This window comes from Mobula hypostoma, chromosome 30 (assembly GCF_963921235.1).
Source record: "Mobula hypostoma chromosome 30, sMobHyp1.1, whole genome shotgun sequence".
Classification (NCBI taxonomy): Eukaryota; Metazoa; Chordata; class Chondrichthyes; order Myliobatiformes; family Myliobatidae; genus Mobula; species Mobula hypostoma.
The window spans coordinates 12,339,037-12,452,813 of record NC_086126.1 but is presented as its reverse complement, the minus strand read 5'-3'; the positions used below and the strand labels follow the sequence as shown (position 1 = coordinate 12,452,813).

General features: G+C 50.8%; 8 protein-coding genes and 1 long non-coding RNA gene across 11 annotated transcripts; 3 read left to right on the top strand and 6 right to left on the bottom strand.

Moving 5' to 3' along the window:
• Positions 1-2,732: 2,732 nt before the first annotated feature.
• eif1ad (eukaryotic translation initiation factor 1A domain containing) lies at positions 2,733-16,170 on the bottom strand. 2 transcript variants are annotated; one of them, XM_063036204.1, is made up of 6 exons: positions 15,970-16,170; positions 12,897-13,029; positions 10,972-11,080; positions 8,361-8,469; positions 7,014-7,049; positions 2,733-3,453 (listed from the first exon to the last, which is right to left on the bottom strand). In XM_063036204.1, the coding sequence occupies exons 2-6, from the start codon at positions 12,981-12,983 to the stop codon at positions 3,270-3,272; spliced, it is 525 nt and encodes a 174-aa protein (XP_062892274.1). In that variant the 5' UTR covers positions 12,984-13,029; positions 15,970-16,170; the 3' UTR covers positions 2,733-3,269. The 2 variants fall into 2 exon arrangements, with proteins under 2 accessions (XP_062892274.1, XP_062892273.1); XM_063036203.1 differs by having other exon boundaries at positions 2,733-3,456; positions 15,970-16,163.
• Positions 16,171-16,247: 77 nt separating this feature from the next.
• LOC134339579 (barrier-to-autointegration factor B) lies at positions 16,248-27,801 on the top strand. Its single transcript, XM_063036205.1, has 3 exons — positions 16,248-16,315; positions 19,859-20,000; positions 27,114-27,801. The coding sequence occupies exons 2-3, from the start codon at positions 19,878-19,880 to the stop codon at positions 27,258-27,260; spliced, it is 270 nt and encodes an 89-aa protein (XP_062892275.1). The 5' UTR covers positions 16,248-16,315; positions 19,859-19,877; the 3' UTR covers positions 27,261-27,801.
• A 6,110-nt stretch (positions 27,802-33,911) lies between these two features.
• Positions 33,912-42,164, top strand: LOC134339778 (barrier-to-autointegration factor A-like). Of its 2 annotated transcripts, XM_063036548.1 has the most exons (3): positions 33,912-33,957; positions 36,081-36,226; positions 41,198-42,164. In XM_063036548.1, the coding sequence occupies exons 1-3, from the start codon at positions 33,912-33,914 to the stop codon at positions 41,342-41,344; spliced, it is 339 nt and encodes a 112-aa protein (XP_062892618.1). In that variant the 3' UTR covers positions 41,345-42,164. The 2 variants fall into 2 exon arrangements, 1 of the variants encoding a protein (XP_062892618.1); XR_010016446.1 differs by lacking the exons at positions 33,912-33,957; positions 36,081-36,226 and adding an exon at positions 37,616-37,735 and having other exon boundaries at positions 41,198-41,332.
• A 152-nt stretch (positions 42,165-42,316) lies between these two features.
• Positions 42,317-45,242, bottom strand: LOC134339776 (cystatin-like). The gene is made up of 3 exons (XM_063036546.1): positions 45,004-45,242; positions 42,826-42,939; positions 42,317-42,660 (listed from the first exon to the last, which is right to left on the bottom strand). The coding sequence occupies exons 1-3, from the start codon at positions 45,208-45,210 to the stop codon at positions 42,571-42,573; spliced, it is 411 nt and encodes a 136-aa protein (XP_062892616.1). The 5' UTR covers positions 45,211-45,242; the 3' UTR covers positions 42,317-42,570.
• Positions 45,243-45,278: 36 nt separating this feature from the next.
• Positions 45,279-54,262, top strand: LOC134339779 (uncharacterized). Its single transcript, XR_010016447.1, has 3 exons — positions 45,279-45,484; positions 52,045-52,141; positions 53,977-54,262. It is a non-coding gene; the product is annotated as an uncharacterized LOC134339779 (long non-coding RNA).
• Positions 45,306-50,518, bottom strand: LOC134339777 (cystatin-2-like). The gene is made up of 3 exons (XM_063036547.1): positions 50,316-50,518; positions 46,621-46,731; positions 45,306-45,441 (listed from the first exon to the last, which is right to left on the bottom strand). Exons 1-3 carry the CDS (start codon positions 50,487-50,489, stop codon positions 45,337-45,339), a joined length of 390 nt encoding a protein of 129 aa, XP_062892617.1. The 5' UTR covers positions 50,490-50,518; the 3' UTR covers positions 45,306-45,336.
• A 25,727-nt stretch (positions 54,263-79,989) lies between the features above and the next one.
• Positions 79,990-82,120, bottom strand: LOC134339583 (cystatin-2-like). Its single transcript, XM_063036210.1, has 3 exons — positions 81,917-82,120; positions 80,224-80,334; positions 79,990-80,079 (listed from the first exon to the last, which is right to left on the bottom strand). Exons 1-3 carry the CDS (start codon positions 82,118-82,120, stop codon positions 79,990-79,992), a joined length of 405 nt encoding a protein of 134 aa, XP_062892280.1.
• Positions 82,121-91,739: 9,619 nt separating this feature from the next.
• On the bottom strand, positions 91,740-96,262 carry LOC134339582 (cystatin-like). Its single transcript, XM_063036209.1, has 3 exons — positions 96,059-96,262; positions 94,379-94,489; positions 91,740-91,829 (listed from the first exon to the last, which is right to left on the bottom strand). The coding sequence occupies exons 1-3, from the start codon at positions 96,260-96,262 to the stop codon at positions 91,740-91,742; spliced, it is 405 nt and encodes a 134-aa protein (XP_062892279.1).
• Positions 96,263-105,959: 9,697 nt separating this feature from the next.
• Positions 105,960-110,611, bottom strand: LOC134339581 (cystatin-2-like). The gene is made up of 4 exons (XM_063036208.1): positions 110,539-110,611; positions 108,000-108,301; positions 106,316-106,426; positions 105,960-106,171 (listed from the first exon to the last, which is right to left on the bottom strand). Exons 1-4 carry the CDS (start codon positions 110,609-110,611, stop codon positions 106,082-106,084), a joined length of 576 nt encoding a protein of 191 aa, XP_062892278.1. The 3' UTR covers positions 105,960-106,081.
• Positions 110,612-113,777: the final 3,166 nt, after the last annotated feature.

Genomic DNA, 113,777 nt, shown 5'->3' with positions numbered 1-113,777 from the left:
AGCACAGCTCCAGCCCAACGAATTAAACTGCTGCTCCGTGCGTCTTTGGAATGCTGGGGGGAAGCCCTCGCGGACACAGTGAGGACAGGACGTGCGAACTCCTGACTGACAGCAGCAGGAATTGAACCTGGGTGGCTGGGCGCTACGCTGACCGCGCATCCCTCCAGAGAGCACGGGGCGGTTTCGGCCACGGTCCCGGCTCATTTACAACTGAGCACGGGCGTCTGGTCCAACGCTGCGACACGGCAGCGAGGGGGAGGGGGGTAACAGTAAAAGAGCGCCGACACTGGCTGTTGAGGGGTGCGGGAGGCATGGAAGAAACTGTGGCCAACTGTTCCCTCTGCCAACAGCTGAAACTTGCTCATCCAGGCTGTCACGCCACAGAGAAGCAACCACAGGGTCATCAACTTAACAGGCCCTTCACTCCATCATACCGTCAACTTTTTAACCTACTCAAACAGTTAAGAGCTCCTAACCTGCGGTACCCAGACCCCTCAGTTAATGGACAGGCTCTACAGCATAAAAAAAGATTGGCAACCCCTGATCTAACCTTTCCCCTCCTACATAGTTCTCCATTTTTCAATCATCTATGTGCCTTTCTCTGGCGAAGAATTCCATGCACCCACCATTCTTTTAAAATAAACTTGCCTCTGACACCCCCCCACTATATTTTCCTCCAGTCACCTTAAAATTATGCTCCCTCGGATCAGCCATTTCTGCCCTGGAGAAAAGTCTCTGGCCGTCCACTTGATCTATGCCTCTAATCATCTTGTTCACCTCTCATACTCCTTGCCAGGGAAAAGCCCTTGCTCGCTCAAACTATCCTCATTAGATGTACTCTCTAGTCCAGGCAACGTCCTGGTAAACCTCCTCGACACCCTCTATAAAGCGTCCACGTCAAAACACATTGATGAAGATAGAGCCGTAGATGCAGTGTATATGGACTTTAGCATGGGATCCAAGGGGACCTTGTTTTGTGGATCTAGAACTGGCTTGCCCACAGAAGGCAAAGAGTGGCTGTAGACGAGTCATATTCTGCATGGAGGTTGGTGACCAGTGGTGTGCCTCAGGGATCTGTTCTGGGACCCCTACTGTTTGTGATTTTCATAAATGACCTGGATGAGGAAATGGAGGGATGGGTTAGTAAATTTGCTGATGACACAAAGGTTGGGGGTGTTGTGGATAGTGTGGAGGGCTGTCAGAGGTTACAGCAGGACATTGATAGGATGGAAAAACTGGGCTGAGAAGTGGCAGATAGAGTTCGACCCAGATACGTGTGAGGTGGTTCATTTTGGTAGGTCAAATATGATGGTAGAATACAGTATTAATGGTAAGACACTTGGCAGTCTGGAGGATCAGAGGGATCTTTGGGTCCGATTCCATAGGACACTCAAAGCTGCTACACAGGTTGACTCTGTGGTTAAGAAAGCATATGGTGCATTGGCTTTCATCAATCATGGGATTGAGTTTAAGAGCCGAGAGGTAATGTTGCAGCTATATAGGACCCTGGTTAGGGCCACTTGGAGTACTGTGCTCAGTTCTGCTCGCCTCACTACAAGAAGGTCGTGGAAACCGTAGAAAGGGTGCAGAGGAGATTTACAAGGATGTTGCCTGGATTGGGGAGCATGCCTTATGAGAATAGGTTGAGTGAACTCGGCCTTTTCTCCTTGGAGCAACAGAGGATGAGAGGTAACCTGATAGAGGTGTATAAGATGATGAGAGGCATTGATCATGTGGATAGTCAGAGGCTGAAATGGCTAGCACGAGAAGGCATAGCTTTAAGGCGCTTGGAAGTAGGTACAGAGGACATGTCAGGGTTAAGTTTTTTTACGCAGAGAGACAGGTGCGTGGAACGGGCTGCCGGCGACGGTGGTGGAGGTGGATACGATAGGGTCTTTTAAGAGACTCCTGGATAGGTACATGGAGGTTAGAAATATAGAGGGCTATGGGTGAAGCCAAGGCAGTTCTAAGGTAGGGACATGTTGGGCACAGCTTTGTGGGCCAAAGGGCCTGTATTGTACTGCAGGGTTTCTATCCTTCCTATAATAACGTGACCAGAACTGACGACGATACAATAAAATTCTGTGGGGTACAGAGAGGGTACGTGCGAGCAGGCTTTTTCCACTGAGGTTGGGTGGGACTACTAGAGGTCATGGGTTAAGGGTGAAAAGTTTAAGGGGATCATGAAGGGAAACTGCATGAAGAGTGTGGAACGAGCTTCCAGCACAAGTGGTGCATGCGAGCTGGATTTCAACATTTAAGAGAAGTACAGATAGGGACATGGATGGTAGGGGTGTGGAGATCCCGGTGCAGGTAGGCAGTCTGAGTGGTTCAGCATAGACCAAATGGGCCAGTTTCTGCAATATACTTTTCTGAGACACTATATCAATAATTCTCCAAGGGTGTTCTAACCAGGGTTTTGTAGAGCTGCAACATTACCACTCTTGCCCCGAACTATTGATCCAAAGCTGCTGTGGCTGAAAATTTAAAATCAATAAGAACTCTGTGGGTCAGGCAGCTTCTGTGGGAAGAGAAATGCACGCCATCAGAACTGTGCCCTAAAATATTAACCCTTTCTCTTCCTGCATACAGGAGGATCCCATAATGTTGAACCAAGGAGGGTGAGGGTGACATTCTAAAACCATTTTCCTGTGTACCATATTCTGAGTGTATCTGAGACAATATACATCCCACTACTGAAGGTGTGAGGACAAGGTAGCCCTCGAGGAACAACACGGGACACTACTCGTCTCTGTAACTTTTTATTTTTTTATACAAAAACAAAACATTTTCTCCCCCATCACCGTGGGGCGGTGTGGTAGAGAATACATTAGATCAGCAAAATTATCTGCCGGCTGATTTTCTTCTTGGCTGGTGGGAGCTGAGGCGAAAAAGATGACCGATACCCATTGTCAGTTGGGGTGAGGAACGCGTGTTCCAGTCCCTCGTTCCTCAGCAGGCCCCCCTGCTCAAGAGTTAAAGCCAGTCAGTCTAAATCCTGTCTCCTCTCCCCCCGCCCCCACAATGTTACAGGATTCAATAGATAGGGTGGGCTAGGAAATAATTTACCCGCGGCCAGGGGAGTGCACTGTGGTCATGCCAGCTCTCTGCCCTGTGTAGCATTGGACCCTGATGGTACGTCCCAGCTGAAGGGAAGGTGTGAAGGGCGCTCATTTGGGAAGAACCATCCTTGGTCGTCTCAACTGGAGCTCGAGCTTCATGCAAAAACATCTGCCCCCCCCCACACCCCACAATCAGGCACCACCCACTCACACCTTCTCCCCCTCGCTCTCCTCTTCCCCCTCGCTGTCCTCTTCGCTCTCCCAGTACTCGTAGTTCCTGCGGTTCGTGTTCACAAACAGGTCCCCGTCGTCTTCAGAGTCGTCGTCGTCGTCCTCTGACTTGCCCTCCGTCTCCTCCTCCGATCCCCGAGTGCTGAGCTCTCTCTGGGTGCTACTGGAGAATGGGGGAAAGGTGAAGACACAGCATCAGAGATCCGTGCTAAAGACACCCCAAAACCACCCCGTGCATGTCCAGGTGGGGTCAGAGCGCGTGGAGAGGGACTGCTTTCTCCGTCAGGACAGCTCAAAGTCTGCGGCAGAATCTCAAACGCTTGTGTTTTCGTGATGGATTCCACTGGGTGCAGAACACCTTCAGCGTAGCATGGGGGTCACCAGGGTTCAATTCCCGACACTGCTTGGAAGGAGTTTGTACAATATGCGCAAACGGCGGGAGGAACTCAGCAGGCCAGTTGACCTTTCGGGCCGAGACCCCTCGGCAGGACTGGAGAAAAAATGCTGAGGAGTAGATTTAAAAGGATGGGGTGGGGAGGGGAGTGAGAAGCACAAGGTGACAGGTGAAACCTGGAAGGGGAATGATGAAGTAAAGAGCTGGGAAGTTGATTGGTGAAAGAGACAGAAGGCCACGGAAGAAAGAAAAGGGGGGGAAGGAGCATCAGAGGGCGGTGATGAGCAGCCAAGGAGAGAGGGAAGAGGGGACGGGGAAATGGTGAGGAAGGGGGAACATGACCGGAAATTCAAAGACTTAATGTTCATGCCATCAGGTTGGAGGCTATCCAAACAGAATATAAGGTGTTGCTCCTCCAACCTGAGTGTGGCCTCATCACGACAGTAGAGGAGGCCATGGATGGACCGATGGGAATGGGAAGTGGAATTAAAATGGGCGGCCACTGGGAGATCCATGGGGAGTTTGTACGCTGTCCCTGTGACCAAAACCCGCGGTTTCCACCCACAGTCCAAAGACGTACTGGTCAGTAGGTGAATCAGTCACTGTAGATTATCCTGTGAGTAGGGTTAAATCGGGGGTTTCTGGGCAGCACAGCTCGGCGGGCCGATTCTGTGCCGTATATCAATCAATAAATAAAAATAATTCAATCTTTCGGAAGCGTGAGAGGTCTCTGGCTGGGGATAAGGGAACTTCTCTGCCAGAGGCGAGAGGAGTACAAAAGGAGAGATGGGTGTGTGTGTAAAAAACGCAAACAACAGGAATTCTGCAGATGCTGGAAATTCAAGCAACACACATCAAAGTTGCTGGTGAACGCAGCAGGCCAGGCAGCATCTCTTGGAAGAGGTACAGTTGACGTTTCAGGCCGAGACCCTTCGTCAGGACTAACTGAAGGAAGAGTGAGTAAGGGATTTGAAAGTTGGAGGGGGAGATCCAAAATGATAGGAGAAGACAGGAGGGGGAGGGATGGAGCCAAGAGCTGGACAGCTGATTGGCAAAGGGGATACGAGAGGATCATGGGACAGGAGGTCCGGGAAGAAAGACCGGGGGGGTGGGGGGGAACCCAGAGGATGGGCAAGGGGTATATTCAGAGGGGCAAACGGAGAAAAAGGAGAGTGAGAGAAAGAATGTGTGTATAAAAATAAGTAACAGATGGGGTACGAGGGGGAGGTGGGCATTAGCGGAAGTTAGAGAAGTCGATGTTCATGCCATCAGGTTGGAGGCTACCCAGATGGAATATAAGGTGTTGTTCCTCCAACCTGAGTGTGGTTTCATCTTTACAGTAGAGGAGGCCTTGGATAGACATGTCAGAATGGGAATGGGATGTGGAATTAAAATGTGTGGCCACTGGGAGATTCTGCTTTCCCTGGCGGACAGAGCGTAGATGTTCAGCAAAGCGGTCTCCCAGTCTGCGTAGGGTCTCACCAATATATAAAAGGCCACATCGGGAGCACCGGATGCAATATATCACCCCAGCCGACTCACAGGTGAAGTGTCGCCTCACCTGGAAGGACTGTTTGGGGCCCTGAATGGTGGTGAGGGAGGAAGTGTAACAGCCAATGCAGTCATCGATGTGTGTCTGGTATCTGTCCCCCACTTTTCCTTCGCTACATCGACGACTGCATTGATGCTGCTTCCTGCACGCATGCAGAGCTCGTTGACTTTATTAACTTTGCCTCTAACTTTCACCCTGCCCTCAAGTTTACCTGGTCCATTTCCGACACCTCCCTCCCCTTTCTAGATCTTTCTGTCTCTGTCTCTGGAGACAGCTTATCCACTGATGTCTACTATAAGCCTACTGACTCTCACAGCTATCTGGACTATTCCCCTTCTCACCCTGTCTCTTGCAAAAACGCCATCCCCTTCTCGCAATTCCTCCGTCTCCACCGCATCTGCTCTCAGGATGAGGCTTTTCATTCTAGGACGAGGGAGATGTCTTCCTTTTTTAAAGAAAGGGGCTTCCCTTCCTCCACTATCAACTCTGCTCTTAAACGCATCTCCCCCATTTCACGTACATCTGCTGTCACTCCATCCTCCCGCCACCCCACTAGGAATAGGGTTCCCCTGGTCCTCACCTACCACCCCACCAGCCTCTGGGTCCAACATATTATTCTCCGTAACTTCCCCCACCTCCAACGGGATCCCACCACTAAGCACAGCTTTCCCTCCCGGCCCCCCCCGCATTCCACAGGGATTGCTCCCTTCCGCAACTCCCTTGTCCATTCATCCCCCCCATCCCTCCCCACTGATCTCCCTCCTGGCACTTATCCTTGTAAGCGGAACAAGTGCTACACATGCCCTTACACTTCCTCCCTTACCACCATTCAGGGCCCCAAACAGTCCTTCCAGGTGAGGCAACACTTCACCTGTGAGTCGACTGGGGTGATATACTGCGTCTGGTGCTCCCGATGTGGCCTTTTATACATTGGTGAGACCCGACGCAGACTGGGAGACCGCTTTGCTGAACACGTACGCTCTGTCCGCCAGAGAAAGCAGGATCTCCCAGTGGCTGCACATTTTAATTCCACATCCCATTCCCATTCTGACATGTCTGTCCATGGCCTCCTCTACTGTAAAGATGAAGCCACACTCAGGTTGGAAGAACAACACCTTATATTCCGTCTGGGTAGCCTCCAACCTGATGGCATGAATATCGACTTCTCTTACTTCCGCTAATGCCCCACCTCCCCCTCGTACCCCATCCGTTATCTATTTATATACACACACATTCTTTCTCTCTCTCCTTTTTCTCCCTCTGTCCCTCTGACTATACCCCTTGCCCATCCTCTGGGTCCCCCCCCCGCCCTGTCTTTCTTGCTGGACCTCCTGTCCCATGATCCTGTCATATCCCCTTTGCCAATCACCTGTCCAGCTCTTGGCTGCATCCCTCCCCCTCCTGTCTTCTCCTATCATTTCCCATCTCCCCCTCCCCCTCCCACTTTCAAATCTCTTACTAGCTCTTCTTTCAGTTAGTCCTGACGAAGGCTCTCGGCCTGAAACGTCGACTGCACGTCTTCCTAGAGATGCTGCCTGGCCTGCTGCGTTCACCAGCAACTTTTATGTGTGTTGCTTGGGTGTGTGTGTGTATTTTTTTTATACACATACACACACACATATATATTACTTATACACATAACACGCACAGTCACTCCCAAAGAGATGGGGAAATGTTCCTGTCACCACCCTGCCCACTGCTGGGAGCTGGTTTATCCCTTTCCAGAAAGTTTCTCCTGCTGCTGGACGGTCAGCGAGGCAGGCGGGACACTCACCTTTCGTGGCTCGCTGGTTCTGAGAAGCTGGCAGGCCTTGGTGGGGAGGGGGGGAGGTGGAGAGAAATGATCAGAGGTGAGGATGGTGCAGACTGTCGGACCCGACCCATCACTGAATCCAGCAGACTGCCTGATTCAAGGTAGCTAATTGTATTTCTTCAGCACACGATGTGCAGGAGAGCGGCTATTACCCTCAGATACAGGAGCAGGGTTAGGCCATTCGGCCCATTGAGTCTGCTCCGTGGTTTCAACATGACTGATCTATTTTCCCTCTCAGCCCCCAATCTGCTGCCTCCTCCCCCCGTATCCCTTCATGCCCTGACTAACCACAAATCCATCAACCTCTGCCTTAAATATACCCAATGACTTGGCCTCCAGAGCCGCCTATGGCAACAAATTCCACAGATTCACCCCTCTCTGGCTGAAGAAATCCCTCATCTCTATTCTAAGCCTGTAGTCTCTGGTTCTAGACACCCTCCCTCCGGGCCCCCACCATAGGAAATCCACTCTGATGAGGCCTTCCAACACCAGACAGGTTTCAGTGAGATATCCCCTCATCCGATTGACGGCTCTGGAATTTCAAAAACTGAACAGTGAGCCCATTGAAACCTATCGAATGGTGAAAGGCCTCAAATAGAGTGGATGTGGAGAGGATGTTTCCCACGATGGCAGAGCCTGGGCCAGAGGACACGGCCTCAGAATACAGGGGTGTCTTTTTATGATGGAGATGACGAGGACTTCTTCAGTCAGAGAGTGAATTCGAAGCCACAGACGGCTGTGGAGGCCAAGTCATTCTTGATTAGTCAGGGCATGAAGGGATACAGGGGGAAGGCAGGAGATTAGAGCTGAGAGGGAAAACGGATCAGCCATGATGAAATGATAGAGCAGACTCGACAGGCCAAATGGCCTAATTCTGCTCCTGTATCTTATGATCTTGTATAGGGCAAGTTTTAACATCTCGCACGGCAGACGTCAGTCATAATAAACCTGCTTCTGAATCCTGGCGACTGTTGCCTCCCACTGTCCCGGTAGCAACATCTGTCCAACCCCCCACCTCTGAACAACGTCCCACAGTCCTGATCAGGTAACAACTCTCAATCCTCCATCTCCTCACACTGGACCCAGCTCTGACCCCCGAACAACTCTGTGAACGCTAAAGGACCCCATAATCCCCCCCCCTCCCCGGCTCCTTGGCATGACCCCCAAACACTGACTCCCTCCCTCTGCACAATCCCGATTCTTGGTGATCCCCAGCCTTTGGGGACGAGAGCCCTGAACCCCGAACCCCGCCCCGCGTGGCCCCGGCAGCGACCCTGACCCTCCGCCGGGCGGCGGGTAACTTCCTACCAGGCTCCTTGCTGCTGCAGCTCTTTGATGTGTTCCTTGTACAGGATGGAGGCGATCTCCGCCTTCACCTTCTCCCCCTCCTCGATCGGGTCGACGATCAGGAAGTCGCCTGAGCAGAGAGTTCGAAGCAGGCAGTCAGACACCAGGCACACGCCGGCCCGCACCCCCTGGCAGAGCGAGGGGGCAGGTACTACGACGAGAGCTCTTTCCCACCCCAGAGTTAGAAACAAGAGGCATACAGCCCACACCGAGGAGAGGGGTCACTTCGGTACCTCCAGGGGGTGGAGGGAGGGCTGATTCAGGTCGGTGACCCCACCATCTCCCCGTGACCCCACCCTTGCCCCTTCACTCCCCCGTTTCAGCAGCCCAGCGCTCTTCACGGGGCAGTGGGCCCCTCGATACGCACACCCCGCTGCACTGTCGGCTACGACGGGACGTTGACAGGATGCAGAGCTGGGCCGAGACGTGGCAGATGGAGTTTAGTGAGGGGGAAATATGAAGCGATTCACTCCGGAAGGTCGAACTGGAAGGCAGAGCACAGGGTGAATGGAAGATTCTTAACGGAGTGCAGGAATCTTGGGGATCACATCCTCAAAGTTGCTACACGAGGTGGTTAAGAAGGCGTACGGTGTGTTGGCCTTCATAAGTCGGAGGATTGAGTTGAAGAGCCTCAAGGTAATGTTGCAGCTCTATAAATCCCTGGCTCGACCACACTGAGAGTACAGTCGGTCCTCTGTTTCCACAGATCGAAAATACTCTACAAGTATCCCCCGCTATCAGAAAGTAGAGCGTTCCTATGAAACCTTTGGTCAGCCGAACCCAAAAATAACCGACCAAATAAAAAAAAACCTAAAATAACATTAACATATAGTAAAAGCAGGAACGATATTTACAAGCAGAACCAATAGTAACATCGGCAGCTTTCAAGATTCTTTCTCTCTGCGTGTAAATAGTATGAATGGTGGAGGGAGGCAAATTCAACGGACGCACAACGCCTTTATTTCGTTCACCACGATCGAAACGCTTAATTACGTCCAGTTTTACTCTAAGCGTAACACCCTTGCGAGCTCTCTTAGGCTTTTATATAAGGGATTTGAGCATCCGCGAATCTTGGTATCTGCGGGGGTCCCGGAACCAATCCTCTGTGGATACAGAGGGCCGACTGTATTGGGTTCAGTTCTGGTCGCCTCGTTACAAGAAGGATGTGGAAACTTCAGAGAGGGTGCAGAGGAGATTTACCAGGCTACATTAGAGAGGAATGTTTTATGAGGAGAGGTCGAACAAGCTAGCGCTTCTCTCTTTGGAGTTTTTGGAGGATGGGAGGCATCTGGAGAAGATGAAGAGTGAACAGCCAGAGATTTTTTCCTCGGGGTGGCACTGGCTAATAAGAGGCAGCATCACTTTGGAGGGAAGTATAGAGGGAATGTCAGAGCTTTCTACACAGAGTGTTATGTACGTGAAACACGTTGCTAGGAGTGGGTGGCAGAGGCGGATACTTCAGGGACATTTAAGAGCTGTGTGGGAGTGAATTTCCATCTACACTGTCCCATCACACACTCCCGGGGTCAGACACAGCGTGAAGCTCCCTCCACACCGTCCCATCACACGCTCCCGGGGTCAGACACAGAGTGAAGCTCCCTCCACACCGTCCCATCGCACACTCTCGGGGTCAGACACAGCGTGAAGCTCCCTCCACACCGTCCCATCACACACTCCTGGGGTCAGACACAGAGTGAAGCTCCCTCCACACCGTCCCATCACACATTTCCGGGTCAGACACAGCGTGAAGCTCCCTCCACACCGTCCCATCACACACTCCTGGGGTCAGACACAGAGTGAAGCTCCCTCTACACCGTCCCATCACACGCTCCCGGGGTCAGACACAGAGTGAAGCTCCCTCCACACCGTCCCATCACACGCTCCCGGGGTCAGACACAGAGTGAAGCTCCCTCCACACCGTCCCATCACACGCTCCCGGGGTCAGACACAGAGTGAAGCTCCCTCGCACCGTCCCATCACACGCTCCCGGGGTCAGACACAGAGTGAAGCTCCGCGCACAGTCCATCAATACGCTCCCGGGGTCAGACACAGAGTGAAGCTCCCTCCACACCGTCCCATCACACACTCCCGGGGTCAGACACAGAGTGAAGCTCCCTCCACACCGTCCCATCACACACTCCCGGGGTCAGACGCAGAGTGAAGCTCCGTCCACACCGTCCCATCACACATTCCCGGGTCAGACACAGCGTGAAGCTCCCTCCACACCGTCCCATCACACACTCCTGGGGTCAGACACAGAGTGAAGCTCCCTCTACACCGTCCTATCACACACTACCGGGGTCAGACACAGAGTGAAGCTCCCTCCACACCGTCCCATCACACACTCCTGGGGTCAGACACAGAGTGAAGCTCCCTCCACACCGTCCTATCACACACTCCCGGGGTCAGACACAGAGTGAAGTCGCTGAATTATTTCCCTCTCTCCACATCCCTATCAATCCAATCCTTCCAAAACCCTCAAGCCAGCCCTGGTATTCCTGCCTGGGACATCTCCTGCCTAACGAGCAAGGAGGACACAGTACATACAGCAGGGGAACTGCCCTTCCCTCACCTCGCTTGATCCAGATGTTCTTGCGGAACTTGGTGGGCATGCTGGCGAGGAAGCGCTCTCCCCGTGCCGTCTCCACCTCGTGCAGGTTGTTCCCCGGCGTTCCCACCACCTGGAAGGAGAGGAGACAGGACAGGACTCAGCGTTAATCCGGCCTCGGTCACGGCCGAGAGCGACAAGCCTCTGCCCGGCTTGGGAAGGGACAGGGCTCATGCACACCGACAGACACCTTCGGGGAAATTAAAGACAGACACACAGACACACACACTCCAAAGGCGTCCGGGTCAGGGGTGGTGAGTCGTGGGCAACGCTACGCCCGGCAGAATCCTCGCTGATTCGATTTGATGCAAGACGACGCAATTCACTGTCTGCTTTGACGTACGTGTGATAAATTAAAGGCAACGTGATTCACCTAATCCGCTGAATGGTTTGCAATAGCAACCACGGCAACTGGACAAGCCCGCCTGTTTAACTAATATCCCAGAGAGCGAGAAATCTCCATTCGGGTTGTGGGGCTGACTGTTAAATACTCCCAAAATCGGCAGTCATATAGAAGGAAACAGGCCATTTGGTCCACTGAATCCGTGATGACCCATTTACACAAATCCCATTCCATTCTCCCCTCCTGCACCTCGACTCCCCCCCGGGGTTCCACCCCCTCACTCACACGCTGGGGAGGGGACTTAGTCCACACACCTCGCACGTTGTTGGTATGCAGGAGGAAACTGGAAAGGTGGTCACGGGGAGAAGGTGCAAACTGCTAGCAGACGCACGATCCCCTGGTCCTCACCTACCACCCCACCAGCACATCTGCTCTCACTCCATCCTTCCGTCACCCCACACTAGGAATAGGGTTCCCCTGGTCCTCACCTACCACCCCAACAGCCTCCGGGTCCAACATATTATTCTCCGTAACTTCCGCCACCTCCAACGGGATCCCACCACTAAGCACATCTTTCCCTCCCCCCCTCTCTCTGCATTCCGCAGGGATCGCTCCCTACACAACTCCCTTGTCCATTCGTCCCCCCCATCCCTCCCCACTGATCTCCCTCCTGGCACTTATCCGTGTAAGCGCAACAAGTGCTACACATGCCCTTACACTTCCTCCCTTACCACCATTCAGGGCCCGAAACAGTCCTTCCAGGTGAGGCATCACTTCACCTGTGAGTCGGCTGGGGTGATATACTGCGTCCGGTGCTCCTGATGTGGCCTTCTATATATTGGCTGAGACCCGACGCAGACTGGGAGACTGCTTTGCTGAACATTTACGCTCTGTCCGCCAGAGAAAGCAGGATCTCCCAGTGGCCACACATTTTAATTCCACATCCCATTCCCATTCTGACATGTCTATCCACGGCCTCCTCTACTGTCAAGATGAAGCCACACTCAGGTTGGAGGAACAACACCTTATATTCCGTCTGGGTAGCCTCCAAACTGATGGCACGAACATCGACTTCTCTAACTTCCACTAATGCCCCACCTCCCCCTTGTACCCCATCCATTATTTATTTATATACACACATTCTTTCTCTCTCTCCTTTTTCTCCCTCTGTCCCTCTGACTATACCCCTTGCCCATCCTCTGGGTTTTTCCCCCCCTCCCCCTTTTCCTTCTCCCTGGGCCCCCTGTCCCATGATTCTCTCATATCCCTTTTGCCAATCACCTGTCCAGCTCTTGGCTCCATCCCTCCCCCTCCTGTCTTCTCCTATCATTTCGGGTCTCCCCCTCCCCCTCCCACTTTCAAATCTCCTACTGGGTCTTCTTTCAGTCAGTCCTGACGAAGGGTCTTGGCCCGAAACGTCGACTGTACCTCTTCCTAGAGATGCTGCCTGGCCTGCTGCGTTCACCAGCAACTTTGATGATGTGTGTTGAGGGATATGTGTGTGTGTGTGTGTATAAACAGCTGTGCCAAGATCTGGCCTTCTTACCCGCACGATCTGCTGCTTCTCCGAGGGGGGCGGGTAATCGCCCAACACCTCCTTCACCACGTGCTTCCTCTTGGTGGCCTGCGACATCTCGGGCGCCGGCTGAGCTCAGCTCAGAGCGTGGACGAACCTGTGGCTGGGGGGGGGGGGGCAGCGCAAAGTGAGCGGTGGCGGGTCCGGCCCGGGGACCAGCAGCCTCGCACGTTCGGGTGGTCTCAACCCCTAGCCCCACGTGAAGGGAAAGACGCAGGCGCCAGGGAGAATGACTGGGGAGTAGCGTGGCGGTGAGCTCAGGGTTCAGAGTTCAATTGTGGGGCGTCCTCTATTGGGAGTCTGCACGCCTTTCCTACGGGTGCACGGGGGTCCCGAGGGTGATCCAGTTTCTTCCCACATTCCAAAGACGTAGGGTTTAAATTGTCCTCTGAGTAGGTGGGTCGCTGGGCAGTGTGGCTCGTTGGAATGCAAGGGTCGGTTCTGCACTGTATCTCCAAATAAATAAATAACAACGACTTTCTAATGACTTGGTTGAGTATCTTGTGCCAGTCCCAACAATACCTCTCAAAACGCGGTTTTGAGCCCGGACTTTAGAGGAGGGAGCAGAACTCAGAGCCAAGCGCCTCAAAGACAGGCAATGCCCAGGGAGGGTGCTGTTCAGCTGTTTCCTCCGTCCTCCTCGTTCGAGGGACTGAGGAGGATGGAGTGGGGCATCCACTGGACCCGCTCCCCCTCAGCGCCCAGAGACCCGGGTCCAATCTCAGGAGCTGCCTATGTGGAGTTTGTGTGTTCCCCCTGTTGACTGTGGAGACACGTCCCGCGTCTGAAAGACACGCAGGTCAGGAGGCTGAGGTCCTTTCCCATCTGCCGGACGATGCTGAGGATGTTCTACGAGTCTGTGGTGGCCAGTGCGATCATGTTTGCTGTTGTGTGCTGGGGCAGCAGGCTGAGGGCAGCAGACACCAACAGAATCAACAAACTCATTCGTAAGGCCAGTGATGTTGTGGGGATAGAACTGGACTCTCTGACGGTGGTGTCTGAAAAGAGGATGCTGTCCAAGTTGCATGCCATCTTGGACAATGTCTCCCATCCACTACATAATGTACTGGGTGGGCACAGGAGTACATTCAGCCAGAGACTCATTCCACCGAGATGCAGCACAGAGCATCATAGGGAGTCATTCCTGCCTGTGGCCATCAAACCTTACAACTCCTCCCTTGGAGGGTCAGACATCCTGAGTCGATAGGCTGGTTCTGGACGTATTTCATAATTTCCTGGCATAATTTACATATTACTATTTAACTATTTATGGTTCTATTACTAGTTATTATTTATGGAGCAACTGTAACGAAAACCAATTTCCCCCGGGATTAATAAAGTATGACTATGACTGTGACTAGGTCAGTGGGTTAACTGTGTGGGTGAGGGGTCAAATTTTTGGGGGGGGGGGTAATTTTGGGAAGGTGGGGAGATTGAAATGAGTCTTAAGACCCTAAGAGCTGCTCCACCATCCTGTCATGGCTGAAATACTGTCCCCCTCAATCCACTTCTCCCCATAACCTCTGACACACTTACCAATCGAGAACCTTTCAATCTCTTCTTTAAATATACCCAATGATTCTTTTGGGTGGCCCCACCAAAGGAGGTGTGAGGCACTCCTTCCCTTTGCTAGACTGCAGGTCACCCTTGGGCAAGGTGTAGCACCTGTTTAGCAACCCCCTCCCCCCCCAAGATCAGGGGCACATGAAACCACCGGATTAAGTGGTGAGTGATCATATGAGTAGCCATTATGGACTGCAAGTCCTGATTATGCAACCACTGACGCCAGGCAGACAATCTCTGAAGAGTATTGACATAGAAACATAGAAAATAGGTGCAGGAGTAGGCCATTCGGCCCTTCGAGCCTGAACTGCCATTCAGTATGATCATGGCTGATCATCCAACTCAGAACCCTGTACCTGCCCTTTCTCCATACCCCCTGATCCCTTTAGCCACAAGGGCCATATCTAACTCCCTCTTAAATATAGCCAGTGAACTGGCCTCAACTGTTTCCTGTGGCAGAGAATTCCACAGATTCACCACTCTCTGTGTGAAGAAGTTTTTCTTCATCTCAGTCCTAAAAGGCTTCTCTTTTATCCTTAAACTGTGACCCCTCGTTCTGGACTTTCCCAACATCGGGAACAATCTTCCTGCATCTACCCTGTCCAATCCCTTTAGGATTTTACACGTTTCAATAAGATCCCCCCTCAATCTTCTAAATTCCAGAGAGTATAAGCCTAGTTGATCCAGTCTTTCATCATATGAAAGTCCTGCCATCTGAGGAATCAATCTGGTGAACCTTCCTTGTACTCCCTCTATGGCTAGAAAGTCTTTCCTCAGATTAGGGGACCAAAACTGCGGACAATGGCTGGGGGTCACCCATCTGTCCAGCAGAAGGCTATGGCAAGCCATTTCTGTAGACAAATTTGCCAAGAACACTCATGGTCACGGAAAGACCACATTGGACATGTCAAATGACAGGGCACAAAGCGAATGAATCGCACGGATTCACCGCCCTCTGGCTAAATGCAGGTTTAGTGTAAACAGATGGCTGACGGTCAGCACAGGCTCGGCGAACCGAGAAACCTGCTTCGACGCTGGATCTCTCTGGATGATACAAGTTTGGGGAGGGAATTCACGAGTTGCACCCGCGGCACAGCAGGAACAATTCGGGGAAAAGAAGGAGGCACAAGCGACCGGGACTTCAGCAGCACGGAGGGTTAATGGGGCGAGGAAGATGTGGGAAAAGCTCGGAGGGATTTGCAGGTGGGGATGAGGAGCGTTGGCGGAGAAGGGAGCAGAGTGAAGGCGGCCGGCAGGGCTGAGATCGCAGGGAGACGGCACAGTCCCTTTGACAGGGAGCGAACGGGAGGGGGTGGGAAGTGGAGAAGGAACCCGGCGAGAGCGAGAGGGTCCGAGATCCGTGGATGAGGGAAGCTGAGGTCGAGGATGGTCCCGTCTATTAGGCCGGGCTGGGATTGTGGGGCCCGGAGGGCCGAAGGGAAATAAACCCCCAACCCCTCGCTGCCGCCTCATCCCTCACCTGCCCCCTTCCGCCATGTTCCTTCAGCAGCGCTTCCGGTCCGTCCTCAATCGTCTTCCCACCTACCTCCGCCTCCACTTCTAAACCCTTTCGGGGCAGGGAAGAGGGGAAGGGGGCTGCGGTTTTCTACCTCAGACCCGAGTAATTATCGGGAAGGGTGAGAGAGGGAGCGGGGCAGGAGGAGTGGATGGAGGAAAAGAAAAGGAAGGTGTGTCGGGAGGGGTGGTGCTGGAAGTTTCCCCGTCCGGAACGACTGGAAGGCACAGGGAGGCGGGGACTGGGGAACTATAAAGCGGCGGACGGCCGGCGATCGTGACCCAGAAGCAGTCGTTTGGCGGGATTGGAGGTGGGTGAGGAGGGAGCGCGAAGGAGCGCCCGGGGTCGCGGGATTCGGGGGAGCGCCTGGCGGGGTGGGGGAAGTTTGGTTGCATCGGTGATAGTCGTAGATTAGGAGGGGTAGGTCTTGCGGGTGGGTGTTCGTAGACCTGGGCTGAGAGGCTTCCCTCCCTACATCTTCTCCTCGCTCTCCTCCCGCCCTACACCTTCCCCTCCCCCTCCCTCCCTACACCTTCCCCCTCCTCCCTCCCTACACCTTCCCCACCCCCCTCCTCCCTCCCTACACCTTCCCCACCCCCTCCTCCCTCCCTACACCTTCCCCACCCCCTCCTCCCTCCCTACCCCTTCCACATCCCCTCCTCCCTCCCTACCCCTTCCCCACCCCCTCCTCCCTCCCTACCCCTTCCCCACCCCTCCTCCCTCCCTACACCTTCCCCCTCCTCCCTCCCTACACCTTCCCCCTCCTCCCTCCCTACACCTTCCCCCTCCTCCCTCCCTACACCTTCCCCCTCCTCCCTCCCTACACCTTCCCCCTCCTCCCTCCCTACACCTTCCCCCTCCTCCCTCCCTACACCTTCCCCCTCCTCCCTCCCTACACCTTCCCCCTCCTCCCTCCCTACACCTTCCCCCTCCTCCCTCCCTACACCTTCCCCCTCCTCCCTCCCTACACCTTCCCCCTCCTCCCTCCCTACACCTTCCCCCTCCTCCCTCCCTACACCTTCCCCCTCCTCCCTCCCTACACCTTCCCCTCCTCCCTCCCTACACCACCCCCCTCCTCCCTCCCTACACCTTCCCCACCCCCCTCCTCCCTCCCTACACCTTCCCCACCCCCCTCCTCCCTCCCTACACCTTCCCCACCCCCCTCCTCCCTCCCTACACCTTCCCCACCCCCCTCCTCCCTCCCTACACCTTCCCCACCCCCTCCTCCCTCCCTACACCTTCCCCACCCCCTCCTCCCTCCCTACACCTTCCCCACCCCCCTCCTCCCTCCCTACACCTTCCCCCTCCTCCCTCCCTCCCTACACCTTCCCCTCCCCCTCCCTCCCTACACCTTCCCCTCCCCCTCCCTCCCTACACCTTCCCCCTCCCCCTCCCTCCCTACACCTCCCCCCCCTCCTCCCTCCCTACCCCTTCCCCACCCCCTCCTCCCTCCCTACCCCTTCCCCACCCCTCCTCCCTCCCCACACCTTCCCCTCCCCCTCGCACCCTACACCTTCCCCCCTCCTCCATCCCTACACCTTCCCCCCTCCTCCATCCCTACACCTTCCCCCTTCTCCCTCCCGACACCTTCCCCACCCCCCTCCTCCCTCCCCACCCCCTCCTCCCTCCCCACACCTTCCCCTCCCCCCTCCCCACACCTTCCCCTCCCCCTCGCTCCCTGCACCTTCCCCACCCCCTCCTCCCTCCCTACACCTTCCCCACCCCCTCCTCCCTCCCTACACCTTCCCCACCCCCCTCCTCCCTCCCTACACCTTCCCCCTCCTCCCTCCCTCCCTACACCTTCCCCTCCCCCTCCCTCCCTACACCTTCCCCCTCCCCCTCCCTCCCTACACCTTCCCCCTCCCCCTCCCTCCCTACACCTCCCCCCCTCCTCCCTCCCTACCCCTTCCCCACCTCCTCCTCCCTCCCTACCCCTTCCCCACCCCTCCTCCCTCCCCACACCTTCCCCTCCCCCTCGCACCCTACACCTTCCCCCCTCCTCCATCCCTACACCTTCCCCCCTCCTCCATCCCTACACCTTCCCCCTTCTCCCTCCCTACACCTTCCCCACCCCCCTCCTCCCTCCCCACCCCCTCCTCCCTCCCCACACCTTCCCCTCCCCCTCGCTCCCTGCACCTTCCCCTCCCCCTCCTCCCTCCCTGCACCTTCCCCCTCGCTGCCTCATACACCTTCCCCTTCCCCTCCTCGCCCCGTACACCTCTCCCTGCCCCTCCCCCACATGACACTTTCTCACATCCTTCCCCACCGTAAACCATTCCCTCCCCCCACCCCACACAACACCTTCTCACACCCCTTCCATTCTCTTGTCCCCCTCACCCTACCTGCCTTTCCCTCAATCCCTCCCTCTTTCCCCCTACCTTCCTCGTGCCCCCCCCCAGACTTGAGACTCTCAGCCACTGGTTTCCTGCTCTGTCCACCCTCCATCTCCCGTTTCTGCTTTTGCCTCGCAACCCCGGGAATGCAGAGAGTTTAGGTGGATTCCAGCCACCGCTTCCCCAATACCTGTTCCCACTTCCCTTTGACCCCCTAGGTCTGCAGGCTGCTGGGTCCGGGGATCTTATCCTTGCCCCCACTGCTTTGCTGATAATCTCGTGGTTTCTGCATCTTCAACAAATCCTTTCTCCTTCTCCCGAATCCTGTCATCTACCATTTACTTTGGTGGTGTTAACGGGGCATTTTACTGTGTGCTGTTGTATTACGCTAGTTTTATTTTCATATCTCCCTTCCTGTAAATATCTTTTGTTTTATTGAGATACGGTGCAGAATGGGCCTTTCGAGCCTCACCACCCAGCAACCCCGGATTTAACCCGAGCCTAATCACGGGGCAATTTACAATGACCCATTAATCGGTCAGTCTTTGGTCTGCAGGAGGAAACCGGAGGAAACCCCCGCGGTCACGGGGAGAACGTACAAGCCCCTTACGGGCAGCGGCGGGAATTGAACCCGGGTCGCCGGCCTTGTAAACCGTCGTTAGCACCCACCCTCTTTTTGCCGGTTTCTAAAGGAATTCCAATGCTCTTTCTGGAAAAAAAATGCCTTTTTATTTCGGTTCAGTGTCTGTCTTTGCCAAATTACCCGAGCGTCTTGAGCCCCCTGTGGGACGGCTTTTCTTCCTTCGTGCAGTTTTCGGACGGTGTTTGGTTCCTTCTGCCTTGGGTCGAGCTGGGGTTTGGACAGCCGCAGACCCGTTCTGCCTCTGGTTGTCGGATGACAGCAGGCCCGTGTGGGAGAGTTTTTAAACTGGAACTGGGGACAATCTCGGAAGTCCGGATCCGGTGGGAGGAGTGGTCGTCGCAAACTGGGGTCTCCGTCGTTTGCTGTGGAGGGCTCTCTATCTCCTCTCATACCCCTCGCTCTCCACGGAGCACTGCAGAGCCGTGTTCCTAGGCATTAGGTCTCATCTGCTGGGTCCGCTGGAGCTGGCTGGCGTGCCTCGAACACACCGGGGTACGAGGCCATCGCCTGCTAGGGCGGTGTACCGGGGAGCGGCCGCTGTGGCTCCACAGGTGAGAGCCGAGTGTCTGGCGGGGCCCAAGGTTGGGCGAGCTGCCCCAGAGCGGACACAAGGAGCCCCTATGCCAGAGTGCAGCCCCTCCCTGGGTCCCCCGTACATCCATCTTAGTGAAGGTACGGCTGTGCCATCAGTCGGAATGGAGTACAAAATCACTTGAGGTGAAGAGAGGGAGGAACTTTTCCCTGCAGCGGAGTTGGAGGCCAGTGGGTAGTGGTTTGGAGGGATTCGGGGTGGGGAGATTACTATACCTGGCTTGGAGTGGGCACCGCGGGCCTGTCTCGGTGCTGTCTGGCGATGATCGCTTTCGTTACGGCGCAGACACACACCTGCGGACAGGATGTCGACGTCACAGAAGCACCGCGACTTCGTGGCCGAGCCCATGGGCGAGAAGTCCGTGAAGTGCCTGGCGGGGATTGGCGAGACCCTCGGCCAGAGGTTGGAAGATCAAGGATTTGACAAGGTGAGCAGTCAAACCTCCCCCACCCCCCAATCCCCTACCTCCCTCACTCGTTACCCACCGGATCCTCCTGCAGAACTGAGGGTACTCTGAGTGTTCACTCGGTGGAAGTGGGAGAGCCGTTGCCTGTCTTGTCCTCGGTCAAATCTCCCTAAACTCTAAAGTACACCGAGACTAACAGCAGGACATTAGCGATCGGTAGCTTGTTGGATCTGGTGCTGGCTCAAAGGGTCAAATGGCCTGCTCCTGCACCTATTGTCTATTGTCACCAGTACCGAATGATATGGACAGAGGTGTACGAATCTTTGATGGTTCAGAAGGTTCATTTCATTTTCAAAGTAAGCACGTACGATACAACTCTGAGATTCAACTTCTCCAGATAGCCACGAAATAGAGAAAGACCGTGGAAATCGTTGAAAGAGAAGGCATCACGAGAAAGAAACCTCGCAAACTGCACCCCCCCACTCACACAAGAACTAACAGATCGCCCACCCTGAAAACAGCAGCTTGAACGTCAATCCCTAAACTCCTCCCTCGCAAAAAAATCTTAACATATCGGCCGCAAGGGGGAGAAAAAAACAGGGGCGATAACGTCAAACCCCAAACCCCCCTCCACTGCACACAAAAAAACCTAACATCGCCCGTGTGGAGAAAGTTCAACAACAAGCCCCAAATCTCCACACTCTTCCAAACCCCCCAACCCGCCAATCGGCAACAAGACAGCCAACCTGGGTAAATGCCAGCGGGCTTTTGCCTTTGAAGTTGGGACTGCAACCAGAGGTCGTGGGTTAAGGGTGAAAGGTGAAATGTTTGAGGGGAACCCGAGGGGGAGCTTCGTTCGGAGAGTGGTGAGGTTGTGGGACGAACTGCTGGCGAGTGTGGTATTCAGAAGAATGAGAAGGGACCGTGCAAAGTTATAACTTGTCGGGCAAGCTGGTCAGGAAAGTTGTTTTCGCTGGTAAGTGACAGCAGAACGAATTGGACATGTTCTATTGAGCCTGGGGGTGCAGAACTTTGGCGAGATATACTGCTGCCACAAAACAACAAACTTCACGCCATACGTCAGGGATTAGGAAGATCCCTCCTGTTCGACAATAAGATTGGAGATGAGGAGGAAAGACTCCCCCTCACCCCACCTGCCCCCGAGAGGAGTTGAATCTGTGGAATTCTCAAATTGGGTCGGGTGAGGCTGGAGCTAGAGGTCAAGGGTTAGGGGTGGAAGGTGAAATATTTAAGAGGGTGGTGAGTCTGTGGAGCGAGCCGCTAGTGGAAGTGGTGGAGACGGGTTCGATTTCACCATTTTAGAGGCGTTCGGGGTCAGTGCGTGGATGGGGAGGGTGGGGGGTCCAGCTGCCGTTCGACGGGGCTGGACTGGGTAATGGTTGGGCACACGTTTTGTGTCTGTGCTGTGGTGCCACCATAGCTTAGACCATAAGATAAAGGCGCAGAAGCAGGCCATTCAGCCCATCGAGTCTGCGCCATTCAATCATGGGCTGATCCAATTCTTCCAGTCGTCCCCACTCCTCTGCCTTCTCCCCGTAACCTTTGATGCCCCGGCTAATCAAACTTCAAATTCCAGGGGAGTAGATTTAGGACGGAGGTGAGGAGAATCAGCTTTTCTTGGAGAAGTGAATCTGGAATTCTCTGCCCAGTAGAGGTACCCCCATCAAATATATTTACGACAGAGTAAGATTGCTTTGTACAGCAAGGGAATTGAGGGTTATGGGGAAAAGGCGTGCCCAGGTCAGCCATGATCTTAGCAGCACGCACACAATGCTGACATCCTGTCCGCCTGGTGTGTGTCTCAGCGGGCCGGGCAGTAAAGGGGGAAGCGGCCGATGTTTCGGGCTAAGACCCTTCCTCAGGACTGGGGGGAGAAGAAAGATGAGAGGTCAGGATAAGAAGTTGGGGGTAGGGGTGGAAGAAGTACGAGGTGGTGGGTGAAAGGTGAAACTGGGGGGGGTGAAGTAAAGATGGGAAGTTGAAAGAGATGAAAGGCTGAAGAGGGAATCTGATAGAGGGTGGAAGACTGTGGAAATGGGGGGGGGGGGCACCAGAAGGAGGTGATGGGCAGGTAAGAAGATGAGGTCACAGAGAAATGGGGGGGCATTACTGGAAGTTCAAGAAATCGATGTTCATGCCATCAGGTTGGAGGCTACCCAGTCGGAATATGAGGTGTTGCTCCTGCAAACTGAGTGTGGCCACATCGGGGCAGTAGTGGAGGCCACGGACTGGCGTGACGGGATGGGAAGTAGAATTGAAATAGGTGGCCCACTTTTTCCGGCGGGCGGAGCGTAAGTGCTCGACAAAGCAGTTCCCGATTGATGTCGGGTCTTGCCGATATACCAGAGGCCAACCGTGTACAGTAGATGACCCATCAACATGATCTTACTGAGTCATGGAGCAGGTTTGACTGATCAGGTGGCCAACTCCTGCCCCTTTTGCATGAAAGTCGCAAGGAATCAGCTATTTCTCAGATACTCAAACCACCCCATCCTGCACCAACAATCATTCCACGGCCAGAGTCACTTAGATCATATTTCTTCCCCATTCTGAACCACAACCGAACCTCTTGACCATGTCTGCATGCTTTTATGCCTTGAAATTCGAAGGAGGAGTCTGAGAGTCTGAGCGGGAGTGCCGAGAAAGACATTTTTGAAATTTTCATTTTTTTTTTCTCCAACGGCGTTCTGAGAGGCGGGACTGCGCAGGCGTGTGACGTCGGGCTGTGCAGCGCGGCAGATTTAAAAGGAACAGAGCCTCATAGAGTGGGCAGCATAGTTTGCGGGCGGCGGAGTGAGCCGGGAGCAGAGTGAAGACTTAAGGGCTTCGGCTCAACGGGCTTAGGCGGAAACGGGCGAGGCGAGGAAGGTTTGGCATTCATTTTCTGTTGTTATTTGAGGAGAGGGGCAGTATGAGTGTGAGGGCAGTTTGCTGTTCTCGGTGTCGGATGTGGGAGGCCCTGGAGTCTCCAAGCCTCCCGGACGTCTACATCTGCGCCAAGTGCATCAAGATGCAGCTCCTAAGGGTCCGCGTTACAGAACTGGAGCTGCAGTTCGATGACCTTCCTCTGGTCAGGGAGAGTGAGGAGTTGATGGAGAGGAGTTGCAGGCAGGTGGTCACGCCGGGGCCACGGGAGGCAGACAAGTGGGTCACGGTTAGGAGGGGGAAGGGGAAAAGTCAGGTGATGGGGAGTACCCCGGTGGCTGTGCCCCTTAACAACAGGTACTCCTGTTTGAGTACTGTTGGGGGGGGACAGCTTACCCGGGGGAAGCGACAGTGGCCGTGCCTCCGGCACAGAGTCTGGCCCTGTAGCTCAGAAGGGTAGGGCAAGGAAGAGGAGGTCAGTTGTGATAGGGGACTCGATAATAAGGGGGTCAGATAGGCGATTCTGTGGACGCAGTCCAGAGACCCGGATGATAGTTTGCCTCCCTGGTGCCAGGGTCCGGGATATTTCTGATCTTGTCCAAGATATCCTGAAGTGGGAGGGTGAGGAGCCAGAGGTCGTGGTACATATAGGTACCAATGACATAGGTCGGAAAAGGGATGAGGTCCTGAAAGGAGAATATAGGGAGCTAGGAAGGGAGTTGAGAAAAAGGACCGCAAAGGTAGTAATCTCGGGATTACTGCCTGTGCCACGCGACAGTGAGAGTAGGAATGCGATGAGGTGGAGGATAAATGCGTGGCTGAGGGATTGGAGCAGGGGGCAGGGATTCAAGTTTTTGGAAACTAGAATGGTTGGGGGGTGGGAATCAAATTAAAGAGGCTAGGCGTGAGGAGGTTAGTTCACAACAGAGGGATGGGAACCAGTGCAGAGAGACAGAGGGGTGTAAAGTGAGGGTAGAAGCAAAAAGTACTAAGGAGAAAAGTGAAAGTGGCAGGCCGACAAATCCAGGGCAAGCATTAAAAAGGGCCACTTTTCAACATAATTGTATAAGGGCTAAGAGAGTTGTAAAAGAGCGCCTGAAGGCTTTGTGTGTCAATGCAAGGAGCATTCGTAATAAGGTGGATGAATTGAAAGTGCAGATTGTTATTAATGATTATGATATAGTTGGGATCACAGAGACATAGCTCCAGGGTGACCAGGGATAGGAGCTCAACGTTCAGGGATATTCAATATTCAGGAGGGATAGACATGAAGGAAGGGGAGGTGGGGTGGCGTTGCTGGTTAAAGAAGAGATTAACGCAATAGAAAGGAAGGACATAAGCCGGGAAGATGTGGAATCGATATGGGTAGAGCTGCGTAACACTAAGGGGCAGAAGACGCTGGTGGGAGTTGTGTACAGGCCACCTAACAGTAGTAGTGAGGTCGGAGATGGTATTAAACAGGAAATTAGAAATGTGTGCAATAAAGGAACAGCAGTTATAATGGGTGACTTCAATCTACATGTAGATTGGGTGAACCAAATTGGTAAAGGTGCTGAGGAAGAGGATTTCTTGGAATGTATGCGGGATGGTTTTTTGAACCAACATGTCGAGGAACCAACTGGAGAGCAGGCTATTCTGGACTGGGTTTTGAGCAATGAGGAAGGGTTAATTAGCGATCTTGTTGTGAGAGGCCCCTTGGGTAAGAGTGACCATAATATGGTGGAATTCTTCATTAAGATGGAGAGTGACATAGTTAATTCAGAAACGAAGGTTCTGAACTTAAAGAGGTGTAACTTTGAAGGTATGAGACATGAATTAGCTAAGATAGACTGGCAAATGACACTTAAAGGATTGACGGTGGATATGCAATGGCAAGCATTTAAAGATCGCATGGATGAACTACAACAATTGTTCATCCCAGTTTGGCAAAAGAATAAATCAAGGAAGGTAGTGCACCCGTGGCTGACAAGAGAAATTAGGGATAGGATCAATTCCAAAGAAGAAGCATACAAATTAGCCAGAGAAAGTGGCTCACCTGAGGACTGGGAGAAATTCAGAGTTCAGCAGAGGAGGACAAAGGGCTTAATTAGGAAGGGGAAAAAAGATTATGAGAGAAAACTGGCAGGGAACATAAAAACGGACTGTAAAAGCTTTTATAGATATGTATAAAGGAAAAGACTGGTAAAGACAAATGTAGGTCCCCTGCAGACAGAAACAGGTGAATTGATTATGGGGAGCAAGGACATGGCAGACCAATTGAATAATTACTTTGGTTCTGTCTTTACTAAGGAGGACATAAATAATCTTCCAGAAATAGTAGGGGACAGAGGGTCCAGTGAGATGGAGGAACTGAGCGAAATACATGTTAGTAGGGAAGTGGTGTTGGGTAAATTGAAGGGATTGAAGGCAGATAAATCCCCAGGGCCAGATGGTCTGCATCCTAGAGTGCTTAAGGAAGTAGCCCAAGAAATAGTGGATGCATTAGTGATAATTTTTCAAAACTCGTTAGATTCTGGACTAGTTCCTGAGGATTGGAGGGTGGCTAATGTAACCCCACTTTTTAAAAAAGGAGGGAGAGAGAAACCGGGGAATTATAGACCAGTTAGCCTAACGTCAGTGGTGGGGAAACTGCTGGACTCAGTTATCAAGGATGTGATAACAGCACATTTGGAAAGTGGTGAAATCATAGGACAAAGTCAGCATGGATTTGTGAAAGGAAAATCATGTCTGATGAATCTCATAGAATTTTTTGAGGATGTAACTAGTAGAGTGGATAGGGGAGAACCAGTGGATGTGGTATATTTGGATTTTCAAAGGCTTTTGACAAGGTCCCACACAGGAGATTAGTGTGCAAACTTAAAGCACACGGTATTGGGGGTAAGGTATTGGTGTGGGTGGAGAATTGGTTAGCAGACAGGAAGCAAAGAGTGGGAATAAACGGGACCTTTTCAGAATGGCAGGTGGTGACTAGTGGGGTACCACAAGGCTCAGTGCTGGGACCCCAGTTGTTTACAATATATATTAATGACTTGGATGAGGGAATTAAATGCAGCATCTCCAAGTTTGCGGATGACACGAAGCTGGGTGGCAGTGTTAGCTGTGAGGAGGATGCTAAGAGGATGCAGGGTGACTTGGATAGGTTGGGTGAGTGGGCAAATTCATGGCAGATGCAATTTAATGTGGATAAATGTGAAGTTATCCACTTTGGTGGCAAAAATAGGAAAATAGATTATTATCTGAATGGTGGCCGATTAGGAAAAGGGGAGGTGCAATGAGACCTGGGTGTCATTATACACCAGTCATTGAAAGTGGGCATGCAGGTACAGCAGGCGGTGAAAAAGGCGAATGGTATGCTGGTATTTGTAGCGAGAGGATTCGAGTACAGGAGCAGGGACGTACTACTGCAGTTGTACAAGGCCTTGGTGAGACCACACCTGGAGTATTGTGTGCAGTTTTGGTCCCCTAATCTGAGGAAAGACATCCTTGCCATAGAGGGAGTACAAAGAAGGTTCACCAGATTGATTCCTGGGATGGCAGGACTTTCATATGAAGAAAGACTGGATGAACTGGGCTTGTACTTGTTGGAATTTAGAAGATTGAGGGGGCATCGGATTGAAACGTATAAAATCCTAAAGGGATTGGACAGGCTAGATGCAGGAAGATTGTTCCCGATGTTGGGGAAGTCCAGAACGAGGGGCCACAGTTTGAGGATAAAGGGGAAGCCTTTTAGGACTGAGATTAGGAAAAACTTCTTCACACAGAGAGTGGTGAATCTGTGGAATTCTCTGCCACAGGAAACTGTTGAGGCCGGTTCATTGGCTATATTTAAGAGGGAGTTAGATGTGGCCCTTGTGGCTAAAGGGATCAGGGGGTATGGAGGGAAGGCAGGTACAGGGTTCTGAGTTGGATGATCAGCCATGATCATACTGAATGGCGGTGCAGGCTTGAAGGGCTGAATGGCCTACTCCTGCACCTATTTTCTATGTTGCTATGAAATGCTGTCACCTGATTGGCTGATTAGAAATCTTGCACTAATGTTATGGGGGTTGGGGGAGAAGGCATGTGGGGTTTGTAGGATTATTGTCTCTTTTACGGTTTGCTTTGCCAACAAGCCTAAGCCAGCTGAATTGCGCTGTTCCAAACTGGCTGAAGGGCTCGGTATAGTTGAGATCTCTGCTTTGTACGCCGGCTTGTTTGCGGGAGCTGTGTGCTGACCTCTCTCTCTCTCCCTCCCTCCCTCACCCCCAGGCGTACGTGGTGCTGGGCCAATTCCTGGTCCTGAAGAAGGACGAGGAACTGTTCAAGGAGTGGCTGAAGGACACCTGCCAGGCCAACTCCAAGCAAAGCAACGACTGCCACACCTGTCTGCGGGAGTGGTGCGACGCCTTCCTGTAATCTTTCCCCCTGACCCCCCCCCCCGCAGCAGCAGCGTTCCCTCCCCGCAAAACCCCCTCCCTTTCAGAGTGAAATCGGCCCACCCAGCTTTCTCTGGAGCTCCTTTGGTTCCATCTTTGTGCTCCCTTAACTACTGAAACCACTAAGAGGGCCGGGCTGGGAACCGGAGAGCATTGGAAGGGTTGCCCTCTTTCTGCGCCGCTAACTCATCACACTCTCCTGAGCCAAGACGTTGGATATTCTTAGCGTGAGGTTTTTTTGAAAACCTTCCCCTTCCCTTCCCTCCACTGTACACCCCTGTACTCCTGAAAATGACTAATCTGTCCTGTGACGGGTTCAATCGTGCCACAAACCAGTTCGTTCTCTCTCTCTCTCTCTCTCTGGATCCATGCCAGAGGCCACAGTTCTGAGCTGGGACTCACTATTTCCTGCCCACTATCCTCCTTCCCGTTCCCATAACTTTGTGCTGAGTGTTGAGACTCGACTTCACTGTAGAAATTGTTACTAAATTTTATATGAATAAATAATTCTGTGTTCGGTTGCCGAGTATTTCCTCTGGAATTTTCTCATTACTCCTATCAGCCAGCCGGTGGTGTAGGGGCATCAGCACCGGACTTCGAGGCGAGTCGGCCCGGGTTCGAATCCGGCCGGCTCCTTGCATGCTTTCTCATTCGTGAGTGTCGAGCTAGCAGCTTGGCCTCGTAAAATGCCGCCTGATGCGTGGAAAGGGACAACAAACCTATCTGGGGCAATGTTTCAGGAGCAGCTTCAAAGAGTCAAAGTGCAGGCACGTTTATGAAAGTACATTTATTATACAGTCCACAGACAGCCACCAAACAACGAAACGCCATGGAAAAATCCTCTTCTTCCGTGGCCCCCCCCCCACCCCAAATATGAAAACAGCATTAACAACGAGCGAAAAACGATACAGGGTATAAAACGCAAAATCGAACAATTCAGTTCAGCTCAGTGTCCGTTATCTGCAGGCCGCCCCGATTCACAGTCGCCCAAGACAGCAACGACAAAAAAAAAGTGTGACCTGAAACCAGGAACAGGTCATAACATGAACTATAAATCCACAAACCGCATCAATCAAATTTGCCCCAAAACACTTCTGTCATCAGATTTCTGAACTGACAATCTGAATACTACCACAATATTTTTGGTCTGTTTTTTCTACACACATATATAAAACATTGTGGTTTATGGTGACAGTCTTTATTTGGAATAACTCTTAAAGAGTACATACTAGATAGGACACCTTTTGCTTACTCGGGACAGGAGACTGCTGCCAATAGGAGAAACTCTGCGGATGCTGGAAACCCAAGGCCTCGCGCGCACACAGGATGTTCGAGGAGCTCAGCAGGTCAGGCAGCATCTATGGAGAAGAGTGATCAAAAGAGTCTCATTGAAGGGTCTCAGCCCGAAACTTCGCCTGTTTGATTTTTCCATAGTCGCTGCCTGGCCTGCTGAGGAGACTCCACTTGGAGTCTGCGGATTTTGTTCAGTAACATTTAGCGTACACCAGATAGATTCCTCTGTCGATAACTATTAGGAACAGTTTTATAGTACTGTAGTAGTATTGGTAGTGTTCTGAATTTTATTTAAATACATAATTTGTTACTCAGTTTAATGGTAGTTTGTCTTCTTTATACCTTTTTACTACTTCCACGAAACGTCGGCTAACTGGGCCAAAGTATCCCGGTCCTGACGTGTCCTAATCAACTGGAATCCGCTGCGTTTCTTCTTGTAATTAATAGTGTTTTTTTATGTATTGCCCCGTGCTGCTTTTGCGTATCAACAAATTTCACAGCATGTGTCAGTAATACTAAACCCAATTCAGTCCCATAGATGGGATGGCATGCTGTAATTTAAATTAACTCTCACCTGGAGTTCTCGGTCACCCCCGGCCCCCCCAAATCCGTTTTGTTGTCAAAATATCCATGTACAGTACAACTCTGATATTCATCTTCTCCAGATGGCCATGGAATACAGAAAGACCATGGGAGTTGATGAAAGAAAATACATCAATTCTTTCCCCCTCCCCCACTGCCCCATGGCACAGAAAAAAAAAACTCTCAAACCCCAAAACCACCTCACTCCTCCCCTGCACAAAAACCTAACAGATTCTGCGCCCTCCCCATGGAAAAGGGCAGCTGGAATATCAAAAACCCGAACAGAGAGGAGTGGATCAAATTTCAAAGTAAATTTATTACCAAAGGTACCTACTGTATACTTTACCATATACTATCCTGACATTCATTGACTTGCAGGTATTTGCAAATAAATGCACTGAACAGACAGGAATTGACAAATAACCAATGTGCACGAAAAAAGACAAAAAAAATTTCTACTGAGTAAAAGAGTTGTAAAGAGTGGTCGTATTGTGGACGTCTGCAGATTTCTGTGGCGTCTATGTTGTTGCCTGTCTCCTGGTTACATCCGCCAGGAGAGAGGCGTAGGAGCCAGTGCGCTCCACTAGGGGGCGGTGTGGCACGGCACCCGGGCTGGAGTCGGTGCTGCCCCCTAGTGTTTGCTCAGCAGAAAACAAGATGTATTGTGGTTCAAACAACAGGAATTCTGCAGATGCTGGAAATTCAAGCAACACACATCAAAGTTGCTGGTGAACGCAGCAGGCCAGGCAGCACCTGTAGGAAGATGTACAGTCGACGTTTCAGGCCGAGACCCTTCGCCGACTGTACCTCTTCCTAGAGATGCTGCCTGGCCCGCTGCGTTCACCAGCAACTTTGATGTGTGTTGCTTGAATTTCCAGCATCTGCAGAATTCCTGTTGTTTGTGGTTCACTACCGATTTAGAAACCATAGAAAAACTACAGCACAGAAACAGGCCTTTTGGCCCTTCTTGGCTGTTCCGAACTATTCTCAGCCTAGTGCCATTGACCATATCCCTCCATACACCTCCCATCCATGTATCTGTCCAATTTATACTTCAATGTTAAAAAAGAACCCGCATTTACCACCTCGTCTGGCAGCTCATTCCACACTCCCACCACTCTCTGTGTGAAGAAGCCCCCCCCAATGTTCCCTTTAAATTTTTCCCCCTTCACCCCAACCCATGTCCTCTGTTTTTTTTCTCCCCTTGCCTCAGTGGAAATAGCCTGTTTGCATTCACTCTATCTATACCCATCATAATTTTATATACCTCTATCAAATCTCCCCTCGTTCTTCTACGCTCCAGGGAATAAAGTCCTAACCTATTCAACCTTTCTCTGTAACTGAGTTTCTCAAGTCCCGGCAACATCCTTGTAAACCTTCTCTGCACTCCTTCAACCTTATTTATATCCTTCCTGTAATTTGGTGACCAAAATTTAGCATAATACTCCAGATTCGGCCTCACCAATTTCTGCTGCATTCATGGGCTCAGGGTCTGGACTATTTTTTTTCATGTGTGGCTCTATTTTACTGATATCGTACAAGTGCTTGTTCTCTTGCGTGTGTGTGTGTGTGTGTGTGTGTGAGACTGTTGGTACTGCATTTTGCATTTTGACCCTGGAGTAACACTGTTTGCTTGTCTGGCTGTGTGTGTCAGAATTCATAAGACCATAAAACATAGGAGCAGAATTAGGCCATTTGGCCCATCGAGTCTGCTTTGCCATTTAATCATGACTGATCCTTTCCTCCCCCTCCACAGCCCCACTCCCCAGCCTTCTCCCCATAACTTTTGAGGCTGTGTCCAATCAAGAACCTGTCAATCTCTGCCCAACAACATGGCTTTCACAGCACGTTTGGTAATACATTCCACAAGTACACCAGCCTCTGGCGAAAAATTTTTCTGCATCTCTGTTTTGAAAGGGCGCCCCTCTATCCTGAGGCTGTGCCCTCTTGTCCAAGACTCCCCCACCATGGGAAACATCCTTTCCACATCTACTTTGCCTAGGCCTTTAAACATTTGAAACATTTCAATGAGATCCCCCCCTCATCCTTCTAAATTCCAGTGAGTACCGACCCAAAGCTATCAAACGTTCCTAGTATGATAACCATTAAATATTCCTGGAATCACCCTTGTGAACCTGCTCTGAACCCTCTCCAATGCCAGCACATCTTTTCTTAGATGAGGAGACCAAAACTGTTCATAATACTCAAGATGAGGCCTCACCAGTGCCTTTCGAAGCGTCAGCACCACATCCGTCTTGTATTCCAGATCTCTTGAAATGGATGCTAACGTATTCATCTATGATTGAATGACAACCAGACTTGAATTAGATTGAATTGAGTCGTTACTGGGATTTAGAGAAATTGATGTTCATGCCACCTGGGTGGAGACTGTCAGAAACAAGAGAAAATCTGCAGATGCTGGAAATCCAAGGCCAAACACACACAATGCTGGAGGCCCCATGAACAAAGCAGACGGGCTTAGAGCGTGGAGCCATGATGTTGTGGCCATTACAGAGACTTGGATGGCTCGGGGGCAGGAATGGTTACTTCGAGTACCAAGCTTTAGGTGTTTCAGAAAGGATAGGCAGGGAGGCAAAAGAGGTGAGGATGTGGCACTGTTAAGAGTGTGGATGAGCAGGGGGACCTTGGGGTTCAAATTCATACATCCCTCAAGGTCACTGCGCAGTTTGATAGGAAAGTTAAGAAGGCCTATGGGATGCTAGGTTTCATTAATAGGGGGATTGAGTTCAAGAGAAGAGAGGTCATGTTGCAACTCGACAAATCTCTGGTGAGACCACACTTAGAGTATTGTGTTCAGTTCTGGTCACCTCATTATAGGAAGGATGTGGAAGCTATGGAGAGGGTGCAGAGGAGATTTACCAGGACGTTGCCTGGATTGGAAAACAAGTCGTATGAGGCAAGGTTAGCAGAGCTGGGACTTTTCTCTTTGGAGCGTAGAAGGATGAGAGGAGACTTGACAGAGGGCTACAAGATTATGAGAGGCATAGGTAGTGTGGATAGCCAGTACCTGTTTCCTAGGGCACGAATAGCAAACACCAGAGGGCATATGTACAAAGTTAAGGGAGAGAAGTTTAGGGGAGACATCAGGGGTATGTTTTTTACACAGAGGGTTGTGGGTGCCTGGAATGACTTGCCAGGGATGGTGGTGGAGACTAAAACATTAGGGGTATTTAAGAGCTTCTTGGACAGGCACATGGATGAAAGAAAAATAGAGGGTTACGGGGAAGTGTGGGTTTAGTACTTTTTTAAAAGGAATATATGGGTCGGCACGACATCGAGGGCCGAAGAGCCTGTACTGTGCTGTAGTATTCTAGTGTCTAGCGTCTCGTGCTGCTCAGAGATAGTGTCACGGCTGCAGAGAAGGAGGAAGTCATGGCAGGATTGTCTCCAGAGTCTCTGTGGTTGGAAGTTAGGATCAGGAAGGGGTCAATAACTCTACTGGGTGCTTTTTATAGACCACGCAATAGTAACAGGGACATCGAGGAGCAGATGAGGAGACAACTCTATAAAACTCTGGTTAGGCCACACTTGGGAGTACTGTGCTCAGTTCTGGTCACCTCACTATGGGAAGGATGTGGAAGCATTGGAAAGGGTACAGAGGAGATTTACCAGGATGCTGCCTGGTTTAGAGAGTATGCATTATGATCAGAGATTAAGGGAGCTAGGGCTTTACTCTTTGGAGAGAAGGAGGATGAGAGGAGACATGATAGAGGTGTACACGATATTAAGAGGAATAGATAGAGTGGATAGCCAGCGCCTCTTCCCCAGGGCACCACTGCTCAATACAAGGGGACATGGCTTTAAGGTAAGGGCTGGGAAGTTCAAGGGGGATATTAGAGGAAGGTTTTTTACTCAGAGAGTGGTTGGTGCGTGGAATGCACTGCCTGAGTCCGTGGTGGAGGCAGATACACTCGTGAAGTTTAAGAGACTACTAGACAGGTATATGGAGGAATCTAAGGTGGGGGCTTATATGGGAGGCAGGGTTTAAGGGTCGGCACAACATTGTGGGCCGAAGGGCCTGTACTGTGCTGTGCTATTCTATGTTCTATGTTATGTTTGTTCACCCGCAGCGTCTGCGGAAAGGAGTAAACAGTCGACGTTTCAGGCCCGAGATCGAGTGCCGTCGCACTTCTGGCGCTACCATAGCGTGCCCGCAACTCACTAAGCCTAACCCGTATGCGCTTGCAAATTGGGAGGAAACCCGGGCGCCCGGAGGAACTCAATGCAGTCGGGGGAGGGAGGGGTTGCCGTCTCTTTACTGACGGAGACAGGATTTGAACCCCGATTGCTGGCGCTGTGAAGCGTTACGCTGACCGCCATGGTAACGCCCCACCCTCTACTTTCTACAAGACCGCTGGAGCAGAATTCGGCCATTCAGCCCATCGAGCCTGGTCTCCTGTGCTCCAACGATCACAGTTCCGACTTGTGTTGAGGACTCCGGAGATTCATCGCCCCTTGTGCGAATAAATTCCGGGCCCACCAGCGCAGAAAATCTGTCCCCGGAGAGCGGGGGAGACGAGCCCTGGCAGTCTGACACAACCCCCCGCCTCCCCTCCCCCGTCCTCCACTGACAGACGCGGGACGTCACAGTGGGCCTGGTCCCCCAGCAGCTGTTGGTCAGGTCACAAAGGCTCACCTTTGTGACAGTCTGGGCTGCCTTCCCCTCGACGCGTCCCGCTTCAAAGCAGCAGAGACGAAGGAAGCGGAGACAAGCGCAGTTCGCTAGCAGCCCGAGATGGAATTGCGAACTTCTATTATCAATCATGAAAACTTGGATAAAGGTGAGTGAGTGTTCGGGAGGAGTTTGTCACTTCTGTTTGCTCCTTGGACACTAGATGGCGCTCGCTCCGCACCGTCCGGAGTGTCTGCCACACTCCCGGGGGTCAGGCACAGAGTGAAACTCCCTCTACACCGTCCCATCACTCACTCCCGGGGTCAGACACAGAGTGAAGCTCCCTCTACACCGTCTCATCACACACTCCCGGGGTCAGACACAGAGTGAAACACCCTCTACACCGTCCCATCACACACTCCCGGGGTCAGACACAGAGTGAAGCTCCCTCTACACCGTCTCATCACACACTCCCGGGGTCAGACACAGAGTGAAGCTCCCTCTACACCGTCCCATCACACACTCCCGGGGTCAGACACAGAGTGAAGCTCCCTCTACACCGTCCCATCACACACCCCCGGGGTCAGACACAGAGTGAAGATCCCTCCACACCGTCCCATCACACACTCCCGGGGTCAGATACAGAGTGAAGCTCCATCTACACCGTCCCATCACACACACCTGGGGTCAGACACAGACTGAAGCTCCCTTTATACACAATCCCATTACACACTCTCAGGAAAGGACACTAGATGGCGATCTCTCTACACTGTCCCATCACACACTCCCAGGGCCGGACACTAGATGGCGATCTCTCTACACTGTCCCATCACACACTCCCAGGGTCGGACACTAGATGGCGCTCTCTTACACTATCCCATCACACACTCCTGGGATAAGATTCAGGGTAAAACTCCTTCTGACCTGTCCAGTGAGAAATGCAGAGCGAAAGTTCCACTCTTTGCCCTGTGTCCTGCACCTTGGGTGTAGCTACCTCCTCAGCCTCCCGACCGATCCGGAGTTCATCCATTTCCAGCTCCAACTCCTTGACACGGACTGTTAGAAGCTGCAGCTGGATGAACCTCTTGCAGCTGTAGATATCAGGGACACTGGAGGTCTCCCTGCCTTCCCACATCCCCCAAGCATTCCGCTATCCCGTCTGGCATCTCCACTGCACTAAATGTGTAATAAGAAAGAAAAAAACTGCTCTTCTCGCCAAAGCCTCAACTCCCCACTCACACAATGGCCACTCTGTTTAATCCTAACTTCTTCTTATTGGACTTTGCCGACTGGCTAATTATGCGTAGATCAATGTCGGCTGTGCAAAGTATGTGGCCAGCCCATGGACTGTTTAGAAATCTGGTGGCGGAGGGGAAGAAGCTGTACCTAAAATGTTGAGACTCCTGCGCCTCCTCCCTGATGGTAGCAATGAGAAGAGGGCATGTCCTGGGTGGTGGGGGTCCTTAACGATGGAGAAATCGCCACTTGAAGATGTCCTCGATGGTGGGGGGGGGGCATGAACAGGGTGAATTTACAGCTCTCTGCAGCTTTTTCTGACCCTGTTCTCTAAGGGAGGTGGGTCCAAACCAGACAGGATACTCTCCGTGGAACATCTGCAGAAACTTACAAGGAGTCTTTGGAGTCACTCCGAATCTCCTCATACTCCTAATGAAGCAGGGGCTGTGCTGTGTCTTCTCAAAGTAGATATACCTCATCATATACGTACACCCCCGAGATCCATTTTCCTGCGGGCATACTCAGCAAATCTATAGAATAGTAACTGTAAACAGGATCAATGAAAGATCAACCAGAGTGCAGAAGACAACTAACTGTGCAAATGCAAATATAAAGAAATTGCAATAAATAACGAGAACATGAGATAAAGAGTCCGTAAAGTGAGATCATTGGTTGAGGGAACATCTCAATGGATGGGCAAGTGAGTGTAGTTACCCTCTTTTGTTCAGGAGCCTGATGGTTGAGGGGTAGTAACTGTTCCTGAACCTGGTGGTGCGAGTCCTGAGGCTCTTGTACCTTCTACCTGATGGCAGCAGCGAGAAGAGAGCACGGCCTGGGTTGTGGGGATCTCTGTTGATGGACGCTGCTTTCCTATGACAGCGTTTCACGTAGATGTGCTCAATGGTAACCGGTGATGTACTGGGCCGAACCCACCGCCCTTTTGTAGGATTTTCTGTTCAAAGGCGCTGGTGTTCCCATACCAGGTTGTGATGCAGCCAGTCAGGCCCCGGGGTCCTTACACCCCGCTGATAATGACATCTTCGTGTTTCCTCCCAGAGAAAACTCTTCTCCACCCCGTCGCCACGACGTCGCAGAAGCACAAGAACTTTGTGCTGGAACCGATGAAGGAGAAGTCCGTCAGGGAGCTGGCTGGAATCGGACTGGTCCTCGGGGGCCGCCTGGAGGAGAAGGGCTTCTGCAAGGTGAGAGGGGTGGAGACGGGAGGGGGGGGGTGGCGGTGGTTGGGGAATGGCTCCTCCCTCTGATCCAAGGGGCCGGGATTGGCAAGGACGACATTAGAATCAGAAGCAGGTTAATATCACCGGCACATGTTGTGAAATTTGTTGTCTTTGTGGCAGCAGCACAATAGAAGAAAATAATAATATAGAAAATAATTGTGAATTACAGTAAGTACATGTAAATTCAATAGTTAAATTAAATAAGTAGAATTTTTTTTAAAAAGTGAAGTAGTGTTCATGTGTTCAATGTATATTGAGAAACCGGATGGCAGAGGGGAAGAAGCTGTTCCTGAATCGTTGAGTGTGTGCTTTCCGGCTTCTGTACCTCCTCCCTGATGGTGACAATGAGAACAAGGCATGTCCTGGGTGGTGGGGGTCCTTAATAAGGTACCGCTCCTTGAAGATGTCCCGGATACCATGGAGGCTGGTACCCATGATGGAGCTGACTGAGTTTACAACTCTCTGTAGCTTCTTCCAATCCTGTGCAGTAGCCCCCACCGCACCCCCATACCAAATGGTCAGAATGCTCTCCACGGTACATCTGTAGAAATTGGCGAGTGTTTTAGGTGACAAAGCAAATCTCCTCAAACTCCTAATGAAATATAGCTGCTGTCGTGCCTTCCTTGTAGTTGCATCGATATGTTGGGACCAGGTTAGATCCTCAGAGATGTTGAACCCCAGGAACTTGAAGCTGCTCACTCTCTCCACCTCTGATCCCTCTGTGAGGATTGGTACGTGTCCCCGCATCTTACCCTTCCTGAAGTCCACAATCAGCTCTTTGGTCTTACTGAAGTTGAGTGCCAGGTTGTTGCTGGGGCACCGCTCCACCAGCTGGTACATCCCGCTCCTGTACGCCCTCTCGTCTCCCATCTGAGAAACCCTAAAATCCTTCACAAAAACCAAACCTTGTTGTGGGGGCTGAGCAATAATGAGTTAAATTAGAGAACTGATTTATTATTGTGATGAACTAAATAATGAGGTGTGATGTTGACGTTCCACAAGACGTGGACGGGACCTAATTTGGAGTATTGTGTGTAGTTCCGGTCACCGACCGACAGCAAAGATGTCAATGAGATTGAAAGGGCGCAGAGAAATTTTACAAGGATGTTGCCGGGACGTGAGACCTGAGCTACCGGGAAAGGTGGATCTTATTTCCTGGGACACAGGATGAGGGGAGATTCGATCGAGGTATCCAGAGGGTGTAACGCTTTGTAACATTAAACTAATTCACAGGAAGACACGGGTGTCCGGTAACGGGGGTCTAACTTTTGTGTTGACTTCAAGCGAGGCGCGCACGTACCACGTGGTAGCGTGATGACGTACGCAATCCGCCTGTTTATACATATTACCCGTAATAAATTATTTAAACGAACAAGAATGCTTACTCAAACAGCATATATCCAAGACCACTCAAATGTTACCGAAACGTTCACACAATGGTCAATGCAAGCAGGCGCTTCCGACTGGGGTCAGGTCAGACAAGAACTTACAGCTCGTGGTTTGAGGGTGCCGGGTGAGATATTTAAGGGGGAACCTGAGGGGAAAATGCTTCGCTCAGAGGGCGGGGGCGCGCTGCCAGGGCAAGTGGGGAATGTAACCTTTTTACTTAAGGAGAAGTTCGGATAGGTCGATGGATGGGAGGGGGATGGAGGGCTATGGCCCGGGTTGCAGGTCAAGGGGCCGGGGCAGAAGATCGGCTGGGCAGGGCCCATTTCAGAGCTAGAGTTCTCTACGGCTCCATTTCTGCGGCACAGTGAAAGGCTTTATTTTACCTGCCGACCATGCTGATGATCGCGTAACAGCAGTACATCGAGCTACAGGGAGGGAAAATCACCACAAAGTGTTACAGTTACAGAGACTGCCGTCCAGCCATATCACCATCTGACATTGGGGAGGGGGGGGGGGCTACTGCACAGGATCGAAACAAGCTGCAGAGAGTTGTAAACTCAGTCAGTTCCATCATGGACACCAGCCTCCGTCGTATCCAGGACATCTTCAAGGAGCGATGCCTCAGAAAGGCGGCGTCCGTCATTAAGGACCCCCACCACCCAGGACATGCCCTCTTCTCATTGTTGAGTCAGTGGTGAGGAAGGCAAATGCAATGTTAGAATTCATTTCAAGAGGTCGAGAATACAAGAGCAGGGATGTGAAACTGGGGCTTTATAAGGCACTGGTGAGGCCTCACCTGGAGTATTGTGAACAGTTTTGGGCCCCTCATCCTAGAAAAGATGTGCTGGCATTGGAGAGGGCCCAGAGGAGGTTCACAAGGATGATTCCAGGAATGAAAGGGTTATTATACAAGGAACATTTGGAAGCTCTGGGTCTGTACTCGCTGGAATTCAGAAGGATGAGGGGGGATCTCATTGAAACCTTTCAAATGTTGAAAGGCCTAGACAGAGTAAATGTGGAAAGGATGTTTCCCATGGTGGGGGAGTCTAGGACAAGAGGGCACAACCTCAGGATAGAGGGGCGTCCATTTAAAACAGAGATGGGGAGAAATTTCTTTCACCAGGGGGAGGTGAATTTGTGGAATTTCTTGCCACAGGCAGCTGTGGAGGCCAGGTTATTGGGTGTATTTAAGGCAGAGCTTGATAGGTTCTTGATTGGACACGGCATCAAAGGTTACGGGGAGAAGGCCGGGAACTGGGGCTGAGGAGGGGAAAGAAGGATCAGCCATGATTGAATGTTGGAGCAGACTCGATGGGCCAAATGGCCTAATTCTGCTCCTGTGTTTTATGGGCTGATGTTACCATCAGGGAGGAGGTACAGGAGCCTGAAGGCACACACCCAGGATTCAGGAACAGGTTATTCCCCTCTGCCATCCGATTTCTGAATGGACATTGAACCCATGAACACTACCTCACTACTTTTTTATTTCCTATTTTTTGCTCTGTTTATTTAACACACACACACACACACACACACACACACACACATATATACGTACTTACTCTATGATCATGTCTTGCATTGTGCTGCTGCCGCAAATTTAACAAATTTCACAACATATGCCGGTGATATTAAACCGATTCCGAAAGCGCTGTGTTGGCAGTCAATCAGGGAGCCATCCCACGCGGAGGTAGATCGTAAGGACGAGAATCAGTTTTGTCGCAGTCGGGGACCATGTCATTTAACAGCAGGACGGAAGCTGTCCTTGCCCCTGCTGGGACGCGCTCTGATGCTTTTGTAGTTGCAGGAGTGTATAGGGCGAGGAGAGGCAGAGACACAGTGGAGGGTCAGTGACCCTTCCCTAGGGCAGAAATGGCTAATATGAGAGGGAATAATTTTAAGGTGACTGGAGGCAAGTATATGGGGCGGGAGGGAAGTTGATTTTTCTTACGCAGAGTGGTGGGAGCACGGTGCACGCTTGTAAGAGACTTTGAAGCGCCATGGATGACAGAGAAATGGAGGGAAGGCTTAGATTCATCCTAGAGTAGGTTAAAATGTTTGTAGAACATCATGGCCTCTGAGAGGACTACAACTGTGTCGTAAGGTTTGGAGGCTTGCCTGCTTCAGTGAACCAGAGAGCTACGTTGGCCGGACTCTTTGGCTCTTGACCCATGCCAGGTCAAAGGGGAGAGGTCAGACTGAGAGAGGTCCGCCGGTCCTCCAGGTTCGGGGCCAACAACGCTGACTGGTCAGACGAAACTGTTACGGACACAGCAGTGAAGAATCATTCTCCATCTGAGTGCGACAGTATTCCCGAGCCTCCACCCGGGACTGACTGGAGTGAAAACCGAGGGGAAGCCACTGACACGATGAAGGAAGCCCTGAACGTTGCCAGAGTCGGAGGACTTTCATCGCTGCCCGAAACGCCGGCGGCGTGGCGGGCAGGAAAGGGCTAACATCGTGACCTGAACAGCCCGTACTATGCTACCCTGTTCTGCCTAGGGGGAGCAGGGAGAATGTCCCGAGGTGGGCTCTTTGATTATTCCGGCTGCTTTACCGAGGCAGCGAGAACCGTAGACAGAGTCCGTGGAGGGTGGGGGGGGGGTGAAGGGTGGCGATGTGCCCAACTCTCTGTGGTGTCTCGGTCTCGGGTCGGGCAGCTGCCAGGCCAAGCCACGATCCATACGGATAGGATGCTTTCAGTAAAAACCAGTCGAAGGGAACACGCCGAACTTCACTGGTCTGAAAGAGAGCTACTCACAAGCCCTAGGGTCTGATAGTGTGCTGACGATCGGTGGTCTTACGGTCCGTGGACACTGGACCACAGCTGGTGAGCAAATTCTAAGCTGCCCCAATTATGTAGGTGGTGGTGGGGGGGGGAGTGGGGGTAGAGTTGAGGGGGAAAATGGGATAAATGTAGTAAATGACAATAGACAATAGGTGCAGGAGTAGGCCATTCGGCCCTTCGAGCCAGCACCACCATTCACTGTGATCATGGCTGATCATCCACAATCAGTACCCTTTTCCTGCCTTCTCCCCATCTCCCTTCACTCCGTTATCTTTAAGAGCTCTATCTAACTCTTTCTGGAAAGAATCCAGAGAATTGGCCTCCACTGCCTTCTGAGGCAGAGCGTTCCACAGATCCACAACCCTCTGTGTGAAAAAGTTTTTCCTCAACTCCGTTCTAAATGGTCTACCCCTTATTCTTAAACTGTGGCCTCTGGTTCTGGACTCCCCCAACATCGGGAACATGTTTCCTGCCTCTGGTCCAATTCCCTAATAATCTTCTATGTTTCAATCAGATCCCCTCTCATCCTTCTAAATTCCAGTGTACACAACCATACGATTTAGGAGCAGAATTAGGCCCATCGAGTCTGCCTGCCATTGAATGATGGCCGATTCATTTTCCATCTCAACCCCGTTCTCCTGGAAACGAGCTGAAGTTTGTGGATAGATGTTGCTTGACCTGCTGAGTTCCTGAGTTTTTGTGTGTGCGTGCGCGCGTGTTTAACGCCTTTTCCTGTTCTCCGCTCCCTCCCGATGCAGGCCAAGGACGTGCTGGGCCAATTCTTGCTGCTGAAGCAGGACAAGGCCGTCTTCAAGACCTGGATGAGACAGGTATGCTACGCGGGCAACAGACAGTCGGAGGACTGCTACCGTTGCCTGAAGGAGTGGTGCGACGCGTTCCTCTGAAGGCAGCGGCCCGGAGACAAAACCTTCCCGAAAACCCTCCCACTAATCCTTAATCGCTCTTTATGGATCATAGTGACCCGAAATCACCGGGGTCTTTCAGATTTTACGCTGTAAAAAGCTGATTTATTAATAAATGCATGAATGAATGAGAGGCCATTTGTGTCAGTAGCTCAGAATGGCCCTAATATGGACATTTTGGTGTAAAAATTGTGTGTTTTGATTTGGTGAATGTGGCACATCTAACCCTTTATACATTCAGTGTCCGATTTATCAGATACACCAGTACATCTGCTCGCTAACTCACCCGGCGCCAACTCAATGCCCAAAAGCACGCAGGCACGGTCCAGAGGTTCTGTCATCGCTCAGGCTGCACACTAGAGTCGGGGAGAAAGATGATCTAAGAGACTTTAAAAAAAATTTTATTTATTGAGATACAGGAACGAGTCGGCCCTTTGAGCCAAGTCACAGACTGGGTGGTTTGAGGATCTCAGAAACGGCTGATCTCCTGGGATTTTCACAGAGTTTGGACAATGGTGTGATAATTTAAAAAAAAAATCCAGCGAGTGGCAGTTCAGTGGGCAAAATCGCCTTGTTTAATGGGAGAGGAGAACGGCCAGCCTGGTTCAAGCTGACGGGAAGGCGGCAGTAACTCAAATAACCACCCGTTACACCGGTGGTGTGCGGAACAACATCTCTGAGCGCACAGCACCTTCGAAGATTGAAGTGAATGTTTTCAATTCGAACAGTGGCTACAGCGACAGAAGACCACAAACGTACACCCAGTGGCTATATTAGGAGCAGGAGGTATCGATAAAAGTGCCCACTGACCGTACAAGGTGTCAGATATTCTATTATGCTTGAAATTAAAAGAATTCTTGACTGACCGCCGAGCTCACCACAGTCCGTGGTGGCCAGTGCTGGGCCGACCTCATTCACCGAGTTACCCCGTTAACTTTGCAAACACGGGCAGACTCAGAATGCAAAAGCTTTATTGTGCAAGATTAAAAAACATGTACATTTGCAGCTTAATTATACAATTATGGTAATAACTGGTCAGCCCGTGAGTTGAAACGCAAATACTGCTGAGCATAGAACGGATAAAGGTCGAGCAGAGGCTGTGGGGCGATCTGGCCCTCGGTTACGTAGGCGCCCGGGGCTGTGGTAAAGTGCTGATCAGTATTATTGCTTTCGCAGAGCTGTGTGCGCCCCAGGGTCCTACAGTCCGGTCATGGTAACACCTCGTGGCATTCAGCACTGTTCACCTCCATGTGCCCGATCCACGGGCGGTACCAGACTTTATATCTACAGGTCGTTCTCTGCGGGGAGAAACAAGAGGCCAGTATTAAAATTCAGCTCCCCGCTGGTACCCCGGCAGATACATGAATCCCCACCATGTTCCAGTCTGCAACGGGGACGGGACCCCCCCCCCCACTCGCCTCCCCCACCTCTCGTCCGAGACCACCAGCGCACTGATCACTCACCTTGGCATATTGAGGGTCCTGGTGAAAGGGGCAGTTCTCTGAACGAGGTTCAACCTTCCTGCAGACGGTGGTTCTCAGCGCCAGGGAGAGGTGGTACATTAACCCCGACACCACCTGCAAGAGTCAGAAGCGCAGCGACTGACAAACTACTTTCACTGGGCCTCGGGGAATTCCCCCACACTGGCGCTCTGCTCCCCACCTCCTGCAAACTTCCCCTCCCTCGCCCCTACTCGACTCTCCACTCCTCAGCACTTCCCCTTCCTTCCCATCCCTTCCTCACCTCACACTCCACAAGCCCCCTCTCCGTATTCTCTCCCTCTCCTCCCCCACTTCCCCTCCCCACCCTAACCCCGCTCCCCTCTCGACCCCCTCCTCCCCTGCCCACATTATCACCTCCTCTCCCCACCCTACCCTACTCTCCTCACCCTCCCCATCCTAAAGTCCATCGCCATCCCCTTTGTTCAATGATGCGATACGAATCATCTGGAGCTCAGTATCAATAAGACAGTCCCCCACCAGAGCTCTGTATTCATCCACCCTCACATCCTTCCCTCCCCTTCCCCCTCCCTCCCCACCCACCCCGCCCCATCCCTCCCCACCGCCCCCTCACCTCCCCACCCCTTCCCACGCCCTCCCCACCCACCTATCCCTTCCCCCTCCCTCCCTACCCACCCTTCCCACTCCCTCCCCTCCCCACCCACCCTTCCTGCTCCCTCCCCACCCTTCCCCCTCCCCACCCACCCTTCCCGCTCCCTCCCCACCCTTCCCTCTCCCCTCCCCACCCACCCCTTCTCCCTCACCTCCCCACCCACCCCATCTGCCTCCCTCCCTACCCAGCCTTCCCCATCCCTCCCCACCCACCCCGCCCCCTCCCTCCCCACAGCCCCCTCGCCTCCCCACCCACCCCTTCTCCCTCCCCACCTACCCCTTCCGCCTCCCTCCCTACCCAGCCTTCCCCCTCACTCCCCTCCCCACCCACCCTTCCCGCTCCCTCTCCACCCTTCCCCCCTCCCCACCCACCCCTTCCCCCTCGCCTCCCCACCCACCCCTTCAGACTCCCTCCCTACCCAGCCTTCCCCATCCCTCCCCACCCCCCCTCCCTCCCCACCGCCCCCTCGCCTCCCCTCCCCACCCTTCCCCCTCCCCTCCCCACCCACCCCTTCCGCCTCCCTCCCTACCCAGCCTTCCCCATCTCGCCCCACCCACCCGCCCCCTCGCCTCCCCTCCCCACTTCCCCCTCACCTCCCCACCCACCCCTTTTCCCTCTCCTCCCCACCTACCCCTTCCGCCTCCCTCCCTACCCAGCTTTCCCCCTCCCTCCCCACCCACCCTTCCCGCTCCCTCCCCACCTACCCCTTCTCCCTCCCCTCCCCACCTACCCCTTCCGCCTCCCTCCCTACCCAGCCTTCCCCCTCACTCCCCTCCCCACCCACCCTTCCCGCTCCCTCTCCACCCTTCCCCCTCCCCACCCACCCCTTCCCCCTCGCCTCCCCACCCACCCCTTCCGCCTCCCTCCCTACCCAGCCTTCCCCATCCCTCCCCTCCGCCCCCTCCCTCCCCACCGCCCCCTTGCCTCCCCTCCCCACCCTTCCCCCTCCCCTCCCCACCCACCCCTTCCGCCTCCCTCCCTACCCAGCCTTCCCCATCCCTCCCCACCCACCCGCCCCCTCGCCTCCCCTCCCCACTTCCCCCTCGCCTCCCCACCCACCCCTTTTCCCTCCCCTCCCCACCTACCCCTTCCGCCTCCCTCCCTACCCAGCCTTCCCCCTCCCTCCCTTCCCCACCCACCCTTCCAGCTCCCTCCCCACCTACCCCTTCTTCCTCCCCTCCCCACCTACCCCTTCCGCCTCCCTCCCTACCCAGCCTTCCCCCTCACTCCGCTCCCCACCCACCCTTCCCGCTCCCTCTCCACCCTTCCCCCTCGCCTCCCCACCCACCCTTCCCCCTTGCCTCCCCACCCACCCCTTCCGCCTCCCTCCCTACCCAGCCTTCCCCATCCCTCCCCACCGCCCCCTCCCTCCCCACCGCCCCCTCGCCTCCCCTCCCCACCCCTTCCCCCTCGCCTCCCCACCCACCCCTTTTCCCTCCCCTCCCCACCTACCCCTTCCGCCTCCCTCCCTACCCAGCCTTCCCCATCCCTCCCTACCCTCCCCCTCCCCCTATTTCCCTCCCCATCACCTGTTTTTGGGCAGATATCACATTCGACACCGCGGTGTGAAGCTCGTTGTTGGACCTGCGGTTGAAGTCCTCCTCCACCACCCCGATTGCGTTCAGAACCCCGGGGTCATCTGTAGCCACGGGGCTGAGGCCGCCCGGCATGGAGGTCGCCCCCACCTTCGCCGCCGCCAACATCAACACCAAAACCACCACCAGAATCGGACCCATCTTACTACGCAGTAAAGAAAATAACAGGCGTTGGCGTCATTTCCTCCGCCCTTCGCTCGTCACTTCCGCCCCGCACTGGCCACGCCATCTTTCTGCGGGGCTTCCGCCCCCAAATTCGCAATCTCCCTACGTCTTGGTCTTTTTGTGACATTGCAAACACGAGAAAGGAGTAGATGCTGGAAATCCAAAGCAACGCGCACAGAAACACAAAATGCTGGAGGAACTCAACATCTATGGAAAAGAAACGAGAAAACCTGCATGAGAACGGGAAACGGTACATTCTCCATGATGAATACACTTTATAAGGCCGTGAGATATGAAGGCAGAATTAGGCCATTTGGCCCGTCGAATCTCCTCCGCCATTTCATCATTTTCCCTCCCAGCCCCCGATCTCCTGCCTTCTTCCCGTGTCACTTTATGCCCTGACCAATCAAGATTCTGTCAATCTGTCTTAAACGTAAAGGCTTGCTTGTGGCAACCAATTCCACAGATTCACCACACTCTGGCTGAAGAAATTACTCCTCTCCCTCCTAAAAGGACGACCTTCTTTTCGGAGGCCGAGTCCTCTGGTCTCACACACTCCCGCCATGTTTGAAATTACAGCACTGACTGAGACTGGTCGCTCCTATCGAGATGCTGGGTCTAACCACGATCGCTGGGCTCACTATAGTCCGTGGCGGTCAGTACTGTGTTAACCTCATGCAGTCAGTTACCCTGTTAACATTGCAAACACAGGCAGACTAAGAATGCAAAAACTTTATTGCGCAAGTATAAAAATATACATTTGCAGATTAATTACAGTATACAATTATGGTAATAACTGGTCAGCCCGCGAGTTGGAGCCCAAATACTACTGAGCACAGAACGTACAGCGGTCTGGCACAGGAGCGGGTTATTTGGCCCCTCGATGTCTATGACGAGCCATCTTTCAAGGGTTCCAACTCAAAGATGGCGTGTGAAAGAGAGAGAGAGAGATAGTAGCCTGGGGAATGTATATTACTGAGCGAGTGTATACACACTCGCGTTTGTCTGTATGCGTTGTGGAGATTGCATTACGAGGCGCCCCGGGCCGTGGTAAAGTGCTGTATTCGTATCCATTTGACCTGGTGATCAGAATTATTGCTTTAGCTGAGCGGTGCGCGCCACGCTGTGTGCCGCCGGGGTCCTACAGACCGGTCACTTGGCCGTCCTGGAGCAAGAAGATTCAGTCACCTGCGTGGGCCCGACCCACAGTTGCTGCAGGACTTGAAATTTACAGGTCATTGTCTCCGGGGAAAAGCAGAGGCCAGTATTAAAAGAGTTTCCCGCCGGTACCCCAGCAGATTCATGAATCCCCACCAGGTTCCAGTGTCCCTGGGGACAGGACCCCCGCCCCTCACTCCCGAGACCACCAGTGCACTGATCGCTCACCTTGGCATATTGAGGATCCTCGTGGAAGGGACAGTCCTGGGAAAGAGAACTCTTCCTGCAGACGGTGGTTCTCAGCTCCAGGGTGAGATAGTACAGGAACCCCGCCACCACCTGCAAGAGCACATTACAGTCAGAAAGGCCTCAAAACATCTCTACAGGGTGTCTGTGTGTATCGAGCCAGGAGTGGTCACCCATCTGCACACACCCACCACCTTTACTCTGCTGGTCATAAGAAATAGGAGCAGGAGTCGGCCATCCGGCCCGTCGAGCCCGCTCCGCCACTCAATAAGATCATGACTGATCTGACCTTGGACTCATCTCCACCCACCTGCCTTTTCCCAATAACCCTTAATTCCCCTACTATGCAAAAATCTATCCAACCTTGTCTTAAATATATTTACTGAGGCAGCCTCCACTGCTTCATTGGGCAGAGAATTCCACAGATTCACCACTCTCTGGGAAAAGCAGTTCCTCCTCATCTCTGTCTTAATAGAACATAGAACATAGAATATAACAGCACAGTACAGGCCCTTCGGCCCACAATATTGTGCCGACCCTCAAACCCTGCCTCCTATATAAGCCCCCACCTTAGATTCCTCCATATACCTGTCCAGTAGTCTCTTAAACTTCACGAGTGTATCTGCCTCCACCACTGACTCAGGCAGTGCATTCCACGCACCAACCACTCTCTGAGTAAAAAACCTTCCTCTAATATCCCCCTTGAACTTCCCACCCCTTACCTTAAAGCCATGTCCTCTTGTATTGAGCAGTGGTGCCCTGGGGAAGAGGCGCTGGCTATCCACTCTATCTATTCCTCTTATTATCTTGTACACCTCTATCATGTCTCCTCTCATCCTCCTTCTCTCCAAAGAGTAAAGCCCTAGCTCCCTTAATCTCTGATCATAATGCATACTTTCAAAACCAGGCAGCATCCTGGTAAATCTCTTCTGTACCCTTTCCAATGCTTCCACATCCTTCCTATAGTGAGGTGACCAGAACTGGACACAGTACTCCAAGTGTGGCCTAACCAGAGTTTTATAGAGCTGCATCATTACATCGCGACTCTTAAACTCTATCCCTCGACTTATGAAAGCTAACACCCCATAAGCTTTCTTAACTACCCTATCCTCCTGTCAGGCAACTTTCAGGGATCTGTGGACATGTACCCCGAGATCCCTCTGCTGCTCCACACTACCAAGTATCCTGCCATTTACTTTGTACTCTGCCTTGGAGTTTGTCCTTCCAAAGTGTACCACCTCACACTTCTCCGGGTTGAACTCCATCTGCCACTTCTCAGCCCACTTCTGCATCCTATCAATGTCTCTCTGCAATCTTTGACAATCCTCTACACTATCTACAACACCACCAACCTTTGTGTCGTCTGCAAACTTGCCAACCCACCCTTCTATCCCAAATCCAGGTCGTTAATAAAAATCACGAAAAGTGGAGGTCCCAGAACAGATCCTTGTGGGACACCACTAGTCACAAACCTCCAATCTGAATGGACTCCCTCCACCACGACCCTCTGCCTTCTGCAGGCAAGCCAATTCTGAATCCACCTGGCCAAACCTCCCTGGATCCCATGCCTTCTGACTTTCTGAATAAGCCTACCGTGTGGAACCTTGTCAAATGCCTTACTAAAATCCATGTAGATCACATCAACTGCACTACCCTCATCTATATGCCTGGTCACCTCCTCAAAGAACTCTATCAGGCTTGTTAGACACGATCTGCCGTTTGCAAAGCCATGCTGACTGTCCCTGATCAGACCATGATTCTGTAAATGCCCAGAGATCCTATCTCTAAGAATCTTTTCCAACAGCTTTCCCACCACAGATGTAAGGCTCACTGGTCTATAATTACTCGGACTATCCCTACTACCTTTTTTGAACAAGGGAACAACATTCGCCTCCCTCCAATCCTCCGGTACCATTCCCGTGGACAACGAGGACATAAAGATCCTAGCCAGAGGCTCAGCAATCTATTCTCTCGCCTCGTGGAGCAGCCTGGGGAATATTCCGTCAGGCCCCGGGGACTTATCCGTCCTAATGTATTTTAACAACTCCAACACCTCCTCTCCCTTAATATCAACATGCTCCAGAACATCAACCTCACTCATATTGTCCTCACCATCATCAAGTTCCCACTCATTGGTGAATACCGAAGAAAAGTATTCATTGAGGACCTCGCTCACTTCCACAGCCTCCAGGCACATCTTCCCACCTTTATCTCTAATCGGTCCTACCTTCACTCCTGTCATCCTTTTTTTCTTCACATAATTGAAGAATGCCTTGAGGTTTTCCTTTACCCTACTCGCCAAGGCCTTCTCATGCCCCCTTCTTGCTCTTCTCAGCCCCTTCTTAAGCTCCTTTCTTGCTTCCCTATATTCCTCAATAGACCCATCTGATCCTTGCTTCCTAAACCTCATGTATGCTGCCTTCTTCCACCTGACTAGATTTTCCACCTCACTTGTCACCCATGGTTCCTTCACGCTACCACTCTTTATCTTCCTCACCGGGACAAATTTATCCCTTACATCTCGCAAGAGATCTCTAAACATCGACCTCATGTCCATAGTACATTTCCCTGCAAAAACATCATCCCAATTCACACTAGCAAGTTCCAGCCTTATAGCATCGTAATTTGCCTTTCCCCAATTAAATCTACTGCCCTGAATCTTGAGGCTATGTCCCCTAGTTCTAGTCTCACCTACCAGTGCAAAGAACGTTCCTGGCTCTATCTCTTTCATAATTGTATTTTTCTCTAAGATTTCTTCTCATTTTTCTGATTTCCAGCAAGTACAGTCCCAGGCATTTCAATCTCTGCTTATAGTCTCACACCCTCCTCTCTAGTCTCAACATGGTGAACCTCCAAAGCCAGTATATCCTTCCTGAAGCAAGCAGACCAGAACTGCACGCAGTACTCCAGGTGCAGCCTCACCAGTACCCAGTACAGTTGCAGCATAACCTCCCTGCTCTTGAATTCAATCCCTCCAGCAATAAAGGCTAACATCATTTGCTTGATAGCCTGCTGTACATGCAAACCAACCTTTCGTGATTCATGCGCAAGCACTCCCGAGTCCCTCTGTACAGCAGAATGCTGCAATCTTTTACCATTTAAATAATAATCTGCTCGTCCTTTTTTCCTTCCAAACTGGATGACCTCGTATTTACCAACATTGTACTCCATCTGACAGACATTTGCCCACTGACTTAACCTATACATATCTCTGTGCAGATTCTCCGTATCCTCCCTCGCCCTCTCCCCCACACCCTTCTCCCCACTCTCCCCTCCTCTTGCCCCTCCCTTACACCTCCACCCGATCTTCCCCCGCTCCCACCCCTCCTCCCACTCTCCCTCCCTCTACGTCTCCCCCTCTCCCTCAATATCTTCCTCCTCCCTCACCTCCCCTCCTTCCGTCTCCTCCTCCCCTTTTATCCCATCTCAGCTCCCCATCCTCACCTCCCCTCCCCCTCTTCCCACCCTTCCCCTTCCCACTCTCCTCCCCACTTCCCCTCCTCTGCCCACCCAGTCTATTCCCCACTTACCCCCCTCCCTGCCCCTCTCCATTGCCTCTTTCACTCCTCGCTACTCCCCACTTCCCACCCCTCCTCCCTGCCTTCCCCTCTCCTCCCTCCCTCTCCCCCCCACCGCCCTCCTCCCGCCCCTCCCCCTCCTATTTCCCTCCCCATCACCTCTGTTTCGGCCGATGTCACATTCGACACCATGGAGTAAAACTCGTCGTTGGATCTGCGATTGAAATACTCCTCCGCTGCCCGCATCGCGTTCACCACCCCGGGGTCATCTGTGGGCACGGGGCTGAGGCCGCCCGGCATGGAGGTCGCCCCCACATCCGCCGCCCCCAACATCAACACCAACACCACCAGAACCGCACCGATCTTCCTCCGCAGTAAAGCAAATAACAGGTGTTGGCGTCTCTTCCTCCGCTTTTCACTCGTTACTTCCGCCCCGCTCTGGCCACGCCATCTTTCTGCGGGGCTGCCGCCCCCAAATCCGCCAACCCCCCACTTCTTTTTGTGACATTGCAAACACGAGAAAGGAGCAGATGCTGGAAATCCAAAGCAACGCGTACACAAACACAAAATTATGAAGGAACTCAGCAGGCCAGGCAGCATCTATGTGGGAAAAGAAAGTACAATCGACGTTTCGGGCCGAGACCCTTCGGCTGGACGATGGAAAAGAGAGGTTTTGGGCCAAGATCTTTTCTTCAGGACTGAGAGGAAAGGGGAAAGACGTCTGGACAAGCAGCTGGAGGGAGGGGAAGGACGCTAGCTGGAAGGTGATAGGTGAAGCCGGGTGAGTGGGAGAGAGGAAGGAACCAGAGGGGAGAGGAGAGTGGACCATAGGGGAAAGGGAAGGAGGAGGGGACCCTGATGGAGGTAATAAGAAGTGAAAGGTCAGAGTTGGGAACAGGAAGAAGGGGGTGGGGAACGTTTTTATACCACAAGGAGAAAATTAATATTCATGACATTGTGGTGAAGGCTTCCCAGACGGAATATAAGGTGTTGTTTCTCCACCCTGAGGGTAACCACATTTTGGCCTTGCACCGACACGCCAGAACGGAAACGGGAATGGAAATCGGAATTAAAAGTTTCGCTTGTGGCAGACGGGGGTGGTGGTGGTGCAGGTGCTGGAAGTGGCCCCTTAATTTCCTACGGCGTTGACTGTTCGTCAACTGAACCAGGCCAGTAAACTGCCACATAACTCGAAATTAGTCGAATCTTGCACTTTTTCGCCTCTGCACGAACAAAAATGTAACAGGCCAACAACTTAAAACATGAATTCTACTCTTTTCTGTGAACCAATACTCATTCAAACCGCTCCTCCACTTCAAATCACCACAATCGGGAATCTCCCATTGTTCAGAAGATAGATCCTTCTTCTCCCAGCCCCTGGCATGCAATTTCTTCCTTGCGATGATGACTCTTCGAGGTTATCGCTATGATGCATTTGAAGCCTCTGCTTTCTTTTCATTCCATTCAAGTTCAAATGTTGCTTTCAGTGTCAGCGTCATCTGACTGTCCTATAACACCTTCCCACTGGATCTAGTCCGACAGCTAAACAGCTTCTACTGTTTCCTTCGATTCTGGTTCAAACCAGGTCACTTAGACAGTGGATTGAGGTAACGAGACGACTTCTGGAAACCTGCCATTGTACTCAACGCACAACTTATCTGAGAATGTTCTCAGGTTTAGCAGAAACCCATTCTCACAACGTTCAATTGTTCTGATTCGATTACCCCTGAGGAAGAATCAGTTCTCGAACAGTTCACAAGATGGAGGCTACAGGGCACCCTCACAAAATGTCGGACTCCATTCCGTCAAGCACATGGCAAGAACAAAGGCAATTGGTTTGTCTGTTTCCACTAAATCTGACCAATTCGTGTTTGACACTTTCTTTCAGATTTTCACTCCCCCACGGCCGACAGTAGGTCTCAGCGATGGAGAGGTGGCTGCGTCAGGAGCACTGAACACATTCGACGACTCCAGCAGATTCGCAGGTGAAGTGCTGCCTCACCTGGAAGGACAGTTTGGGGTGATCAGTGGAGGTGACTGGGCAGGGTAGGCCACTTGCAGGGGTAAGTGCCTGGAAGGAGATTAGTGGGGAGGGATGAATAGACAAGGGAATTATGGAGGGAACGATCCCTGTGGAAGGTGGAGTGTTCGTGGGGGGTCAGTGGAAGTTGTGGCGGATGGTGTGTTTGGTGCGGAGGTTAATGGAGGGGCAGGCAAGAAAAAAAGGGACTCCAACACTATTAAGGCAGCGGGAAGATGGTGTGAGCTTGTATGATCGGGAAATGGAGGAGATGCGGGTGAGGGCAGCATCAATAGAGGGGGGGGGGAGCGGTTCTTTAAAGAAGGAGGACATCTCTGATGTCCTGGAATGGAAAGCCTCGTCCTGAAGATGAAGAGATTGAGAAAAGCAAATAGCATTTTTCCAGGAGATGGGGTGGGAAGAATTATGGTCAAGATAACCATGGGAATCAGGTTTATAAAAGATATCAGTTGACTGGTTGTATACGGAGACAGAGAGAACAAGAAAGGAGAGGTGGGTGTTAGAGACGAACCAAGTGAATGTAAGGGCAGGGTGGAAGTTAGAGCCAAGGTTGATAAAATTGACGAGCTCAGCGTGGGTGGATGAAACGGCGCCGATGCTGTCGTCAGTGCCGCGAGGGAGGAGTTGGGGGTTAGAACCGGGGAAGCCTTCGAGCGTAGGCCGTTCTGTGCAGCCGACATGAACGAGTAGGCATAGGTAGGGCCCGTGCCGGCGCCCTTCGCTAGCCGTCAGGTTCGGAGAGAGAGAGAGGGGTGAGGACCGTGTCCGCCAGGCGGAGGAGGGTGGTGCGGGAGTGGGATTGGGTGGTTCTTCTGTCAAGGAAGAAGCGGAAAAGCTTTGAAGCCTTCCTGATTGCGGGTGGGTGGGGAGGTGGTGGGGAGGCGGGAGGAAGAGAGACTGAACTTATAAGGTGAAGATGAGGTGGTCAGGGCCAGGGAATGGAAGGTTACGGAGAAGAGAGAGGGCATGAGAACTGTAAAATAATACTAAGAGACCAGTGGGGGAAGACCCGAGAGCTTGAACGGGATTAAGAACAAAAATGGTCCTTTGATGTACATTCTCTCATATAGACTTCGATCCCAGACTATTAAGAACTTTAAAAAGAAGTAAGGAAACTTTAAGATCAATTGCAAAACATCCAGGAAGCCATTGCAGAGTAGGTCGGGCAGGAATGATGTTCTCTCTCAAAGTCTAGCGCTGGTGTTCTGAATGATTTTGTGTACGAAACGCCCACCTGTCCACCGCTGCTCGTTTCAGAGAATAGTGCGGAAAAACACAAAAACAGTAACAAAACATCCAGTAAGTGGCTGTTCTGTGGGCAAAAACACCTTGCTCATGAGTGGTTGGAGTGCCAGGGCGTATTCTGGAGTTGGGGTATATGGCAAATATTAATTTCACCAGCGATCAATCTGCAGACCTGAACGTGGATTGTAGATTGAATTGAAAGTGCAGTCCTGAACAATAACTCTACCTGAGCTGTGCGCTGGAGTCGATTGCAGACCGGACAACGCTGCCGAACACACATTGTGGGTGGCTGGAGTGTGGGCACGAAGCGGGAGGTGATTGAAAACTACACGTAATCTAATGGAGGCACTGTAGATACATTGCAACTATAGAATGGTCCTGCTCTTGCCTTTGATCTCTAGCATACAAAAATGTCACAGAGTATTGGGTCGGGAGGCCTCTTCCTCCGAGAGCTTCTCATTTTGTTGGATAAAACTGTTCTGTATCCACCAGCTTCATTCAGTGTCTCACTGGCAACTTTGTTCTGGTTACCAGAGGGGAATGGCCAGACTGGTTCAAGCTGACAGGAAGGCGACAGTAACTCAAATAACCACCCGTTGCAACAGTGGTATGCGGAAGAGCATCTCTGAACACACAACATGTCGAACTTTGAAGTGGACGGGCTACAGCAGGAGATCATGAACTGCAGTCAGTGGCCACTCTTTTAGATACAGGAGGCACCAGATGTAGTGGCCATTGAGTGTACAAGACATTCGATAAGCTACAGTCAAAGCTAAAGTGAAATGACACAGGCAGATTCAGAATGCAAAAGCTTTATTGCGGGAGAATAAAATATATATATATATACATACACACACAGCTCTTGGCTCCATCCCTCCTGCTCCTGTCTTCTTCTGTCATTTTGGATCTCCCCCTCCCCTCCCATTTTCAAATCTCTTACTAGCTTCTCCTACAGTTAGTCCTGACAAAGGGTCTCGGCCAGAAACGTCGACTGTACCTCTTCCTAGAGATGCTGCCTGGCCTGCTGCGTTCACCAGCAACTTTGATGTGTGTTGCTTGAATTTCCAGCATCTGCAGGATTCTTCGTGTTTGCATATATATATACACACACACATACATTTACGGCTTAATTATACAATTATGATAATAACTGGTGAGCCGTTGAGTTGAAACACAGATAGTACCGAACGTAGAACGTACAGCGGTCGAGCACAGAAGCGGGTTACTTGGCCCCTCGATGTCCATGACGAGCGATTATACAGGAGTTCCAACTCAAACTTGGTGTGTGTGAGAAAGAGGAAGAGAGATAGTGGCCCGGGGAATGCATGTTAGTGAGAGAGTGTACGTATACACACACACACACACACAGGTAAATTGCCGTGTTAGTATCCGTTTGACCTGGGGACAGGAGTGTTGCTTCAGCAGAGCTGTGTGCACCGCAGGGGTCCTACAGTCCGGTCACTTTGCCACCCTGATGCGCTGCTCATCAATCATCTGCACGCTCCCGAGACACGGGCGGTCCCAGACTTGAAATCTACAGATGATTCTCTGCGGAGAGAGAGAGAGAGAATGAAAAAATTGGAGCCAGTAGAGATTCCCCACCGGTACCCCGGCAGATTAATGAAATCTCCCTGTCTCTCGCTGACCAGGCATATAGAGGATTCCTGTGGAAGGGACAGTCCGGGATATCAAGCGCAGTCTTCTTGCAGGTGGGGATCCTCAGGTCCCGGGACACACGGTAAATTATCCGCTCCACACCCTGGAAGAGCACCCTACCGTCAGAGGGGCGTGGAATGATGAAAACATCCTACACCGGGCCACTGGGGAATGGTGCCGAGTGGCAGGCTCCAGGCTTCAGGGCCGTGCCGGCACAGCCAGTGCCCGGGCTCGATGGGGAAGGACCACAGTCTGGGCTCCTGATACAAGTCTGGTGAGGAAAACCCCTCGAAAGCTCTGTAAAAGGGTGCGCATGTATCCGGCCGGGAGGGTACGGCAGGTCGCCACCCATCACCTCCTCTCTGCTGTTCAACCTCCACCACCCCGGCCCCACCTCCCCTGCACAGGAGCTCTGCTGTGGGAGCACCGCTCCCCCTCCTTCAACGTCTCCACACACTCCAACAATCCTCCGGCTCCCGGACTCGTCCTCTCCTTCACTCCTACCCGACCCTCCTCTCCACAGCGCTCGCCCTTCCCTCCCATCTCTCCCCACCTTCCTCCCCAAACTCCCTTCCATCTTCCACCCGACCGCTTCTCCCTAAACCCCTCACTAATAGACACACAAAATGGTGAAGGAACCCAGCATCTATGGAAAGGAATAAACAGCCGCCGTTTCGGGCCGAGAGCCTTCATCAGGGCTGGAGAAGAAGGGGAAGATGGCAGCATGTAAAAACATGATGTGGGAATGAGGATAAGTTCAAACGCGACTGGTGAAGCCAGGTGGGCCGGGGACAGAGGAAAGAATGCAACTTTTCCCTTCGGGGATGAAACCGCAGTGTGGTCTGGATATCGTCGCCGCTGACGACGAGCCCGACGGGAGTCGATGGTTTGTGACTGAGTGCAGCCGACGGTAAGTTCAGATCGGGAAGCGAAGTGACAGGATGAAATGGAATTTGGCAAGAACTGAGTCGTGGGTAACGGGTTGGGATGAGGAGGTGAAGGGGAGTAGGACCGGGGTTGGAGATTTTGTCGACGTTAAGGTACTGAGCACTTTCATGTCTGACTGTGACAAAAGTCTTCACCCGGTTAGAGTGACAGACTTCATAAAACTCAGATCTGGAGTGTTGCGGATAGTTCTGATCGCCCCACGAGAGGAAGGACATTGAGGTTCTGGAGAGTGTTCCTGATTAGAACGTGAAACGGTACATTTTCCGTGATGAGTACACTTCATAAGGCCGTGAGATATAAAGGAAGAATTAGGCCATTTGGCCCGTCGAATCTCCTCCGCCATTTCATCATTTTCTCTCCCAACCCTCAATCTCCTGCCTTCTCCCCGTATTACTTCATACCCTGAGCAGTCGAGAATCTATCAATCTCTGTCTTAAACGTACTCAAAGGCTTGCCTGTGGCAACGAATTCTACAGATTCACCACTCTCTGTCTGAAGAAATTACTGCTCTCCCTCCTAACAGGACGGCCCTCTATTCTGAGGCCGAGTCCTCTGGTCTCATACACACCCGCCACATTTGAAATTGCACCACTGACTGAGACTCGTCGCTGCTATCGAGATGCTGGGTGTAACCACGATCGCTGAGCGCACTATAGTCTCTGGTGGTCAGTGCTGGGTCGACCTCATTCACCGAGTCACCCTGTTAACATTGCAAACACAGGCAGACTCAGAATGCAAAAGCTTTATTGCGCAAGCATAAAAACATACATTTGCAGTTTAATTCTACAATTATGTTAATAAGCAATCAGCCCGGGAGTTGAAACCCAGATACTATTTGCACCCCACGGGACATCCTGTCCCGCACCTTCCTCGGGCACTTCGCTTTCAGTAACACGTGAATATCTTTAGGGTGCATCTGGTGAATCCCCACCAGGTTCCAGTGTCCCCGCCCCTCACTCCCGAGACCACCAGTGCACTGATCGCTCACCTTGGCATATTGAAGATCCTCGAGGAAGGGACAGTTCCGGGAAACTGAACTCTTCCCGCAGACAACATACATCAAAGTTGCTGGTGAACACAGCAGGCCAAGCAGCATATGTAGGAAGAGGTGCAGTCGACGTTTCAGGCCGAGACCCAGGGTAAGATGGTACATGAGCCCCGAGGCCACCTGGAAGAGCACCTTACAGTCAGAAAGGCCTCAAAACATCTCTACAGGGTGTCTGTGTGTATCGAGCCAGGAGTGGTCACTCATCTACACACAGCCACCACCTTTACTCTGCTGGTCATAAGAAATAGGAGCGGGAGTCGGCCATCTGGCCCGTCGAGCCTGCTCCGCCACTCAATAAGATCATGACTGATTTGGCCATGGACTCATCTCCACCCACTTGCTGAACATCCAAGGTGAAGATGAGGTGGTGAGGGCCAGGCAATCGAAGGTTACGGAGAATAGAGAAGGCCTGAGAGCTGTGAAATAATACTAAGAGACCAGTGGGTGAAGTCCCGAGAGCTCAAGCGGGATGAAAAACAAAAATGGTCCTTTGATTTACATTCTCTGATATAGACTTCTATCCCAGACCATTAAGAACTTTAAAAACAAGTAAGGAAACTTTAAGATCAATCCCAAAATATACAGGAAGCCATTGCAGAGTAGCTCGGGCACGAATGATGTTCTCTCTCAAAGTCTAGCAGTGGTGTTCTGAATGAATTTGTGAACAAAACGCCCTCCTGTTCACCGCTCCTCGTTTCAGAGAATGGTGCAAAGAAACACAGAAAAACAGAAACAAAGCATCTAGTAAGTGGCTGTTCTATGGCAAAAAACACCTTGCTCATCAGTGGGTGGACTGGTAGGGCCTATTCAGGAGTTCGGGTATATGGCAAATATTAATTTGACCAGCGACGAATCTGCAGACCTGAACATGGATTGTAGATTGAATTCAAAGTGCAGTCCTGAACAATAACTCTCCCTGAGCTGTGCGATGTAGTCGATTGCAAACCGGACAACGCTGATTAACACACATTCTGGGTGTCTGGAGTGTGGGTGCGAAGAGGGAGGTGATTGAAAACTACATGTAATCTAAAGGAAGCACTGTAGATACATTGCAACCATAGAATGGTCCTGCTCTTGCCTTTGATCTTTGGCATATAAAAATGTCACAGAGTATTGGGTCGCGAGGTCTCTTCTCCCGAGAGCTTCTCATTTTGTTGAATAAAAGTCTTTTGTATCCACCAGCTTCATTCAGTGTCTCTGTGGCAACTTTGTACTCGTTACAAGAGGAGAATGGCCAGACTGGTTCAAATAACCAGGTGTTACAACAGTGGTGTGCAGAACTGCATCTCTGAACACACAACACGTCGAACCTCGAAGCGGACGGGCTACAGCAGAAGATCATGAACATACACTCAGCGGACACTTTTTTAGATGCAGGAGGCACCTGATGTAGTTGTCATTGAGTGTACAGGACATTCGATAAGCTGTAGTCAAAGCTAAAGTGAAATTTATTATCAGGGTCACGACATACAACCCTGAGATTCATTTTCCTGCGGGCAGACTCAGCAAATCCATAGAATAGTAACTGTAAACTGGATCAGTGAAAGATCAACCGGAGTGCAGAAGACAACACACTGTGCAAATGCAAATATCAATAAATAACGAGAACATGAGATAAACGGTCCTTAAAGTAATATGATTGGTTGTAGGGGCATCTCAATAGATGAATGTAGTTATCCCCTTTTGTTGGAGACCCTGATGGTTGAGGGGTAGTAACTACTCCTGAACCTCGTGGTGTGAGTCCCGAGGCTCTTGTACCTTCTACCTGATGACAGCAGCGAGAGGAGAGCAGGGCCTGGGTGGTGGGGGTCTCTGATGATGGATGCTGCTTGCCTCCGATGGCAATGTTTCATGTAGACGTGCTCAATGGTGGGGAGGGTTTACCCGTGATGGACTGGGACGAATCCACTACATTTTGTTGGATTTTCCACTCGAAGGTTTTGGTGTTCCCATGCCAGGCTGTGATGCAGCCAGTCATGTCCTTGATTCATATAGTTTTAAGACCATAAGATATAGGAGCAAAATTAGGCCTTCGAGTCTGCTGCGTCATTTCATCCATATTTCCTATCAGCCCCGAATCTCCTACCTCCTTCGCCTCCGCACCTCATCCCTTCCTGCCCTGACCAATCAAAAATCTATCAATCTCTGCCTTAAATAAACATAAAGACTTGGGCTCCAAAGCGCCTCTGGCAAAGAATTTCAAAGAATCGCTCTGGCTAAAGAAATTACTCATCACTCTTTTCAAATGTCAGCGCTCTATTGTTAGACACGCCCACCACGTTTGAAATTGCACCGCTGACTGAGACCTGTCGCTCCGTTCAAGGTGCAGGGTCTAACCGCGATCACCGAGCTCACTACAGCCCGTGGTGGTAGTGCTGTTAATGTTACCCTGTTAACATTGCAGACACAGGCAGATTCAGAATGCAAAAGCTTTATTGCGGAAGAATTATATATATATATATATATATATACACATACATACACACACATCAAAGTTGCTGGTGAACGCAGCAGGCCAGACAGCATCTCTAGGAAGAGGTACAGTCGACGTTTCGGGCCGAGACCCTTCGTCAGGACTAACTGAAGGAAGAGCTAGTAAGAGATTTAAAAGTGGGAGGGAGAGGGGAAGATCCAAAATGGTAGGAGAAGACAGGAGGGGGAGGGATGGAGCCAAGAGCTGGACAGGTGATTGGCAAAAGGGATATGAGAGGATAATGGACAGGAGGCCCAGGGAGAAGGAAAAGGGGGAGGGGGCAAACCCAGAGGATGGGCAAGGGGTATAGTCAGAGGGACGGGGGAGAAAAAGGAGAGAGAGAGAGAACAATGTGTAGAGGAAGTTAGAGAAGTCAATGTTCATGCCGTCAGGTTGGAGGCAACCCAGACGGAATATTGGTGTTGTTCCTCCAACCTGAGTGTCGCTTCATCTTTACAGTAGAGGAGGCCGTCGATAGACATATCAGAATGGGAATGGGATGTGGAATTAAAATGTGTGGCTACTGGGAGATGCCATTATCCTCTCATATCCCTTTTGCCAATCACCTGCCCAGATCTTGGCTCCATCCCTCCCCCTCCTGTCTTCTCCTATCATTTTGAATCTCCCCCTCTCACTCCCACTTCGAAATGTCTTACTAGCTCCTCCTACAGTTAGTCCTGACAAAGGGTCTCGGCCAGAAACGTCGACTGTACCTCTTCCTAGAGATGCTGCCTGGCCTGCTGCGTTCACCAGCAACTTTGATGTGTGTTGCTTGAATTTCCAGCATCTGCAGGATTCTTCGTGTTTGCATATATATATATACACACACACATACATTTACGGCTTAATTATACAATTATGATAATAACTGGTGAGCCGTTGAGTTGAAACACAGATAGTACCGAACGTAGAACGTACAGCGGTCGAGCACAGAAGCGGGTTACTTGGCCCCTCGATGTCCATGACGAGCAATTATAGAGTGTACGTACACACACACACACACACACACACACCCGTAAAGGGCTGTGTTAGTATCCGTTTGACCTGGGGACAGGAGTATTGCTTCTCGATCACCTAGGCATATAGAGGACTCCTGTGGAAGGGACAGTCCGGGATATCATGCGCAGTCTTCTTGCAGGTGGGGGTCCTCAGCTCCCGGGACAGACGGTAATTTATCCCCACCACACCCTGGAAGAGCACCTTACCGTCAGAGGGGCGGGGAATGATGAAAACATCCTACACCGGGGCAGTGGGAAATGGTGCCGAGTGGCAGGCTCCAGGCTTCGGGGCCGTGCCGGCACAGCCAGTGCCCGGGCTCGATGGGGAAGGACCACAGTCTGGGCTCCTGATACAAGTCTGGTGAGGAAAACCCCTCGAAAGCTCTGTAAAAGGGTGCGCATGTATCCGGCCGGGAGGGTACGGCAGGTCGCCACCCATCACCTCCTCTCTGCTGTTCAACCTCCACCACCCCGGCCCCACCTCCCCTGCACAGGAGCTCTGCTGTGGGAGCACCGCTCCCCCTCCTTCAACGTCTCCACACACTCCAACAATCCTCCGGCTCCCGGGCTCGTCCTCTCCTTCACTCCTACCCGACCCTCCTCTCGACAGCGCTCGCCCTTCCCTCCCATCTCTCGCCCCCTTCCTCCCCAAACTCCCTTCCATCTTCCACCCGACTCCTTCTCCCTAAATCCCTCACTAATAGACACACAAAATGGTGAAGGAACCCAGCATCTATGGAAAGGAATAAACAGCCGCCGTTTTGGGCCGAGAGCCTTCATCAGGGCTGGAGAGGAAGGGGAAGATGGCAGAATATAAAAACATGATGTGGGAATGAGGATAAGATCAAACGTGACAGGTGAAGTCAGGTGGGCCGGGGGCAGAGGAAAAAATGCATCTTTTCCCTTCGGGGATGAAACCGCATTGTGTTCTGGATATCGTCGCCGCTGGCGACGAGCCTGACGGGAGTCGATGGTTTGTGACTGAGTGCAGTCGACGGTAAGTTCAGATCGGGAAGCGAAGTGACAGGATGAAATGGATTTTGGCAAGAACTGAGTCGTGGGTAACGGTTTGGGATGAAGAGGTGAAGGGCATTAGGACCGGGGTTGGAGATTTTGTCGACGTTAAGGCAATGCACACTTTCACGTCTGACTGACGAAAATCTTCGCCCGGTGAGATTGACTGACTTCATAAAACTCAGATCTGGAGTATTGCGTATAGTGCTCGTCTCCCCACCAGAGGAAGGACGTTGATGCTCTGGAGAATGTTCCTGATTAGAGCGTGAAACTTTATATTTTGCATGATGAATACACTTTATAAGGCCGTGAGATATAAAGGCAGAATTAGGCCATTTGGCCCGTCGAATCTGCTCCGCCATTTCACCATTTTCCCTCTCAGCTCCCAATCTCCTGCCATCTCCCCGTGTTACTTCATACCCTGATCAGTCGAGAATCTATCAATCTCTGTCTTAAACGTACTCAAAGGCTTGCCTGTGGCAACGAATTCCACAGATTCACCACTGTCTGGCTGAAGAAATTACTGCTCTCCCTCCTAAAAGGACGGCCCTCTATTCTGAGGCCGAGTCCTCTGGTCTCACACCCACCTGCCACATTTGAAATTACACCACTGACTGAGACCCGTCGCTCCAATCGAGATGCTGGGTGTAACCACGATCGCTGAGCGCACTATAGTCCATGGTGATCGGTGCTGGGTCGACCTAATTCACCGAGTTACGCTGTTAACATTGCAAACACAGGCAGACTCAGAATGCAAAAGCTTTATTGCGCAAGCATAAAAACATACATTTGCAGCTAAATTATACAATTATGCTAATAAGCGGTCAGCTCGTGAGTAGAAACCCAGATACTACTTGCGCCCCCTGGGACATCCTGTCCCGCACCTTCCTCGTCACTTCGCTTTCACTAACACGTGTATATCTTTAGGGTGCATCTGGTGAATTTCAACCATTTCCTCGAGTTTGCGCCAGAATTCTGAATTCCCACGGGCGACCTTAAGTGAGGGGAACTCGGACAAAATGCTGTGTTTCTCCCCGGGGGTGAATGGCTTATGAGAGAGAGAGGGATAGTAGCCCGGGGAATGTATATTAGTGAGCGAGTGTGTACACACGCGCGTTTTTGTGTGTGCGTTGTGGAGATTGCATTACGAGGCGACCCGGGCGTGGTAAAGTGCTGTATTCGTATCCATTTGACCTGGTCATCAAAATTATTGATTTAGCTGAACGGCGCACGCCATGCTGTGTGTTGCCGGGTTCCTACAGACCGGTCACTTGGCCGTCCTGGAGCAAGAAGATTCAGTCACGTGCATGGGCACGGGGCAGAGGTCGCCCGGCATGCAGGGCGTCACCACCTCCGCCGCCCCCAGCATCAACACCAATACCACCAGTACCGGCCCCATCTTCCTCCGCAGTAAAGCAAATAACAGGTGCTGGCGTCTCTTCCTCCGCCCTTCGCTCGTCACTCCGAACCGCTCTGGCCACGTCAGCTTTCTGCGGGACTTCCGCCCACAAATCCACAAACTCACCACGTCTTTTTGTGACATTGCAAACACGTGAAAGGGGCAGATGCTGGAAATCCAAAGCAACGCACACACAAACACAAAATGCTGGAGGAACTCAGCAGGCCAGGCAGCGTCTATGCGGAAAAAGAAAGTATAATCGAAGTTTCGGGTCGAGACCCTTCGTGAGGACTATGGAAAAGAGAGGTTTTGGGCCAAGAGATTTCTTCAGGACTGAGAGGGAATGGGAAAGACGTCTGGATAAGCAGCTGGAGCGAGGGGACGGACGCTAGCTGGAAGGTGATAGGTGAAGCCGGGTGAGTGGGAGAGAGGAAGGAACCAGAGGGGAGGGGAGAGTGGACCATAGGGAAGGGATGGAGGAGGGGAATCTGGTGGAGATAATAAGAAGTGAATGGTCAGAGTTGGGAAGATGAAGAAGAGGGTGGGGAACGTTATAATACCACAAGGAGAAATTAATATTCATGACATTGTGGTGAAGGCTTCCCAGACGGAATATAAGGTGTTGTTTCTCCACTCTGAGGGTGTCCACATTTTGGCACAGTTTGGCCTTGGACCGACAAGCCAGAACGGAAACGGGAATAGAAATCGGAATTAAGAGTTTCGGCCACGGCGAGTCCCTCTTGTGGCAGACGGAGGTGGTGGTGGTGCAGGTGCTGGAAGTGGCCTCCTAGTTTCCTACAGTGTTGACTGTTCGTCAGCTAAACTAGGCCGGGAAACTCACCACGTAACTTGTAATTGGTCGAATCTTGCACTTATTCGCCTCTGGAAGAACAAGAATGTGACAGGCCAACAACTTAAAACATGAATTTTACTCTCCTCTGTGTACCAATACTCATTCAAACCGCTCCTCCACTTCAAATCACAACAATCGGGAATCTCCCATTGTTCAGAAGTCATATCCTTCTTCTCCCAGCCCCTGGCATGCACTTTCTTCCTTGCGATGATGACTCTTCGAGGTCATCGCTATGATGCATTTGAAGCCTCTGCTTTCTTTTCATTCCATTCCAGTTCAAATGTTGCTTTCAGTGTCAGCGTCATCTGACTGTCCTATAACACCTTCCCACTGGATATAGTCCGACAGCTACACAGCTTCTCATGTCTCCTTCTATTCTTGTTCAAACCAGGTCACTTAGATAGTGGGCCGACGTACCGAGACGACTTCTGCAAAGCTGCCATTGTACTCAATACACAGCTTATGTGAGAATGATTCAGGTTTAGCAGAAACTCATTGTCACAACGTTCAATTGCTCTGATTCGATTACCCCTGAGGAAGAATAAGTTCTCAAACAGTTCACAAGATGGAGGCTACAGGGCAGCCTCACAAAATGGCGGACTCCATTCCGTCAAGCACATGGCAAGAACAAAGACAATTGCTTTGTCTGTTTCAAAAAACCTCGACCCATTCGAGTTTGACACTTTCTTCCATATTTCACCGACGTAGAGGAGGCTGCGACAGGAGCACCAAATACAATTGACGACTCCAGCTGATTCGCAAGTGACGTGCTGCCTCACCTGGATGGACAGTTTGGGGTTCTCAGTAGGGGTGATTGGGCAGGTTAGGCCACTTTCAGGGGTAAGTTCCTGGAGGGAGATTAGTGGGGAGGGATGAATGGATAAGGGAATTATGGAGGGAGCGATCCCTGTGGAAAGTAGAGTGTTGGGGGCGGGGGCAGTGGAAGTTGTGGACGATGATGTGTTGGGTGTGGGAGCTGACGGAGAGGTATGCAAGATCAAAAGGGACTCGGTCACTATTAAGACAGCGGGAAGATGGTGTGAGCGTGGATGATCGGGAAACGGAAGAGATGCGGGTGAGGGCAGCATCAATAATGGAGGGGGGGGGGCGTTCTTTAAAGAAGGAGGACATCTCTGATGTCCTGGAATGGAAAGCCTCGTACTGAAGGTGAAGAGACTGAGAAGAGCAAATACTATTTTTCCCGGAGACTGGGTGGGAAGAGTTGTGGTCAAGATAACCGTGGGGATCAGGTCTATAAAAGATATCAGTTGACTGTTTGTATACAGAGACAAAGAGAAGGAGTATGGGGAGGGAGGTGTCAGAGATAAACCAAGTGAATGTAAGGGCCGGGTGGAAGTTAAAGCCAAGGTTGATAAAATTGACGAGCTCAGCGTGGGTGGATGAAACGGCGCCGATGCTGTCGTCAGAGTCGCGAGGGAGGAGTTGGGGGTTAGAATCGGGGAAACCTTCGAGCATAGGCCGTTCTGTGCAGCCGACATGAACGGGCAGGCATAGGTCAGGCCCGTGCCGGCGCCCTTGACTACTCTTTAGGTTCAGAGAGAGAGAGAGGAGAGCGGACCGGGTCTGCCAGGCGGAGGAGGATGGTGCTGGAGTGGGATTGGGTGGTTCTTCTGTCAAGGAAGCAGCGGAAAGGCTTTGAAGCCTTCCTGATTGGGCGGGGGCGAGATGGAAGGGAGGAAGAGAGAGTGAACATCCAAGGTAAAGATGAGGTGGTCAGGGCCAGGGAGTCGAAGGTTACGGAGAAGAGAGAAGGCATGGGAACTGTAAAATAATACTAAGAGTCCAGTGGGAAAAGACCCGAGAGCTCAAGCGGGATTTAAAACAAAAATGGTCCTTTGATGTACATTCTCTGATATAGACTTCGATCTCAGACCATTAAGAACTTTAAAAAGAAGTAAGGAAACCTTAAGATCTGTACCAAAACATCCAGGAAGCCATTGCAGAGTAGGTCGGGAGGAATGATGTTCTCCCTCAAAGTCTAGCGCTGGTGTTCTGAATGATTTTGCGCACAAAACGCCCTTTTGTTCACCGCACCTCGTTTCAGAGAAATGTGCAAAAAAACCCCCGCAAAAACAGAAACAAAACATTCAATAAGTGATTGTTCTGTGGGCAAAACAGCTTGCTCATCAGTGGTTGGAGTGGTTGGGCGTATTCTGGATTTGGGGTATTGGCAAATAGTAATTTCACCAGCGACCAATCTTCAGACCTGAACGTGGATTGTAGATTGAATTGAAAGTGCAGTCCTGAACAATAGGTCACCTGGAGCCGTCCGCTGGAGTCGATTGCAAACCGGATAACGCTGCTTAACACATAGTGTGGGTGTCTGTAGTGTGGGCACGAAGTGGGAGGTGATTGAAAACTACATGTAATCTAATGGAAGCATTGTAGATACATTGTAACTATAGAATGGTCCTTCTCTTGCCTTTGATCTCTACCATATATAAATGTCACAGAGTATTGGGTCGGGAGGCCTCTTCCTCCGAGAGCGTCGCATTTTGTTGGATAAAACTGTTCTGTATCCACCAGCTTCATTCAGTGTCTCACTGGCAACTTTGTTTTCATTACCAGAGGAGAATGGCCAGACTGGTTCAAGCTGACAGGAATGCGACAGTAACTCAAATAACCACCCGTTACAACAGTGGTATGCGGAAGAGCATCTCTGAACACACAACACGTGGAACCTTGAAGTGGACGGGCTACAGCAGAAGATCCTGAACATACACTCAGCGGCCAGTTTTTTTAGATACAGGAGGCACCTGATGTAGTGGCCATTGAGTGTACAAGACATTCGATAAGCTGTTGTCAAAGGAAAAGTGAAATTTATTATCAGGGTCACAACATACAACCCTGAGATTCATTTTCCTGCGGGTATACTCAAGCAAATCTATAGAATAGTAACTGTAAACAGGATCAGTGAAAGATTAACCAGAGAGCAGAAGACAACAAACTGTGCAAATGCAAATATCAATAAATAACGAGAACATGAGATAAAGAGCCCTTAAAGTGAGATCATTGTTTGTGGGGGCATCTCAACAGATGAGTGTAGTTATCCCCTTTTGTTCGAGATCTTGATCGTTCAGGGGTAGCAACTGTTCCTGAACCTGGTGGTGCAAGTCCTGAGGCTCCTGTACCTCCTAGCGGATGGCAGCAGCGAGAAGAGAGCACGGCCTGGGTGGTGGGAGTCTCTGATGATCGAGTCAGCTTTCCTACAACTGCGTTTCACGCAGGTTTTGCCATGGTTTTTACAAATGACAAGGAGGCGCCGAAGATTCTCCAAGAAATTTTAAACTTTAATTTGCAAGTAAAGCTGAGACAGACAGTGGACTAGGCTCTGTAAGTCTACCACTGAATGCCTGTCGATGTTTTCACACAGCATTCTTTATAGCACCCCTTCTGGGTTAGCAGCATTAACATATTAGCATATGTTTCTTGTTGTTTGGTTGTGTTGCTATTAGCATACCTCTGTAAGTTTCACTTTAGCTAATAAATCAATTAGTCTTATCTCTCTTACTTGGCTACATTCGTTTTTCTCGAGGAGTGAAAAGTAAACAGGTTTCATTCAGAGATTACACCCCAAATACCATAATAATCCCACGCACTGAGTAACAGACATTTAATGCATAGTAAAGGCATGGTCAACATCTGAATAAACACCTGATACGCAATAAAAGCACACTTAAAATAAACGTTTAGAAAACAGAGTTAAAATGTTTTCCAATATAATCCCTCCGTTGAGACTTACAAAGTCTCACATAGAGAGAGGAATCTACGAGTCTACACACAAAAGCTCAAATAAACTCCAGAATTTACTCCCAAATCTGGGACAAACTATAACTTCTTGTGCTTAGAACTCGAAGTGTTCTCTCCCTACCTTCCTAGGCCACTGAGCCAAAATCCTGTCCCTTCGTGTCTGAGACAGGAAAGAACACTCAGGAGCCTTTACAGTCTGCTGCCACATTATCATTTCGCTCCTGTACATCTGCATGTCGCGTAAGCTGTAACAGTACATCATCGGTATTTCTCTTTCCACTGGGCTTGATTCAGCAATTTCCAGGAGCATCGGAAAGCGTTTTGATGCGGTCTGCACTATAAGAGAATTGAGACCCGGAAGAAAACAGCACAAAACAATTGAAAACAACAGCAATTCTGCAGATGCTGGAAATTCAAGCAACACACATCAAAGTTGCTGGTGAACGCAGCAGGCCAAGCGGCATCCGTAGGAAGAGGTGCAGTCGACTTTTCAGGCCGAGACCCTTCGTCAGGACTAACTGAAGGAAGAGTGAGTAAGGGATTTGAAAGTGGGAGGGGGAGGGGGAGATCCAAAATGATAGGAGAAGACAGGAGGGGGAGGGATGGAGCCGAGAGCTGGACAGGTGATAGGCAAAAGGGAATACGAGAGGATCATGGGACAGGAGGTCCGGGAAGAAAGACAAGGGGGGGGGGGTGACCCAGAAGATGGGCAAGAGGTATATTCAGAGGGACAGAGGGAGAAAACGGAGAGTGAGAGAAAGAATGTGTGCATAAAAATGAGTAACAGATGGGGTACGAGGGGGAGGTGGGGCCTTAGCGGAAGTTAGAGAAGCCGATGTTCATGCCATCAGGTTGGAGGCTACCCACCTTCCGCTTATGCCCCACCTCCCCCTCGTACCCCATCTGTTACTCATTTTTATGCACACATTCTTTCTCTCACTCTCCTTTTTCTCCCTCTGTCCTTCTGAATATACCTCTTGCCCATCCTCTGGGTCACCCCCCCCTTGTCTTTCTTCCCGGACCTCCTGTCCCATGATCCTCTCGTATCCCCTTTTGCCTATCACCTGTCCAGCTCTTGGCTCCATCCCTCCCCCTCCTGTCTTCTCCTATCATTTTGGATCTCCCCCTCCCCCTCCAGCTTTCAATTCCCTTACTCACTCTTCCTTCAATTAGTCCCGACGAAGGGTCTCGGCCTGAAACGTCGACTGCACCTCTTCCTACAGATGCTGCCTCGCCTGCTGCATTCACAAAACAATTGCACAGCTTACCAATACAATACCTACAGTTATCGCTATCTTGGTTAGCCATGCTCCCCATCCCCCTAGTTTACCATCTAACCAGTCAACTAACTGATGTCCAAACCCTGCGTTCTGTCTAACCTCTCCTCTCAGACTTTTCAATTTGTTCATTGCTCTGGTAAATGATTCCTCCGGACTAGTGTTATTTGGTATAAAAGTACAGCACTGTTCTCCAAACATTACACAAACTCCTCCTTTTTCTGCCAACAGCCAGTCTAACACCTGTCTATTCTGCCACGCCACTCGACTAGTTGCATCCAGCTGTTCCCCTAGTGCCTCCAGCGCATCATCGGTGTAGTTAATAAATCTCTGTTGATTATAATATATATAATTTATCCACTCAACGTTTTTGCTAACCCCTATCACAGGTATAATCGCTTCCCAGCCAGCAGCAATCTCGTTTCTTGCCTTAAACTCGTTAGGTATCCCTCTTGGTTGTCCTATACTATCGATTCGGATCGTTGGGTCAGGTTCATAGTTTCGCCTCTTCCGCCGCAGTGTCTGCTGCTTCGGAGCGTCAAATTGTACCTCAGGGGATACTACAACCTCTTGGATCAGCAAAACCCGTGTACATGCACCTGCCCAACTAAGGGGAAGCGTGGATCTCAGGCCTTCCTCCATTCCGCACAACCACCAAGTGTCCTCTAATGGGATGTTCTGGACATCCAACGCACCTTCGGGTGGAGGGGTACCTACCATGTATCTTCGGCCTGGGGTTACATCCCAGGTCTGGATACAGTTACCCCTAAAATGGCCAACCGAAAAAGCACCTGTACGTGTAACGCATTCATAATTCAAATGATCCTGCATTATCAATTTTCCCACGACGGGGGTCTAACTTCTTTTACTAATGGCCCAAGGGCTGCTATAATTACATTTATGGGCGAGTGCATTTCGATGGAATTGCGAGGAGGCTTGGGATTGCATACACCAATAAGGGCAATATGGGGTTTTATCAATACATTTCTGTTAACAAGGATCAGTCCCGCTACAAATTCCCATGCTGCAAGTCTTGACTACACTTGGACACTGCCACGCACACTGCCCCCCTCCGCTCCTTTCGCCATTGTGTGCAGGTGGAGGAGTTATAAGGCATGGGGGCTACGTGTTGCACGGGCTTCGCCCTGGAGCACAGGTAACAATTCTGTCTCTCCATCATTCCTGCTGTGTATTGTGCCCATTGGTACCACTGGCTAGTACGTGTCTGCTGCCACTGCAAAGAGATAACTGTTGCGCTCCGCTCACTCCTTTCTTTTAAAGTTTGCAGAGTCCTAACATTCCTATGCCATATCGGCTAAATTACTGATTTCTAAGTCCATACAAGGGTGTGCGGGTGTATCATCCCAAGGGGCAAGACTGGTCGGTCCCAAGTCATCCTCACTATCTGAAGGAGTACTACTATCCACAACCCCATCCTTAGGGTCACCAGACCTGTTCTCAAAACCAAAATCTTCCCTTATGGTCTGATCAAACTCCTGTGGTACAGTGACAGCTTCTTGTTCCTCTTGTCTGTCCCCTGCTATCCGTTCCTCTTCACCACTTACCTCGGGCTCCACACCTGACTGTACCTGCGGGACTGCTCTGGTGCAGTGATTCAGATAGTACCAGGTGGAGCGTCCCTCTATTGAACTGCGGTGGGTGAAGCCTGGGTTACCGTAAAAGGCCCTTCCCTTCTTGGTTCGTTCCACTTTCTTCGAAAAACTCGCACATAAACCTGACCTCCTGGTTTGATTGGTTCTTCCCTTTGCACGATCTCTGGCTCTTTCTGTTTTTCCTGTGCATAGACAGACTTATGTATCATGGTTAGCTGCTGCATGTATTCTTTTAGTTCTACTTCCAATTGTTCCAAGCTAGGCCCTTTGTATGGTCCTCTCCACTTGGGCACTAGCATGGGCCTTCCTGTTAGCATTTCATGCGGTGTTAGACACGTCAATCGATTAGTTTGCATGCGGTAATTTATTAACGCTAACGGCAGCGCGTCAATCCAGTTGAGTTTAGCACCCGTACAAATTTTATTCAGTTTGGTTTTTAGAGTCCCGTTAATTCTTTTCACCATGCCCTGCGACTGAGGGTGATACACGCATCCAAACCTCTGCTTTATTCTTAGTGCTTGCAATACTAATTTGACCACCTTTTGGATAAACGCTGAACCATTGTCTGAGCTGACTTCTGTAGGTATTCCGAATCTTGGGATCACCTCGTTTCTCAGGAATTTTACCACTGTTCCTGCCCCTTGATCTTTCGACGGTACCGCTTCTACCCATCTACTGAATCTATCAATTACTACTAACATGTATCTTTTCCCTCTTACTGTCCTTATCATATCTACGCAGTCAATCACTAAATGTTTAAATGGCCCTTCGGGCACGGGTATATGAACTATTGGGGTTGTAATTCCTTTCCGAACATTATTCTGTGCACATACCTCGCACTGCGACAGCACATGATCTACGGAAGCCTGTAAATACGCCAACCAAAAACCGTCCTTCTTTATTTTCCTTATCGCTTCCCCCCTTGCACAATGATCCATCCCATGCGCATGTGCCGAATCAGTATAAATGTCTACTTTCTCACCTTCCATCTTTTCACACGCTGCTGTCAGGGCTTTGATTGGGCGTATTCTGGAGTTGGGGTATATGGCAAATAGTAATTTCACCAGCGACCTATCTACAGACCTGATCGTGGATTGCAGATTGAATTCAAAGGGCAGTCATGAACAATAGGTCTCCTGGAGCCGTGCGCTGGAGTCGATTGCAAACCGGATAACGCTGATTAACACACATTGTGGGTGGATGGAGTGTGGGCGCGAAGTGGGAGGTGATTGAAAAGTACATGTAATCTAATGGAAGCACTGTACATACATTGTAACTATAGAATTGTCCTGCTCTTGCCTTTGATCTCTAGCATATAAAAATGTCACAGAGTATTGGGTCGGGAGGCCTCTTCCTCCGAGAGCGTCTCATTTTGTTGGATAAAACTGTTCTGTATCCACCAGCTTCATTCAGTGTCTCACTGGCAACTTTGTTCTCGTTACCAGAGGAGAATGGCCAGACTGGTTCAAGCTGACAGGAAGGCGACAGTAACTCAAATAACCACCCGTTACAACAGTGGTGTGCGGAAGAGCATCTCTGAACACACAACATGTCGAACCTTGAAGCGGACGGGCTACAGCAGAAGATCAGGAAAATACACTCAGCGGACACTTTTTTAGATACAGGTGGCACCTGATGTGGTGGCCATTGAGCGTACAAGACATTCGATAAGCTATAGTCAAAGCTGAAGTGAAATTTATTATCAGCATCACGACATACAACCCTGAGATTCATTTTCCTGCGGGCCTACTCAGCAAATCTATAGAATAGTAACGGTAAAGAGGATTAATGAAAGATCCACCCTAGTCCAGGAGACAACTGTGCAAGTGGAAATATAAATTAAAAACGAGAGCATGAGATAAAGGGTCCTTAAAGTGAGATCATTGGTTGTGGGCACATCTCAATAGATGAATGTAGTTACCCCCTTCTCTTCGAGAGCCTGATGCTTGAGGGGTAGTAACTGATCCTGAACCTCGTGGTGCGAGTCCTGAGGCTCTTGTACTTTCTCCCTGATGACAGGACCGAGAAGAGAGCACGGCCTGTGTGGTGGGGAGCTCTGATGATGGAGTCAGCTTTTCTACAACAGCGTTTCATGCAGATTGCTCAATGGTTGGAAGGGCTTTACCGGTGACTAGACAACGGGGCGACCCGTTGGGATACCCTTTGAGAGAAGGGTGGTGCGGTGTGATGTGACCAGAATGAACATTAAATTTTCCTGAATGTTATTGGTTTAGCTTTGCTTTGGAAACTGAAGTAGAAAAGCTCAGTTTATTAAAGAAGGACGACGCGTAGCAAAGGAAATATAGACCATAAGACCATAAGACCATAAGACAAAGGAGCAGAAGTCGGCCATTCGGCCCATCGAGTCTGCTCCGCCATTTTATCATGAGCTGATCCATTTTCTCCTATTTAGTCCCACTCCCCTGCCTTCTCACCATAACCTTTGATGCCCTGGCTACTCAGATACCTATCAATCTCTGCCTTAAATACACCCAATGACTTGGCCTCCACTGCTGCCCGTGGCAACAAATTCCATAGATTCACCACCCTCTGACTAAAGAAATTTCTTCGCATTTCTGTTCTGAAAGGGCGCCCTTCAATCATTAAGTCATACCCTCTCGTACTAGACTCCCCCATCATGGGAAACAACTTTGCCACATCCACTCTGTCCATGCCTTTTAACATTCGAAATGTTTCTATGAGGTCTCCCCTCATTCTTCTAAACTCCAAGGAATACAGTCCAAGAGCGGACAAACATTCCTCATATGTTAACCCTCTCATTCCCTGAATCATTCTAGTGAATCTTCTCTGTACCCTCTCCAACGTCAGCACATCCTTTCTTAAATAAGGAGACCAAAACTGCCCACAGTATTCCAAGTGAGGTCTCACCAGCGCCTTATAGAGCCTCAACATCACATCCCTGCTCCTATACTCTATTCCTCTAGAAATGAATGCCAAAATTGCATTCGCCTTCTTCACTACTGACTCAACCTGGAGGTTAAGTTTAAGGGTATCCTGTACAAGGACTCCCAAGTCCCGTTGCATCTCAGAATTTTGAATTCTTTCCCCATTTAAATGATCGTCTGCCCGTTTATTTTTTCTGCCAAAGTGCATAACCATGCACTTTCCAACATTGTACTTCATTTGCCACTTCTCTGCCCATTCTTCCAATCTATCCAAGTCTCTCTGCAGACTCTCCGTTTCCTCAGCACTACCGGCCCCTCCACCCATTCTTGTGACGATACTCTTCGTATCGTCACAAACTTAGCCACAAAGCCATCTATTCCATAATCTAAATCGTTGATGTACAATGTAAAAAGAAACGGCCCCAACACTGAATCCTGCGGAACACCACTGGTAACCGGCAGCCAACCAGAATAGGATCCCTTTTTTCCCACTCTCTGGTTCCTGCCAATCAGCCAACTCTCTATCCACGTATGTAACTTTCCCGTAATTCCATGTCTCTTATCTTGTTAAGTAGCCTCATGTGTGGCACCTTGTCAAAGGCCTTCTGAAAATCCAAATATACAACATCCACTGCATCTCCCTTGTCTAGCCTACTTGTAATTTCCTCAAAAAATTGTAATAGGTTTGTCAGGCAGGATTTTCCTTTAAGGAATCCATGCTGAGTTCTGCCTATCTTGTCATACGCCTCCAGGTACTCTGTAACCTCATCCTTGACAATCGACTCCAACAACTTCCCAACCACGGATGTCAAGCTAACAGGTCTATAATTTCCTTTTTGCTTCCTTGCCCCCTTCTTAAATAGCGGAGTGACATTTGCAATCTTCCAGTCTTCCGGAACCATGCCAGAATCTATCGACTTTTGAAAGATCATCGCTAATGCCTCCGCAATCTCCACAGCTACTTCCTTCAGAACACGAGGGTGCATTCCATCTGGTCCAGGAGATTTATATACCTTTAGCCTATTCAGCTTCCTGAGTACTTTCTCTGTCGTAATTGTGACTGCACACACTTCTCTTCCCTGCCACCCTTGAGCGTCCGGTATACTGCTGTCTTCCTCGGTGAAGACTGATGCAAAATACTTGTTCAGTTCCTCTACCATCTCCTCATCTCCCATTACAATTTCTCCAGCATCATTTTCTATCGGTCCTATATCTACTCTCACCTGTCTGTTACTCTTTATATACTTGAGAAAGCTTTTAGTATCCTCTTCGATATTACTTGCTAGCTTCCTTTCATAGTTAATCTTTTCTCTCTTAATGACCTTCTTGGTTTCCTTTTGAAATATAGCTCCTCTTCACTTGATGGCATCATTTCTGGTTTATCTGCCTCTCATTGTCATTCTGGAAACGTGCAGTCCTTTCATACCCCGTCTCTTCATCTCTTCTGCTTTTGTTGTTTGTCTCTGATCCTGGAGTTGTGCATGCCTCTCCTCCTCTGTCTCTTCTTCTCTCATCTGTTTTTGTCCTGTCTCCTTGATTCTGGAGTCATGCGGCCCTGGCCTCATCCGATTCTTGTTCTCTCCCTCTCCTTGCCGCTTCCCGACGAGGTTTGGCGTCACCTCATGACCATAATGTCCCCCTTCCCTTTTCTCGCGGCATAATTAGGCTGGCCATTTTTTTTTTACCCTTATGCTGGATAGAAGATGCGAAGCAGTAACACCAAAGGATGCTGATTATTCTTGATGATATTGTTGGCGCTCTCCTAAATGGACGCGATATAGTCACCGCTGTCCTTTGACTGCAGCAAAGGGTTTTATGAGTGTCTCGTAGTACGTCATTACAATAAGATTTAATTATCTCTTACTGATGGGTGGCGGTTCGATCTGTCCCAATCCTGCACATGCTGGTGGTGATTAGCAGAATGTGACCCCTCGAAATAGAGCTGCCCTGCCCTTTTGCTCCGGTAGGTGTCACTGCAGAAGCTGGCCGTGCGCATGCGTCGGGCTGTCGCGTCCCGATTTCTATGATTGCTGATCGGGTCTCGAGTGAAAACCAGTCTGTTGATTTTTGCGAATGAGCAATTTTTTACTAATATGTAACCCGGAACTTTGCCTGTATTCTGTAAGTTAGCGCATTTTAATTCTATTTAGCCAAGAAAGTGCCGCTGTAATGCACCGTTTGCGCTAATTGGAGGTCACAAACAGACAGACAGAGCATGAGAGCTCTAGTGGTACAGTACGTATATAGATGGACCGGGACGAATCTACTGCCTTCTGTGGGATTTTCCACTCAAAGGTTTTGGTGTTCCCATGCCAGGCTGTGATGCAGCCCGTCATTTCCTTGATGAATATAGTTTCAAGACGATAAGATATAGGAGCAAAATTAGGCCTTCGAGTCTGCTCCGTCATTTCAACCATTTTCCCTATCATCCCCCAATGTCCTACCTCCTTCTACTCCCCCATCTCTTCATGCACTGACCGATCAATAATCTATGAATCAATAATCTTTCAATCCCTGCCTTAAATAAAAATAAAGACTTGGCCTCCACAGCCGCCTGTGGCAGAGAATTCCAAAGAATCGCTCTGGCTAAAGAAATTACTCATGACCCCTTTCAAAGGTCAACGCTCTATTGTTAGACACGCCCGCCACGTTTGAAATTTCACCACTGACCGAGACCCGTCGCTCCGATCAAGGTGCAGGGTCTAACCGCGATCGCCGTGCTCACTACAGCCCGTGGTGGTCAGTGCTGGGGTCACCTCATTCATCCAGTTACCCTGTTAACATTGCAAACACAGGCAGACTCAGAATGTAAAAGCTTTATTGCGCAAGAATAAAGACTATATATATATATATATATATATATATACACATTCACATCAAAGTTGCTGGTGAACGCAGCAGGCCAGGCGGCATCTCTAGGAAGAGGTACAGTCGACTTTTCGGGCCGAGGCCCTTCGTCGGGACGAACTGAAGGAAGAGCTAGTAAGAGATTTGAAAGTGGGAGGGGGACGGGGGGATCCAAAATGATAGGCGAAGACAGGAGGGGGAGGGATGGAGCCAAGAGCTGGACAGGTGATTGGCAAAAGGGATATGAGAGGATCATGGGACAAGAGGCCCAGGGAGAAGGAAAAGGGGGAGGGGGGAAACCCAGAGGATGGGCAAAGGGTATATTTAGCGGGACAGAGAGAGAAAAAGGAGAGGGAGAGAAAGAATGTGTGTATATAAATAAATAACGTATGGGGTACGAGGGGGAGGTGGGGCATTAGCGGAAGTTAGAGAAGTCAATGTTCATGCCGTCAGGTTGGAGGCTACCCAGACGGAATATAAGGTGTTGTTCCTCCAACCTGAGTGTGGCTTCATCTTTACAGTAGAAGAGGCCGTGGATAGAAATATCAGAATGGGAATGGGATGTGGAATTAAAATGTGTGGCCATTGGGAGATGCCATGATCCTCTCATATCCCTTTTGCCAATCACCTGTCCAGCTCTTGGCTCCATGCCTTCCCCTCCTGTCTTCTATCATTTTGGATCTCCCCCTGCCCTTCCCACTTTCAAATCTGTTACTAGCTCTTCCTTCAGTTAGTCCTGACGAAGAGTCTCGGGCAGAAACGTTGGCTGTACTTCTTCCCAGAGATGCTGCCTGGCCTGCTGCGTTCACCAGCAACTTTGATGTGTATTGCTTGATTTTCCAGCATCTGCAGGATTCTTCGTGTTTGTATATATATATATATATAGATAGATAGATAGATAGATAGATAGATAGATAGATAGATAGATATATAGATATATATAGACATACATCTGCGGCTTAATTATACAATTATGGTAATAACTGGTGAGCCGGTGAGTTGAAACACAGATACTACCGAACGTAGAACGTACAGCGGTCGAGCACAGAAGCGGGTTACTTGGCCCCTTGATGTCCATGACGAGCGATTGTCCAAGAGTTCCAACTCAAACTTGGTGTGTGTGTGAGAGAGAAAGAGAGAGAGAGGCCCGGGGAATGTATGTATGTTAGTGATAGAGTGTACGTACACACACACACACACACACACACACACACACACACACGCACACACACGCGCACGCGCAGAATGTGCTGTGTTAGTATCCGTTTGACCTGGAGTCTGGGGTATTGCTTCAGCAGAGCTGTGTGCACCGCAGCGGTCCTAGAGTCCGGAACTTTGCCACCCTGACGCACTGCTCTTCAATCACCTGCACCGGCCCGAGCCACGTGCGGTCCCAGACTTTAAATCCACAGCTGATTCTCAGCGGAGAGTGAGAGAGAAAAAGAACTGGAGCCAGTAGAGTTTCCTCGCCGGTACCCCGGCAGATTCATGAAACCACCCTCTCTCCCGCTGACCAGCGTCGCACAGTTCGATCACCTTGGCATATAGAGGACTCCTGTGGAAGGGAACGTCCGGGATATCAAGCGCAGTCTTCTTGCAGGTGGGGGTCCTCAGCTCCCGGGAAACACGGTAAATTATCCGCTCTACACCCTGGAAGAGCACCCTACCGTCAGAGGCGCGGGGTAAGATGAAAACATCCTACATCGGGCTACTGGGGAATGGTACCGACTGCCACGCTCCAGGCCTCAGGGCCGTGCTGGCACAGCCAGTGCCCGGGCTCGATAGGGAAGGACGGCAGTCTGGGCTCCTGATACAAGTCTGGTGAGGAAAACCCCTCTAAAGCTCTGTAAAAGGGGGTGCCTGTATCCGACCGGGAGGGTACGGCGAGTGGCCACCCACCACTTCTTCCCTGCTGTTCAACCTCCACCACTCCCGCCCCACCTCCCCTGCACAGGAGCTCTTCTGTGGGAGCACCGCTCCCCCTCCTTCAACATCTCCATACACTCCAACAATCCTTCGGCTCCCCGACTCGTCCTCTCCTTCACTCCTACCCGACTCTCCTCTCGACAGCGCTCAGCTTTCCCTCCCATCTCTTCCCCACTTCATCCCCAAACTCCCTTCCATCTTCCACCCGACCCTTTCTCCCTAAACCCCTCACTAATATACACGCAAAATGGTGAAGGAACCCAGCATCTATGGAAAGGAATAAACAGACGTCGTGTCGGGCCGAGACCCTTCATCAGGGCTGGAGAGGAAGGGAAGGGGCCAGAATATAAAAACATGTCGTGGGAATGAGGATAAGATGAAAGGCGACGGGTGAAGCCAGGTGGGCCGGGGGCAGAGGAAAGAATGCGTCTTTTCCCTTCGGGGAAGAAACCGCAGTGTGGTCTGGATATCGTCGCCGCTGACAACGAGCCTGATGGGGGCCGGTGGTTTGTGACTGAGTGCAGCCGACGGTAAGTTCAGATCGGGAAGCGAAGTGACAGGATGAAATGGATTTTGGCAAGAACTGAGTCGTGGGTAACGGGTTGGGATGAGGAGGTGAAGGGGAGTAGGACCGGGGTTGGAGATTTTGTCGACGTTAAGTTAATGAACACTTTCATGTCTGAATGTGAGAAAAGTCTTCACCCGGTGAGAGTGACAGACTTCATAAAACTCAGATCTGGAGTATTGCGGATAGTTCTGGTTTCCCCACTAGAGGAAGGACATTGAGGCTCTGGAGAGTGTTCCTGATTAGAACCTGAAACGGTACATTTTTCATGATCAATACACTTTATAAGGCCGTGAGATATAAAGGCAGAATTTAGGCCATTTGGCCCGTCGAATCTCCTCCGCCATTTCATCATTTTCTCTCCCAGCCCTCAATCTCCTGCCTTCTCCCCGTGTTACTTCATACCCTGACCAGTCGAGAATCTATCAATCTCTGTCTTAAACGTACTTAAAGGCTTGCCTGTGGCAACGAATTCCACAGATTCACTACTCTCTGGCTGAAGAAATTACTGCTCTCCCTCCAAAAAGGACGGCCATCTATTTGTGGCCGAGTCCTCTGGTCTCACACCCACCCGCCACATTTGAAATTACACCGCTGACTAAGACCCGTCGCTCCTATCGAGATGCTGGGTCTAACCACGATCGCTGAGCTCACTATAGTCCGTGGTGGTCAGTGCTGGGTCGACCTAATTCACCGAGTTACCCTGTTAACATTGCAAACACAGGCAGACTCAGAATGCAAAAGCTTTATTGCGCAAGAATAAAAACATACATTTGCAGCTAAATTATACAATTATGTTAATAAGCCGTCAGTCCGTGAGTTGAAACCCAGATACTACTTGCACCCCACGGGACATCCTGTCCCGCAGCTTCCTCGGGCACTTCGCTTTCACTAACACGTATATATCTTTAGGGTGCATCTGGTGAATTTCAACCATTTCCTCGAGTTTGCGACAGAACTCTGAATTCCCACAGGCGACCTTAAGTGAGGGGAACTCGGACAAAATGCTGTGTTTCTCCCCGGGGGTGAATGGCTTATGACAGAGAGACGGATATTAGCCCGGGGAATGTAAATTAGCGAGCGAGGGTATAAACATGCACGTTTGTCTGTATGCGTTGTAGAGATTGCATTACGAGGCGCCCCGGGCCGTGGTAAAGTGCTGTATTCGTATCCATTTGACCTGGTGATCAGAATTATTGCTTTAGCTGAGCGGTGCGAGCCACGCTGTGTGCCGCCGGGGTCCTACAGACCGGTCACTTGGCCGTCCTGGAGCAAGAAGATTCAGTCACCTGCGTGGGCCCCACCCACGGTTGCTCCAAGACTTGAAATTTACAGGTCATTGTCTGCGGGGAAAAGCAGAGGCCAGTATTAAAAGAGTTTCCCGCCGGTACCCCAGCAGATTCATGAATCCCCACCAGGTTCCAGTGTCCCTGGGGACAGGACCCCAGCCCCTCACTCCCGAGACCACCAGTGCACTGATCGCTCACCTTGGCATATTGAGGATCCTCGTGGAAGGGACAGTTCCGGGAAACAGAACTCTTCCTGCAGACGGTAGTTTTCAGCTCCAGGGTGAGATAGTACAGGAACCCCGCCACCACCTGCAAGAGCACCTTACAATCAGAAAGGCCTCAAAACATCTCTACAGGGTGTCTGTGTGTATCAAGCCAGGAGTGGTCACCCATCTACACACACCCACCACCTTTACTCTGCTGGTCATAAGAAATAGGAGCAGGAGTCGGCCATCTGGCCCGTCGAGGGTGCTCCGCCACTCAATAAGATCACGACTGAGCTGACCATGGACTCATCTCCACCCACCTGCCTTTTCCCCATAACCTTAATTCCCCTGCTATGCAAAAATCTATCCAACCTTGTCTTAAATATATTTACTGAGGCAGCCTGCACTGCTTCATTGGACAGAGAATTCCACAGATTCACCACTCTCTGGGAAAAGCAGTTCCTCCTCATCTCTGTCTTAAATCTACTCCCCCGAATCTTGAGGCTATGTCCCCTAGTTCTAGTCTCACCTGCCAGTGGAAACAACTTTCCTGCCTCTATCTCTTTTATAATTGCATTTTTCTCTAAGGTTTCTTCTCATTTTTCTGAATTCCAGCAAGTACAGTCCCAGGCGATTCGATCTCTGCTTATAGTCTCACATCCTCCTCTCTAGTCTCAACATGGTGAAACTCCAAAGCCAGTATATCCTTCCTCAAGCAAGGAGACCAGAACTGCCCGCAGTACTCCAGGTGCCACGTCACCAGTACCCAGTACAGTTGCAGCATAACCTCCCTGCTCTTGAATTCAATCCCTCCAGCAATGAGGGCTACCATCCCATTTGCCTTCTTGATAGCCTGCTGTACATGCAAACCAACCTTTCGTGATTCGTGCGCAAGCCCTCCCAAGTCCCTCTGCACAGCAGCGTGCTGCAATCTTTTACCGTTTAAATAATAATCTGCTTCCTTTTTCCATTCCCAAGTGGATGACCTCGTGTTTACCAACATTGTACTCCATCTGACAGACATTTGCCTACTGACTTAACCTATACATATCTCTCTGTAGATTCTCCGTATTCTCCCTCTCCCTCTCCCCCACACCCTTCTCCCCACCCTCCCCTCCTCTTGCCCCTCCCTTACCCCTCCACCCCATCTTCCCCCGCTCCCACTCCTCCTCCTACTCTCCCTCCCTCTACTTCTCCCTCTCCCCCTCACTATCTTCCTGCTCCCTCAGTTCCCCTCTTTCCCATTCCTCCTACCCATTTTATCCACTCCTTCTCTGCTCTCATCCGCTCCTCCCCTCCCCCTGCCCCACTCTTCCCCTTCTCTCCTCTCCTCCCCACTTCTCCTCCTCTCCCCAGCCTGTCCTTTCCCCACTTACCCCCACTCTCTCACCCTCTGCATTGCATCTCCCCTGCCCCGCTCCTCCCCAGTTCCCCTCCCCATCTACTCCCCACTTCCCCTCCTCCTCCCACCCTACCCTTCTCCCTCTCCTCCTCTTGCTCCTGCTCCATCTACCCTTCCTCCCCCTCTCCCCCTTCCCCATCTCTCCTCCCCTCAGCTCCCCCATGCCCCGGCTCCCCCTCCTCACTCTGCCCTTCTACTCCCCGCTTCCACGGCCCCAACCCCTCCTCCCTCCCCTACCCCTCTCCTCCTTCCCCTTTCCTCTTCCTATTTCTCTCCCCGTCACCTGTTTTTGAGCCGATATCACATTCGACACCGCGGTATGAAACAAGTCGCTGGATTTGCTGTTGAAGTCCTCCTCCGCTACCCGGATCGCGTTCACCACCCCGGGGTCATCTTTGGGCACCGGGCAGAGGCCGCCCGGCATGCAGGGCGTCACCACCACCACCGCCCCCAACATCAACACCAACACCACCAGAACCGAACCCATCTTCCTCCGCAGTAAAGCAAATAACAGGTGCTGGCGTCTTTTCCTCCGCCCTGCGCTGGTCACTCCCCCGTCTCTGGCCACGTCATCCTTCTGCGGGACTTCCGCACCCAAATCCACAATCTCCTCACGTCTTTTTGTAACATTGCAAACACGAGAAAGGAGCAGATGCTGGAAATCCAAAGCAACGCACACACAAAGACAAAATGCTGCAGGAACTCAGCAAGCCAGGCAGCATCCATGGGGAAAAAGAAAGTATAATCGACGTTTCGGGCCAAGACCCTTCAGCAGGACTATGGAAAAGAGAGGTTTTGGGCCAAGATCTTTTCTTCAGGACTGAGAGGGAAGGGGAAAGACGGCTGGATAAGAAGCTGGAGGGATGGGACAGACGCTAGCTGGAAGGTGACAGGTGAAGCCGGGTGAATGGGAGAGAGGATGGAACCAGAGGGGAGGGGAGAGTGGACCATAGGGAAGGGATAGAACATAGAATAGTACAGCACAGTACAGGCCCTTCGGCCCACAATGTTGTGCCGACCCTCAAACCCTGCCTCCCATATAAGCCTCAACTGAGATTCCTCCATATACCTGTCTAGTAGTCTCTTAAACTTCACTAGTGTATCTGCCTCCACCACTGACTCAGGCAGTGCATTCCACGCACCAACCACTCTCTGAGTAAAAAACCTTCCTCTAATATCCCCCTTGAACTTCCCACCCCCTTTAAAGCCATGTCGTCTTGTATTGAGCAGTGGTGCCCTTGGGAAGAGGAGCTGACTATCCACTCTATCTATTCCTCTTATTATCTTGTACACCTCTATCATGTCTCCTCTCATCCTCCTTCTCTCCAAAGAGTAAAGCCCTAGCTCCCTTCATCTCTGATCCTAATCCATACTCTCTAAACAAGACAGTATCCTGGTAAATCTCCTCTGTACCCTTTCCAATGCTTCCACATCCTTCCTATACTGAGGTGACCAAAACTGGACACAATACTCCAAGCGTGGCCTAACCAGAGTTTTATAGAGCTGCACCATTACATCGCGACTCTAAAACTCTATCCCTCGACTTCTGAAAGCTAACACCCCATAAGCTTTCTTAACTACCTTTTCCACCTGTGAGGCAACTTTCACGGATCTGTGGACATGTACCCCGAGATCCGTCTGCTCCTCCACACTGCCAAGTATCCTGCCATTTACTCTGTACTCTGCCTTGGAGTTTGTCCTTCCAAAGTGTACCACCTCACACTTCTCCGGGTTGAACTCCATCTGCCACTTCTCAGCCCACTTCGGCATCCTATCAATGTCTATCTGAAATCTTTGACAATCCTCTACACTATCTACAACACCACCAACCTTTGTGTCGTCTGCAAACTTGCCAACCCACCCTTCTACCCCGACATCCAAGTCGTTAATAAAAATCACGAAAAGTAGAGTTCCCAGAATAGATCCTTGTGAGACACCACTAGTCACAATCCTCCAATCTGAATGTACTACCTCCACCACCACCCTCTGCCTTCTGCAGGCAAGCCAATTCTGAATGCACCTGGTCAAACTCCCGTGGATCCCATGCTTTCTGACTTTCTGAATAAGCCTACCGTGTGGAACCTTGTCAAATGCCTTACTAAAATCCATATAGATCACATCTACTACACTACCTTCATCTATGTACCTGGTCACCTCCTCAAAGAATTCTTATCAGGCTTGTTAGACATGACCTGCCTTTCACAAAGCCATGCTGACTGTCCCTGATCAGACCATGATTCTCCAAATGCCTATAGATCCTATCTCTAAGAATCTTTTCCAACAGCTTTCCCACCACAGACGTACGGCTCACTGGTCTATGATTACCCGGACTATCCCTACTACCTTTTTTGAACAAAGGAACAACATTCGCCTCCCTCCAATCCTCCGGTACCATTCCCGTGGACAACGAGGTCATAAAGATCCTCGCCAGAGGCTCAGCAATCTCTTCTCTCGCCTCGTGGAGCAGCCTGGGGAATATTCCGTCAGGCCCCGGGGACTTAGCTGTCCTAATGTATTTTAACAACTCCAACACCTCCTCTCCCTTAATATCAACATGCTCCAGAACATCAACCTCACTCATATTGTCCTCACCATCATCAAGTTCCCACTCATTGGTGAATACCGAAGAGAAGTATTCATTGAGGACCTCGCTCACTTCCACAGCCTCCAGGCATATCTTCCCACCTTTATCTCTAATCGGTCCTACCTTCACTCCTGTCATCCTTTTGTTCTTCACATAATTGAAGAATGCCTTGGGGTTTTCCTTTACCCTACTCGCCAAGGCCTTCTCATGCCCCTTCTTGCTCTGTCAGCCCCTTCTTAAGCTCCTTTCTTGCTTCCCTATATTCCTCAATAGACCCATCTGATCCTGGCTTCCTAAACCTCATGTATGCTGCCTTCTTCCTCCTGACTAGATTTTCCACCTCACTTGTCACCCATGGTTCCTTCACCCTACCATTCTTTATCTTCCTCACCGGGACAATTTTATCTCTTACATCCCGCAAGAGATCTCTAAACATCGACCACATGTCCATAGTACATTTCCCTGCAAAAACATCATCCCAATTCACATCCGCAAGTTCTAGCCTCTAGCTACTTTCTGTAGCTGTAATAGTATCCCTGACCAGTAATGCCATCCCTCCTCCTCTTTTTCCGCCCTCTCTATCCCTTTTAAAACACTGAAATAATGGGATATTGAGAACCCATTCCTGCCCTGGTGCCAGCGAAGTCTCTGTAATGGCCACTACATCATAATTCCATGTATGTATCCAAGCTCTCAGTTCATCACCTTTGTTCTTGATGCTTCTTGCATTGAGGTACACACATTTCAGCCCTTCTACCTTCCTGTCTTTACACCGTTTATTCTGCTTCTCTTTCCTCAAAGCCTCTCTGTATGTTAGATCTGGCTTTACTCCTTGCACTTCTTTCACTGCTCTATCGCTCTGGGTCCCATCCCCCTCGCAAATTAGTTTAAACCCTCCCGAACCATGCTAGCAAATTACCTAGAAGGATATTGCTCCCCCTGGAGTTCAGGTGCAACCCATCCAATTTGTACAGGTCCCACCTTCCCCAGAAGAGATCCCAATGATCTAAAAATCTAAAACCCTGCTCCCTGCACCAACTCCTCAGCCACGCATTCAACTGCCATCTCCTCCAATTCTTACCATCTCTGTCACGTAGCACTGGCAGCAATCCTGAGAACGTCATCCTCGAGGTCCTGTTCTTCAGCCTTCTGCTTAATTCCCGAAACTCACACTTCAGGACCTCATCCCTCTTCCTGCCTATGTCGTTTATCCCAACATGTATCACGAATTGTGGTTGCTTTCCTTCTCGTACCAGGATGTCATGCATCCGGTCAGAGACATCCCGGACCCTGGCACCCGGGAGGTAACAAACCATGCGGGTGTCCTTCTCACGTCCACAAAATCTCCTGTCTGCTCCCCTGACAATAGAGTCTCCAATGACGACAGCTCTCCTCTTCTCCGTCCCACCCTTCTGCACCACAAGGTCAGACTCAGTGCCGTAGGCCCTGCAACCGTGGCTCACACCCGGTCGGTCGTCCCCGCCGACAGTATCCAGGACGCTAAACTTATTATTCAGGGGAATGGCTACAGGGGTTCTCTACACTACCTGTCTGCTCACCTTCGCTTTCCCCCTTCTGACTGTCACCCAACGACCCGCTTCCGACAGCCTAGGTGTGACTATCTCCCTGTAGCTCTCATCTATGACTGCCTCATTCTCCCTTCTGAGTCGAAGGTCATCCAGCTGGTGCTCCAGATTCCTTACACGGTCTTCCAGATCGCCCAGCCGTATGCACTTCTGGCAGATGTGACTCTGCGGGAGAGGGGCGTTCCCCCAAGACCGCCACGTCTCACATGAGAGGCACATCACCGTCTCAGGAGACATTGTAAAAACTAACTGCGAGCCAGCTTGTCCTCCGCCTTTTCTCGTCGAAGCCTCTCGAGTCAAAGGCTCCAATCTCCACTCCTTCACTGGCCCACTCACGCTCTGGCCGCTTCGCTTGAGCTGTCCCTCTATTTATCTGTTTGAGCTTTCCAAAATGTTTGGTCACCTGACCTCGACTGCCCAATCAGCTGCTTTCTGCTGAGTCTGAGCTATTCAAATCTTGATTGTCTAATTAACGGCTCAGTGCTGACTATTCAAATCTTGATTGACTTGATTGCACAGACCAACTGCCAAAACTGTCAGAATCTCTCGAGAGGAGGAGGGGACCCTGGTGGAGGTAATAAGAAGTGAATGGTCCGAGTTGGGAACGTTTTTATACCACAAGGAGAAAATTATTCATGACATTGTGGTGAAGCTTCCCAGACGGAATATAAGGAGTTTCTACTCCAACCTGAGAGTGAACTCAGTTTGGCATACTTTGGCCATGGTCGGACACGCTGGAACGGAAACGGGAATGGAAATCGGAATTAAGAGTTTCGGCTACGGCGAGTCCCGCTTGTGGCAGACGGGGGTGGTGGTGGTGCAGGTGCTGGAAGTGGCCTCCTAGTTTCCTACAGTGTTGACTGTTCGTCAGCTGAACCAGGCCGGGAAACTCACCACGTAACTCGCAATTGGTCGAAGCTTGCACTTTTTCGCCTCTGCAAGAACAAGAATGTGACCAGGCCAACAACTTAAAACATGAATTCTACTCTACTCTGTGTACCAATACTCATTCAAACAGCTCCTCCAGTTCTAATCACAACAATCGGGAATCTCCCATTGTTCAGAAGATCGACCCTTCTCCCAGTCCCCGGCATGCACTTTGTTCCTTGCGATGATGACTCTTCGAGGTCATCGCTATGATGCATTTGAAGCCTCTGCTTTCTTTTCATTCCATTCCAGTTCAAATGTTGCTTTCAGTGTCAACGTCAACTGACTGTCCTATAACACCTTCCACTGGATATAGTCAGACAGCTACACAGCTTCTCTTGTCTCCTTCTATTCTCGTTCAAACCAGGTCACTTAGACAGTGGGTCGAGGTACCAAGACGACTTCTGCAAACCTGCCATTGTACTCAACACACAGCTTATCTGAGAATGTTCGCAGGTTTAGCAGCAACTCATTATCACAACGTTCAACTGCTCTGATTCGTTTACCTCCGAGGAAGTATCAGTTCTCAAACAGTTCACAAGATGGAGGCTACAGGGCAACCTCACAAAATGGCGGACTCCATTCCGTCAAGCACATGGCAAAAGCAAAGACAATTGGTTTGTCTGTTTCCACTAACCTCGACCCATTCGAGTTTGACACTTTCTCCCATATTTTCACTCCCCCCACCCCCGGTCGACAATGGATCTCACCGATGTAGAGGAGGCTGCGTCAGGAGCACCAAACACAATGGACGACTCCAGCAGATTCGCAGGTGAAGTGCTGCCTCACCTGGAAGGACAGTTTGGGGCCCTCAGTGGAGGAGACTGGGCAGGTTAGGCCAGTTGCAAGGATAAGTGCCTGGAGGGAGATTAGTGGGGAGGGATGAATGGACAAGGGAATTATGGAAGGAGCGATCCCTGTGGAAAGTGGATTGCTGCGTGGTGGGGAGGCGGTCAGTGGAAGTTGTGGAGGGTGGTGTGTTGGGTGCGCAGGCTGATGGAGGGGTAGGCAAGAACAAAAGGGACTCCATCACTATTAAGGCAGCGGGAAGAGTGTGTGAGCGTGGATGATCGGGAAATGGAGGAGATGCGGGTGAGGGCAGCATCAATAGTGGAGGGGGGCGTTCTTTAAAGAAGGAGGACATCTCGGATGTCTTGGACTGGAAAGCCTCGTCCTGAAGGTGAAGAGACTGAGAAATGCAAATAGCACTTTTGCCGGAGACGGTGTGGGCAGAGTTATAGTCAAGATAACCATGGGGATCAGCTTTATAAAGGATATCTGTTGACTGTTTGTATACAGAGACAGAGAGAACAAGAAAGGGGAGGGAGGTGTCGGAAATGAACCAAGTGAATGTAAGGGCCGGGTGGAAGTTAGAGCCAAGGTTGATACAATTGAAGAGCTGAGCGTGGGTGCATGAAACGGCGCCGATGTTGTCGACAGTGCCGCGAGGGAGGAGCTGGGATTCAGAACCAGGGAAGCCTTCGAGCATAGGCCGTTCTGTGCAGCCGACATGAACGGGCAGGCATAGGTAGGGCCCGTGCCCTCGCCTTTGGCTACCCGTCAGGTTCGGAGAGACAGACAGGTGTGCGGACCAGGTCCGCCAGGCGGAGGAGGCTGGTGTTGGAATGAGATTGGGTGGTTCTTCTGTCAAGAAAGAAGCGGAAAGGCTTTGAAACCTTCCTGATTGGGGGTGGGGCGGTGGAGCAGGGAGGAAGAAAGGCTGAACATCCAAGGTGAAGATGAGGTGGTCATGGCCAGGGAATCGAAGGTTACGGAGAATAGAGAAGGCATGAGAACTGTAAAATAATATTAAGAGACCAGTGGGTGAAGTCCCGAGAGCTCCAGCGGGTTTAAAAACAAAAATGGTCCTTTCATGTACCTTCTCTGATATAGACTTCGATCCCAGACCATAAGAACTTTAAAACAAGTAAGGAAACGTTAAGATCAATTCCAAAACATACAGGAAGCCATTGCAGATTAGGTCCGGCAGGAATGATGTTCTCTCTCAAAGGCTGGCAGTGGTGTTCTGAATGATTTTTTGCACAAAACGCCCTCCTGTTCACCGCTCCTCGTTTCAGAGAATGGTGCAAAGAAACACAGAAAAACAGAAACAAAACATCCAGTAAGTGGCTGTTCTGTGGGAAAAAACACCTTACTCATCAGTGGTTGGAGTGGTAGGGCGTATTCTGGAGTTGGGGTATATGGCAAATATTAATTTGCCCAGCGACCAATTTGCAGACCTGAACATGGATTGTAGATTGAATTCAAAGTGCAGTCCTGAACAATAACTCTCCCTGAGCTGTGCGCTGTAGTCGATTGCAAACCGGACAACGCTGATTAACACACATTGTGGGTGTCTGGAGTGTGGGTGCGATGAGGGAGGGGATTGCAAACTACATGTAATCTAAAGGAAGAAATGTAGATACATTGTAACCATAGAATGGTCCTGCTCTTGCTTTGATCTTTGGCATATAAAAATGTCACAGAGTATTGGGTCGTGAGGTCTCTTCCCCCGAGAGCGTCTCATTTTGTTGAATAAAAGTCTTTTGTATCCACCAGCTTCATTCAGTGTCTCTGTGGCAACTTTGTTCTCGTTACAAGAGGAGAATGGCCAGACTGGTTCAAATAACCAGGTGTTACAACAGTAGTGTGCAGAAGAGCATCTCTGAACACACAACATGTCGAACCTCGAAGCGGACGGGCTACAGCAGAAGATCATGAACATACACTCAGCGGACACTTTTTTAGATACAGGAGGCACCTGATGTAGTTGTCATTGAGTGTACAGGACATTCGATCAGCTGTAGTCAAAGCTAAAGTGAAATTTATTATCAGGGTCACGACATACAACCCTGAGATTCATTTTCCTGCGGGCAGACTCAGCAAATCCATAGAATAGTAACTGTAAACTGGATCAGTGAAAGATCAACCGGAGTGCAGAAGACAACACACTGTGCAAATGCAAATATCAATAAATAACGAGAACATGAGATAAAGGGTCCTTAAAGTAATATGATTGGTTGTAGGGGCATCTCAATAGATGAATGTAGTTATCCCCTTTTGTTGGAGACCCTGATGGTTGAGGGGTAGTAACTACTCCTGAACCTCGTGGTGTGAGTTCTGAGGCTCTTGTACCTTCTACCTGATGACAGCAGCGAGAGGAGAGCATGAGCTGGGTGGTGGGGGTCTCTGATAATGGATGCTGCTTGCCTCCGATGGCAATGTTTCATGTAGACGTGCTCAGTGGTGGGGATGGCTTTACCCGCGATGGACTGGGACGAATCCACTACATTTTGTTGGATTTTCCACTCGAAGGTTTTGGTGTTCCCATGCCAGGCTGTGATGCAGCCAGTCATGTCCTTGATTCATATAGTTTTAAGACCATAAGATATAGGAGCAAAATTAGGCCTTCGAGTCTGCTGCGTCATTTCATCCATTTTTCCTATCAGCCCCCAATCTCCTACCTCCTTCGCCCCCGCAGCTCATCCCTTCCTGCCCTGACCAATCAAAAATCTATCAATCTCTGCCTTAAATAAACATAAAGACTTGGCCTCCAAAGCCGCCTCTGGCAAAGAATTTCAAAGAATCACTCTGGCTAAAGAGATTACTCATCACTCTTTTCAAATGTCAGCGCTCTATTGTTAGACACGCCCGCCACACTTGAAATTGCACCGTTGACTGAGACCCGTCGCTCCGTTCAAGGTGCAGGGTCTAACCGCGATCGCCGAGCTCACTACAGCCCGTGGTAGTCAGTGCTGTTAATGTTACCCTGTTAACATTGCAGACACAGGCAGATTCAGAATGCAAAAGCTTTATTGTGGAAGAATAATATATATATACACACACACACATCAAAGTTGCTGGTGAACGCAGCAGGCCAGACAGCATCTCTAGGAAGAGGTGCAGTCGACTTTTGGGCCGAGACCCTTTCTTCAGGACTAATTGAAGGAAGAGCTAGTAAGAGATTTAAAAGTGGGCGAGGGACGGGGAGATCCAAAATGATAGAAGACAGGAGGGGGAGGGATGGAGCCAAGAGCTGGACAGGTGATTGGCAAAAGGGATATGAGAGGAACATGGGACAGGAGGCCCAGGGAGAAGGAAAAGCGGAAGGGAGGAAACCCAGAAGATGGGCAAGGGGTATAGTCAGAGGGATAGGGGGAGAAAAAGGAGAGAGAGAGAACAATGTGTAGCGGAAGTTAGAGAAGTCAATGTTCATGCCGTCAGGTTGGAGGCAACCCACACGGAATATTAGTGTTGTTCCTCCAACCTGAGTGTGGCTTCATTTTTACAGCAGAGGAGGCCGTGGATAGACATATCAGAATGGGAGTGGGATGTGGAATTAAAATGTGTGGCCACTGGGAGATGCCATGATCCTCTCATATCCCTTCTGCAAATCACCTGTCCAGCTCTTGGCTCCATCCCTCCCCCTCCTGTCTTCTCCTATCATTTTCGATCTACCCCCTCCCCCTCCCACTTTTAAATCTCTTACTAGCTCCTCCTACAGTTAGTCCTGACAAAGGGTCTCGGCCAGAAACGTCGACTGTACCTCTTCCTAGAGATTCTGCCTGGCCTGCTGCGTTCACCAGCAACTTCGATGTGTGTTGCTTGAATTTCCAGCATCTGCAGAATTCTTCGTGTTTGCATGCTTATATATACATTTGCGGCTTAATTATACAATTATGGTAATAACTGGTGAGCCGTTGAGTTGAAACACAGATAGTACCGAACGTAGGACGTACAGCGGTCGAGCACAGAAGCGGGTTACTTGTCCCCTCGATGTCCATGACGAGCGATTATACAGGAGTTCCAACTCAAACTTGGTAGGTGTGTGTGAGAGAGAAAGAGAGATAGTGGCCCGGGGAATGTATATTCGCGAGAGAGTATACGTACACACACACACACACACACACACACACTCACGTAAAGTGCTATGTTAGTATCCGTTTGACCTGGGGACAGGAGTATTGCTTCAGCAGAGTTGTGTGCACCGCAGAGGTCCTACAGTCCGGTCACTTTGTCACCCTGACGCACTGCTCTTCAATCATCTGCACGGCCCCGAGCCACGGGCGGTCCCAGACTTTAAATCTACAGCTGAATCTCTGTGCAGAGAGAGAGAGAGAAAAAAAACTGGAGCCAGTAGAGTTTCCCCGCCGGTAGCCCGACAGATTAATGAAACCTCCCTCTCTCCCGAGACCACCAGCGCACAGTTCGATCACCTTGGCATATGTGGACTCCTGTGGAAGGGACAGTCCGGGAAGTCAAGCGCAGTCTTCTTGCAGGTGGGGGTCCTCAGCTCCCGGGACACACGGTAAATTATCCGCTCCACAACATGGAAGAGCACCCTACCGTAAACATCCTACACCGGGCCACTGGGGAATGGTGGCGAGTGGCAGGCTCCAGGCTTCAGGGCCGTGCCGGCACAGCCAGTGCCTGGGCTCGATGGGGAAGGACCACAGTCTGGGCTCCTGATACAAGTCTGGTGAGGAAAACCCCTCCAAACCTCTATAAAAGGGTGCGCATGTATCCGGCTGGAGGGCACGGCGAGTGGCCACCCATCACCTCCTCTCTGCTGTTCAACCTCCACCACCCCGGCCCCACCTCCCCTGCACAGGAGCTCTGCTGTGGGAGCACCGCTCCCCCTCCTTCAACATCTCCACACACTCCAACAATCCTCCGGCTCCCCGACTCGTCCTCTCCTTCACTCCTACCCGTCCCTCCTCTCCACAGCGCTCGCCCTTCCCTCCCATCTCTTCCCCCCTTCCTCCCCAAACTCCCTTCCATCTTCCACCCGACCCCTTCTCACTAATCCGCTCACTAATCGACACGCAAAATGGTGAAGGAACCCAGCATCTATCGAAAGGAATAAACAGCCGTCGTTTCGGGCCGAGACACTTCATCAGGGCTGGAGAGGAAGGGAAGGGTCCAGAATATAAAAAGAATGTCGTGGGAATGAGGATAAGATCAAAGGCGACAGGTGAAGCCAGGTGGGCCGGGGACAGAGGAAAGAATGCGTCTTTTCCCTTCGGGGATGAAACCGCAGTGTGGTCGGGATATCGTCGCCGCTGACGAGCCTGACGGGGCCCGGTGGTTTGTGACTGAGTGCAGCCGACAGTAAGTTCAGATCGGGAAGCGAAGTGACAGGATGAAATGGATTTTGGCAAGAAGTGAGTCGTGGGTAACGGTTTGGGATGAGGAGGTGAAGGGCATTAGGACCGGGGCTGAAGATATTATCGACGTTAAGGTAATGAACACTTTCATGTCTGACTGTGACAAAAATCGTCACCCGGTTAGATTGACAGACTTCATAAAACTCAGATATGGAGTATTGCGGATAGTTCTGGACTCCCCACGAGAGGAAGGACGTTGAGGCTCTGGAGAGTGTTCCTGATTAGATCGTGAAACGGTACATTTTCCGTGATGAATACACTTTATAAGGCCGTGAGATATAAAGGCAGAATTAGGCCATTTGGCCCGTCGAATGTGCTCCGCCATTTCATCATTTTCCCTCCCAGCCCTCAATCTCCTGCCTTCTCCCCGTGTTACTTCATACCCTGACCATTCGAGAATCTATCAATCTCTGTCTTAAAGGCAATCTCTGTCTCTCGTACTTAAAGGCTTGCCTGTGGCAACGAATTCCACAGATTCACCACTCTCCGGCTGAAGAAATTACTGCTCTCCCTCCTAAAAGGACGGCCCTGTATTCTGATGCCGAGTCCTCTGGTCTCACACCCACCCGCCACATTTGAAATTACACCATTGACTGAGACCCGTCGCTCCAATCGAGATGCTGGGTGTAACCACGATCGCTGAGCGCACTATAGTCCGTGGTGGTCAGTGCTGGGTTGACCTAATTCACCGAGTTTCCTTGTTAACATTGCAAACACAGGCAGACTCAGAATGCAAAAGCTTTATTGCACAAGCATAAAAACATACATTTGCAGCTTAATTATACAATTATGTTAATAAGCGGTCAGCCCGTGAGTTGAAATCCAGATACTACTTGCACCCCACGGGACATCCTGTCCCGCAGTTTCCTCGGGCACTTCGCTTTCACTAACACGTGTATATCTTTAGGGTGCATCTGGTGAATTTCAACCATTTCTTCGAGTTTGCGCCAGAACTCTGAATTCCCACAGGCGACCTTAAGTGAGGGGAACTAGGACAAAATGCTCTGTTTCTCCCCGGGGGTGAATGGCTTATGAGAGAGAGAGGGATAGTAGCCCGGGGAATGTATATTAGTGAGCGAGTGTGTACACACGCGCGTTTTTGTGTGTGCGTTGTGGAGATTGCATTACGAGGCGACCCGGGCGTGGTAAAGTGCTGTATTCGTATCCATTTGACCTGGTCATCAGAATTATTGCTTCAGCTGAGCGGTGCGCGCCACGCTGTGTGCCGCCGGGGTCCTACAGACCGGTCGCTTGGCCGTCCTGGAGCAAGAAAAGTCAGTCACGTGCATGGGAGCGAGCACCGTTTGGTCCCAGACCATAAATCTACAGTTCATTGTCTGCGGGGAAAAGCAGAGGCCAGTATTAAAAGAGTTTCCCGCCGGTACACCGGCCGATTGATAAATCCCCACCACGTTCCAGTGTCTCTGGGGACAGGACCCCCGCCCCTCTCTCCCGAGACCACCAGTGCTCTGATCGCTCACCTTGGCATACTGAGGATCCTCGTGGAAGGGACAGTTCCGGGAAACAGAACTCTTCTTGCAGACGGTGGTTCTCAGCTCCAGGGTAAGATGATACATGAGCACAAACACCACCTGCAAAAGCACCTTACAGTCAGAAAGGCCTCAAAACATTTCTACAGGGTGTCGGTGTGTATCGAGCCAGGAGTGGTCACCCATATCCACACACCCACCACCTTTACTCTGCTGGTCATAAGAAATAAGAGCAGGAGTCGGCCATCTGGCCCGTCGAGCCTGCTCCGCCATTTAATAAGATCATGACTGATCTGACCATGGACTCATCTCCACCTACCTGCCTTTTCCCCCCAACCCTTAATTCCCCTACTATGTAAAAATCTATCCAACCTTGTCTTAAGTATATTTACTGACGTAGTCTCTATTGCTTCATTGGACAGAGAATTCCACAGATTCACCACTCCCTGGGAAAAGCAGTTCCTCCTCATCTCTGTCTTAAATCTACTCCCCCGAATCTTGAGGCTACGTCCCCTAGTTCTAGTCTCACCTACCAGTGGAAACAACTTTCCTGCCTCTATCTCTTTCATAATTGTATTTTTCTCTAAGATTTCTTCTCATTTTTCTGAATTCCTGCAAGTACAGTCCCAGGCGATTCAATCTCTGCTTATAGTCTCACACCCTCCTCTCTAGTCTCAACATGGTGAACCTCCAAAGCCAGTATATCCTTCCTGAAGCAAGCAGACCAGAACTGCACGCAGTACTCCAGGTGCAGCCTCACCAGTACCCAGTACAGTTGCAGCATAACCTCCCTGCTCTTGAATTCAATCCCTCTAGCAATGAAGGCTAACCTCCCATTTGCCTGCTTGATAGCCCGCTGTACATGCAAACCAACCTTTCGTGATTCATGCACAAGCACTCCCGAGTCCCCAGTCACATCAGCATGCTGCAATCTTTTACCATTTAAATAATAATCTGCTCTTCCTTTTCCCCTTCCCAAGTGGATGACCTCGTGTTTACCAACATTGTACTCCATCTGACAGACATTTGCCTACAGACTTAACCTATACATATCTCTGTGTAGATTCTCCGTATCCTTCCTCGCCCTCTCCCTGAACCCCTTCTACCCACTCTCCCCTGCTTTTGCCCGTCCCTTCCCCCTACACCGGATCTTCCCCCGCTACCACTCCTCCTCCCACTCTCCCTCCCTCTGCTTCTCTCTCTCCGCCTCACTATCTTCCTCCTCACTCACCTCCCCTCCTTCCCTTTCCCCTACCCCTTTTATCCCCTCCATCTCTGCTCCCCATCCTCACCACCCCGACACCTCCTCCCACCCTTCCCCTTCCCCCTCTCCTCCGCACTTCCCCTCCTCTGCCCACACCATCTATTCCGCACTTGCCCCCACTCGCTCCCCATCTCCCTCTGCTCCCCAGCTCCCCTCCCCCTTCTCCCCACTTCCCATTCCTCCTGCCTCTCTCCCCCACCCCTCTCCCTCTCCTCCCCTTCCCCCTGCTCCATCTACCCTTCCTCCCCATCTCCGCCTTCCCCATCTCTCCTCCCCTCCCCTTCCCTCTTCCCTGGCTCCCCCTCCTCACTCTCCCCTTCTCCTCCCCGCCCCACCGTCCCACCCCTCCTCCCTCCCCTAACCCTTCCCCCCTCCACTCCCCTTCCTCCTATTTCCCTCCCCATCACCTGTGTCTGGGCCGATATCACATTCGACACAGCGCTGTAAAAGAAGTCTTTAGATTTGCGGTTGAAGTCCTCCTCCGCTACCCGGATCGCGTTCACCACCCCGGGGTCATCTTTGGGCACCGGGCAGAGGCCGCCCGGCATGCAGGGCGTCACCACCACCGCTGCCCCCAACATCAACACCAACACCACCAGAACCGGACCCATCTTCCTCCGCAGTAAAGCAAAAAACAGGTGCTGGCGTCTTTTCCTCCGCCCTTCGTCGTCACTCCCCCGTCTCTGGCCACGTCATCCTTCTGCGGGACTTCCGCCCCCAAATCCACAATCGCCCCACGTCTTTTTGTGACATTGCAAACACGTGAAAGGGGCAGATGCTGGAAATCCAAAGCAACGCGCACACAAACACAAAATGCTGGAGGAACTCAGCAGGCCAGGCAGCGTGTATGGGGGAAAAGAAAGTACAATCGACGTTTCGGGCCGAGACCCTTCGGCAGGACTATGGAAAGAGAGGTTTTGGGCCAAGATCTTTTCTTCAGGACTGAGAGGGAAGGGAAAAGATGTCTGGATAAGAAGCTGGAGGGAGGGGACGGACGCTAGCTGGAACGTGATAGGTGAAACCGGGTGAGTGCGAGAGAGGAAGGAACCAGAGGGGAGAGGAGAGCGGACCATAGGGGAAAGGGAAGGAGGAGGGGACCCTGATGGAGGTAATAAGAAGTGAAATGTCAGAGTTGGGAAGAGGAAGTGGGTGGGGTGGGGTGGGAGGAGAGTTTTTATACCACAAGGAGAAAATTAATATTCATGACAATGTGGTGAAGCTTCCGAGACGGAATATAAAGTGTTGTTTCTCCACCCAGAGGGTAACCTCATTTTGGCACATTTCGGCCTTGGACCGACACGCCAGAACGGAAACGGGAATGGAAATCGGAACTAAAGGCTTTGGCCACGGCGAGTCCCGCTTGTGGCAGACGGGGGTGGTGGTGATGCAGGTGCTGGAAGTGGCCCCCTAATTTCCTACGGTGTTGACAGTTCGTCAACTGAACCAGGCCGGGAAACTCAGCATGTAACTTGTAATTAGTCGAATCTTGCACTTTTTCGCCTCTACAGGAACAGCAATGTAACAGGCTAACAACTTAAAACATGAATTCTAATCTTCTCTGTGAACCAATACTCATTCAAACCACTCCTCCACTTCAAATCACAACAATCGGGAATCTCCCATTGTTCAGAAGATCGACCCTTCTTCTCCCAGTCCCTGGCATGCACTTTCTTCTTTGCGATGATGACTCTTCGAGGTCATCGCTATTATGCATTTGAAGCCTCTGCTTTCTTTTCATTCCATTCCAGTTGAAATGTTGCTTTCAGTGTCAGTGTCATCTGACTGTACGATAACACCTCCCACTGGATCTAGTCCGACAGCTAAACAGCTTCTCTTGTCTCCTTCGATTCTTGTTCAATCCAAGTCACTTAGACAGTGCGTGGAGGTAACGAGACGACTTCTGCAAAACGGCATTGTACTCAATACACAGCTCATCTTAGAATGTTCTCAGGTTTAGCAGAAACTCATTGTCACAATATTCAATTCCTCTGATTCGTTTACCCCCGAGGAGGAATCAGTTCTCGAACAGTTCACAAGATGGAAGCTGCAGGGCAGCCTCACAAAATGGCGGACTCCATTCCGTCAAGCACATGGCAAGAACAAGGACAGTGAGTTTGTCTCTTTCCCCTAATCTCAACCCATTCGAGTTTGACACTTTCTTCCACTTTTTCACTCCCCCACGGCCGAAAATGGGTCTCACCAATGTTGATGAGACTGCGTCATGCTCACCAAACATAATGGACGACTCCAACAGACTCGCAGGTGAAGTGCTGCCTCATCTGGAAGGACAGTTTGGGGTCCTCATTGGAGGTGACTGGGCAGGTTAGACCACTTTCAGGGGTAAGTGCCTGGAAGGAGATTAGTTGGGAGGGATGAATGGACAAGGGAATTGTGGAGGGAACGATCCCTGTGGAAGGTGGAGTGTTCGTGGGGTGGGGGGGGGCAGTGGAAGTTATGGAGGATGATGTGTTGGTTGCGGAGCTGATGGAGAGGTAGAGAAGAACAGAAGGGACCCCATCATTATTAAGGCAGTGGGAACATGGTGTGAGCGTGGATGATCGGGAAATGGAGGAGATGCGGGTGACAGCAGCATCAATAGTGGTGGGAGGGGGCCCGTTCTTTAAAGAAGGCTGACATCTCTGATGTCCTGGAATGGAAAGCCTCGTCCTGCAGGTGAAGAGACTGGGAAGAGCAAATAATATTTTTCCCGGAGACCGGTTGGGAAGAGTTATAGTCATGATAACCATGGGGATCAGGTTTATGAAAGATATCAGTTGACTGTTTGTATACAGAGACAGAGAGAACAGGAAAGGGGAGGGGTGGTGTCAGAAATGAACCAAGTGAATGTAAGGGCCGGGTGGAAGTTAGAGCCAAAGTTGATAAAATTGACGAGCTCAGCGTGGGTGCACGAAACGGCGCCGATGTTGTTGTCAGTGCCGCGAGGGAGGAGGACAACTTTGTTCTTGTTAAAAGAGGAGAATGGCCAGACTGATTCAAGCTGACAGGTAGGCAACAGGAACTCAAATAACCGCATATTACAACAGTGGTGTGCAGAAGAGCATCTCTGAACACACAACACGTCGAACCTTGAAGTGGACGGGCAACAGCAGAAGATCATGAACACACACTCCGAGGTCATATTTTCAGATACAGGAGGCACATGATGTAGTGGCCATTGAGTGTACAAGACATTCGATAAGCTGTAGTCAAAGCTAACGTGAAAGTTATTCTCAGGGAATCGACATACAACCCTGAGATTCATTTCCCTGCCGGCATACTCAGCAAATCCATAGAACAGTAACTGTAAACTGGATCAGTGAAAGATTAACCAGCGTGCAGAAGACAATAAACTGCAAATGCAAATATAAATAAATAACGAGAACATGAGATAAGGAGTCCTTAAATTGAGATCATTTGTTGTGGGGACATCTCAATGGATGAGTGCAGTTATCCCCTTCTGTTCAAGTGCCTGATGGTTGAGGGGTGGTAACTGTTCCTGATGCTGGTGGTGCGAGTCCTGAGGCTCTTGTATCTTCTACCTGATGGCAGCAGTGAGAAGAGAGCACGGCCTGGGTGGTGGGGGTCTCTGATGATGGATGCTGCTTTTCTACGATGGCAAAGTTTCATGTAGATGTGCTCAATGGTGGGGAGGGCTTTACCCGTGATGTACTGGGCTGAATCCGCTACCTTTTGCGGGATTTTCCACTCGAAAGTTTTGGTGTTCCCATGTCAGGCTGTGATGCAGCCAGTCATCTCCTTGATGAATATAGTTTAAGACCATAAGATAATAGGAGCAAACTTAGGCCTTCGAGTCTGCTCCGTCATTTCATCCATTTTCCCTATCAGTCCCCAATCTCCTACCCCCTTCTCCTCCCCCCACCCCTTCATGCACTGACCAATCAACAATCTATCAATCCCTGCCTTAAATAAACATAAAGACTTAGCCTCCACAGCCGCCTTTGGCAAAATATTCCAAAGAATCGCTCTGGCTAAAGAAATTACTCACCACCCTTCTGAAAGTTCGGCGCTCTATTGTTAGACACGCCCGCCACGTTTGAAATTGCACGCGGACTGAGACCCGTCGCTCCGATCAAGGTGCAGGGTCTAACCGCGATCACCGAGCTCACTATAGTCCGTGGTGGTCAGTGCTGGGGCGACCTCATTCACCGAGTTACCCTGTTATCATTGCAAACACAGCAGACTCCGAACGCAAAAAGTTTATTGCGCAAGAATAATTAAAAAAATACATTTGCGGCTTAATTACACAACTATGGTAATAACTGGTGAGCCGGTGAGTTGAAACACAGATACTACCGAACGTAGAGCGTACAGCGGTCGAGCACAGGAGCGGGTTACTTGGCCCCTCGATGTCCATGACGAGAGATTGTACGGGAGTTCCAACTCAAACGTGGTGTGTGTGTGAGAGAGAAAGAGAGATAGGGGCCCGGGGAATGTATGTTAGTGAGAGAGTGCACGTACACAGACAGACAGACAGACAGACAGACAGACAGACACACACACACACACACACACACACACACGCACACACACACACACACGTAAAGTGCTGTGTTAGTATCCGTTTGACCTGGGGTCAACCTGATCAGTTGACTGTATATAGAGACAAAGAGAACAAGAATGGGGAGGGAGGTGTCAGAGATGAACCAAGTGAATGTAAGGGCCGGGTGGAAGTTAGATCCGAGGTTGATGAAATTGACGAGCTCAGCGTGGGTGGATGAAACGGCGCCGATGCTGTCGTAAGTGTGGCGAGGGAGGAGTTGGGGGATAGAACCGGGGAAGCCTCCGATCATAGGCATTTCTGTGCAGCCGACATGAACGGGCAGGCATAGGTAGGGCCAGTGCCGGTGCCATTGGCTACTCTTCAGGTTCGGAGAGAGAGAGGGGAGTGCGGACCGGGTCTGCCAGGCGGAGGAGGGTGGTGCTGGAGTGGGATTGGGTGGTTCTTCTGTCAAGGAAGGAGTGGAAGTTCTTTGAAACCTTCCTGATTGGTGCGGGGGGGGGGGGAGTGGAGGTGGAAGGGAGGAAGAGAAACTGAACATCCAAGGTGAAGATGAGGTGGTCAGGGCCAGGGAATCGAAAGTTACGGAGAAGAGAGAGGACCTGAGAACTGTAAAATAATACTAACAGACCAGTGGGCGAAGACCCGAGAGCTGAAGCGGGATTAAAAACAAAAATGGTCCTTTGATGTACATTCTCTGATATAGACTTCGATCCCAGACTATTAAGAACTTTAAAAACAAGGAAGGAAACTTTAAGATCAATTCCAAAACATACAGGAAGCCATTGCAGAGTAGGTCGGACAGGAATGATGTTCTCTCTCAAAGACTAGCACTGGTGTTCTGAATGATTCTGTGCACAAAACGCCCTCCCGTTCCCCGCTCCTCGTTTCAGAGAAAGGTGCAAAAATCCCACAGAAACAGAACGAAAACATCCAGTAAGTGGTTGTTTAGTGGGCAAAAACACCTTGCTCATGAGTGGTTGGAGTGGTTGGGCGTATTCTGGATTTGGGGTATATCGCATATAGTAATTTCACCAGCGACCAATCTTCAGACCTAAACGTGGATTGTAGATTGAATTGAAAGTGCAGTCCTGAACAATAGGTCTCCTTGAGCCCTGCGCTGGAGTCGATTGCAAACCGGACAATGCTGATTAACAGGGAGGTGATTGAAAAGTACATGTAATCTAATGGAAGCACTGTACATACATTGTAAGTGTAGAATTGTCCTGCTCTTGCCTTTGATCTTTGGCATATAAAAATGTCACAGAATATTGGGTCGGGAGGCCTCTTCCTCCGAGAGTGTCTCATTTTGTTGGATAAAACTGTTCTGTATCCACCAGCTTCATTCAGTGTGTCACTGGCAACTTCGTTCTTGTTAAAAGAGGAGAACGGCCAGACTGGTTCAAGCTGACAGAAACGCAAATAACCACCCGTTACAACAGTGGTGTGCGGAAGAGCATCTCTGAACACACAACATGTCGAACCTTGAAGTGGACGGACTACAGCAGAAGATCATGAACATACATTCTTTCAGATACAGGAGGCACCTGACGTAGTGGCCATTGAGTGTACAGACATTTTATAAGCAGTAGTCAAAGCTAAAGTGAAATTTATTATCAGGGTCACGACATACAACCCTGAGATTCATTTTCCTGCGGGCATATTCAGCAAATCTATAGAATGGTAACTGTAAACAGGATCAATGAAAGATCAACCAGAGTCCAGAAGATAACAAATTGTGCAAATCAAATATCAATAAATAACGAGAACATGAGATAAAGAGTCCTTAAAGTGAGATCACTGGTTGTGGGGACACCTCAATGGATGAGTGTAGTTATCCCCTTTTGTTCAAGTGCCTGATGGTTGGGGGGGGGGGGTAACTATTCCTGAACCTGGTGGTGCGAGTCCTGAGGCTCCTGTTCCTTCTACCTGATGACAGCAGCGAGAAGAGAGCAGGGCCTGGGTGGTGCGGGTCTTTGATGATGGATGCTGCTTTTCTACGATGGCAATGTTTCATGTAGTAGTGTTCAATGGTGGGGAGGGCTTTACCCGTGATGTACTGGGCTGAATCCGCTACATTTTGCGGGATTTTCCACTCGAAGGTGCTGGTGTTCCCATGCCAGGCTGTGATGCAGACCGTTATTTCCTTGATGAATATAGTTTAAGACCATAAGATATAGGAGCAAAATTAGGCCTTCGAGTCTGCTGCGTCATTTCATCCATTTTCCCTATCGGCCCCCAATCTCCTACCTCCTTCCGCTCATCACCCCATCCCTTCCTGCCCTGACCAATCAAGAATCTATCAATCTCTGCCTTAAATAAACATAAAGACTTGGCCTCCACAGCTGGTTGTGGCAAAGAATTCTAAAGAATCGCTCTGGGTAAAGAAATTACTCATCACCCTTCTGAAAGTTCGGCGCTCTATTGTTAGACACGCCAGCCACGTTTGAAATTGCACCGCTGACTGAGACCCGTCGCTCCGATCAAGGTGCAGGGTCTAACCGCGATCGCCGAGCTCACTACTGTCCGTGGTGGTCAGTGCTGGGCAGACCTCATTCACGTAGTTACCCTGTTAACATGGCAAGCAGAGGCAGACTCAGAATGCAAAAGCTTTATTGCGCAAGAATATCTATATATATATATATACACACACATCAAAGTTGCTGGTGACGTTTCGGGCCGAGACCCTTCGTCAGGACTAACTGAAGGAAGAGCTGGTAAGAGATTTGAAAGTGGGAGGGAGAGTGGGAGATCCAAAATCATAGGAGAAGACAGGAGGGGAGGGATGGAGCCAAGAGCTGGACAGGTGATTGGCAAAAGGAATATGAGAGGATCATGGGACAGGAGGCCCAGGGAGAAGGAATTGGGTGGGACCCAGAAGAGGATGGGCAAGAGATATAGTCAGAGGGAGAAAAAGGAGAGAGAGAGAAAGAATGTGTGTATATAAATAAATAACGGATGGGGTACGAGTGGTAGGTGGGGCATTAGCGGAAATTACAGAAGTCAGTGTCAATGCCATCAGGTTGGAGGCTACCCAGACGGAGTATAAGGTGTTGTTCCTCTAACGTGAGTGTGGCGTCATCTTTACAGTAGAGGAGGCCGTGGATAGACATATCAGAATGGGAATGGGATGTGGAATTAAAATGTGTGGCCATTGGGAGATGTTATGATCCTCTGATATCCCTTTTGCAAATCACCTGTCCAGCTCTTGGCTCCATGCCTCCCCCTCCTGTTTTCTCCTATCATTTTGGATCTCCCCCTGCCCCTCCCACTTTCAAACCTCTTACTAGCTCTTCCTTCAGTTAGTCCTGACGAAGAGTCTCGGCCCGAAAAGTCGACTGTACCTCTTCCTAGAGATGCTGCCTGGCCTGCTGCGTTCACCAGCAACTCAAACTTGGTGTGTGTGAGAGAAAGAAAGAGAGAAGGTCCCCGGGGAATGTATGTTAGTGATAGAGTGTATACACACACACGCACACACACACACAGGTAAAGTGCTGTGTTAGTATCCGTTTGACCAGCGGTCGGGAGTATTGCTTCAGCAGAGCTGTGTGCACCGCAGGGGTCCTACAGTCCGGTCACTTCGCTACCCTGACGCACTGCTCTTCAATCATCTGCACCGGCCCGAGCCTCGGGCGGTCCCGGACTTTAAATCTACAGCTGATTCTCTGTGCAGAGAGAGAGAGAGAGAGAGAGAGAGAAATCTGGACCTAGTCGAGGTTCCCCGCCGGTACCCCGGCAGATTCATGAAACCTCCATCTCTAACCGCTGACCAGCGTCGCACAATTCGAATACCTTGGCATATAGAGGACTCCCGTATAGGGGACAGTCCGGGATATCAAGCGCAGTCTTCTTGCATGTCTTCTTCCTACACCGGGCCACTGGGGAATGGTACCGACTGGCACGATCCGGGCCTCAGGACCGTGCTGGCACAGCCAGTGCTCGGGCTCGATGGGGAAGGACCACAGTCTGGGCTCCTGATACAAGACTGGTCAGGAAAACCCCTCCAAAGCTCTGTAAAAGGGTGTGTATGTATCGGGCCGGGAGGATACGGCGAGTGGCCACCCGTCACCTCCTCTCTGCTGTTCAACCTCCACCACCCCGGCCCCACCTCCCCTGCACAGGAGCTCTGCTGTGGGAGCACCGCTCCCCCTCCTTCAACGTCTCCACACACTCCAACAATCCTCCGGCTCCCCGACTCTTCTTCTCCTTCACTCCTATCCGACTCTCCTCCCCACAGCGCTCGCCCCTCCCTCCCATCTCTTCCCCCTTTCCTCCCCAAACTCCCTTCCATCCTGCACCCGACTCCTTCTCCCTAAACCCCTCACTAATCGACACGCAAAATGGTGAAGGAACCCAGCATCTATGGAAAGGAATAAACAGCCGCCGTTTCAGGCCGAGACCCTTCATCAGGGCTGGAGAGGAAGGGAAGGGGCCAGAATATAAAAACATGTCGTGGGAATGAGGATAAGATCAAAGGCGACGGGTGAAGCCAGGTGGGCCGGGGGCAGAGGAAAGAATGCGTCTTTTCCCTTAGGGGAAGAAACCTCAGTGTGGTCTGGATATCGTCGCCGCTGATTATGAGCCTGATGGGGCCCGGTGGTTTGTGACTGAGTGCAGCCGACGGTAAGTTCAGATCGGGAAGCGAAGTGACAGGATGAAATGGATTTTGGCAAGAACTGAGTCGTGGGTGACGGGTTGGGTTGGGGAGGTAAAGGGCATTAGGACCGTGGTTGGAGACATTGTCGACGTTAAGGTAATGAACACTTTCATGTCTGACTGTGACAAAAATCTTCGCCGGGTTAGATTGACAGACTTCATAAAACTCAGATCTGGAGTATCGCGTATAGTTCTGGCCTCCCCACGAGAGGAAGGACGTTGATGCTCTGGAGAGTGTTCCTGATTAGAACGTGAAACGGTACATTTTCCGTGATGAATATACTTTATAAGGCCGTGAGATAAAAAGGCAGAATTAGGCCATTTGGCCCGTCGAATCTGCTCCGCCATTTCACCATTTTCCCTCTCAGCCCCCAATCTCCTGCCTTCTCCCCGTGTTACTCCATACCCTGATCAGTCGAGAATCTATCAATCTCTGTCTTAAACGTACTCAAAGGCTTGCCTGTGGCAACGAATTCCACAGATTCACCACTCTCTGGCTGAAGAAATTACTGCTCTCCCTCCTAAAAGGACGGCCCTCTATTCTGAGGCCGAGTCGTCTGGTCTCACACCCACCTGCCACATTTGAAATTACACCACTGACTGAGACCCGTCGCTCCTATCGAGATGCTGGGTCTAACCACGATCGCTGAGCGCACTATAGTCCGTGGTGGTCAGTGCTGGGTCGACCTCGTTCACCGAGTTACCCTGTTAACATTGCAAACACAGGCAGACTCAGAATGCAAAAGCTTTATTGCGCAAGCATAAAAATATACATTTGTAGCTTAATTATACAATTATGTTAATAAGCGGTCAGCCCGTGAGTTGAAACCCAGATATTATTTGCACCCCCTGGGCCATCCTGTCCCACATATTCCTCGGGCACTTCGCTTTCACTAACACGTGTATATCTTTAGGGTGCCTCTGGTGAATTTCAACCATTTCCTTGAGCTTGCGCCAGAATTCTGAATTCCCACGGGCGAGCTTATGTGAGGGGAACTTGGACAAAATGCTCTGTTTCTCCCCGGGGGTGAATGGCTTATGAGAGAGAGAGGGATAGTAGCCCGGGGAATGTATATTAGTGAGCGAGTGTATACACACGCGCGTTTGTCTGTATGCGTTGTAGAAATTGCATTACGAGGCGACCCGGGCCGTGGTAAAGTGCTGTATTCCTATCCATTTGACCTGGTGATCAGAATTATTGTTTTAGCTGAGCGGTGCGCGCCACGCTGTGTGCCGCCGGGGTCCTACAGACCGGTCACTTGGCCGTCCTGGAGCAAGAAGATTCAGTCACCTGCGTGGGCCCGATCCACGGGTGCTCCAAGACTTGAAATTTACAGGTCATTGTCTGCGGGGAAAAGCAGAGGCCAGTATTAAAAGAGTTTCCTACCGGTACCCCAGCAGATTCATAAATCCCCACCACGTTCCAGTGTCCCTGGGGACAGGACCTCCGCCCCTCACTCCCGAGACCACCAGTGCACTGATCGCTCACCTTGGCATATTGAGGATCCTTGTGGAAGGGACAGTTCCGGGAAACCGAACGCTTCCTGCAGACGGTGGTTCTCAGCTCCAGGGTGAGATGGTACATGAACCCCGACACCACCTGCAAGAGCACCTTACAGTCAGACAGGCCTCAAAACATCCCTACGGGGTGTCGGTGTGTATCGAGCCAGAAGTGGTCACCCATCTGCACACACCCACCACCTTTACTCTGCTGGTCACAAGAAATAGGAGCAGGAGTCGGCCATCTGGCCCGTCGAGCACGCTCCGCCACTCAATAAGATCAGGACTGATCTGGTTATGGACTCATCTCCACCCACCTGCCTTTTCCCCATACACCTTAATTCCCTTACTATGCAAAAATCTATCCAATCTTGTCTTAAATATATTTACTGATGTAGCCTCGACTGCTTTATTGGGCAGAGAATTGCACAGAATCACCACTCTCTGGGAAAAGCAGTTCCTCGTCATCTCTCTCTTCAATGCACTGCCCCGAAACTTGAGGCCATGCCCCCTAGTTCTAGTCTCACTTACCAGTAGAAAGAACTTTACTGCCTCTATCTCTTTCATAATTGTATTTTTCTATAAGATTTCTTCTCATTTTTCTGAATTCTAGCAAGTACAGTCCAGGCGATTCAATCTCTCCTTATAGTCTCACACCCTCATCTGTAGTATCAACATGATGAACCTCCAAAGCCAGTATATCCTTCCTGAAGCAAGGAGACCAGAACTGCATGCAGTACTCCAGGTGCCACGTCACCAGTACCCAGTACAGTTGCAGCATAACCTCCCTGCTGCTGAATTCAAACTCTCCAGGAATGAAGGCCAATATCCCATTTGTCTTCTTGATAGCCTGTTGCACCTGCAAACCAACCTTTCGTGATTCATGCACAAGCACTCCCGAGTCCCTCTGTACAGCAGCGTGCTGCAATCTTTTACCATTTAAATAATAATCTGCTCTTCCATTTTCCCTTCCAAAGTGGATGACCCCGTATTTACCAACATTGTACTGCATCTGACACATATTTGCCTACTGAATTAACCTATACATCTCTCTCTGTAGATTCTCCGTATTCTCCCTCGCCCACTCCCGGACCCCATTCTCCCCACTCTCCCCTCCTCTTGCACCTCCCTTCCCCTCCACCCCATCTTCCCCCGCTTGCACTCCTCCTCCCACTCTCCCTCTCCCCCTCACTATCTTCCTTCTCACTCACTTCTCCTCCTTCCCACTCCCCTACCGCTTTTATCCCCTTCATCTCTGCTCCGCATCCTCACCTCCCCTACCCTTCCTCCCACACTTCCGCTTCCCCCTCTCCTCCCCACTTCCCCTCCTCTGCCCACCGCGTCTATTTCGCCCTTACCCCCACTCGCTCCCCCTCTCCATTGCCTCAGCCCTTCCCCCTCTGCTCCCCAGTTCCGCTCCCCCTACTGCCCACTTCCCACTCCTCCGCCCTCCCTCCCCCACCCCTCTCCCTCTCCTCTCCTTCCCCCTGCTCCATCTTCCATTCCTCCCCCTCTCCCCCTTCCCCATCTCTCCTCCCCTCACCTGGCCCCTTCCCGGGCTCCCGCTCGTCACTCTCCCCTTCTCTTCCCCGCTCCACCCGTCCCACCCACTCCTCCCTCACCTACGCCTCTTTTCCCTCCCCTCCCCTTCCTCCTATTTCCCTCCCCATCACCTGTTTTTGGGCCGATATCACATTCGACACCGCGGTGTGAAACAAGTCGCTGGATTTGTGGTTGAAGTCCTCCTCGGCCACCCGGATCGCTTTCAGCACGCCGGGGTCATCTGTGGGCACGGGGCAGAGGCCGCCGGGCATGGAGGTCGCCCCCACATCCGCCGCCCCCAACATCAACACCAACACCACCAGAACTGGCCCATCTTCCTCCGCAGTAAAGCAAATAACAGGTGCTGGCGTCTTTTCCTCCGCCCTTCGCTCGTCACTCCGCCCCGCTCTGGCCACGTCATCCTTCTGCGGGACTTCCGCACCCAAATCCGCAATCACCCCACGTCTTTTTGTGACATTGCAAACACAAGAAAGGAGCAGATGCTGGAAATCCAAAGCAACGCGCACACAAACACAAAATGCTGGAGGAACTCAGCAGGCCAGGCAGCATGTATGGGGGAGAAGAAAGTACAATCGACGTTTCCGGCCGTGACTCTTCGTCTGGACTATGGAAAAGAGAGGTTTTGGGCCAAGATCTTTTCTTCAGGACTGAGAGGGAAGGGGAAAGACGTCTGGATAAGTAGCTGGAGGGAAGGGAAGGACGCTAGCTGGAATGTGATAGGTGAAGCCGGGTGAGTGGGAGAGAGGAAGGAACCAGAGGGGAGAGGAGAGTGGAGCATACAGGAAAGGGAAGGAGGAGGGGATCCAGGTGGAGGTAATAAGAAGTGAAAGGTCAGAGTTGGGAAGAGAAAGAAGAGGGTGGGGAACGAGTTATACCACAAGGAGAAAATTAATATTCATGACATTGTGGTGAAGCTTCCCAGACGGAACATAAGGTGTTGCTTCTTCACTCTGAGGGTGACCTCATTTTGACACATTTTGGCCTTGGACCGACACGCCAGAACGGAAACGGGAATGGGAATCGGAATTAAAAGTTTCGCTTGTGGCAGACGGGGGTGGTGGTGACGCAGGTGCTGGAAGTGGCCCCATAATTTCCTACGGCGTTGACTGTTCGTCAGCTGAACCAGGCCGGGAAACTCAAAACGTAACTCGTAATTGGTCGAAGCTTGCACTTTTTCACTTCCGCACGAACAACAATGTGACAGGCCAACAACTTAAAACATAAATTCTACTCTCCTCTGTGCACCAATACTCATTCAAATCGCTCCTCCACTTCTAATCACCACAATCGGGAATCTCCCATTGTTCAGAGAATAGATCCTTCTTCTCCCAGCCCCTGGCATGCACTTTCTTCCTTGCGATGATGACTCTTCGAGGTCATCGCTATTATGCATTTGAAGCCTCTGCTTTCTGTTCATTCCATTCCAGTTCAAATGTTGCCTTTCAGTGTCAGCGTCATCTGTCTGTCCGATAATACCTTCCCACTGGATATAGTCAGACAGCTACACAGCTTCTCTTGTCTCCTTCTATTCTTGTTCAAACCAGGTCACTTAGACAGTGGGTCGAGGTACCGAGACGACTTCTGCAAAGCTGCCATTGTACTCAACACACAGCTTATCTGAGAATGTTCTCAAGTTTAGCAGAAACTCATTGTCACAACGTTCAATTGTTCTGTTTCCATTACCCCTGTGGAAGAATCAGTTCTCGAACGGTTCACAAGATGGAGGCTACAGGGCAGCCTCACAAAATGGCGGATTCCATTCCGTCAAGCACATGGCAATAATAAAGACAATTGGTTTGTCTGTTTCCACTAACCTCGACCCATTCGAGTTTGACACTTTCTCCCACATTTCACTCCCCCACCGCCGATAATGGGTCTCACCGATGTAGAGAAGGCTGCGTCAAAGGCACCAAACACAATGGACGACACCGGCAGATTTGCAGGTGAATTGCTGCCTCACCTGGAAGGACAGTTTGGGGTCCTCATTGGAGGTGACTGGGCAGGTTAGGCCAGTTGCAGGGGTAAGTGCCTGGAGGGAGATCAGTGGGGAGGGATGAATGGATAAGGGAATTATGGAGGGAACGATCCCTGTGGAAAGTGGAGTGTTCGTGGGGGGTCAGTTGAAGTTGTGGACGATGATGTTTTGGGTGCGGAGTCTGATGGAGAGGTAGGCAAGAACAAAAGGGACTCTATCATTATTAAGGCAGCGAAACGATGGTGTGAGGGTGGATGATCGGAAAATGGAGGAGATGCGGGTGAGGGCAGCATCAATAGTGGAGGTGGGGCCTTCTTTAAAGAACGGGCCCACTCCCACCAATATTGATGCTGTTCTTACCCGCATCTCCTCCATTTTCCGATCATCCACGCTCACACCATCTTCCCGCTGTCTTAACAGTGATGGAGTCCCTTCTGTTCTTCTCTACCTCTCCATCAGGTCCGCACCCAACACATCATCCTCCACAACTTCCACTGCCCCCCCCCAACGAACACTCCACCTTCCACAGGGATCGTTCCCTCCATAATTCTATTGTCCATTCATCCCTCCCTGCTAATCTCCTTCCAGGCACTTACCCCTGCAAGTGGCCTAACCTGCCCAGTCACCTCCAATAAGGGCCCCAAACTGTCCTTCCAGGTGAGGCAGCACTTCACCTGCGAAGCTGCTGGAGTCGTCCATTGTGTTAGGTGCGCCTGACGCAGTCTCCTCGACATTGGTGAGATCCATTGTCGACCGTGGGGGAGTGAAAATGTGGAAGAAAGTGTCAAACTCGAATGAGTGGAGTTAAGCGGAAAGAGACAAACTAATTGTCCTTGTTCTTGCCATGTGCTTGACGGAAGGAGTCCGCCATTTTGTGAGGTTGCCCTCTAGCCTCCATCTTGTGAACTGTTCGAGAACTGATTAATCCTCAGGGGTAATCGAATCACAGCAATTGAACGTTGAAACAATGAGTTTCTGCTAAACCTGAGAACATTCTCAGATAAGCTGTGTATTGAGTACAATGGACGCTTTGCAGAAGTCGTCTCGTTACCTCGACCCGCTGTCTAAGTGACCTGGTTTGAACAAGAATCGAAGGAGACAAGAGAAGCTGTGTGGCTGTCTGACTAGATCCAGTGGGAGGTGTTATCGGACAGTCAGATGACGCTGAGACTGAAAGCAACATTTGAACTGGAATGGAATGAAAAGAAAGCAGGGGCTTCAAATGCATATCAGCGATGACCTCGAAGAGTCATCATCGCAAGGAAGAAAGTGCATGCCAGGGGCTGGGAGAAGAAGGGTCGATCTTCTGAACAATGGGAGATTCCCGATTGTTGTGATTTGAAGTGGAGGAGCGGTTTGAATGAGTATTGGTTCACAGCGAAGATTAGAATTCATGTTTTAAGTTGTTAACCTGTTACATTCCTGTTCCTGCAGAGGCGAAAAAGTGCAAGCTTCGACTAATTACAAGTTACGTGGTGAGTTTCCCGGCCTGGTTCAGTTGACGGACAGTCAACACCGTAGGAAATCAGGAGGCCACTTCCAGAACCTGCACCACCACCACCACCGTCTGCCACAAGAGGGATTCGCCGTGGCCAAAACGTTTAATTCCGATTCCCATTCCCGTTTCCGTTCTGCCGTGTCGGTCCAAGGCCGAAATGTGCCAAAATGAGGTTACCCTCAGTGTGGAGAAACAACACCTTATATTCCGTCTCGGAAGCTTCACCACAATGTCATGAATATTAATTTTCTCCTTGTGGTATAGAAACGTTCCCCAGCCGCTTCTTCATCTTCCCAACTCTGTCCATTCACTTCTTATTACCTCCACCAGGGTCCCCTCCTCCATCCCTTCCCTATGGTCCACTCTCCCCTCCCCTCTGGTTCCTTCCTCTCTCCCACTCACCCGTTCCCACCTGCAAGAAGACTGCGCTTGATATCCCGGACTGTCCCTTCCACAGGAGTCCTCTACTTGCCTAGGTGATCGAAGTATGCGACGCTGGTCAGCGGGAGAGAGGGAGTTTTCATCAATCTGCCGGTGAACCGGCGGGGAATCTCTACTGGCTCCAGTTCTCTCTCTCTCTCTCTCCCCCCCCCCCCCACCCGCAGGGAATCAGCTGTAGACCGTGCAGATGACCGGACTGTAGCAATACTCCTGTCCCCAGGTCAAACGGATACTGACACAGCACTTTACTTGTATGTGTGTGTGTGTGTGTGTGTGTGTGTGTGTGTGTGTGTTTGTTCGTACACTCTATCACTAACATGCACTCCCCGGGCCACTATCTCTCTTTCTCTCTCTCACACACACCAAGTTTGAGTTGGAACTCCTATATAATCGCTCGTCATGGACATCGAGGGTCAAGTAACCCGCTTCTGTGCTCGACCGCTGTACGTTCTTCTTTCGGTACTATCTGTGTTTCAACTCAACGGCTCACCAGGTATTACCATAATTGTATAATTAAGCCGCAAATGTATATATATATATATGCAAACACGAAGAATTCTGCAGATGCTGGAAATTCAAGCAACACACATCAAAGTTGCTGGTGAACGCAGCAGGCCAGGCAACATTTCCAGGAAGAGGTACAGTCGACGTTTCTGGCCGAGACCCTTTGCAGGACTAACTGTAGGAGGAGCTAGTAAGAGATTTGAAAGGGGGAGGGGGAGGGAGAGATCCAAAATGATAGGAGAAGACAGGAGGGGGAGGGATGGAGCCAAGAGCTGGACAGGTGATTGGCAAAAGGGATATGAGAGGATCATGGCATCTCCCAATAGCCTCACATTTTAATTCCACATCCCATTCCCATTCTGATATGTCTATCCATGGCCTCCTCTACTGTAAAGATGAAGCTACACTCAGGTTAGAGGAACAAAACCAATATTCCCTCTGGGTAGTCTCCAACCTGACGGCATGAACATTGATTTCTCTAACTTCCGCTACACATTGTTCTCTCTCTCTGCTTCTTCTTCCCCTGTCCCTCTGACTATACCCCTTGCCCATCCTCTGGGTTTTCCCCCTCCCCCTTTTCCTTCTCCCTGGGCCTCCTGTCCATTATCCTCTCATATCCCTTTTGCCAATCACCTGTTCAGCTCTTGGCTCCATCCCTCCCCCTCCTGACTTCTCCTATGATTTTGGATCTCTCCGTCCCCCTCCCACTTTCAAATCTCTTACTAGCTCTTCCTTCAGTTAGTCCTGACGAAGGGTCTCGGCCCGAAACGTCGACTGTACCTCTTCCTAGAGATGCTGCCTGGTCTGCTGCGTTCACCAGCAACTTTGATGTGTGTGTATGTATATATATATATATATATATATATATATACATAATTTATTCTTCCGCAATAAAGCTTTTGCATTCTGAATCTGCCTGTGTCTGCAATGTTAACAGGGTAACTGGATGAATGAGGTCGCTCCAGCACTGACCACCACGGGCTGTAGTGAGCACGGCGATCGCGCTTAGACCCTGCACCTTGATCGAAGCGACGGGTCTCAGTCAACTGTGCAATTTCAAGTGTGGCGGGCGTGTCTAACAATAGAGCGCTGACCTTTGAGAAGGGTGATGAGTAATTTCTTTTGATCAGGGCAGGAAGGGATGAGGTGTGGAGGCGAAGGAGGTAGGAGATTGGGGGCTGATAAGAAATATGGATGAAATGACGCAGCAGACTCGAAGGCCTAATTTTGCTCCTATATCTTATGGTCTTAAAACTATATGAATCAAGGACATGACTGGTTGCATCACAGCCTGGCATGGGAACACCAAAACCTTCGAGTGGAAAATCCAACAAAATGTAGTGGATTCGTCCCAGTCCATCACGGGTAAAGCCCTCCCCACCACTGAGCACGTCTACATGAAACATTGCCATCGGAGGCAAGCAGCATCCATCATCAGAGACCCCCACCACCCAGGCCATGCTCTCCTCT

What these genes read in the sequence shown, in the direction of transcription:
- LOC134339776 (XM_063036546.1), bottom strand. Translation starts at nt 45,210, where the DNA reads ATGGGTCCGATTCTGGTGGTGGTTTTGGTGTTGATGTTGGCGGCGGCG. An exon ending in TGATATCTGCCCAAAAACAG is followed by an intron (nt 42,940 to 45,003) that starts GTGATGGGGAGG and finishes TGACTCTTGCAG; the next exon opens with GTGGTGTCGGGGTTAATGTA. An exon ending in AGGACCCTCAATATGCCAAG is followed by an intron (nt 42,661 to 42,825) that starts GTGAGTGATCAG and finishes TTCTCCCCGCAG; the next exon opens with AGAACGACCTGTAGATATAA.
- LOC134339778 (XM_063036548.1), top strand. Translation starts at nt 33,912, where the DNA reads ATGGAATTGCGAACTTCTATTATCAATCATGAAAACTTGGATAAAG. An exon ending in TCATGAAAACTTGGATAAAG is followed by an intron (nt 33,958 to 36,080) that starts GTGAGTGAGTGT and finishes GTTTCCTCCCAG; the next exon opens with AGAAAACTCTTCTCCACCCC. An exon ending in AGGAGAAGGGCTTCTGCAAG is followed by an intron (nt 36,227 to 41,197) that starts GTGAGAGGGGTG and finishes CTCCCGATGCAG; the next exon opens with GCCAAGGACGTGCTGGGCCA.
- LOC134339777 (XM_063036547.1), bottom strand. Translation starts at nt 50,489, where the DNA reads ATGTTGGGGGCGGCGGATGTGGGGGCGACCTCCATGCCGGGCGGCCTC. An exon ending in TGACATCGGCCGAAACAGAG is followed by an intron (nt 46,732 to 50,315) that starts GTGATGGGGAGG and finishes GTGCTCTTGCAG; the next exon opens with GTGGTGGCGGGGTTCCTGTA. An exon ending in AGGATCCTCAATATGCCAAG is followed by an intron (nt 45,442 to 46,620) that starts GTGAGCGATCAG and finishes TCTTTTCCATAG; the next exon opens with ATGTTGAGTTCCTCCAGCAT.
- LOC134339583 (XM_063036210.1), bottom strand. Translation starts at nt 82,120, where the DNA reads ATGGGTTCGGTTCTGGTGGTGTTGGTGTTGATGTTGGGGGCGGTGGTG. An exon ending in TGATATCGGCTCAAAAACAG is followed by an intron (nt 80,335 to 81,916) that starts GTGACGGGGAGA and finishes GTGCTCTTGCAG; the next exon opens with GTGGTGGCGGGGTTCCTGTA. An exon ending in AGGATCCTCAATATGCCAAG is followed by an intron (nt 80,080 to 80,223) that starts GTGAGCGATCAG and finishes TTTTCCCCGCAG; the next exon opens with ACAATGACCTGTAAATTTCA.
- LOC134339579 (XM_063036205.1), top strand. Translation starts at nt 19,878, where the DNA reads ATGTCGACGTCACAGAAGCACCGCGACTTCGTGGCCGAGCCCATGGGC. An exon ending in AAGATCAAGGATTTGACAAG is followed by an intron (nt 20,001 to 27,113) that starts GTGAGCAGTCAA and finishes CCTCACCCCCAG; the next exon opens with GCGTACGTGGTGCTGGGCCA.
- LOC134339581 (XM_063036208.1), bottom strand. Translation starts at nt 110,611, where the DNA reads ATGGATCTCACCAATGTCGAGGAGACTGCGTCAGGCGCACCTAACACA. An exon ending in CGACTCCAGCAGCTTCGCAG is followed by an intron (nt 108,302 to 110,538) that starts GTGAAGTGCTGC and finishes TGGGTGCGGAAG; the next exon opens with TCCCGCAGAAGGATGACGTG. An exon ending in AGGATCCTCAATATGCCAAG is followed by an intron (nt 106,172 to 106,315) that starts GTGAGCGATCAG and finishes TTTTCCCCGCAG; the next exon opens with ACAATGACCTGTAAATTTCA.
- eif1ad (XM_063036203.1), bottom strand. Translation starts at nt 12,983, where the DNA reads ATGTCGCAGGCCACCAAGAGGAAGCACGTGGTGAAGGAGGTGTTGGGC. An exon ending in CTGCAGCAGCAAGGAGCCTG is followed by an intron (nt 7,050 to 8,360) that starts GTAGGAAGTTAC and finishes CTCCCCACCAAG; the next exon opens with GCCTGCCAGCTTCTCAGAAC. An exon ending in GAACCAGCGAGCCACGAAAG is followed by an intron (nt 3,457 to 7,013) that starts GTGAGTGTCCCG and finishes CCCATTCTCCAG; the next exon opens with TAGCACCCAGAGAGAGCTCA.
- LOC134339582 (XM_063036209.1), bottom strand. Translation starts at nt 96,262, where the DNA reads ATGGGTCCGGTTCTGGTGGTGTTGGTGTTGATGTTGGGGGCAGCGGTG. An exon ending in TGATATCGGCCCAGACACAG is followed by an intron (nt 94,490 to 96,058) that starts GTGATGGGGAGG and finishes GTGCTTTTGCAG; the next exon opens with GTGGTGTTTGTGCTCATGTA. An exon ending in AGGATCCTCAGTATGCCAAG is followed by an intron (nt 91,830 to 94,378) that starts GTGAGCGATCAG and finishes CTCTCTGCACAG; the next exon opens with AGATTCAGCTGTAGATTTAA.